This window comes from Melozone crissalis, unplaced genomic scaffold (genome assembly GCF_028551555.1).
Source record: "Melozone crissalis strain CALT ecotype California unplaced genomic scaffold, PUWL_Pcris_2 ptg000222l_1, whole genome shotgun sequence".
In the NCBI taxonomy this organism is placed as follows: domain Eukaryota; kingdom Metazoa; phylum Chordata; class Aves; order Passeriformes; family Passerellidae; genus Melozone; species Melozone crissalis.
The window spans coordinates 405,554-541,702 of record NW_026535985.1 but is presented as its reverse complement, the minus strand read 5'-3'; the positions used below and the strand labels follow the sequence as shown (position 1 = coordinate 541,702).

The 136,149-nt window shown below is 55.4% G+C and overlaps 9 protein-coding genes across 18 annotated transcripts; 7 read left to right on the top strand and 2 right to left on the bottom strand.

Annotated features, from left to right (window-relative positions):
• The first annotated feature begins 12,410 nt into the window (after positions 1 to 12,410).
• On the top strand, positions 12,411 to 15,996 carry ANKRD33 (ankyrin repeat domain 33). Its single transcript, XM_054294178.1, has 4 exons — positions 12,411 to 12,731; positions 13,413 to 13,542; positions 14,496 to 14,636; positions 15,206 to 15,996. Exons 1-4 carry the CDS (start codon positions 12,411 to 12,413, stop codon positions 15,994 to 15,996), a joined length of 1,383 nt encoding a protein of 460 aa, XP_054150153.1.
• A 5,768-nt stretch (positions 15,997 to 21,764) lies between these two features.
• On the top strand, positions 21,765 to 39,247 carry ACVRL1 (activin A receptor like type 1). Its single transcript, XM_054294177.1, has 10 exons — positions 21,765 to 22,020; positions 27,236 to 27,306; positions 29,638 to 29,862; positions 30,548 to 30,747; positions 30,845 to 30,944; positions 32,480 to 32,626; positions 33,467 to 33,742; positions 35,064 to 35,261; positions 37,784 to 37,914; positions 39,049 to 39,247. Exons 2-10 carry the CDS (start codon positions 27,237 to 27,239, stop codon positions 39,181 to 39,183), a joined length of 1,482 nt encoding a protein of 493 aa, XP_054150152.1. The 5' UTR covers positions 21,765 to 22,020; position 27,236; the 3' UTR covers positions 39,184 to 39,247.
• A 5,257-nt stretch (positions 39,248 to 44,504) lies between these two features.
• Positions 44,505 to 69,562, top strand: ACVR1B (activin A receptor type 1B). The gene is made up of 9 exons (XM_054294167.1): positions 44,505 to 44,637; positions 57,671 to 57,910; positions 58,976 to 59,224; positions 61,519 to 61,749; positions 62,618 to 62,785; positions 64,870 to 65,026; positions 65,860 to 65,984; positions 66,607 to 66,737; positions 67,282 to 69,562. Exons 1-9 carry the CDS (start codon positions 44,514 to 44,516, stop codon positions 67,405 to 67,407), a joined length of 1,551 nt encoding a protein of 516 aa, XP_054150142.1. The 5' UTR covers positions 44,505 to 44,513; the 3' UTR covers positions 67,408 to 69,562.
• Positions 69,563 to 76,073: 6,511 nt separating this feature from the next.
• On the top strand, positions 76,074 to 81,418 carry TAMALIN (trafficking regulator and scaffold protein tamalin). Of its 2 annotated transcripts, none has more exons than XM_054294184.1 (8): positions 76,074 to 76,214; positions 78,655 to 78,704; positions 79,769 to 79,823; positions 80,086 to 80,188; positions 80,274 to 80,367; positions 80,438 to 80,504; positions 80,658 to 80,724; positions 80,805 to 81,418. In XM_054294184.1, exons 1-8 carry the CDS (start codon positions 76,074 to 76,076, stop codon positions 81,230 to 81,232), a joined length of 1,005 nt encoding a protein of 334 aa, XP_054150159.1. In that variant the 3' UTR covers positions 81,233 to 81,418. The 2 variants fall into 2 exon arrangements, with proteins under 2 accessions (XP_054150159.1, XP_054150160.1); XM_054294185.1 differs by having other exon boundaries at positions 76,161 to 76,214; positions 80,107 to 80,188.
• A 3,562-nt stretch (positions 81,419 to 84,980) lies between these two features.
• NR4A1 (nuclear receptor subfamily 4 group A member 1) lies at positions 84,981 to 92,043 on the top strand. Its single transcript, XM_054294166.1, has 7 exons — positions 84,981 to 85,048; positions 87,569 to 88,365; positions 88,538 to 88,667; positions 88,750 to 88,901; positions 89,850 to 90,052; positions 90,604 to 90,782; positions 90,872 to 92,043. The coding sequence occupies exons 2-7, from the start codon at positions 87,571 to 87,573 to the stop codon at positions 91,126 to 91,128; spliced, it is 1,716 nt and encodes a 571-aa protein (XP_054150141.1). The 5' UTR covers positions 84,981 to 85,048; positions 87,569 to 87,570; the 3' UTR covers positions 91,129 to 92,043.
• Positions 92,044 to 94,932: 2,889 nt separating this feature from the next.
• Positions 94,933 to 97,919, top strand: ATG101 (autophagy related 101). 4 transcript variants are annotated; one of them, XM_054294188.1, is made up of 3 exons: positions 94,933 to 95,012; positions 96,029 to 96,317; positions 97,102 to 97,919. In XM_054294188.1, exons 1-3 carry the CDS (start codon positions 94,966 to 94,968, stop codon positions 97,504 to 97,506), a joined length of 741 nt encoding a protein of 246 aa, XP_054150163.1. In that variant the 5' UTR covers positions 94,933 to 94,965; the 3' UTR covers positions 97,507 to 97,919. The 4 variants fall into 4 exon arrangements, with proteins under 4 accessions (XP_054150163.1, XP_054150164.1, XP_054150166.1 ...); XM_054294189.1 differs by having other exon boundaries at positions 94,976 to 95,012; positions 96,032 to 96,317; XM_054294191.1 differs by lacking the exon at positions 94,933 to 95,012 and adding an exon at positions 95,059 to 95,146.
• Positions 97,920 to 100,369: 2,450 nt separating this feature from the next.
• On the bottom strand, positions 100,370 to 119,268 carry FMNL3 (formin like 3). Of its 2 annotated transcripts, XM_054294155.1 has the most exons (27): positions 119,075 to 119,268; positions 116,221 to 116,304; positions 116,046 to 116,126; positions 115,883 to 115,959; positions 113,928 to 114,011; positions 112,928 to 113,080; positions 111,685 to 111,793; positions 111,526 to 111,602; positions 111,327 to 111,420; positions 110,725 to 110,799; positions 109,725 to 109,835; positions 109,499 to 109,648; positions 109,286 to 109,387; positions 108,956 to 109,205; positions 108,701 to 108,769; positions 108,000 to 108,124; positions 106,504 to 106,706; positions 105,607 to 105,841; positions 105,458 to 105,526; positions 105,267 to 105,347; positions 105,056 to 105,185; positions 104,494 to 104,654; positions 103,002 to 103,103; positions 102,823 to 102,912; positions 102,618 to 102,729; positions 102,417 to 102,516; positions 100,370 to 100,885 (listed from the first exon to the last, which is right to left on the bottom strand). In XM_054294155.1, exons 1-26 carry the CDS (start codon positions 119,219 to 119,221, stop codon positions 102,425 to 102,427), a joined length of 3,063 nt encoding a protein of 1,020 aa, XP_054150130.1. In that variant the 5' UTR covers positions 119,222 to 119,268; the 3' UTR covers positions 100,370 to 100,885; positions 102,417 to 102,424. The 2 variants fall into 2 exon arrangements, with proteins under 2 accessions (XP_054150130.1, XP_054150131.1); XM_054294156.1 differs by lacking the exon at positions 112,928 to 113,080.
• A 344-nt stretch (positions 119,269 to 119,612) lies between these two features.
• On the top strand, positions 119,613 to 123,578 carry TMBIM6 (transmembrane BAX inhibitor motif containing 6). Its single transcript, XM_054294186.1, has 10 exons — positions 119,613 to 119,673; positions 121,527 to 121,629; positions 121,717 to 121,825; positions 121,921 to 122,041; positions 122,154 to 122,202; positions 122,315 to 122,412; positions 122,512 to 122,591; positions 122,684 to 122,784; positions 122,877 to 122,949; positions 123,033 to 123,578. Exons 1-10 carry the CDS (start codon positions 119,613 to 119,615, stop codon positions 123,054 to 123,056), a joined length of 819 nt encoding a protein of 272 aa, XP_054150161.1. The 3' UTR covers positions 123,057 to 123,578.
• A 70-nt stretch (positions 123,579 to 123,648) lies between these two features.
• NCKAP5L (NCK associated protein 5 like) lies at positions 123,649 to 135,908 on the bottom strand. Of its 5 annotated transcripts, none has more exons than XM_054294157.1 (13): positions 135,848 to 135,908; positions 130,854 to 130,895; positions 130,653 to 130,738; positions 129,592 to 129,660; positions 129,426 to 129,464; positions 128,863 to 128,982; positions 128,658 to 128,771; positions 125,871 to 127,600; positions 125,644 to 125,797; positions 125,493 to 125,571; positions 125,121 to 125,405; positions 124,889 to 125,028; positions 123,649 to 124,089 (listed from the first exon to the last, which is right to left on the bottom strand). In XM_054294157.1, the coding sequence occupies exons 3-13, from the start codon at positions 130,728 to 130,730 to the stop codon at positions 123,853 to 123,855; spliced, it is 3,045 nt and encodes a 1,014-aa protein (XP_054150132.1). In that variant the 5' UTR covers positions 130,731 to 130,738; positions 130,854 to 130,895; positions 135,848 to 135,908; the 3' UTR covers positions 123,649 to 123,852. The 5 variants fall into 5 exon arrangements, with proteins under 5 accessions (XP_054150132.1, XP_054150133.1, XP_054150136.1 ...); XM_054294158.1 differs by having other exon boundaries at positions 130,653 to 130,742; positions 130,855 to 130,895; XM_054294161.1 differs by lacking the exon at positions 135,848 to 135,908 and adding an exon at positions 131,380 to 131,461 and having other exon boundaries at positions 130,653 to 130,742; positions 130,855 to 130,895.
• Between the last annotated feature and the right edge of the window lie 241 nt (positions 135,909 to 136,149).

The window sequence follows — 136,149 nt, the reverse complement described above, 5'->3', positions numbered from 1 at the left end:
TTTGGTTGATTTTAATCCATTTATTTCCCTGCCTGGAGATGGAGAACGAGCTCGGAGCGCCGCAGCTGCTGCTCCCTGCGGGCCCAAAAATGGGAATTTTGGGATTTCAATTTTAGCATTAATTTTTGGGATGAGTTTTGGGGGTTAAATTTGGGGTGGGAATTTTGGGGTTAAAGTTGGGATGTGAGATTTAGGATGAATTTTGGGGTTAAATTTGGGGTGGGAATTTTGCGGTTAAATTTGGGATGTGCATTTTGGGATTAATTTTGGGGTGTGAATTTAGGGGTTAATATTGGGATGAGAATTTTGGGATGCGAATTTTGGTTTAAATTTGGGGCGTGCATTCGGGATGTGAGTTTTGGGGTTAATTTTGGGGTGTGAATTTTGGGATGTGAATTTTAGGAATAATTTTGGGATTAATTTTGGGGTGTGAATTTTAGGAATAATTTTGGGATGAATTTTGGGGTTAAATTTGGGGGTGGGAATTTTGGGGCGTGAATTTGGGATGTGAGTTTTGGGATGCGAGTTTTGGGCTTAATTTTGGGGTGTGAATTTCAGGAATAATTTTGGGGCGTGAATTTTGGAATTATTTTTGGGGTTAATTTTGGGGTTAAATTTGGGGCTAAATTTGGGGTGGGAATTTTGGGGCGTGAATTTGGGATGGGAGTTTTGGGGTTAATTTTGGGCTTAATTTTGGGGTGTGAATTTCGGGCTTAATTGTGGGGTTAATTTTGGGGTGTGAATTTTTGGGATGAATTTTTGGGGTTAATTTTGGGATATGAATTTTTGGGATGTGAATTTTGGCATGCGAGTTTTGAGATTAATTTTTGGGCGCGAATTTTGGAATTAATTTTTGGGATGTGAATTTTGGGGGTGCAGGAGGGGGCGCCCCCAACCCTGGGATGGGGAGAAGCCGAGGAGGGGACTGGGAGCACCAGGAATGGGGAAAATACACGAGAAAATAGGAAAAACCACGGGAAAAATAGGGGAAAAACCAACCCTAAAGTGCTCAGCGGCCATAAAATGGGGGGGAAAATGGAAAATCTCATTGCGCCCCCTTGCGTCCTCTGGGTGGGATGGCAGGAGGGGGATGCTCCTCTTAATTCCCAATTAACCGCTGATCAAGCCAATTAGCTGCTGGCTGGAATGAAGGGCAGCTGCTCGGCTGGGGGCAGCTCTGCCTCCTTCGCAAAATACATCCTAGAATTAACCCCAAAATTAGTCCCAAAATTCATCCCAAAAATTCACATCCCAAAATTAACCCCAAAAATTCATATCGCAAAATTACCCCAAAATTCTGAGACCCCCCAAACCCCACACTGGGACCCCTCAAAACCCCCAAAATTCATCCCAAAATTCACGTCCCAAAATTAACCCCAAAATCCACATCTCAAAATTCATCCCAAATTTAACCAACACCAAAATTAACCCCAAAATTCATCCCAAAGTTCTGAGATCCCAAACTCCTCTCTGAGACCCCTCAAAACCCCAAAGGGACCCCGAAATTAACCCCAAAATCCATCCCAAAAATCACATCCTAAAATTCATCCCAAAATTCACATCCCGAAATTCTGAGAGCCCAAATTGATCCCGAACCCCACACTGGGACCCCAAACCCCACTCTGAGACCCCTCAAAACCCCAAAATTCATCCCAAGATTCACCCCAAAAATTAATCCTAAAATTCATCCCAAAATTCACACCACAAAATTAACCCCAAAATTCTGAGACCCCAAACCCCACACTGGGACCCCTCAAAACCCCAAAATTCATCCCAAGATTCACCCCAAAAATTAATCCTAAAATTCATCCCAAAATTCACATCTCAAAATTCTGAGACCCACACTGGGACCCCTCAAAACCCCAAAGTGACCCCAAAAGTCACCCCAAAAGTCACTTCCCAAAATTAAAATTAACCCCAAAAATCACATCCCAAAATTCTGAGATCCCAAACACCACTCTGAGACCCCTCAAACCCCCAAAGTGACCCCAAAACCCCCAAAATTAATCCCAAAATTCACATCCCAAAATTCTGAGACCCACACTGGGACCCCTCAAAACCCCAAAGTGACCCCAAACCCCCCAAAAGTCATCCCAAAATTCACCCCAAACTTAACCCTAAAATTCATCCCAAAATTCACATCCCAAAATTAAAATTAACCCCAAAATGAATCCTAAAATTCAAATCCCAAAAAGTTCTGAGACCCCAAACCCCACTCTGAGACCCCTCAAAACCCCCAAGTAACCCCAAAACCCCCAAAATTCACATCTCAAAATTCATCCCAAAATTCACACCCCAAAATTCACATCCCAAAATTAACCCCAAAATTCTGAGACCCCAAACTGACCCCAAACCCCACTCTGAGACTCCTCAAAACCCCAAAGAGACCCCAAAATCCCCAAAATTCAAATCCCAAAATTCATCCCAAAATTCTCATCCTAAAATTCACATCCCAAAATTCTGAGACCCCAAACCCCACTCTGAGACCCCTCAAATCCCCAAAGTGACCCCAAAAGCCCCAAAATTCACCCCAAAATTCACCCCAAAATTAACCTCAAAATTCATCCCAAAATTCACATCCCAAAATTAACCCTAAAACTCATTCCAAAATTCACACCCCAGAATTCTGAGACCCTCCCACTCTGAGACCCCTCAAAACCCCAAAATTCACCCCAAAATTCCCATCCCACCCTGCCATCCCACAGGAGGGGCCTGGGGTGGCTGTGATGCTGATCGGGGCTGTTTTCCCCAATTTTCCAGCTGACTCTAATTAAGTTGTTCTCATCAGCTGCTCAATTACCCGGAGCCCCCCCAAACGCGGCGGATCCGCCGCTCCCCCCCCTTCCCGCGAGGCTCGGGAATAAATAAACGGAGAATCCCGGGAAAATGAACCGAGAGGAGCCGCAAATGAGGCGGAAAATTTTAATGGTTCGGCATTTAAAGCTGTGACAGGAGGGGAAGGGAGGGGGGTCAGCACTGAGGATTGGCTCCCCCCCCCCCCCATTTACATCATTAGCGGAGCTGCCTCCGCTAATTGGGGTGCTGGGAATGGGGGAGACCCCAGTGTGGGGGTCCCACACCTCGTTCCCCACCCCCTGTGCCCCCCACAACCCCCTCAGTACCCCATGGAGTGGTGAAGAGGGGGACACGGGGGCTCCTCCTCTAATTGGGGTGCTGGGAATGAGGGGGAGACCCCAGTGTGGGGGTGCCGGGAATGGGGGAGACCCCAAAGTGGGGGTCCCAATCTTGCTTCCCCCCCTGGTGTTCGCTGTACCCCCCCACAACCCCCTCAGCACCCCACGGGAACTCCTCCACTATTGGGGTGCTGGGAATGGCGGGGAGACCACAGTGTGAGGGTGCTGGAAATGGGGGGGACCCCAGTATGGGGGTCCCACACCTCCTTCCCCCACCCCTGGGATTCCCTGTACCCCTCCACGGACTGGGGAGGAACACAGGGACCCCTCCTCTAATTGGGGTGCTGGGAATGGGGGGCACCCCTGTGTGGGGGTCCCGGGAATGGGGGGCACCCCAGTGTGGGGGTCCCACACTTCCTTTCATCCGCCACCCCCCACAACCCCCTCAGTCGGGGGGAGAACACGGGGAGCCCTCCCTCCCCGCTTCCCCTTCCCCACCAATTCCATCCCAAAGACCTCAAAACCCGCCCGCCAGGAGGCGCCACTCCTTCCCCTCTTCATTTGCATATTTTTGCATATTTTTGCATATGGCTCTGCCGCGCCGCGTGCCCACAGCGCCCCCTGGCGGCGGAACCGGGTAAAGCTCGGTCACGCTCACCCCGTCAAGCCCCGCCCCGTTGCCGTGGTTACCGCTGACGTCACGTATCTCGTGGCGTCACTGGCGGGAAGGGAAGGGAAGGGAAGGGAAGGGAAGGGAAGGGAAGGGAAGGGAAGGAGGGGAAAAGGGGAAAGGGAAAAGAAAGGAGAAAGGAAAGGAAATGGGAAAGGAGAAAAGAAAGGAGAAAAGAAAGGGAAAGGGAAGAGGAAGGCAGCAGAGGAGAGGAGCCCCAAAGGAGCCCCGCAGCCGCCTGTCCCACACGAGCCGTGCCGAGCCGTGCCGTGCGAGCGCTGGGACCGAGCCGGGCCCGGTCCGAGCTCAGCGGAGCAGCCGCACGGGGCCGCTGCGCGTCTGCAGAGGAGGCGAACGCGCCTCGCCCGGCTCCGAGCCACCCAACAGGGGCGGCCGAGGGGTCAGGGTTGGGGTTAGGGTTCGATGTTTGATCAGGGTCAGGGTTGGGGTTCGATGTTTGATCAGGATCAGGGTTAGGGTTCGATGATTGATCAGGGTCAAGGTTGGGGTTCGATGTTATGTCAGGGTCAGGGTTGGGGTTCGATGTTTGATCAGGGTTAGGGTTCGATGATTGATCAGGGTTAGGGTTGGGGTTCGATGATTGATCAGGGTTAGGGTGGGGTTCGATGTTTGATCAGGGTTAGGGTTCGATGGTTGATCAGGGTCAGGATTGGGGTTCAATGATTGATCAGGGTTAGGGTTCAGTGTTTGATCAGGGTTATGGTTCGGGATTGGTTTTGCTCTTGGTTTGGGCTTTTGTTTTACCTTTAGTGTTATTTGGGTTTGGAATAGGATTCCCATTTAGTGATTTTTGTATGACTATTGTTAGCATTGTGTTTAGGGTTAGATTTTGGGTAAGACTTGGGGGCTTTTGGATTAGTTTTGGGGTTTTTTTAGCTTTAGAGGTACGTTTTGGGTTTGGTTTTTGCTTATAGGCTAGTATTGGGTTAGGCTAAGGGTTAGGGCTAGGGGTTAGGGTTATTGTTACTTTTAGGGTTAGGGTTCAGTGTTTGATCAGCGTTATGGTTCGAGATTGGTTTTGCCCTTGGTTTGGGCTTTTGTTTTACCTTTAGTGTTATTTGGGTTTGGTTAATATTCAGGTTTAGGGATTTTGTTAGGATTATTGTTAGCATTGTCTTTAGGGTTAGATTTGGGGTAAGACTTGGGGGGTTTTTTGGATTAAATTTTTTTTTTAGCTTTAGAGTTCTGTTTTTTGGTTTGGTTTCTGCTTATAGGTTAGTGTTGGGTTAGGGCTTGGGTTAGGATTAGGGGTTGGGGTTGGTGTTAGGGTTAGGGTTCAGTATTTGGTCAGGGTTATGGTTCAAGATTGGTTTTGCCCTTGGTTTGGGCTTTTGTTTTACCTTTAGTGTTATTTGGGTTTGGCTTAGTGTTAGGGTTTAGGGATTTTGTTAGGATTATTTTTGGCATTGTCTTTAGGGTTAGATTTTGGGAAAAACAGGGATTTTTTGATTAGGTTTTTTTTAGCTTTATAGTTATATTTTGGGTTTGGTTTCTGCTCATAGGTTAGTGTTGGGTTAGAGTTTGGGTTAGGATTAGGGGTTAGGGTTATTCTTAGGGTTAGGGTTCAGTGTTGGTCAGGGTTCTGGTTGGGATCTGGGTTTGCTCCTGATTTGGGCTTCTGTTTTAGCTTTAGTGTTATTTGGGTTTGGTTTAATATTCAGGTTTAGGGATTTTGTTAGGATTATTTTTGGCATTGTCTTTAGGGTTAGATTTTGGGTAAACCAGGGATTTTTTGGATTAGTTTTTTTTTAGCTTTGTAGTTATATTTTGGGTTTGGTTTTTGCTTTTAGGTTAGTGTTGGGTTAGGGTTAGGGTTAGGATTACGGGTTGGGGTTGGCGTTAGTGTTAGGGTCAATGTTAGGGTTAGGTCAGGGTTATGGTTAGGATCTGGTTTTGCTCTTGGTTTTGGCTTTTGTTTTACCTTTAGTGTTATTTGGGTTTGGTTAATATTCAGGTTTGGTGATTTTGTTAGGATTATTGTTAGTGTTGTCTTTAGGGTTAGATTTTGGGTAGGACTTGGGAGGTTTTATGGATTATAATTTTTTAGCATTGGAGTTATGTTTTTTGTTTGATTTCTGTTTATATTTGGTTAAGGTTAGGGCTTTAGGGTTAAGGTATTATTTTTAGGGGATTCAGGTCCTGTTTGTCCTGACAGCTTTTTCTTGGAGCAATCCTTGAAGTATTGAGATTTGGTGCTGACATTTCAATTCCTACCATGAGCTCCTGCAGGAGAATTCCTGATCTTTTCCATACAATGAAAGCACTTAGCCCCAGTGCTTTTGATTTTGGCTTTTGTTTTAGCTTCAGTGTTATTTGGGTTTGGAATAGGATTCCTGTTTAGTGCTTTTGGTATGATTATTTTTAGCATTGTGTTTAGGATTAGATTTTGGGGAAGACTTAGGAGGTTTTTTTTTAGCTTTAGATTTATGTTTTTTGTTTGATTTCTGCTTATATTCGGTTAAGGTTAGGGTTTAGGGTTAAGGTATTATTTTTAGGGGATTCAGGTGCTGTTTGTCCTGACAGCTTTTTCTTGGAGCAATCCTTGAATTTTGGAGCTGACATTTCAATTTCTGTCATGAGCTCCTGTAGGAGAATTCCTGATATTTTCCATATAATGGAAACATTTAGCCCCAGAGTTTCAGGTGCAGATTTGGGGTTGCCTGTTGTACATAACAACCACACCGAGACCCTTCTGTGCTGGCACCAGCCCTGGCACCACCTGGGCACCCACTCCAGCGCCCAGCCCTGTCCTTACATAACTGCCTCAGAGCAGTTGTTAGCTTTAGAATTATGGGGGTTTTTTATTTCTGCTTATAGATTATTATTGGGTTCAGTTAAGGTTAGGGTCTTAGAGTTAAGATATTATTTTTAGGGGATTCATGTCCTGTTTGTCCTGACAGCTTTTTCTTGGAGCAATCCTTGGATGTATTGAGGTTTGGAGCTGACATTTCAATTTCTACCATGAGCTCCTGCTCCTGCAGGACAATTCCTGATATTTTCCATATAATGAAATAATTTAGCCCCAGTGTTTCAGGTGCACATTTGGGGCTGCCTGTTGTACATAACAACCACACCAAGACCCTTCTGTGCTGCCACCAGCCCTGGCAGCACCTGGGCACCCACTCCAGCACCCAGCCCTGTCCTTACATAACTGCCTCAGAGCAGTTTTTAGCTTTAGAGTTATGGTTTTTGTTTGATTTCTGCTTATATGTTATTATTGGGTTTGGTTAAGGTTAGGGGTTTAGGGTTAAGGTATTATTTTAGGATATTCAGGTCCTGTTTGTCCTGACACCTTTTTCTTGGAGTAACCCTTGGATGTATTGAATTTTGGAGCTGACATTTCAATTTTTATCATGAGCTCCTGCAGGAGAATTACTGATATTTTCCATATAATGGAAGTACTTAACCTCAATGTTTCTGGTGCACATTTAGGGCTGCCTATTGTACATAACAACCACACCAAGACCCTTCTGTGCTGGCACCAGCCCTGGCACCACCTGGGCACCCACTCCAGCACCCAGCCCTGTCCTTACATAACTGCCTGAGTGCCTGCTGACTTTTCCAGCAGCAGATTACGGCACATGGCTGCCAGGGTGACTCCTTAAGCCCTAAATCTGCTCCCTGAGGTAAGGCAGAGCATGAGGCTGGCAGGAGGTGTCACAGCAGGGTGATGCCGTGGTGACCCTGCTGTGCCTGGGAGATGCACATTCAGCATCGGGATTCTGGTGTTCAGCATTGGGGATCCTCATGGTCAGCACCAGGATCTGCACCTTCAGTGCCAGAATATTCATATTCAGTGCCAGAATATTCATATTCAATGCCAGGATATTCATATTTAGCACCAGGATATGCACCTTCAGTGCCAGAATATTCATATTCAATGCCAGAATATTCATATTCAATGCCAGGATATTCATATTCAGCACCAGGATCTGCACCTTCAGTGCCAGAATATTCATATTCAGTGCCAGAATATTCATATTCAATGCCAGGATATTCATATTCAGCACCAGGATCTGCACCTTCAGTGCCAGAATATTCATATTCAATGCCAGCATATTCATATTGAGCACCAGCATCTTCATATTCAGCACCAGGATCTTAACATTTAGCACCAAAATCTTTATATTCAGCACCAGGATATTCATATTCAGCACCTGAATCTTTATATTTAGCACCAGGATATTTATACTCAATGCCAGAATATTCATATTAAGCACTAGTATATTTATATTCAGCACCAGGGTCTTCATATTCAGTATCAGGATCTTTATATTCAGCACCAGAATATTCATATTCAGCACCAGTATCTTTATATTCAGCACTAGTAAATTTATCTTCAGCACCAGCATTTTTGTATTTAGTACCAGTATCTTTATATTCAGCACCAGAATATTCATATTCAGCACCAGCATTTTTATATTCAACACTAGAATCTTGATATTCAGCACCAGGGTCTTCATATTCTGTGCCAGAATCTTCATATTCAGCAGCAGAATATTCATATTCAGCACCAAAATCTTTATATTCAGTGCCAGAATTTTTATATTCAGCACCAGAATATTCATATTCAGCACCAGGATCTTTATATTCAGCACCAGGATCTTTATATTCAGTGCCAGAATATTCATATTTAGCACCAGGATATTCATATTCAGTGCCAGAATATTCATATTCAGCACCAGCATCTTAGTATTCAGCACTAGTAAATTTATATTCAGCACCAGAATCTTCATATTCAGCACCAGAATCTTTATATTTAGCACAAGGATATTCATGTTCCGCACCAAGATCTTTATATTCAGCACCAGAATCTTTATATTCAGCCCCAAAGTTCCCAGCTCGTGCTTCCCAGCACAGAGGGAACAGCTGGGATCCTTCCTCTGATCCATATTTTTCATATATTTCACATATTTTCATGTGTGCAGCAAAGTGCCCTCTGCCCTCTCCCACGATTTGCCTTGGCACCAAATTCCTGCCTTTTTGGCAAGAAAATCTTATATTCCCAGGGGCTGGGAATGCCCTCTCAGAGTCCAGCTGGCCCTTGAACTTCAGGAAAAACATAAAAACCTCCACAACACACAAACAACAACCACAAAAAACCCTTCAAAGCTGAAGAGGACAGTCAGGCTTCACGTGGAATTCAGGAAAATCAATTTTTGCAGCTCTTGGGCTGAGAGCTTTGGGATCCATTCCCAGTGGGGCAGGAGGGATGGAAACTCCAAGGGGATTTCACAGAGTTTGTTGAATGCACGCGGACATTTCAGATGTCCAAGCCTTTGACTGGAGCATGTTATAAATGAGAAGTTTGATTAGGCCAATATTCAAGCAGCAACAAATTTATTAATTAATGAATGATGAGCAATACAGCTCTGGGTGCAGTGGGAGAAGTTTTCCCTCCAACTGCACACCCATGGTTGAGGCTCACAGGTATTTGTAGGGGTACTCATCAGCTTTCTCAGCAGTTTTTATTCCAATTTTTACTCATCAGCAGTTTCTATTCCAATTTTTACATCACAATTCTATACACTACTGTGATTTAGTTTTTCTCAGGATGTATCCCAGAAAAGGAGTATCCCAGGTGGTGGTGGTCTGGTTTCCAAAAGAATAAAGACAAATCCCATCTGATGAGGTCCAGCTCTCCAGATGTGGGTCCAACTTTTAATTACAAGGACTATAAATCTCATAACAGTGATGTTCAGCTTCCCTTGGTCAAAACTATAAATCCTTGATTGATGTTCATCTTCCTTTCTCAAGCTGTTTTTCTCTGTTTTGTTAAGGTGTGAGATAAGCATGTTTCCTTTATATATATTCCAAATATATATACTCCAAATATATATTTTTATTTTTATATATTTATATATTTATATACATTTCAAATATATATAATAAATATAAATATATATAGTTTCAAGAAATATATAGTTTATATATAAAATAAATATAAATATATAGTTGCTATGAATATATATAGTTTAAATATAAATATAAATATAAATATAAATATAAATATAAATATAAATATATAGTTTCTATACATATATATAGTTTCTATATAAAATAAATATAAATATAAATAGTTTCTATAAATATATAGTTTATGCATATAAAATAAATATAAATATATATAGTTTCAAGGACACAAGAAATATTCTAAAATTATACTTCAAAAAGGTTTTTATTGCAGAACTCTTTAAGGCTTAACTACAAGCAAAGAGCAACATCCTTAACACTTTAATTCCAATGCTCCTAAATCAATTAAGGTTAATTGCAAACAAAAGATAAGTTCAAAGGCCTTCTTCCATGCTTTACTTTCCTTAGTTATTATTAAAATTCATCTTTATAACTGTCCCAGTGTTGGTCTCCACACATATCACAATCACAAACACACACTGTGTGTACCTGACACCAAGCACAGCTTTGCATTTCACAAGCAGATTTATCTGCTCAGGCAATTCAGAGAATTCCCAGATTTATCTGCTCAGCCAATTCCCAGAATTACCTGCCCAGCCAATTCACCCGGCTAGAAACTCAGGTGGAAATCAGTTTTTCTGGGGGGCTTTCAGCTGAGCCTGTGGGGCTGTTCAGGTTGCATAAAAATATAAAAACCACAGCCCAGTGCTCCCAGCAGCTCCTCAGCTAAAGACACTAAATCCTGCCCTGATCCTGCTCAGCCATTTTAAGCAACAATTTAATTTAAGATCTCTCGGGTAGCTGAGCCCCACGTCAACGTGCGGGTTGTCACAGCTTTGGTGCCGAAAAGCCACCTCAGGCTCGGGGCACAAACGTGTTTTTCCCCACAGAGGGGACAGAGGGACATTCCAGGGATGCTCGGTGAGTTTTTCCTCCTGGTTGTGGCCAGGATGCTGCCCAGGTGAAGAGGGACCCACGGGGAAGATCTGAACAGCCCCAGGTGAGAGGAATTTCCCTCCGTGCTTGGGAACGTCTGAGGGGTGGGGAAGTTTCGTGGAATTTGGTGTTTTCCTCCTAATTAATTAATTAATTGGTGGCTTCTGCGGAGGAGTGAGAGGGTTTGATCCCTGCTGCCCTGATCCTGTGTCCTGGGGGAGCCAGGAGCTGCTGTATTCAGAGATTAGAAATTAAATTAAACGGAATTCAGAGATTAAAAATTAAATTAAATTAAGTTCCTCATTAACGGCATTCAGATATTGAAAATTATAAACCTGTGGTAGAAGAATGAATTCCTCATTAATCGAATTCAGAGACTGGAAATTACAAACCTGTGGTAGAGGAATAAATTCCTCATTCATGGAATTCAGAGATTAAATATTAAATTAAATTAAATTCCTCATTAATGGCATTCAGATATTGAAAATTATAAACCTGTAGTAGAAGAATAAATTCCTCATTCATGGAATTCAGAGATTGGAAATTACAAACCTGTAGTAGAGGAATAAATTCCTCATTAATGGAATTCAGAGACTGGAAATTACAAACTGTAGTAGAAGAATAAATTCCTCATTAATGGAATTCAGAGATTGAAAATTAAATTAAATTAAATTCCTCATTAACAGAATTCAGGGATTAAGAATTACAAACTGTAGTAGAGGAATAAATTCCTCATTCATGGAATTCAGAGATTGAAAATTACAAACTGCAGTAGAGGAATAAATTCCTCATTCATGGAATTCAGAGATTAAAAATTAAATTAAATTCCTCATTAATAGAATTCAGAGACTGAAAATTACAAACTGTAGTGGAGGAATAAATCCTCACAGAGGATGAAAACACTGGAGTAAGGGTGTGGAGGCAAATAATATTGGATATTTTGGAGAAAGAGCTATGAAAGATGCATTGTAGTGGGAGCCACGAGGGCGAACTTTAGATAATTAGATTTAAAGCATCTACAGCGTGGTGTGGCAAAAGCTGATAGGCCCCAAACCCAAAATGGAGCCAAACCGAAATGGATCCAAACCAAAACAGGCCCAAACAAAAATAAGCCCAAACTAAAATGGAGCCAAACCGAAAATGGAGCCAAACCAAAATGGAGCCAAACCAAATGGATCCAAACCAAAATGGAGCCAAACCAAAATGGATCCAAACCAAAATAAACCCAAACCAAAATGGACCCAAACCCAAAATGGACCCAAACCAAAATAAGCCCAAACCAAAATGGCCCCAAACCCAAAATGGCCCCAAACCCAAAATGGAGCCAAACCAAAATGGACCCAAACCAAAATAAACCCAAACCAAAATGGCCCCAAACCCAAAATGGACCCAAACCAAAACGGCCCCAGACCCAAATAGACCTGAACCAAAATAGATCCAAACTCAAAATGGAGCAAAACCAAAATAAGCCCAAACCAAAACAGACCCAAACTAAAATGGCTCCAAACCCAAATAGACTCAAACCCAAAATGGAGCCAAACCAAATTAAGCCCAAACCAAATGGAGGGGGGGGGGAGGGAGAGGTGGCTGACACACCTGGGGAAGAAATCTACAGGGAGAGACCCGAGGTACCTGAGGCAAACCATGCCACCCCAGCTGGTGCCACCTCCCTGTGCCTGCACAGGGCAGTGACAGCCCCGAGTGCCCCCTCGGCCACCCGGGCAGGGCTGGGCCGGATGACAGATGCCTGCGGAGGAGCAGAACCTGCTGCGGCTCCCAGCGCCAGCCTGGATGCCTCTGACCCGGAGCTGCACTATGAGGAGGAGGAGGAGGAAGAGGAGGAAACAACCTCAGGATCCTCGGAGCCCTCAGACAGCAGCAGCATCTTCTCTGACGACTCAGTGTACCCCTGCTACGAGGTGTCCCCCGAGGCTGGCGGGGATGGATTCCTCAGCCTGTACCAGTGCTGTGCCAGGAATGATGCCAAGCTGGTGTGGGAGAGGCTGGAGCGCGGGGTGAGCCGCAGCGAGGCCACGGAGTTGGACATCAACGGGAGGGTGAGCTCCTGGGGCAGGTGGGGAGGGACCCTGCAGGGCTGAACAGGGGTTCTCAGGGAAATCCTGGAGGCTGGGGGCTGCAGGTGGGCAGGAGGGTGGGATGGATCCCCTGGATTGATCCAAACTTTGGAGCAGAATGAGGGTTTTCCTGGAGAAGGCAAATCCTGAAGGCCGCTAGAGCAGGTGGGGCAGGAAGGTGGGATGGGTGGGATGGATCTCCTGGGATTGATCCAAACCTTGGAGCTGAATGAGGTTTTTCCACGAACAGGCAAATCCTGAAGGCTGAGTGTTGCTAGAGCAGGTCGGGCAGGAAGGTGGGATGGGTGGGATGGATCTCCTGGATTGATCCAATCCTTGGAGCAGAATGAGGATTTACCTGGAGAAGGCAAATCCTGAAGGCTTGGGGCTGCTGGAGCAGGTGGGAGAGGCCTGGGTGGGATGGATCTTCTGGATTGATCCAATCCTTGGAGCAGAACGAGGATTTTCCAGGAGCAGGCAAATCCTGAAGGCTAAATCAAGTGGGACAGGAGGATCTCCTGGGATTGATCCAATCCTTGGAGCAGAACCTTGTCTGCCCTCCCATCCTGCTCCAGCCTGGTTTGGGTGGGAGGACAGTTTGGAACGGCCGTGGGATCCCCGTGGTGGGACCGTGGTGCCGAGTTGTTGCTGTCCCCTCTCCAGAACGCGCTCATGGTCGCCTGCTGCAAGGGCTTCGTGGACATCGTGCCCCTGCTGCAGAAGTGTCCCTACATCAACATCAACCAGCAGGACAATGACGGCAACACGGCCCTCATGATGGCAGCCCAGGCAGGTCAGCACCCTCAGGAAGGGATGGGACCCCCTGTGCCCCCCCCAAAAACCCCAAAAGGGTTTTTTCTGTCATGAAAGCCGTGCTCCCATGGGATGTGGGACATCAGCTACACTTGGGGTTCAGCTCTGCTTTCAAAATGATGAGAAAATGGAGATTGCTGCGGTGGAGATGGGTTGAGTGGCAGAGCTGGGCTGCCCCAGGAGTCACAGGGATTTATTTACCTGCCCAAACCTCCAGCCTGGCTCCCTCCCCTTGATTTAGCAGGAGGGGAAGGAGAAGGGTCCCAAAGTGGGGATCAGTCTCAATCTCCATTGTGTCCTTGCTAGAATTCATCATTTTATGGGGTTTTTTTGCATTTTTGGAGTCTTTCCTGTGTTCTTCACTAAAGCAGCTGGTTCAGCATTGGTGTTCCCTCCATGCTCAGCTCAAAATAAACCCAAAATGGACCCAAACCCAATTGGACCCAAACCAAAATGGAACATCCTCTCTGATGACTCGGTGTGCCCGAGTCACCCAAACCACAATGGATCCAAACCACAATGGAGCCAAACCAAAGTAGAGCCAAACCAAAATGGACCCAAACACAAATAAACCCAAACCAAAATGGACCCAAACACAAATAAACCCAAACCAAAATGGACTGAAACCAAAATAAACCCAAACCAAAATTGGCCACAAACTGAAATGGAGCCAAACCAAAGTAGACCCAAACCAAAATGGACCTAAATCAAAATGGAGCCAAACCAAAATGGAGCCAAACCAAAATGGAGCCAAATCAAAATGGACCCAAACCAAAATGGACCCAAACCAAAATGGACCCAAACCCTTCCAATCCTGACCCCTCCAATCCCCCACACCTGCACCCCCACGGAATGCAGCTGCTGAATTCTCTGTCCAGCCATGGCCTCTGGTAACTGTGGGAGCTCTAACACAACTTCTCTCTGGCTCTCAAGGGCACATCACCATTGTCAACTACCTCCTGAACTACTACCCTGCCCTGGAGGTGGACCAGAGGGACCCGCGGGGGCTGACGGCGCTGATGAAGGCGGCGGTGCAGGGGCGGCAGGACTGCGTCACTGCCCTGCTGCTGGCAGGTGAGTGTCCCCAGAGGGGGACAGCAATCACATCTCCCCTGGGATCACATCTGCTCTGGGATCTCATCTCCTCTGGGACCCTGGTGTGCTAATCACATCTGCTCTGGGACCCTGGGTGTGGCAATCACCTCTCCTATGGGATCACATCTCCTCTGGGACCCTTGGTGTGCCAATCACATCCCCCAGAGACCCTAGGTGTGCCAATCACACCCTCTGGGACCCTGGGGGTGCCAATCACATCTCTGGGACCCTGGGTATGCCAATCACATCCCCCATGGGATCCTGGTGTGCCAATCACATCCCCCAGAGACCTTAGGTGTGCCAATCACATCTCTGGGACCCTTGGTGTGCCAATCACATCTCCTCTGGGATCACATCTCCTCTGGGACCTTGGGTATGCTAATTACATTCCCCAGAGACCCTGGGTGTGCCAATCACGTCTCTGGGACCCTGGGGGTGTCAATCACATCTCTGGGACACTTGGTGTGGCAATCACATCTCCTCTGGGACCCTGGGTGTGCCAATCCCGTCTCCTCTGGGACGCTGAGTGTGCTCTCTGCTGTCCCCAGGAGCTGACCTGCAGGCCGTGGATGCCGTCAAGGGGAAGACAGCCAGGGAATGGGCTACCTTCACCGGCCGCTTCGAGACCACCGTGCGCATCCGGAGCCTCCTGCGGCGCCCACGCGCCGAGCAGTTCGCAGCCCAATACCAACCTGAGTGGCCAGCGCTGGCCGAGCTGGTGGCCAAAGCCCTGAGCCCCAAATCCAGGAGCAAGAGGCTCTCGGAGAAGATCAGGTCCATCTTCACCTTCAACATCCCACGGAACCCCGAGGAGGATGGCGTGCTGGACCACATGGTGAAGATGACCACGGCCATGGGCAGCCCCTTCGTGGCCACCGCCTGCCAAACCGTGTGCCCCGACAGCCCTCCCGAGGTGGGCAAGCGCCGCCTCTCGGTGCAGGAGATCCTGGGGCAGCACGTGGTGGGTCCAGGTGAGGAATCAGAAGGATCAGAGACATCCTCAAGGCCCAGCACGGGGGGATCCTCCTGTAATGGCCAGGTTGTGTCCGAGTTCCGACCGCCGCCGCCGCCCCCAAGGCGGCTCCTGAGCTTCCTGCCGCGGTGGCTGCGCCGGGGGAACAGCGTCTTCCCCTGGGAGCCCGTGCCCAAAATCAAGGTCAGCAAAGCCTCTGGGTCATCCTCTGGGGAGAGGAAACCACGTGTGAAGGACAAGCACCTGCTGCAGCCACCCCAGTGGAGGTACAAGGTGCTGAAGGAGGAGAAGAAAGCGGCCGAGGAGGCCAAGAAGGGGGACAAGGAGAAGGAGAAAAAGAAGAAGAAGAAGAAAAAGAAAGGCTAAGGAGAGAGGTGGTGGGGTGGGGACAAGGTTCTTGCTCTCCCCTTGGGTTTGCTGATTTTTCTGGCCCGTGGGGTTTTGTTCCTAGTGGATGGGAATGGAATATCCCCAAAGGCTCACAGGCTCCTGCCTGGCCTCTCGTCCTCTCCACCCCAAGGGTGGCCACCCTAGCATGGGACATGTGCTGGGCGCTGATGTCCAGAGACTCTGAAGCTCCAGGAATGCCAGGGAGCAGGACTGTGGCACAAGTCCTTCCTATTTTTCCTTTTTTTCTTTTTTTTGCCTCTTTGATTTTCCCAAGTCCTCGATGAATTGGAATGTGTCTGAGCAAATTAAAATGGAAGTGGTGGTTGCCATGTTAACGCGATTGGTTCCATGAATAAAGCTCGGGGTTGCTCTGGGGCTGGCAGGAGTGCTCCCCTTTTGCTGTCAGTGTCCCCCTGGCTGCCCTATTACCTCCTCAGTGACATTCCCCACTCCTGTGTGCCCCTGGTGGTGGATAGATACACCAAGGCTCAGCATGGGGAGCAGCTCCATGCTGTGGAAGGAGAACCAGCTGCAGGCACAGGCTGGAAATTAAGCTTGGGATGCTCATGGGCTCCATCCCACCTGCCCCCAGAGCTCCAAAATCACCAAGCAGCAGCAACAGGGTGCTGGTGTGTAGGAGCAATGGGGGTTGCACGGTCGGGACGGATGGAGACGAGAGATCTCTGAAGCCAGGGCGTGGAATTTGGGGTTTATTGCAAAGGGCCGAGTGCAGGGCCCTGCTGGGAGCTGCCAGGCACAGCTCAGAGCAGGACTGAGAGGAGAGAGAGGATGAGAGAGAGGTAAAGAGGATGAGAGAGCGAGGTTCCCATTATAAATCTTCTTCTGGTCGTGCAATTTGGGGTTTATTGCAAAGGGCCAAGTGCAGGGCCCTGCTGGGAGCTGCCAGGGACAGCTCAGAGCAGGCCTGAGAGGAGAGAAGGATGGAGAGGATGAGAGAGAGGATGAGAGGATAAGAGAGAGAGTGAAAGAGAGGATAAGAGAGTGAGGTTCTCGTTACAATAAAATAAATCTTCTTCTGGTTGTGGCATTTGGGGTTTATTGCAAAGGGCCTGGGTGCAGGGCCCTGCTTGGAGCTGCCAGGCACAGCTGGAGCAGGCCCAAGAGAAGAGAGGGGTAGAGAGAGAGGTAAAGAGAGAGTTAAAGGGAGAGGTAAAGAGGATAAGAGAGCGAGGTTCCCATTACAATACAATAAATCTTCTTCTGGTTGTGGAACTTGGGGTTTATTGCAAAGGGCCAAGTGCAGGGAGCTGCTGGGAGCTGCCAGGCAAAGCTCAGCAGGCCCGAGAGGAGAAAGGGGTAGAGAGGATGAGAGGGTGAGAGAGTAAAAGTATAAGAGAGTAAAAGGCAAGAGTGCGAAGTTCCCGTTTCAATACAATAAATGTTTTGTGTTGAATATTCTGATTCTCACTAACCAATCTAGTACAATACACAAGTCCTATAGCATTTCCATACAGCCTATAAAAATCACTACATTCCCATACTGCGTTACAACCCTAAAATCTCCTCTTTGGGCCCCTTCTGCTAAGCCTGAAAGCTACTCTTTGGAAACCCTAAAAACTCCTCTTTGGAGTAGTTTTAAACCCTAAAAACTCCTCTTTAGACCCTTCTGCCAAGCCAGTAAGGTCTGCTCTGCCCCTTGGAGTTGTCTGCAAGCAGAGGGTGTTGTTCCATCAAAAGGGGATCACCTTCAGCTGGCCACACCATTGTTTTCCAGTTGTTCAGTAACTAAAGGATCTCAAAGCTTGCTTACATTTCCATCTTGCTTATAGTTTCCATATTCTCAAAATCTTTTGCCAGGCAATCATATTTATAAGGCTTTCCTGTTTCATCTTCCCCAACACTGGTGTTCCCAGATTTTTCAAGATATTTCAAGATCACCCCAAACCCAGCTCCACCCCAGGGTGCAGGAACGTGAGGCTGAGCTGCTCCTACCCCAACCTTTACATGAAGCATTACAAGTCAAAAGAGTTTAAGTAGAATAATAGTTAGTTTGTCACGGGGTAAAAAATCGATTTTTGATGGTTTTAGAATGGGGCTTGGGGTACCAAGATGGAGGAATCGGGGCGTGCCTTGTCCTTTTTCCTTCTTCTTCTGGGCCCCCATCTTCTGGGAGATGTTGGTGGTTTTAGATTGGTTTAGAGTAGAAGCTCGCTGTCTGACATAGGTGATGGGTATTGGGAATTATGGTAAATAATGTACAGGTAGTTTTTGGTAAAAAAGACAAGACTGCCTCTGAGGCATCAGGTCAAAATGCAGTGCTCTCCTTGAGTCAGAGTGTGTCACAGAATCAATCACAGAACCACAGAATCACAGAATCACAGAATCACAGAATCACAGAATCAATCACAGAATCACAGTCACAGAATCAATCACAAAATCACAGAATCAATCACAGAATCACAGAACCACAAAATCACAAAATCACAGGGTCACGGAATCACAGACTCTGTGCTGGTGGCACCATTCTCCAGGGGCAGAATGACCTCCCTGCTCCTGCTGGCCACACCATTCCTGATCCAGGCCAGGATGCCACTGACCTTCTTGGCCACCAAGGAACATTGCTGGCTCATGTCCAGACTTGCTGGAGCACTGCCTGCAAGCAGGATGCCCTGTGTCTGCTCCCATGGAAGGGCTGCAAGAACAGGAATTCCACCCAGGTTATTCCACCCAGGAACAACCCCAGGAGGGGCCAAAATCCGGCCGGATCTCTGCTGAGCAGAGATGGTCACGGAGATAAGGAGTCTGCAGGCATCGTTTTCCTCCTATCAGATGGAAACTGCCCGTTTCCCCCCGGGCTCCAGCACGGGCAAAGTCACTGCTGAAGGTCCTGCCTGTTTTATCCTGGTTTTGTGCTTTTGTTTGTTTAAACTTCTGAGATCTGGGCTGATAGAGCTGGCCAGACTCAAAGCTCCGCCGCCGCGGTGCCCCCGGTGCTCCGGGAGGATCCGGGATGAAATGGGGGCTGGTGGTGAAACAGGGAGGTAAATCAGGTCCTGTTACCTCTTTGGAAATGCTGGAGAGGGGCACCGTGCCAGGGAAACAGCTGGCAGATGTTGGAGCTCTGGATGCTGAGGATTTTAGACTTTCTGTGCTGGCACATGTGTTTAAAAAAAGGCTGGACATGGCACTTGGTGCTCTAGTCTGGTTGAGGTGTTGGGGCTTGACGATTTTGGAGGTCTCTTCCAACCTCATTATTCTGTGATTCTGTGATTTTGTGATTGATTCTGTGATCCTGTGATTCTGTAATTCTGTAATTCTGTGATTCTGTGATCCTGTGATCCTGTAATTCTGTAATTCTGTGATTCTGTGATTGATTCTGTGATTGATTCTGTAATTCTGTGATTGATCCTGTGATTCTGTGATTCTGTGATCCTGTAATTCTGTAATTCTGTGATTGATTCTGCGATTGATTCTGTGATTCTGTGATTCTGTGATTGATCCCGTGATTCTGTGATTCTGTAATTCTGTGATTCTGTGACACACTCTTATTCCCAGGAGAGCGCTGCATTTTGACCTGAGGCAGTGGAGAAGGCTTCCAAAATTGGTTGATAGCACTGAGATTACAGCTGTGCACTTGATTAGAAGTGTGCAATATCACTTTTCTGCCAAAACCCAGCAGGCAGAATGGCAGGGATGGGGCTGGAGGGAGAAGTGTGGGGCTGGGATTGGAGTGTCCCAAAGAGCCGATGTTGGAGCTCTGGACGCTGAAGGATTTTAGAATTTCTGCGCTGACACACTCTGACTCGAGTACAGCACTGCATTTTGACCTGAGGCCTTGGAAAAGACTTCCAAAATTGATCGATTTTGGAACCACTGCAGTGATTTTGGAAACACTGATATTATGGCTGTGCAGTTGATTAGAAGTGTGTAAAATCACTTTTCTGCCAAAACCCAGCAGGCAGAAAGTCAGGGATGGAGCTGGAGGGAGAAGTGGGGGAGCTGAGATTGGGGTGAGCAGCCCTGAAAGTGGCAAAACGGGAAGCGGAGCTTCCTCTGCCCGCGGTCCCGTGTGCGCCGGGGGAGCGGGAAGTGCCCGGCCCGTCCGTGGGAACGGCACCGGCGGCGGTGTCCCAGTGCTGGGGACAGCGGGGACATCGGGGACGGGCCCTGGGGACAGCGGGGATGGGCCCTGGGGACAGCGGGGATGTGCCAGCACAAGTCTCCCAGTGAAATGTACCTGAAGGCCTTCAATAAATAAATAAACAAACAACTAAATAAATAAATAATACATAAACAAATGAGTAAATAATAAATATATATATAAATAATAAGTAAATAAATAAATAAATGCTTTTTATTCCCTTTAATTTATATATATTATTTACATATAGATAATAAATAAATAGAAAAATAAACAAACAAGCAAATAAATAAATAAATAAATGCTTTTTACTCCCTTTATTTTGTCTGGCCTCAGTTTTTGGATGTAGTCCCTGAGGAGGGCTTAGTCTGGCTGAAATGTACCTGAAGGCCGTCAATAAATAAATAAACAAATAAACAAATAAACAAATAAATAAATAAAATACATAAATAAGAAATAAATAAATAAATACATGCATACATACATACATACATACATACATAACTAAATAAATAAATAACTGCTTTTTATTATCTTGATTTTGTCTGGCCTCTGCTTTTTAGGCAGCCCAAGAAAGAAAGGCCTCATTCAGCACAGCAGCCTGGAATTTCTGGGAATAACCAGCCTGGAATAACCAGGGAGGAGCATCCAAGCAGCCCAAGGCCATTCCCAGATCTAGAACATTCCATCCCCACCCACACAAGCTGAGCACCTTGTGGATGCTAAGGGTGAATTGCTGACGGCCATGGGATGGAATTTCCCATAAAAAGTGGGAAATTGGGGTGGGAAAAATATTCGGGGAAGGACGAGTGTGACTGTGTTCACTGGGGTTCTTGGATGAGGCAAGAGACGAATAATAAATAAATAATAAATAATAAATCAAGCCTTCTGATCATGGAGAATGTTGACTCCATGATCAGAAGGCTTGATTTATTATTTTATTATATATATATATATATATATATATATATATATATATATATAACATTATATTTATACTAAAAACAAACGGAAGGAAAAGGTTTTTCAGAAGGCTAAGCTAAGAATAGAAAAAAAAGAGAATTATAACAAAGCTAGCTCTCTCAGACTCTGTTTGAGATTGCTCTGGTTTTGATTGGCCATTAATTACAAACATTCAAGATGGCCCAATCAAAAATCTACCTGTTGCATTCCACATATTTATACTGAAAAGAAAAGGAAGAAAAGGTTTTGTCAGAAGGCTTAGCTAAGAATAGAAAAAGAAGAGAATTATAACAAAGCCAGCTCTCTCGGACTCTGTTTGATTGGCCATTAATTACAAACATCCAAGATGGCCCAATCAAAAACCTACCTGTTGCATTCCACAGCAGCAGATATCTATTGTTCACATTTTTTTTTTCCTGGGAAAAAGGGAAAATCCTGAAGGATTTTTAGTGCAAAAAAATGTCTGCGACAGACGAGGAGGGACTCAAAGGAACCAGGATGGAGCTGGGGCCCGGTGAGCGGGGAGGAAGGGAGGCTGCTGGTGGCTGTGTGCTCAGCAATAGGAAATGCTTTATTAGCTGGGAGTGGTGGAGACAAGCCAGGCAGGAAGAGGCAGTAATAAGAAACATTTTTTTTTTTTGACTTCTCCCACATCCAGACCGCAGAGCAGCTGCCAAACGGCTGCGTTGGACAGAGCGGGGTGGCCTAGCCGGGCTGGGCAGGGGAAGGGTGACAATCGTGACAATCGTGACAATCCCTGCCCAAGGGGGACGTGGGTGGCGGCATGGGTGGTGGGAAGGGAGAAGATCCATGAAGATCCTCGGAGTTGGGGCTCAGGAGCGGAGCTGAGGCGGATCCAGGAGCGGGATCGTGGCTGGGAGAGGCCTCCAAGGCTGGGCAGTGCCAGGGGAGCCCACAGGACCTGGATGCTGGAGGTGAGTGGGGACAAACCACTCATGGGGTTGGGGCTGCACCAAGATCAGGGCTTCACCCCCAAAATCAGGATTTGGCCCCGTTTGCTTGGTGTTCTGTGGGGTTGTGGTGCTGACATTGGGGTTAGAGAGGCTGAAACTGGGTTCCTCATGGGCTTGGGACTGCACCAAGCTTGGGGCTGCACCTAGGTCAGGGCTTCACCCCCAAAATCAGGATTTGGCCCCATTTCCTTGGTGCTCTGTGGGATTGTGGTGTTGACATCAGGGTTAGAGAGGCTGGATTTGGGGCCAGGGGCTCACACCAGTGTAGTGGCAGCAGGATCTGTGCCCAGGTCCTTGTTAAAGAGCTGAAATAATAAGAAACCGCAGCAGAAAGGCTGGGATCAACAAGGACTGGGCAGCCCCAGGGTACCCCAAAGGACCTGGATGCTGGAGGTGAGCGGAGAAAACCACTCATGGGGTTGGGGATTCCCTCCTGACTGAACCCCAAAATCAGGATTTAGCCCCATTTGCTTGATGTTCTGTGAGGTTGTGGTGCTGACATCAGGGTTAGAGAGGCTGGAACTGGGTTCCTCATGTGTTTGGGCCTGCACCAAGCTCAGGGCTGCACCTAGCTCAGGGTTTCACCCCCAAAATCAGGATTTGGCCCCGTTTGCTTAGTGTTCTGTGGGGTTGTGGTGTTGACATCAGGGTTAGAGAGGCTGGAATTGGGACCAGGAGCACAAATCAAGGCTCACACCAGTGTGGTGGCAGCAGGATCTGTGCCCAGGTCCTTGCTAAAGAGGTGAAATAATAAAAAACTGCAGCAGGAAGGCTGAGATCGATGTGGCAAATGGGGAATTTGGGTGTATTTTGAAAAGATGTGGGGAACAAGGAGGGAAATCAGGATTTGGCCCCATTTCCTTGGTGTTCTGTGGGGTTGTGGTGTTGATATCAGGGTTAGAGAGGCTGGAATTGGGGTTAGGAGCACAAATCAGGGCTCACATCAGTGTGGTGGCAGCAGGATCTGTGCCTTATTATTTAGCTCTTGCTAAAGAGCTGAAATAATAAGAAATAAGAATCATAAGAATTAAGAAATTAGAATAATAAGAATAATAAGAACAATAAGAATAATAAGAATAATAAGAATAATAAAAAACTGCAGCAGGAAGGCTGGGATTGATGTGGGAAATGGGGAATTTGGGTGTATTTTGAAAAGATGTGGGGAAAAAGGAGAGAAAGTTGACAGCACTGCTAGCAGGGGCTGCGTGAATGTGCCACCTCAGGGCTCCCCTGTTCCACACCAAATCCCAGGTCTCTCATTAGAATTATTAACGTGTAAAAATCACTTTTCTGCCAAAAACCAGCAGGCAGAAAGGGCAGGGATGGAGGGAGGAGTGAGGGGCTGAGATTGGGCTGGCCCTGAAAGTGGCAAAACGGGAAGAAAAGGGCAAGAAAGACCCAAATGGTCACTTAAAGAGGCTCCATCTCCACAAACCAAGCTGGGGAGAGCCCCAACCATGGAGCTTCTTCCCACTGGAGCCCTCTGAGGGGCTGGGGCAGCCACAGGCCATGGAATCCCTGCACCAAGGTGACCCTGAGAGGCTTTGGCTGCTGTCTTGAGTGGATTTTGCTCTCTTGAGTGGATTTTGGTGCTTTCTTGAGCGGGTTTTGCTCTCTTGGGTGGGTTTTGCTGTCTTGAGTGGATTTTGCTCTCTCGAGTGGGTTTTGCTGCTCTCTTTGTGTGGTGCATGTTCATGGAGTGGAAATTCCCTTTCCCCAGGGTTTGTTCCAGACCCTCAAACTGGGAAATTCTCCTTCTCCAGACCCTCAAACTGGGAAATTCTCATTCCCTGGGGTTTGATGCAGGTCCTGAAACTGGAAAATTCTCCTTCCCCAGAGTTTGCTCCAGACACTCAAACTGGGAAATTCTCCTTCTCCGGATGCTCAAACTGGGAAATTCTCCTTCCCTGGGTTTTGCTCCAGATCCTGGAGATGGGAAATTCTCCTTCCCTGGGGTTTGCTCCAGATCCTGGAGATGGGAAATTCTCCTTCCCTGGGATTTGCTCCAGACCCTCAAACTGGAAAATTCTCCTTGCCCAGGGTTTGCTCCAGACCCTGGAGCTGCCTCACAGCTCCCTTCCAGCACCCATGTCCCATCCCAGATTATTTTCCTGGTTTTTTTATCCTTCTCCTGATGCTACAAATCCCAGACATTATAAACCAGTCCCCAGGCAGGCAGGGTAAGATGCTCTGGATGCCCATGAGCTGCAGCTCCCGATGAGAAAAGAGGAAGGAAGGGACAGGGATGGGAATACCAGGATTGATTTGTGCCTTTCCTGGGATGTTTTTCCTGTGGGATGCCACTCTGGATTAAGTTTTGCTCTCAATAACAACAACAATCCATGGGGTGTTTGGTGCACAGCAGAGTTTGGGTGAGGCCCTGGCTGCTTTGTGTTCCATGGCAAATATCCTGCAGCTGTCTCATGCTTCAGGATTTTGGGGAAGTGGCTCCAGGGAGGGAATTCACCACCTGGGAGGCTCAGCTTCCCTTTTAAATCACACATCCTGCAGCTCTCAGGGCTGCAAGAAATGTGGGGCTGGGGGTGAGGAATCGGAGGGACTGAGTTTTAAAATAAAGCTGGTCCTAGCCCAGCTCTGGGAGGAGTTGGGAATTTAAAATAAAGCTGATCCTAGCCCAGCTCCAAAGAGATTGAGTTTTAAAATAAAGCAGATCTTACTCCAACTCTGAGGAAGTTGGGATTTTAAAATAAAGCTGATCCTAACCCAGCTCCAGAGGGGTTGAGTTTTAAAATAAAACTGATCCTAACCCAGCTCTGAAGGAGTTAAGATTTTAAAACAAAGCTGATCCTAGCCCAGCTCTGGGGGAGTTGGGAATTTAAAATAAAGCTGATCCTAGCCCAGCTCCAGAGGGATTGAGTTTTAGAATCAAGCAGATCTTAGCCCAACCCTGGGGGAGTTGGGATTTTAAAATAAAGCAGATCTTAGTCCAACTCTTAGGAATGTGGGATTTTAAAATAAAGCTGATCTAGCCCAGCTCCAGAGGGATTGAGTTTTACAATAAAGCTGATCTTAGCCCAGCTCTGAGGAATGTGAGATTTTAAGATAAAGCTGATCTAGCCCAGCTCTGGGACAGTTGGGATTTTAAAATAAAGCAGATCCTAGCCCAGCTTTGAGGAATGTGGGATTTTAAAATAAAACTGATCCTAGCCCAGTTCTTGGGGCAGTTAGGAATTTAAAATAAACCCAATCCTAGCCCAGCTCCAGAGGGGTTGGGATTTTAAAACAAAGCTGAACCTGGCCCAGCCAAGGATGGATCAGCCTGGCATCTCTCCTCCATCAAGGCCCTGCCCTCCATCGCCAGGACCCAGGATCTGCTCACTGATCTTCTCACTGTTTCCTCCCCTCGAGCCACAACCCAGTGAGTTATTTTGGGGAGGAAAAGCCCGATTTGAGCAGGGCTGGAGCCTGCCCTGGGTCAGCCACGTCCTTGCGTGACTGAGCTTCCCCATCAAGGGCAGGATCTAAACAATCTTGATTCCTGTCCCAGCAGCCCTGGGCTGGGCTCTTCAATTGCAGGAAACGGAGCTTTTGGCATGTTTATGTCGGGAACACGAAGAATGAGCCCAGGAGGGGCCGGGGTTGTGAGGCTGGGGGGGATGGATGTGTTTGCCTTGGCACAAATGGTTCTTTCACAAAGAGAAAAAAAAAATTAAAAAAAAAATTAAAAGGAAGATTAAAAATAGCCAAACTTCCCCCCAAAGGCTCAGCAAGGAATTTTTGGCTGTCCCAGCACCTCTGTTTGTGTCATTGATAAGATGTGCACATAAAAGCAGCCCCAGGAGGGAGACCCTGCTGCTTGTGGTGTGGGGGATTTGGGCTCCATCCCAAGGGCAGGATTTCCCGAATTTGGGATCCCCAGCAGTGCTGTGGCATCAGCAGGGCTGTGGTTTTATGGAGCAGGAGCCCTGGGAACAGCGGGGAGTTATTGCATTTGTGGGGTGCCTCGATGTTGGGAGGAATGAGGAATCTGACTCCATGTTCTCAGGAGGCTAATTTATTATTAATACTATTATTAATAATAATTTTAATACTAATACTAATACTAATACTAATAATATTAATATTAATACAATATTATATTAAAGAATTCTCAGGGGTCTCTGTATTTGTGGGGTGCCTCGATGTTGGGAGGAATGATTAATCTGACTCCATGTTCTAAGAAGGCTAATTTATTATTATATTATATTATATTATATTATATTATATTATATTACATTACATTACATTACATTATATTATATTATATTATATTATAGAATATTAAACTGTATACTAAAGAATACAGACAGGATATTTATAGAAGGCTAAAAAGATAATAATGAAAACTTGTGAGTCTCGACACAGCTTGGCTGTAATTGGCCAATAAATCAAAACAATTCACATCAGAAACCCAATGAAATAATCTCCAAACACATTCCAAAGGATGTGAAGCATCCTTGGAAGTATATTTGGCACAGAGAAATGATGGATTTGACTCCATGTTCTCAGAAAACTAATTTATTACTTTATAATACTATATTATATTAAAGAATATTAAACTATACTATACTAAAGAATACATAAAGGATACTTACAGAAGCCCAAAAAGATAATAACGAAAATTTGAGTCCAGAGTCCTGACACTGGTTGGCCAAAGAGTCAAAGCAATTCACATCAGAAACCCAATGAAACAATCACCTGGGGGTAAACAATCTCCAAACTCATTCCAAAGGAGCAAAACACAGGAGAAGCAAATGAGATGAGAATTGTTTTCCTTTTTCTCTGAGGCTTCTCAGCTTCCCAGGAGAAAAATCCTGGGTGAAGGGATTTTTGCAGAGAATGTGAATTTAACAGGCAGTGCTGGTGTGGGGATCACCGGGACAAAGGAAGGAGCTGGGGCTGCATGGACGTGGCAAGGACCTGGTTCCAGCACATTCCTGAGCTCTGTGGGGCCACGAGTGGCACCCACACCATGCCAGGGAGGTCTCCTGATCTCGGGATGTCCCGGGATCTGTTCTCAGGAAGGGCCGTGCCCAGGATGTCCGGAGCCAAACACATCTTACCTCACTCTGTCTGTGCCTGAATTCTGCAATTCCCCTCCCTTCCCCAAGCCCCCAGGGCTGGGGATGGGCTCTGGGGGCGCAGGGGCTGCTCTGACCCCCCTCTCTCTCCCCAGGATGATGCCGTGTGGGGCTGGTGGCCGGGTGGTGCTGGCGCTGATGACCTTGTCCTTCAGCTTTGCAGCCGGTGAGTGCCAACGGGGTGACAGCAGGTTAAAATAAACCCTTTTTTGGGAGCAGTTCAGCCCAAAATAAAAGCCAGGGAGGAAGCTGGGCTTCTCAGGGACTGTGCTGTGCCCCTGTGGAATGGTGAGCCATCCCCCAGAGAGGATCTCAGCTTAATTTTATTATTATATTATTATATATAATATATTGTTGTTGTCATTATTAGTATTGTATTTTATTTTATTTTATTTTATTATTGTATTAATTGTGGTATTATTATAGCAATTATATCAATTGTGGTTGATAAAGTGCGTTGCTGTCACCAGAGGGGACGTGAGGAAATGTCACTGTCAAGGCAGTCACGACACGAAGTAGACACCACAAGCAATCTCAGATGGCAACTCTTTATTATTTAACACGGCTGACTTTTTACACACTTTTCAATTGTTTACGCTTTTTCTACTTTAAATATTGGCCACAATAAGTCAACATAACACTATTGGTGAAAAGTTACAGTGACTTCAATTAACTTTCTAAAAATACTTCATCTAGCTGCAAAGTTCTCTTATCTTTCTTCAATTCTTCACTTCTTTTAGTCTTCTTGGTTACAGCCTTAGAGAGAGCTTCTTGCTTCTCAGCTTCTTCTCTCTCCTTTAGCTAACAGGCCTGCTGTTAGCCCCTTCCACAGGGAAAGGCTGGTACCACATACTAAAAATCTGGGTTTTCCCAGGGGTGGTGGTGATGATGATGATGATGATGATGGTGGTGGTGTGCCTACATCTGTCAGCTCCATCTGCAGGCAGGCCTGGAGACCCACATCCCTCATTCAGGCTCTTACTGATGGTGCCCCTCGTTGGGCGCCACTGTAAGAGCCGAAATGGGAGATGTGGGACTCCAGGGGCTCTCCAAAATGCAGTTTATTCCATCCAACAGGTTACAGCAGTCCAGGGTTGGGGGTGACAGAGCTGTGCCTACAGCTGTCAGCTCCAGCTGCAGGCAGGCCTGGAGACCCTTTGGTTTTGGTTACATTGCATTATATACTTTTCTTTTGGTTACATTGCATTATATACTTTTCTTTTGGTTACAATGCATTTTATACTTTTCTTTTGGTTACAATGCATTTTATACTTTTCTTTGCTGAGCGTCTTAATACAGCAGAACCAATCTACACCTTAACTGTTTTCTATAGCCTATCATAACTACTGTAATTACCATATTCATGTTACTATTCTCCAATCACTAAAAGTCAGTACATTACAGTTAAAGCTAGAGGTTTTTTTCAGTTTTCTTGCAGTGGAAAATTCTGAGATCTTTTTTCTACTTGCAACTTTGCTGCCTTGTTTGCCTGTGCTGTCTTCCTGCTTGGTAAAAACATCTTCTTGTTTGGGGTGGGTTTATCTTTTCCTCTAAGCCATAAAAATCCCTTCTAACTAACAAACTTTTTGCCTTCTTGGTTATCCAGTAATACTGGCTCAGCAATTATTTTCTTCCATATCAAAATCTGCTTCCATCTCTATTCTTTCATAAGACTCAACATTTAAAAGTCTTTCTGCTAAGCACACATATCTGTGAGACTTTCTTGGCAAACTTTCATCCTTCCCAACAGCCACCAACCCCAAACCAGCCCCAGCAGCACCCCACAGCACCAGGGGAGGGGGACAGGGAGTGCAGGATGGCCACCAGAGCCACCCCCTTGCTGTCCCCTCACTGTCCCCTCACCACTGGATGTCTGGCTGCCCTCACACTGAACTCCCTGATTCCAGGAGGGATATTTTCTGTGCAAAAGGGCAGAGCTAAATTAGGAATTTGGGAGCGTGGCTGCCATCTGAGCCACCATGGCACAGGAAAGCAACTTCAGGGAAGTCAGGAAAAACTCCAGGAAGGACCCTGGGTTTGGCACCCAGCTCCCAAAACACCCTCTGGGAAGGGCACTGGCCGAGTTTGGGGTTTTTGATCTCACCCCAGGCTCCCATAGGTGCCATGTGCCCTGGGATTTTGTGGGCAGGATGTGACCCTGTGTGTGGTAAACCAGTGCATCCCAGTTAAGCCCAGCTGCTGGGCTGGATCTATCCCAGGCTGGCACAGCCCATCCCATAGAGCCTCCTGGGGCTGTGGGAACAGGGGACCCCCAGGTTCAGGGTTGGGATTTGGAGCCCAGCTGGGAGCAGGAGATTTTCTGGGGGGTTCCAGGATGGGCTGAGGACCCACAGCAGCCTTCCCCTCCTTCTCTGATGGTCCCAAGCTGCTCATTCTCCAAATGTGGAGCCTTTAGGAGAATGTCCCTGTCCCCAAAGCCACCAAAGCTCCCGGGTGGGCAGTGGGGTGACCCTGTGTCCCTTCCTGGTGCCCGCAGAGGAGCTGCTGTGTGCCTGTGACGTGCCCCACTGCAGCCAGCCCAACTGCACGGGCCAGGTGTGCTTCGTCAGCAAGAGGAAGGAGGAGGGCACCATCACCCAGCACCGGGGCTGCTTCTCCCAGAACATTCTGGAACACTGCCACACGCCCATCACGGAGCAGTACGGCATGAGGTGCTGCAACTTCCACATGTGCAACGCCCAGCTGGAGATCTTCCTGCAAGGTACAGGGGACAGGGGACAGGGGACAGGGGACAGGGGACAAGCTGCCCACGTGGCTGGGGATGTGGTTGGGTCCCCAGGACGAAGGAAGAATTGATGAATGTGACTCCTTGTTCTTAGAAGGTTAATTTATTACTATATTATGACATAATAATATGATATGGTATGATATGATATGATATATGATATGATATGATATGATATGATTGATATATTTTCTTTATGTATTATTTATGATTTATTTTATTATTATATATTTTCTTTTATAGATATTATTATATTATATTATATTATATTATATTATATTATATTATCATTACATTATATTATCATTACATTATATTATAGAATGCTACACTAAAACTACACTAAATAATAGAGAAAGGATACAGACAGAAGGTTACAAAGAATTATAATGAGAACTCGTGACTGCGCCCAGAGTCCTGACACAGCTGGACAATGATTGGTCGTAATGTCAAAACAATTCACATGAAAACAATCAAACAATCCCCTGTTGGATAAACAATCTCCAGACCACATTCCAAAGCAGCAAAACAGGCAGAATCAATCAGACAAACATTGCTTTCATTCCTCTCTGAGGCTTCTCATCTTCCCAGGAGAAAAATCCCGGGCGAAGGGATTTTTTTCAGAGAATGTGAACACCACACCCTCGTTTCCCCCACCCAGGAGAAGACGCCCTGGTAAAGGCACCTTCCCTACCCAACCTCCTCCTGATGATCTTCGTCCCACTGCTGTCCCTCCTCGTCCTCGCAGCGCTCACGGCACTCTTCTGCTGGAAGGTGGCCCAGCAGCGCCACAAGCACAGTGACTTTGGTGACACCGACCTCATGCTGAAGGCATCCATGATGGGAGACAGCACTCTAGAGGTGGGTGAGCCCCGTGAGGGACCCCAGATGTCCCCAAGGTGTTTGTGGGTGTAGGGATGGCCACCACGCTGACCCCATGGCCACCCTGTTTGTGCAGGACCTGCTGAACGACGACTGCACCACGGGCAGCGGGTCTGGGCTGCCTTTCCTTGTCCAGAGGACAGTGGCTCGGCAGATCACCCTCATGGAGTGTGTGGGTAAGCAGAGGAGGCTGTGGTTTATTAAAAAATATAGATATTAAAAAATGTGGATCGTTAAAAAATATGGATATTGATATAGTGCCGATATCCAACTGTGATGGACAAAAACTCCAACAGTTTAGAGTTAGAAAGTGAATATTTATTGCAGGATAACTCCCAAAAACACACTGCAATTTACAGGTGATTACAGAGTCCTTTTATCGATACAAGTATGGAATACCCAAAATACAAATGCATATTCATAACTTTGGTACATCCCATTCTCAATATGGATATTGATCTAGTACCAATATCCAAAAGCTCTCTAACAGTTCAAAGTTACAAAGTGGATGTTTATTGTGGGATAATTCCCAAATACACACTGCAATTTACAGGTGACTACAAAGCCATTTTATCTATACAAGTATGGAATACCCAAAATACAAATGCATATTCATAACTTTGGTACATCCCATTCCCAGCCTGGATATTGATCTATGGATTTTGATATCCAAAATCAATGGATTTTGATATCCATAGATATCAATTCAATACAAGTATTGAATACCCAAAATACAAATGCATATTGATAACTTTGGTACATCCCATTCCCAACATGGATATTGACCTAGTACCAATATCCAAAAGCTCTCTGACAGTTTAGAGTTAGAAAGTGAATTTTTATTGCGGGATAATTCCCAAATACACACTGCAATTTACAAGTGATTACAGAGCCATTTTATCTATACAAGTATTGAATACCCAAAATACAAATCCATATTCATAACTTTGGTACATCCCATTCCCAACCTGGATATTCATCTATGGATTTTGATATCCATAGATATCAATTCAATACAGGTATTGAATACCCAAAATACAAAAGCAGATTCATAACTTGGGTACATCCCATTCCCAGCCTGGATATTGATCTATGGATTTTGATATCCAAAATCAATGGATTTTGATATCCATAGATATCAATTCAATACAAGTATTGAATACCCAAAATACAAATACATATTCATAACTTTGGTACATCCCATTCCCAACATGGATATTGAGCTAGTACCAATATCCAAAAACTCTCTAACAGTCTAAAGTTAGAAAGTGAATGTTCATTGCAGGATAATTCCCAAATACCTACTGCAATTTGCAGGTGACTACAAAGCCATTTTATCTATACAAGTATGGAATACCCAAAATAAAAATGCATATTCATAACTTTGGTACATCCCATTCCCAATATGGATATTGATCTAGTATCAATATCAAAAGACTCTCTAACAGTTTAAAGTTAGAAAGTGAATGCTTTTTGCGGGATAATTCCCAAAAACACACCACAATTTGCAGGTGATTACAGAGTCCTTTTATCTATAGATATCAATTCAATACAAGTATTGAATACCCAAAAGGACACCCGTGCTGCTCCAGGGCTCTCCCACACGGGATCCAGGTGCTCCCACACGGGACCCAGGTGCTCCCACACGGGATCCAGGTGCTCCCAGCAGGTCCTGGGGGCACTGGGTGACGTGTTGGCATGGCTGTGGCAGGTAAAGGGCGCTACGGCGAGGTGTGGCGGGGCGTGTGGCACGGCGAGAGCGTGGCCGTCAAGATCTTCTCCTCGCGGGACGAGCAGTCGTGGTTCCGCGAGACGGAGATCTACAACACCGTGCTGCTGCGGCACGACAACATCCTGGGTGAGCCATGAGGGCTGGGGACAGCGGGGTGGGTCCCTGATCCCAGGTGTTTCATAGGGTCCCAGGTATTCCAGGGGGTCTCTAATCCCAGGTGTTTCTCCTGTCCCTGATCCTGGGTGTTTCCCAGGTGTTTTCCAGGTTCCCTGATCCTAGATGTTTCACAGGATCCTAGGTGTTTCCCAGGTTCCCCGATCCCAGGTGTTTCTCAGGGTCTGTGATTCCAGGTGTTTCTCCTGTCCCTGATCCCAGGTGTTTCACAGGGTCCCAGGTATTCCAGGGGGGGGTCTCTAATCCCAGGTGTTTCTCCCTGTCCCTGATCCCAGGTGTTTCCCAGGGTCCCAGGTGTTCCCCAGGGTCTGAGTCCCCAGGTGTTTCCCAGCTGTTTCCCAGGTGTTTTCCAGGTGTTTCCCATGATCCCAGATGTTTCCCAGGTGTTTCCCAGGATCCCAGGTGCTTCTCCCTGTCCCTGATCCCAGGTGTTTCCCAGAGTCTTTGATCCCAGGCGTTTTTCAGTTTCCCTCCTCCCAGGTGTTTCCCAGGTCCCCTGATCCCAGCTGTTCCCCAGCTGTTCCCCAGGTGTTTCCCAGGTGTTTCCCAGATCCCCTGATCCCAGCTGTTCCCCAGCTGTTCCCCAGCTGTTCCCCAGGTTCCCTGATCCCATCTGTTTCCCAGGTGTTTCCCAGATGCTCCCCAGCTGTTCACCAGCTGTTCCCCAGCTTCCCTGACCCCAGCTGTTTCCCAGGTGTTTCCCATGATCCCAGGTGTTTCCAAGGTGTTTCCCTGGTGTTTCCCAGCTGTTCCCCAGCTGTTCCCTGACCCTAGCTGTTTGTCCCTGGCCAGGTTTCATCGCCTCTGACATGACGTCCAGGAACTCCAGCACGCAGCTGTGGCTCATCACGCACTACCACGAGAACGGCTCCCTCTACGACTTCCTGCAGAGGACAGCCCTGGACGTGGACACCTGCCTGGGCCTGGCCTCCTCCATCATCTGCGGCCTCGTCCACCTCCACGTGGAGATTTTCGGCACGCAGGGCAAGCCTGCCATCGCCCACCGGGACCTGAAGAGCAGGAACATCCTGGTGAAGAGCAACCGGCAGTGCTGCATCGCAGACCTGGGTGAGGTGGAGGGGTGAGGGGTGGTACCCCCAAAAATGAGGTACCCCAGGGGTGAGGAATACAGGGGTGTGGTAGCCCAGGGGTGTGATACTCCAGGAATGAGTTTCCCCAGTAATGGGGTACCCCAAGAATGGGGTACCCCAGTGATGGCGTATCCCAGGGATGAGGAATCCAGGGTTGTGGTACCCCAAGAATGAGGTGCCCCAAGGATGGGGTATCCCAGGGATGAGGAATCCAGGGATGTAGTACCCCCAAAAATTAGGTACCCCAGAGAGGAGGTCCTCCAGGGATGGGGTACCCCAGGCAGGAGGTACCCCAGGAATGAGGTACCTCAGTGATGGGGTACTCCAGGGATGAGGAATCCAGGGGTGTGGTACCCCAAGAATGAGGTGCCCTAAGGATGGGGTATCCCAGGGATGAGGTATCCAGGGGTGTGGTAGCCCAGGGATGTGATACCCCAGTGATGAGGTACCCCAAGAATGAGGTACCCCAAGAATGAGGTAACCCCAGGGATGTGATACCCCGGGGATGAGGTACCCCTTTGATGAGGTACCCCAAGAATGAGGTAGACCCAGGGATGAGGTACCCCAGGGATGAGGAATACAGGAGTGTGGTACCCCAGGGATAAGGTATTCGGGGGTACCCCAGAGATGGGGTAGCCCAGGGATGTGATACTCCAGTGATGTGATACCCCAGAGATGTGATACCCCAAGAATGAGGTACCCTAGTGATGGGGTACCCCAAGGATGAGGTACCCCAGGGATGAGGTACCCTGGGGATATGGGACCCCGGGGATGAGGTACTCTGGGGATGTTGTACCTCGGGGGGGTGGTGCCCCAGGGATGTGACATTTAAGAGTGTGAAACCCCAGGGTAGTGATACCCAGAGCTGCAGCACCCAAGGGTCCCCAGGGATGTGGTACCCCAGGGATGAAACACCCCGGGGATGAGGTACCCTGGGGATGAGGAATCCAAGGATGAGCTACCCCCAGGGATGAGGTACCCCACTGATGAGGTACCCTGGGGATGAGATACCCCAGGGATGTGGTACTCCAGAGATGCAGAACCCCAGGGACATGGTGCTCCGGGGCTGTGGAACCCCACAGATGTGATGCTCCAAGAATGTGGAACTGCTGAGATGTAACATTCCAGGGATGAGATGCCCCAGGGTGATGGCGCCTCAAGGATGTGGCATCCTGGGGTTTTGGGACCTGAGGGATGTTGAGCCCCATGGACTGCTCAGGGCCGTTATCCCAGCATTTTACAGCTGAATTAATGACCTTAAAAATCACCCTAAACGCCTCTGTGCCCTGTCCCCGCAGGGCTGGCCGTGATGCACTCCCAGGGCAGCGATTACCTGGACATCGGCAACAACCCCCGCGTGGGCACCAAGCGCTACATGGCCCCCGAGGTGCTGAGCGAGCAGATCCGCACCGACTGCTTCGAGTCCTACAAGAAAACAGATATCTGGGCCTACGGGCTGGTGCTCTGGGAGATCACCCGGAGAACGGTGGTGAACGGTGAGCAGCTCCCTGTTCTCCAGGCTCCTCCATTCCCTCCTTCCCCTCCTTTTCTTATTCCCTTTTTTTCTTTTTTTTTTTTTTTGTTCCTTCGCCCAGAAGATTAGCTGTAAATTATAAACACTGTAATCTAGTGTCAGCACCCGGCTCCCTGATTAAAGGGCCCATTAGGCTCAATCAGCGCTTTGTTTGTTCAGCGCTGATTAGAAAACAAGCGGCTTCAAAGCGCTGCCTGGAAAGCGGCCACGGCCGGGACCTCCGGCCGCTGGGTTTGGCTCTGGAAATCGCGACTGGGACAAGGGGAAGGATCCCCCCGAGTTGGGGATGAACGGAATTGGGGCAGCCTGGCCAGCGCTGCTCATCGCGGCAAAGTCCATTTAAATGTTAATTAACTGGTGGGCGCTGGCGGATGGGGTGGGAGGGTCAGTCTGGCCGGGATAATCTCATTTATGTCCCCAGGGCTCCCTCAAGTGACACATTTACTCCGAATTACCCCAGCCCTGCGTAGCAATGACCTTCAGCCCGCTGGGTTTAACCCTTCCAGGACCCCTCGCTCTTCAGGGGATCGGGGATGGGGGGAACTCCAGGGCACAATGAGGTTTTGGGGTGCAGGGAGCTGCTGGGGGCTCGAGGCTCCCCAGAAACATTAAATCCCACGGGGGACACGGACATGTGCAAGAATTAAAGCGAGATTAGCTGGGCCAGCTGGCAGGGCTGACTGATAACAGCCACCAAGGGCTGTTATCGGTGATGATCCTCGTGGTGGGGCTGGCGCTGGAGGCACCGGTGGTGCCACCACCCCCTGTGCCCAGGAGAGGGTGAGAGGGTGCAGGGAGAAGTTCCAGCAGCCCATGATTGAAATCTGGGTCTCCTCGAGACGGGTCTCATAAACTCTTGGAGATCAACACATCCAAGATGGCTCAGCCACCTTAGAAGGCACAAAATCAGCTGGGTGGCTTCTGTGGGAGTGCTGGAAACAAAAAGGTTTTCATAAAAGGCAAAGTAACAAAAGTCTTTATAGAGAAAAACTGAGTTAGAGCAAGAGGGGGAAAAAGTAACTCCACTGCTATAAGGGTCTCCTCAAGCGAGGTCTCATGAGCTCTCGGAGATCTATTTCACACCTAAGATAGCTCAGCTACCTTAGATGGCATAAAATCAGCCGGGTGGCGTTCATAACAGCTTCTGTGGTGGTGTTGGAAACAAAAAGGTTTTAATAAAAGGAAAAATAACAAAGTTCCTTATAGAGAAAACCTGAGCTAGATGCAAGAGGGAAAAAAACAAACTCCACTGATAGAACGGCCTCCTTGAGCAAGGTCTCATAAGCTCTTGGAGATTCGTATCACACCCAAGATAGCTCAGCTACCTTAGAAGGCACAAAATCAGCAGGATGGCTTCTGAGATGGTGTTGGAAACAGAAAAGTTTTAATAAAAGGCAAAATAACAAATCTCTTTATACAGAAAACTCAAGGTTCTTGCTCCTGGTAAAACACCCCACAAAAGCAATCAGTTCCTTTGTTCTTTATCTAGTGAATTGCTCAGGTGGGATTTTTGGCTCCTGTCCCATTGGCTCTCCTTAAATTTGAGGTGAAGTCCCTCAGGTCCTGTGAGGTCTTTTCACCTCATTGAGGAGAGAAACTTCTGGGCTTTTTTCCTTTTTAAGGGGACAAAGGATAATTTGGTCACTCTGCCAACAGGGGGCGCATTGCTATAGGGGATGTGTGGGGTGCGGGTGAGGATGAGGATGAGGATGAGGATGGAGGGTGAGGACAGAGGTGAGGATGAGGACGAGAATGAGGAGGTGAGGATGAGGATGGAGGGTGAGGATGAGGATGGAGGGTGAGGGTGGCGACGGGGGTGAGGATGAGGATGGGGGTGAGGATGAAGGTGAGGACAGGGGTGAGGATGGGGGTGAGGATGGAGGTGAGGATGGAGGATGAGAATGAGGATGAGGATGGGGGTCAGGATGAAGATGAGGGTGAAGATGAAGATGGAGATGAGGGTGAGGATGGAGGATGAGGATGAGGATGGAGGATGAGGATGAGGATGGAGGATGAGGATGAGGATGGAGGGTGAGGATGAAGGTGAGGATGAGGGTGAGGGTGAGGATGAGGATGGAGGATGAGGATGGGGGTGAAGATGAACACGGACGATGAGGATGAGGATGAGGATGAGGATGAGGATGAGGGTGAAGATGAAGATGGAGGTGAGGATGAGGATGAGCATGGAGGTGAGGATGAGGATGAGGGTGAAGATGAAGACGGAGGATGAGGATGAGGATGAGGATGAGGATGAGGATGAGGATAACGATGAGGATGAGGGTGAAGATGAAGATGGAGGCGAGGATGAGGATGAGCATGGAGGTGAGGATGAGGATGAGGGTGAAGATGAAGACGGAGGATGAGGATGAGGATGAGGATGAGGATAAGGATGAGGATGAGGATGAGGATGAGGATGAGGGTGAAGATGAAGATGGAGGGTGAGGATGAGGATGGGTTTAACCCCTCACTGTCCCCGTCCCTCAGGCATTGTGGAGGAGTACCGGCCGCCCTTCTTCGACGCCGTGCCCAGCGACCCCAGCTTCGAGGACATGAAGAAGGTCGTGTGTGTGGACCAGCAGACCCCCGTGATCCCCAACCGCCTCTTCTCCGACCCAGTGAGTCCCACCCCTGTGAAAATGTGTATTTTCTGCTCGGCTTTTCACAAATATTCAAATTAATATTATATATGTTGTGTTAGAAAGTTGTGCCTGTATTAATTTTCTTAATTAGTGTGTTAAATATAGTTTTAGTTTATAAGAGAATGTTAAAATGGAAACTGGAAAATGCCAATCGCTTGGGTTTAAAATTTTAAAAGTTTAATAGTAATAAAATGGGTGAAAAAAATCCAAATTGTCCAAATTATTATTACTCTAATTCTATTATTATTTTTACAGTAAGAAAATATTACTATAAAATATTACTATAAAATATAGTAATACTTTATAGTAATATTGTATAGTAATATTTTATAGTAATATATTACTATATAGTAATATAGTAATATTTTATAGTAATGTTTTATTACTGTAAAAATAGCAATAGAATTAGAGTAATAATAATTTGGGCAATTTGGATTAGGACAATATCAGACAATAAAAACAAAGAGTATATTTATTTATATATGTGTAGTTATATTTATATTTAAATATCTATTAATATAACTATATATATTTAAATAAACGAAATCTATTTTTATATGTATATATATTTATATATAATATATATATTTTTATATTTTATATATTTTTATATATATATTGACTATATATTGACTATATATATTAATATATATAAACTATATATATAGTTTTATATATTTATTATATATAGTATAGTAACACATATTAACTATATATATATTTATATATAGTTATATTTAAATATAACTATATATATATTTATTTATATATAAACTATAACTATTTAAATGATGAAGCAAAGTGAAAATTTTCCAGGATAGAAATCCATTTTAATTTACAATTTACAATATATAGTTATATTTATAACTTATAACTATTGTTATATTTATAAATATATAGTTATATTTATAACAATATATTTATATCTACATATTTATAAATATAACTTTATATAGTTACATTTATAACTTTATATATTTACATAACTATTTTTATAACCGTTTTTTACTATTAAACTTTCACATTTTTAAAATCAAGCGATTGGCATTTTTCACCCTGCCCATCAAACCCACCAAAGCCTTTACCCCTCTTTTTGTGCCTCCCGCTCAGGTTCTGTCGGCGCTGGCGAGGATCATGAAGGAGTGCTGGTACCAGAGCCCCTCCGCCCGTCTCACCGCCCTGCGCATTAAAAAGACCTTGAAGAAGCTCAGCAATTCCGCCGGGAAGCCAAAACCGGAGCAGTGAGCGCCGGGAACCGGACACCGGAGCCACGGACGGGCGGCGCCGGGCACGGGATGGCTCCGGTCACGGGAGGGGATTCGCTCGCAGCTCCCGCCTCTCCCGCTCCTCCTTCCAGCCGGGTGAATTTGCAAGCGTGGAAAAAAAAAAAAAAAAAAAAAAGGAAAAAAAAATCCGACGCCAAAGGAGGAATCTGAAAAATCACCCGGTCTTAAAAATATCCCTGGATCCGACATCCGATAGCGGCGCGTCTGGCTGTGCCCGGCGGGGATGGCAGCTGGTCACCCACCCTGAGGGGCACCGACGGCAGAAACAACCCTGGCCCTCAGAACCACCCCCAGCCCCAGGGGCACCCGAGGGGCAGCGATGGCAGAACCACCCCCAGCACTGGGGGCACCGACGGCAGAACCACCCCCAAACCTCGGGGCAGGGATGGCAGAACCACCCCCAGCCCTCAGAACCACCCCCAGCCCGATGGGCACCTGAGGGGCATGCATGGCAGAACCACCCCCAGCCCTCGGAGCACCCACCCCGAGGGGCACCGACGGCAGAACCACCCCCAGCCCGAGGGGCACCTCAGGGGCAGCGATGGCAGAACCGCCCCCAGCCCTCAGAACCACCCCCAGCCCGAGGGGCACCCGAGGGGCAGCGATGGCAGAATCACCCCTAGCCCTCGGAGCACCCACCCTGAGGGGCACCTGAGGATTGGCACGGATGGCAGAACCACCCCCAGCCCGATGGGCACCGAGGGCAGAGCCACCCCCAGCCCCAGGGGCACCCGCCCAGCGCCGGCTCCATCCAGGCGGAGCTGCCCGGACCCGCCCGCCGCTGGCAGGAATTCCCGGCAGAGCCGCGGTGCCCGCTAAAGGAGGGATGGGTTTCCCTGCCAAAGGTTGGCACCTCCCTGGATCTGCACCCTGGATTGTGGGGATCCCAAAAACTGAGGAGCTGCCAGCGTCCAGAGCGGTCTGAGCGTCAGGATGATCACAAAGTGATTTAGGATGATTTTTAAGGTCATCCATTCCAGCAGCTGGCATCCCCCTTGGCAAAGCAGTGCCCTCTTGGCTCTTTTCCAATGTTTTGGTGTTTTCTGAGGTGTTTTGGCTCAGCCAGCTTCATCCCCCGTCGCTCCTCGCCATCCCAAAATCCACCCCATGCTTGGAGATGTTTGGACATGACCAGGATGGGACGTCGAGCAGAACCAGCTTTGCCACATAACTATTTAATGATTAAGATTTAATATATTTAATAAAGTGTAAAGCTATTTTATCACCTAAGAGCTGCCCAAGCTCCCACGCTGGGCACAGGGGCACCATGGCAAGATGGGCACTGGGCACTCCTAGCTCAATTTAGGGCTTCAGCTCCAGAATGTTCTCAGCACATCACAGCTGCCACCTTGGTCTGGCCCAGCTAGAGACTGGGAGGAACTGGGCAGCTGCTGGTTTTGGGCATGGCATGAGGTTATGGAGGGGTTTGGGTGTCTTAAAGTGGGCTTGGAGTGTTCAGCTTGGAGTTTGGGGTGCCCTAACCAGGGTTTGGGGTGCTCAGATGGTGGTTTGGGGTGCCCTAACGAGGGTTTGGGGTGCCCTAGCAGGGTTTGGGGTGCTCAGGTGGTGGTTTGGGGTGTCCTAATGAGGGTTTGGAGTGCTCAGATGGTGGTTTGGGGTGCCCTAACCAGGGTTTGAGATGCTCAGCCCATAATTTGAAGTGTTCTGCTCAGGGTTTGGGGTGCCCTACCCAGGATTTGGGATGCTCAGATGATGATTTGGGGTGCTCAGATGGTGGTTTGGTGTGCCCTAACCAGAGTTTGGGGTGTCAGTCTGCGGTTTGGGGTGTTCTACCAATGTTTGGGATGCTCAGCCCATGGTTTGGGTGTTCTACCAATGTTTGGGATGCTCAGCCCATGGTTTGGGTGTTCTACCCAGAGTTTGGGGTGCTCAGATGGTGGTTTAGGGTGCCCTAACCAGGGTTTGGGGTGCCCTAACCAGGGCTTGGAGTGCTCAGATGGTAGTTTGGGGTGCCCTACCAGGGGTTTGGGTATTCAGATGGTGGTTTGGGGTGCCCTACCAATGTTTGGGATGCTCAGATGGTGGTTTGGGGTATTCTACCCAGAGTTTAGGGTGCTCAGATGATGGTTTGGGGTATTCTACCCAGAGTTTAGGGTGCTCAGATGATGGTTTGGGTTGCCCTACCAGGGTTTGGGGTGCTCAGATGGTGATTTGGTGTGCCCTAACCAGAGTTTGGGGTGTCAGTCTGTGGTTTGGGGTGTTCTACCAGAGTTTGGGATGCTCAGCCCATGGTTTGGGGTGCCCTACCAGGGGTTTGGGTGTTCAGATGGTGGTTTGGGGTGCTTACCCAGAGTTTGGGGTGCTTGGCCTGTGGTTTGGGGTGCACTATCAGGGTTTGGGTTGTCAGTCTGTGGTTTGGGGTGCTCAGTCTGTGGTTTGGGGTGTCAGCCTGTGGTTTGGAGTGCCCCACCGGGGGTTTGGGGCGCTCAGATGGTGGTTTGGTGTGCCCTAACCAGAGTTTGGGGTGTCAGTCTGTGGTTTGGGGTGTTCTACCAGAGTTTGGGATGCTCAGCCCATGGTTTGGGGTGCCCTACCAGGGGTTTGGGTGTTCAGATGGTGGTTTGGGGTGCTTACCCAGAGTTTGGGGTGCTTGGCCTGTGGTTTGGGGTGCACTATCAGGGTTTGGGTTGTCAGTCTGTGGTTTGGGGTGCTCAGTCTGTGGTTTGGGGTGTCAGCCTGTGGTTTGGAGTGCCCCACCGGGGGTTTGGGGCGCTCAGATGGTGGTTTGGTGTGCCCTAACCAGAGTTTGGGGTGTCAGTCTGTGGTTTGGGGTGTTCTACCAGAGTTTGGGATGCTCAGCCCATGGTTTGGGGTGCCCTACCAGGGGTTTGGGATGCTCAGATGGTGGTTTGGGGTGTTCTACCCAGAGTTTAGGGTGCTCAGATGATGGTTTGGGGTGCTTACCCAGAGTTTGGGGTGGTCAGCCTGGGGCTTGGGCTGTTCTACCAGGGTTTGGGGTGCTCAGATGGTGGTTTGGGGTGCCGTATCAGTGTTTGGGGTGCTCAGCCCATAATTTGGGGTGTTCTACTCAGGGTTTGGGGTGCCCTGTTCAGGGTTTGGGGTGCTCAGATGGTGATCTGGGGTGCCCTAACCAGGATGTGGGGTGCTCAGATGGTGGTTTGGGGTGTCCTACTCAGGGTTTGGGGTGTCAGTCTGGGGTTTGGGGTGCCCTACTCAGGGTTTGGGGTGCCAGTCTGTGGTCTGGGGTGCCCTAACTAGAATTTGGGGTACTCAGATGGTGATTTGGGGTGTCCTAACCAGGGTTTGGGGTGTCAGTCTGTGGTTTGGGGTGTTCAACTCAGGGTTTGGGGTGCTCACATGGTGGTTTATGGTGCCCTGACCAGGGTTTGGGTGCTCAGATGATGGTTTGGGGTGTCAGCCTATGGTTTGGGGTGTTCTAACAGGGTTTGGGGTGTCAGTCTGTGGTTTGGCGTGTCAGCCTGTGGTTTGGGGTGTCAGCCTGTGGTTTGGGGTGCCCTGTTCAGGGTTTGGGGTGCTCAGATGGTTTGGGGTGCCCTGTTCAGGGTCTGCAGTGCCCTGCCCGGGTTTGGGATGCCCAGCCTCAGTGCCCACCTGCCCCAACATGGCACACACGCACACACTCACACATCAAGCACACACACACATCATGCTTGCACACGCACACCTGCACACACACAAATCATGCTTGCACACATGCCCTGCACACACACATCATGCTTGCACACACAACCTGCATTCCTGCACACACACATCATGCTTGCACACACACCCTGCGCAAACACATCACACACACCTGCACACACACATCATGCTTGCACACACAACCTGCACACCTGCACACACATCACACACACACCTGCACACACACATATCCTGCACACCTGCACACACATCACACACACACCCGCACACCTGCCCACACACCTCCTGCACACCTGCACACACACTGTGCACGCACATCAGACACAAACAACACCTGAACACACACACCACACGTGTGTACACACACCAGACATGACTGCACACATGAACAATGCCTGAACACACACATCACACACTGTGCACACACATCAGACACAAACAACTCATGAACACACACATTACACATGTGCACACATGTCAGACACAAACAACACATGAGTACACCAATCACACATTTGCACACGCATCAGACATGGCTGCACACATGAACAACGCCTGAACACACAAATCAAACGTGTGCACACACACCATACACAAACAACACCTGAACACACACATCACACACTGTGCACACACGACACACACAAACAACATGTGAATACACCAATCACACACTGTGCACACACATCATGTTTGAACACACACATCACACATTTGCACACACATCACACACAGCTGCACACATGAACAACACCTGAACACACAAATCACACGTGCGCACACGTCAGACACAAACAACACGTGAATACACCAACCACACATATGCACACGCATCAGACACAGCTACACACATGAACAACGCCTGAACACACACATCACACACTGTGCACACACACCAGACACAAACAATGCCTGAACACCTGCACATCACACATGTGCACACACGTCATGTTTGAACATACAAACCACACGTGTGCACACACACCAGACATGGCTGCACACCTGCACACACATATCACACACTGTGCACACACGTCACGTTTGAACACACACTGTGCACACAAATCGTGTTTGGACACATATGTCACACATGTGCACACACATCAGACATGACTGCACACATGAACAATGCCTGAACACACACATCACATGTGTGCACACACATCATACACAAAAATCACACTCGCATATCACACATATCTCACACACTTATCACACCTGTCTCACACATGTATCTCACCCATATCACACCCAGATATCACACTTATCACACACATATATCTCACATATCTTACACACTTATCACACACGTATCTCACCCATATCTTACACCCATATCTCACCATATCACACAATTACCTCACCCATACCTTACACACTTATCCCACCCACATCATACACATATCTTACACGTATCTCACCCATATCTTACACCCATATCTCACATTTATCTCCCCTTATCTCTCCCTTATCTCCTCTCCCCAGCCCAGGGTCCCCTCCTGCTGTCCCCCCCTCCCTTCCCGAGTGCGCACGCGCGGGTTCGCTCCGCCCCCTCCTCTTTAGCCCCGCCCCCAGCCCCGCCCCCGCTCCCCCTCCCGCCGGCGCTGCGGCCGCTCCGCTCCGAGGCCGCGGCGCGTCCCCGCCATGGCCGCCCGGGCCCCCCGCTTCCCTTCGGCCCTTCCATCCGCCCGCCGCTCCCCGCCGTCCCCCGCCGCCCTCCTGCCCGTCCTGCTCCTGCTCCTGGCCGGCCCGCTCGGCGGGGCCCGCGGTGAGTGAGCCCGGCCCGCACCGGGCACAACATGGCGGCGCCCCCGCCCCCGCCGTGAGGGGAACGGGGAGGACCGGGGAGGGGTCGTGAGGGGGAGCGAGGGATGATGGAGGGAAGCGAGAGGGAGGCGATGCGGGGAGCTGAGGGCAGCGCGGGGGGATGAGCCGGGGCCTGCCCGGGCCTGGGGGCGGCTGTGGGGCGGGCGGGTGTGGGGTGAGGCCCTGGGGAGGTTTTAGGGTGAGGGGAAGGGGGTGAGGGAGGGCTGGGGGTGTGAGGAGGCCCTGAGGGGTTTGGGGGCGGGGAGAGACAGGGGTGGGTGTTCCAGGGTGGTGAGAAGGGCTGAACTGAGGGGAGGGGTGGATCGTGGGGTGGGGTTGGAGGGGCCTGGAGGTTCCCCCAAGGCTGCCCCTGAGGGTTTGGGGCGTGGATAGGTGTGGGTGTTTCAGGGTGAAAAGAAGGATTTGGGGTGGGATCTATGGATTTAGGGGTTCTGAAATCGGGGGGACTCTGAAGGCATCAAGGACGTGTTTGGGGGGCTTGGATAGTGTGGGTGTTTCAGGGTGAAGGGAAGGATTTGGGGGTGGGATCTGTGGGGTTAGGGGTTCTGAAATCAGGGAGGACTCTTTAGGCATCAAGGATGTGTGTTGGATGTTTGGGGGCTCACAGAGGGGCGTGGATAGCTGTGGGTGTTTTGGGGTGAAAGGAAGGATTTGGGAGTAAGATCTATGGGGTTAAGGGGTCTGGAAGAAAGGGGAACTCTGAAGGCATCAGGGATATGTACTGGATGTTTGGGGGGTGTGGATAGGTGTGGGTGTTTCGGGGTGAAAAGAAGGATTTGGGATCCATGGGGTTAAGGGTTCTGAAATCTGGGGGGACTCTGAAGGCATCAAGGATGTGTGTTGGATGTTTTGGGGGGCATGGATAGGTGTGGGTGTTTCGGGGTGAAAAGAAGGATTTGGGGGTGGGATCTATGAGGTTTGGGGTTCTGAAATCAGGGGGGACTCTGATGGCATCAGGGATGTGTGTTGGATGTTTGGGGCTCACAGGGGCGTGTGGTTTGTGTGAACCAGAGCTGGTTTGTGGCTTTGTGGGATGGGGATGTGTCAGGAAGAGGCAGCAGCAATTGGGGCTGGGGGTGGCTCTGAAGACCCCTGTGCTCACCTTGAGAGAAGATCTGGGAGCCTTCAGCCTCAGGTTTTGGGAGATAACGATGGAAATTGAGATTTATGAGTTTCACAGAGGATGGGCTTGGAGGTCTCAGAGCTTTCTGGGCTTGTCATAGAGGTGTGGATGAGCCCAGGGTGGGCAGTGCCACCGTGTTGTCGTGGAATTTCTGGGGTTGTGGCCTCTTCCCATTATCCTGTGGCTCATGCTGGGGTGAACTGGGCACCCCCCATGCCCCAGAGGTGTGTCTGTACCACACCCCCCCCCCTCCAATCTGCAATTTGGGCTTTTAAGGAAACCTTTCATACCCTGGGCTTCTGGAGCAGCTGTAAATATTTGTTTGGAGGGAGGTGAGGGGGGAAGAACTCTTTGTGTTGGGTGTTTGTTCTGTGTTGATCCTTTCCTAGGGAAAGAGTGAGAGCTCTCAGCTCTGGCTTTGAGAGGAACAGGAGGTTTCTGCTGCAGGTTTGGGGCAAACAGAGAATCCCAGCTCCATTTTTAGGAAGGAAATTGAAGTGGAGGAACGATTTTCCCCATGCCCCAGAGGTGTGTCTGTACCGCCCACCCCCCTCCAATCTGCAATTTGGGCTTTTAAGGAAACCTTTCATACCTTGAGCTTCTGGAGCAGCTGTAAATATTTGTTTGGAGGGAGGTGAGGGGGGGAAGAACTCTTTGTTGTTCCTTTTCCTTTCCCTGGTTCTGCTGCTCGTGGGGGAAGAGTGAGAGCTCTCAGCTCTGGCTTTGAGAGGAGCAGGAGGTTTCTGCTGCAGGTTTGGGGCAAACAGAGGATCCCAGTTCCATTTTTAGGAAGGAAATTGATTTGGGATGAACTGGAGGGACGATTTTCCCAAAGGAAAGACCTGACTGAACATCTCTGGGCACAGAGGACGGGCTGGTGGCCACTCTGGTGTTCAGGGCTTCCCAGAGCAGTCCAGCTCTGTGCCCATGGGGGTGATCCTGTTGTGTAACTCGGGTACCTGTCCTGACAGGTTCCTCTGGGGAATATTTTTCTCCTCCCCAACCTCTCCCCGTTTGTGCTCTGCATTCCCACCTGACAGACAGAGGGTAATAACTCTGTGTGTGTGTGTGTGCAGATCTGGGCTTGTCAGAGCACACAAAATGCCTTCAAACCTCACCTGGGCAGCAGGTGAGGGTTTACCTGGGATTCCTGAGAATTTGGGGGTACAAATTTGGGAGGAGAGGAGCTGTGTTTTGGTGCAACCCCAGCCTTACAAGGGTATTTCAACTCCTCTGTGATAAATGGCAGAGCAGGATCAGATGAGACTCATGGCATGGCTGTGCTCAGGCTTTCACTTAGCTAAAAATGGGTGTTTATTAAAAAAAATCATAATTAATAAACAGGAAAAGACCAATTGAGTGTACAAATCCCCTGGAAACTTGGCAACTCGTGGTGCCTTTGATTTTGGGCTCTAGGAGTGATTATTGTTTCCGCTTTTATTCAGTGCAAGGTGTGAGCTCAGCCTGGGCTGGAGGGAGCTGCACTCGTGGAATGAGGTGCAGGATGGCAGGGATCACCCTGGGAATAATGAAATAATCAAGAAAAATCATCAATTAAAAAAAAAAAAAAAGGAAAATAATCAAGAAAAATCATCAGTCTTTAAAAACAAAAAAGGAAAATAATCAAGAAAAATCATCAGTCTTTAAAAACAAAAAAGGAAAATAATCAAGAAAAATCATCAATCTTTTTTAAAAAAAAAAGGAAAATATCCAGGCTCCTTTGCAAAGGGGTGTTGCAGGTCAGCTTTGCTTGAAATCAATCAAAAACCCACCTTGAGGGAATAATTTTGGGGCAGCAGATTTTATTATTAACACCACCTGCTTCAAATATTTCCTCAGTTAAATCAGGCGAACCCTGCGTGGTTTGGAAGTTATATCTTACAACTTTCCAAGAAAGCCTTTCTCTGACTGGAAATTAAAAACAGTGTCCAACAAACATTCTTGAACTCGTCCAGCTCCTTGGCCAGACACTTGGGTTGGTTTTTATTTTTTCTTTCCCCTGAATTCCCTGCCAGCAGGGGATGCTCCGGAAATGGCTCTTGCGAAGGGAGCCGAGTCAAACGTCAGCTCTCATAGCAGCAAGCAAAGTTCACTGGGTGGTGACAGGGGCAGAGCAGGCAGGAATTGCTTCTCTGTTTTATAGACATGAAATTCTGGGTGGGAACTCCTTATTTAAGCCCTTGGTTTTCAGCTGTTTTGTGCTTCTCTTTGTGCACCACTGTTTATTTCTTTCTTTTCAGCAGAAAATAAAAAAAAAGAGCCTTCCCTACACTTTAAATCCTTGCTGCTTTTTGTGGCCTTCTTGCAAGTGTGGATTGCTGGATGTGGCAGTGTTGGCCACATGTTAAACAATTTCCACTCTGGAAAAGCCTGAGAGAAGCCAGGATGGCTCTGAAGTCTTGTTGATAAACCTGGGCAGCATCAGGTGTGCAGGGTGTTCTTCCCCAGCACCAGTGGGTGTGGGGTCTCTTGCCTCCTAAACTGGTTTGCTGGCAAGTTAAAACACAGAATTGGTGTCAGTTAAAACACAAAATTGGTGTCAGTTAAAACACAAAATTGGTGTCAGGTAAAACACAAAATAGTGTCAGACCAGGAGCTCTGTGTCCATGGTCTGGGTGGAAGAGCAACAGCAGAAACATCAAGACTTCTTCTAATTAACCTCTTAATGATGAAACTCTTGTCAATTCCTTATTTACCATTCATTCAGGAGCTGGTCTGTGTTCCTGGGGTAGATGCAGGGAAAGTTCTGCACTTTAAACACAAAATTGGTGTCAGTTAAAACACAAAATAGTGTCAGACCAGAGCCAAGAGAGGGAATGGTGAGATGTGTGTCCGTGTTCAGGGTGGAAGAGCAACAGCAGAAACATCAAGACTTCTCCTAATTAACCTCTTAATGATGAAACTCCTGTCAATTCTTTATTTACAATTTATTCAGAAGCTGGTTTGTGTTCCTGGAGTGGATGCAGGGAAAGTTCTTCGCTTTAAACACAAAATTGGTGTCAGTTAAAACACAAAATTGGTGTCAGACCAGCAGCTCTGTGTCCATGTTCTGGGTGGAAGAGCAGCAACAGAAACATCAAGACTTCTTCTAATTAACCTCTTAATGATGAAACTCCTGTCAATTCTTTATTTACAATTCATTCAGGAGCTGGTTTGTGTTCCTGGAGTGGATGCAGGGAAAGTTCTGCACTTTAAAGCCACATTCTTCCTGCCTCTTTTATTTTTTTTTGTTGTTTCCATTTCGTGTGTTTTCTAGTCAGCCCTGCTGCCTTCACGTCAGGTCCAGCCTGTGCCAGGGGACTGCAGCCAGCTCAGAGAAGTTGAGACTCTTACTTCCAACTTGAAATATCCCAGGATAATGTTTAGTTTCTGGATGACTTGCTTTAAAGTGCTTTGTTTTTCATAGTGTGCTTTGCAGCTAATTTTAACTCCATTTCATGTAGCAGCAATGGGTCAGTAGATACCAGAAGCACCAGCAAGAAGCAAAAAAGAGAAATGTTTTGATCCACAACAGGAGGGGAAATGAGATGTGGGGAAGGTGCTGTAGCTATGGAAGGGTTGATTTCTCCAGCTCCTTAGTGAGGAAATGGGCACTGACAGCACCCAGAGCTGGCCTGACATTGGATTTTGGGGGCAGTGGGTGCAGGTGACACCTGGGGAGCCACTTGGGACTCAAATTTATCCCAGCAAGGGCTGCAGGGATCCCCACCAGCAGGGTGAATGTGAGTATGAAGGGCCAGCAAGGGATGGAGCAGCTCTCCTATAAGAAAAGGATGGGAGAACTGGGATTGTCCAATAATGGAGTGACCTGATTGTGGCCTTCCAGTCCCTGAACAGAGTCTGCAAGAAAAAATTGGGGAAAATCTTTGCAAGGAGCTCCAGGACAAGAGGGAATGGCTTCCCAGTGCCAGAGGGCAGGGCTAGGTGGGATTTTGGGCAGAAATTGCTCCCTGGGAGGGTGGTGAGGCCCTGGCACAGAATGCCCAGAGAAGCTGGGGCTGCTCCTTCTGTGGAAGTGTCCAAGGCCAGGTTGGAGCCACCTGAGGTAGAGGAAGATGTCCCTGCCCATGGCAGTGGGGTGGAACAAAATGAGCTTTGAGGTCCCTTCCAAGCCAAGCCACTCCAGGATTCCATGATAATAGAATGGAATAATAATATTCCATGATAATAATAATATTCCATGATAATATAATGGAATAATAATATTGCATGGTAATAATAATATTGCATGATAATAGAATGGAGTAATAATATTCCATGATAATAATAATATTCCATGATAATAGAATGGAATAATAATATTGCATGATAATAGAATGGAATAATAATATTGCATGAGAATGGAATAATAATAATATTGCATGATAATAGAATGGAATAATAATATTCTATGGTAATATAATGGAATAAGAATATTCCATGATAACAATAATATTGCATGATAATAGAATGGAATAATAATGCATGATAATAGAATGGAATAATAATTTTCCATGATAATAGAATGTATTAATAATATTTCATGATAATAGAATGGAATAAGAATATTCTGTGATAATAGAATTGAATAATAATATTCCATTATAATAATAATATTGCATGATAATAGAATGGAATAATAATATTCCATGATAATATAATGGAATAATAATATTCTGTGATAATAGAATGGAATAATAATATTCCATGATAATAATAATATTGCATTATAATAGAATGTAATAATAATATTCCATGATAATAGAATGGAATAATAAAATTCCATGATAATAGAATGGAATAATAATATTCCATGATAATAGAATGGAATAATAATATTCCATGATAATATAATGAAATAATAAAATTCCATGATAATAGAATGGAATAATAATATTGCATGATAATAGAATGGAATAATAATAATATTGCATGATAATAGAATGGAATAAGAATATTCCATGATAATAGAATGAAATAATAAAATTCCATGATAATAGAATGGAACAATAAGTATTCCATGATAATAGAATGGAATAATAATATTGCATGATAGTAGAATGGAATAAGAATATTCCATGATAATACAATGGAATAAGAATATTCCATGATAATAGAATGGAAAATAAATCTCGATTTTTTAAAGCCTTCATCAGATGGCTCAGTGTCCCCTCATCATTGCCTCTGGGAAAATGGAGCTGATTTTTTCCTGTTCCTTTATCCAGCTGAGCCAGGAGCACACAGAGACTCCTGGACACACCTGAGGAGTTCATGGCCATGAATTCCTAACCCTGGCTGATACAGGTTGCTCTTTATTTTGGCACAGCACAGAGCCAGACACTGACAGGTATTTCTTTCTTCCAAGCATGTTTACACACGTCCCTCTTCATTAAAGCATCCAAAGGAGCTGCAGAGCTACAAAGGCAATTGTTCCCCATTTCTGCTGCTGATATTATTCTGAAACTGGTGCTCCCAGCGTGGGGCTCAAAAGACAGAAATCAGCTGCAGCTCCTGTGCCCTCAAAGTCAGGGGAATCATTCTTCCAGCCTCAATTCAAACTGTTGAAAAAGAACAGCAAAAAATCCCTGCAGAAAAAAAAATCTGTTTATCTGGTAAATAACGTGGGTGGTTATTGGCAGTTTTACCAATGATCATCTTCAGGTTAATTATCCTCATCCATATTGATCAGGTAGAGTTTTCAGCCCTGAGAAAATGGCATCTTTCTTAGGGAGATGCTGGAAAATGTATTCCTAAAGGTGCTTTAACACCATTGCAGGAGATTCTGCTGTGAAACTTTTTCCTGTCTAGCTGCAGAGACATCTTGACACATGTGAGAATAAATCCGTGCAAAATGAGCTGGGAGAGTTGCTGGGAGAGGAGGAGAAATGTTCTTTGCCTGTCAGAGCTCAGTGTTTGAATCTCCCTGGAGCACAGAGCTGGAATCTGCAGCCCCCCACCTGTTTGTTTGGATCCATTTTGGGAATACAGGTTGTTTTAATGGGGGGTTTGGAGGAACAGAGCAATCCCAGTGGGTTTTTCCTTTTTTCTGTGGTTGATGCAGGGGGATATGGACACCTCTGTGCCCCAGGATCCTTTCAGAGCTGGGTTTATAACCTGGGAACCTTGTGGGGAGCAGGAATCAAACCCTGGGCTGGGATACTCAAGGATTGAGGAGAGGTCACTCAGCACTGCAAATAAATAAATTTTATTTTGTTTATTGTCAGTGCACTGGAATCTCTCAGGTTTTGGTGAACAGCAGTGAGGCCCAGCCTCAGGTAGAATCACAGCAAGGTTTGCTCCATCCCTCCAATGAGAACAAAGCTTTTCATGTTTGTTTGGAACCATTTTTGGAATACAGGTTGTTTTAATGGGGGGTTTGGAGGAACAGAGCAATCCCAGTAGGTTTTTCCTTTTTTCTGTGGTTGATGCAGGGGGATATGGACACCTCTGTGCCCCAGGATCCTTTCAGGGCTTTAATCCAGGAACCTCGTGGGGAGCAGAAAGAGTCAAACCCTGGGCTGGGATAGTCAAGGATTGAGGAGAGGTCACTCAACACTGCCAATAAATAAATTTTATTTTGATTATTGTCAGTGCTGAGGGATCTCTCAGATTTTGGGGTAGAGCAGTGAGGCCCAGCCTTGGATAGAATCACAGCAAGGTTTGCTCCATCCCTCCAGTGAGAACACAGCTTTTCATGTTTGTTTGGATCCATTTTGGGAATAGAGGTTGTTTTAACGGAGGGAGAGAGCCATCCCAGTGTTTTTTTCCTCTTTTCTGTGGTTGATGTAGGAGGATATGGATGCCTCAGTGCCCCAGGATCCTTTCAGAGCTGTAATCCAGGAACCTCGTGGGGAGCAGAAGGAGTCAAACCCTGGGCTGGGATAGTCAAGGATTGAGGAGACACTCAACTCACTCAACACTGCCAATAAAAAATAGGTTTTTGTTGATTGTCAGTGCTGAGGGATCTCTCAGGTTTTGGTGAACAGCAGTGAGGCCCAGCCTCAGATCGAATCACAGCAAGGTTTGCTCCATCCCTCCAGTGAGAACAAAGCTCTTCATATTTGTTTGGATCCATTTTGGGAATACAGGTTCTTTTAGCAGGGGGTTGGAGGGACAGAGCAATCCCAGTGTTTTTTTCCTCTTTTCTGGTTGATGCAGGGGGATATTTTGGTGAACAGCAGTGAGGCCCAGCCTCGGATGGAATCACAGCAAGGTTTGCTCCAACCTGCTCCATCCCTCCAGTGAGAACAAAGCTTTTCCTGCCCAGGATGTGCAGCTGAGCCTTGGGCTTGTTCAGGCAGTGTCTGTGCAGGGCTGGGCTGGGCTCTGGCTGTTGGGGTGGGGAGCAGATCAGGAGGGCTCAGCTCCAGCTCCAGCTCCTTCCACACGGCCTGAGCACGGGGGGAATGCACCAGCCCAGCTCTGGGAACTGCTCTTTGTTTCCCTTCACTATTTCCTTCAGCCCAGGCTGGTTTTTTATTAAGTAGATTATATGTTTGGCTCAATAGGAGCTTTTCTTCTCCAAGGAAAAAAGAATGCTGTTGGCATGAAAAATCCTTTTATCCACTCCTGTCTCCTGCTTTGCCCTGGCTGCTCTCAGAGCACTCAGGAGACACCAGCTCAGCTTCTTGCCCACCTTCTGTCCCCCCACCCGAGGACAAACAACAATTTGCTTTTTCCTGGTTTCTGATAAGTTTCTGATAGAAGAATTAAGCAAACTGGAGTTCCTGGACCTGCATGAGTTGCTCTGTAATTCTCCTCTCTGCCAGGAGCACACAGGCCTTTCCTCCCTGGCACACACAGAAAATTGGGGAGTTCCTGCCTGCAGCTTGAAGGTTCTGGCCAACAATACCTGGAAAGCCCCTCAAGGGTCTGTGCTGAGAGGTGGAGAGAAGGACAGCGTGTGCTGAAGGCTGCATTCTCTTTGTTCTAGCTGCTCTCTAACCATGGGGATTTTTGAGGTGCAAACATCAGAATTAAAGTTAAAACAGAGCAGAGAGGGGTGAAGTTGTCTCAGGGTGAGGTGAAGCCGTGGGGCATCCCCCTCCTTTAGCAGGAAATTTTGGCTTTCTGCACAGAACAGATAAGGATCTCCCTCTGTCTCCAAGCTGGGGCTCTGGTATCATACCTTGCAGGTAAACTGAATTTTTTTTGTTGTTGTTGTTTTTTTAATCCTACAAAATGAGACTGAGCAGACACGACCTGCTTCTCTGCTTTCCCTCTCGAAGGCATGCTCAGTTTCAGGCCAGATAATTCACTCAGAAGTTTACAAAACCAGTTTTATTAGTGCATTTTGAAGTGCTTTGTTTGCTTTGTACCTTCTGGAAGCAAAACTTGCCACAGCCTAAATCTTGGAATTGAGACCTCAAAAATGAGTCTAACAGGAACAAAGTTCAGTTTTGTTGTATCTAAATCAAACTGAAAAGAACCTACACAGTGAAATGTGTGTGGGTTAAATGTTTTTAATTTGTACCTCGAGCTTTTGATAAGTAATAAGGGAGATGCTTTAAAAGACCATTTCCTTTTAAGTAGACATGAAGGCAGGAATGTGCCCTGGGTGCTCTTTGCCATCTCAGATTTTCATAAAATCTCCTTTATCACCAACCTTTGTTCCCCCAAGTGTATGGATTTTTCAGAATTGTCTTTTCTGCACTCTGTTGACCAGGGGAAAACCCTGATCTTGGAGCTGTTTGAAGTGCATGTTAGTAGAGGGGTTTTTTTTTCCTTTCAGTACAACATTTCCTCTCAAAATCTTCAGAATCTGTGGATGTTTTCCATCCTTCTCAACACAGATCAGTCTGTCCGTGTCCCATTTCTCTGGCCTGTGCTGAGCACCTCCATTTGCTCATGATGCTTTTTAAAGGTGTCTCAGCTTTTGATCCCAGAGTTACAGAATCATGAAATAAATAGCCTGAATTGGATCCATCATGATCATCCAGTCCAACTCCTGGTCAGTTTTTCATAAAATCTCCTTTATCACCAACCTTTGTTCCCCCAAGTGAATGGATTTTTCAGAATGGTCTTTTCTGCACTCTGCTGACCAGGGGAAAACCCTGATCTTGGAGCTGTTTGAAGTGCATGTTAGTGGATGGGTTTTTTCCTTTCAGTACAACATTTCCTCTCAAAATCTTCAGAATCTGTGGATGTTCTCCGTCCTTCTCAACACAGATCAGTCTGTCCTGTCCGTTTTCTGTCCTGTGTCCCATTTCTTTGGCCTGTGCTGAGCACCTCCATTTGCTCATGATGCTTTTTAAAGGTGTCTCAGCTTTTGATCACAGAGTTACAGAATCATGAAATAGCCTGAATTGGATCCACCAGGATCATCCAGTCCAACTCCTGGTCTTGTGGAGACATCCCAAAATCCAACCTTTTGGAGAGCAGTGTCCAAACACTCCTGGCAGCTTCAGGACCCTTGGGGGAAGAGTCTTTCCCTGTGCCCATCCTGAACCTCTCCTGCCACAGCTCCAGCCCTTCCCTTGGCTCTCAGCACTGGATTTTCATTGCTGTTTTCAATCTGTTGATTCCAAACTAACCAGCACCCACATTGAGCCCGTCTGAACCAGCTCAAAACAGCAGCTGGAAAAGGAGGAGCAGAATCCAGAGAGAATTAAGTGAATAGTAATGCAATTAGCCTGATTGATTTACCCAGGTCTCTGGGATAAGGGCTAATGGGTGTCTTCCTCCTAAAGGAACCCTGAGTAAATCAGGAGCAGCTTGTTTTTCATGAAGCTTAGGGTAACATGGCCCCACACACAAATATTGAGGGTGATTTTGTGTGTGACTTTACGCTGAGAGGATTTAGATCAGCTTGGGCAGAGTTAACTGTGGCCACTTGTATCTTTTAAAACCCTTCTTCACACCCTCCCTACCTGAAAGCCCATTTCTGCAGCAGGTAAGGACATGTTTTGGATTCCCTCTGGGAAGGCTGGGAGAGCTGATGAAAGCTGCTGAAAAACCCAGCATGCTGCTAAACAAGCCCCACCCTTCTTCTTGACATTGTTGGATTCCTCTTTGTTCCCAAGGATGGCAAGGCCTGAGGATTTGCTTACAGTTTTTCAGGCAGCTTGAGAAAAGTACAATGACAGCTGGGAGGTGGAAAAAATGTGGGAATCTGCCTCAGAGTTTCTCCTTCTCTTTATCCAAATCATCTTTGTGGAGAGCAGGCAAAAAGCCAGGAATTTATTTGACCCAAGGTGGTGTCTCGGATCAGGGAAGCAGTTATTAAGTAAGTGGCTGATCTGGCCGGGTGTGCACGCTTGGCTCGTGCAGTCACTGGGGATTGGGTTGGCTTTGGCCTCTGCCAGCTGCTCCCTGTCTCCCTGAGCTGGGGTGGTCATCCCTGTCCAGCAGGGAGCCTGGACACTCAGCACAGGTGCAATCAGGTTTGAGGAACTGTTGAGTTTTGAGTCTGACCCAAGGTTGGGCTGGGAGAGGATCTCAGTCGGATCTCGCTTGGATCTCCCCCAGTTTGCAGGCATGACTTGGGTCATGGCTGGTGGTTCCTGGCCAGCCCAGATTAAGCAGCTCTAGGGAGCCTGGACACTGAGCTCAGGTGGAATCAGGTCAGTCAGTTGCAGGAATTGTTGGGTTTGGATTGAGTCAGTTGCAGGAATTGTTGATTTTTGGGTTGAGTTTGACCCAAGGTTCGGCTGGGAGAGGATCTCGGTTGAATCTCCCCCAATTTGCAGGCATGACTTGGGTCATGGCTGGTGGTCCCTTGCCTGCCCAGATTAAGTAGCTCCAAGGAGCCTGGACACTGAGCTCAGGTGGAATCAGGTTTGAGGAATTGTTGGGTTTGGGTTGAGTCTGACCCGAAGTTGGACTGGGAGAGGATCGCGCCCGGTTTGCAGGCATGACTTGGGTCATGGCTGGTAGTCCCTTGCCAGCCCAGATTGAGCAACTCCAGGGAGCCTGGACACTCAGCCCAGGTGCAGTCAGGTCAGTCAGCTTGAGGAATTGTTGGGTTTGGTTGAGTCTGACCCGAGGCTGGGCTGGGACAGGATCTCAGATCTCAGTCGGATCTCGCTTGGATCTCGCCCAGTTTGCAGGCATGACTTGGGTCATGGCTGGTGGTCCCTGGCCAGCCCAGATTAAGCAGCTCCAGGGAGCCTGGACAGTCAGCCCAGGTGGAATCAGGTCAGTCAGTTGGAGGAATTGTTGGGTTTGCTTGAGTCTGACCTGAGGTTGGGCTGGGAGAGGATCTCAGTCAGATCTCAGTTGAATTTTGCCTGGTTTGATGGCATGACTTGGGTCATAGCTGGTGGTCCCTGGCCAGCCCAGATGAGGCAGCTCCAGGGAGCTTGGACAGTCTGCCCAGGTGAATCAGGTCAGTCAGTTGGAGGAATTGTTGATTTTTGTGTTGAGTCTGACCCGAGGTTGGGCTGGGAGAGGATCTCGCCTGGTTTGCAGGCATGACTTGGGTCATGGCTGGTGGTCCCTTGCTAGCCCAGATTAAGCAGCTCCAAGGAGCCTGGACATTCAGCCCAGGTGCAGTCAGGTCAGTCTGTTGCAGGAATTGTTGGGTTTGGGTTGAGTCTGACCTGAGGTTGGGCTGGGACAGGATCTCAGTCAGATCTCACCTGGTTTGCAGGCCTGACTTGGGTCATGGCTGGTGGTGATTGCAGCAGGGGCAGGCAAAGGGCTGCCTGGACAGGCACCTCCTGGAAAGGCTCCTCTGCCTCCACAGTCTGGTTCATGCTGAAATTGGATTCTTGCAGGTCTGGAATACTGAGTATGACTTGTGCTGTTTGCAGAGCCGGTTCTTCCAGAGCTTGAGAGCGGCTCTTGAAATGGAGAATTTAAAGAAGGTTTCCTCTCGTTCAAGCTTTAACTCTCTGTGGGTTTTAAGGGGTTGATCTTGTTTTGATTGCAGCTTTGACATGTCTGTGCTCTGACTGCAAACAAGCCAACTCCACGTGTGAGACGGACGGCGCCTGCATGGTCTCAGTGTTCAACCTGGACGGTGTCAAACACCACGTTCGGACCTGCATCCCTGAGGCAAAACTGATTCCTGCTGGGAAACCCTTCTACTGTCTGAGTTCAGAGGATCTGCGTAATACTCACTGCTGCTACTCTGATTTTTGTAACAAAATTGATTTAATGGTTCCCAGTGGTAAGTAGAGAGTGAGATAAACCATGTGTTTGAAGTGGGAGGAGAGGAGCTGTCTGTTTGGGATTGGGAATTTGGAGTTCTCAGCCTTGTTTTCACTTCTTCCCTTCAGTTGCTGCATGAACTTGAGCTCTGGGTTTATTTCCTTCATCTGTAAAGTGAAAATAATAAACCACTTCAAATTCAAATGGGAATGTGTGTGTTCCCTTTGTCAGTGAGCTGGCCCTGCCTTTATCAGCTGATGTTGCTTCCCTTCCAAGACTCCAAATCTTTTCAGTGCTGAGCACAAGTAGAGGAACATTGCAGCAAAGTGTGTGGGGAGGAAGGTGCCTGTGTTCAGAACCATGCAGGGGAAGCAGCCCTGCCTCTGAGTGAGGCTGCGGGAAACTTCTGCTTCTCATCCCTGGGACAGAGAGGGCATGTGGTGCTTCCTCACACCTCCTACTTTCTGTTTTGGGCTGGTTTTTAGTGGGTGCTGGGAAGACTGCAGAGTCATTTTCCTTGGGAGCAGTGGGGAGGTCTCATCTGTGCTCAAAACAACAAATTATTGTCTTCAGGTTTGCTTCTGTAGCACTTGAAAGGAATCCCCAGAATAGATGGAAAGTCACAGTTTAGTGGTGCCTTTAAACTAGGAAGGTGGTTGGGTTAAAGAGTATAAGGAATTCTACAGCAGATGGAAACTGTAGGAAAATCCACAGAGGAAGAGAATGTCACAACCTGATATTTGACCAGGTTCAGTTCACTGTTGCAGGGGAAAAAGGGAGCAGGGAGCCCTGGCCAACTGGTTGAGTTCAAATAGAAGGTGAACTGCAGAGTGTTCTGGAAAATCAGCCCAGAGCTCCTGTCTAAGAGAGTGAATGAACAGCCCACGATCCCTGATCCCACAAAACTTCTTTTTGAGGTTTCAGCTACATTTTGCCTGCTTGACGATCAGCCCCACCTTAACACTTTAATTAATATATCCTCAGGCTAAAATTGCCCAGGCTCTGAGAGAGCAGTAAAACACTCAAAAGTCCTCAAAGCAATGATAATTTCCTCAAAATCTCTGTTTGTTTTTCTCTTCCCAAGGACACCTGAAGGACAACGAGCCCCCGTCGAGCTGGGGCCCGGTGGAGCTGGTGGCGGTGATCGCCGGGCCCGTGTTCCTCGTGTTTGTCGTCATGATCATCGTGGTCTTCGTGTTCCACCACCACCAACGGGTCTATCACAACCGCCAGAGGCTGGACATGGAGGATCCTTCTTGTGAAATGTGCCTTTCCAAGGACAAGACCTTGCAAGATCTGGTCTATGATCTCTCCACCTCCGGCTCTGGCTCAGGTATTGCGAGATGATGGGACGTGACCGGTGAGAAGTTGCTGTTGTCTCTTTGGGCTGGTGGTTGCCACAGCTTTGCTGCCTCAGAGCCTGTTCAGGGGCTCTGGCATGAGGAATTGGAAGGGATGTTTAAATTCAGTCTCATGTCTGTTCAGGTAGGAGCAATAGTTAAATTCCACCTTAACTGCAAGAGCAAAGAGCTGCATCTGTTCCCAGTTTAACCTTGGAGCAGGGTTTGGCTTGGAGACAGCCATGAACTGCTAACCTGTGTGTTGTTGGATGTCACCTGCATCAAAGCTGCAGGAAATTGGGGAAGATCCCAGCAGATCAACATTTGACAGTGCAAATAGCTCATTTCATCCCAAAGAACCCTTGGGTCTTCCCAGGTGGATGATGTGCAGTGTTTGCTTCTGTAGCACTTGAAAGGAATCCCCAGAAGAGATGGAAAGTCACAGTTTAGTGGTGCCTTTGAACTAGGAAGGTGGTTGGGTTAAAGAATATAAGGAATTCTACAGCTGTAGGAAAATCCACAGAGGCAGAGAATGTCACAACTTGATATTTGACCAGGGAATAAACCTTCAGCAGCACATCTGCTGCTAGATATAAAATATTTGGGATTTTTTCTGTGTGGATGCTGTGGGCAGGTGAGCTCAATGCTTTCTGTGAGCAATGGCAGCAATGTTGGGGCTCCTTTCTTAAGATAAATTTGGGAGGGATTTCTGCTTTTTGGCAGAAAGTGACTTCAAGTTCCATTCTTTGCATATTGAGGCTGCAGTTCCTTTCATGTGTCATGGAGCAGAATTTCCCCAACTGCTCCTTGCTGGATCTCTGCTTCAAAGCAAAATTCAGATGCTGCCCAAGAACTGGCACATCCCACACAGGAGCTGCCACCATTCCCTGCTTTGGGTCTTGCTCAGGCTCCCAGTTGTTATCAAATGTAAAATCTGCTGGGTTTCAGGACATTTTTCAGCCTCTGGTGTCTCAGGAGGTTTTTTGGTACCACAGTGTAGGAATGTGCCCCCTGTTGACAGAGTGACCAAATTATCCTTTGTCTCCTTAAAAAGGAAAAAAGCCCAGAAGTTTCTCTCCTCAATGAGGTGAAAAGACACCCCATAGGACCTGAGGGGCTTCACCTCAAACTTCAGGATAGCCAATTGGACAGGAGCCAAAAATCCCACCTGAGCAATTCACTAGAAAAAGAAGAGAACAAAGGAACTGATTGCTTTTGTGGGATGTTTTACCAGGAGCAAGAACCTCGAGTTTTCTGTATAAAGACATTTATTATTTTGCCTTTTATTAAAACTTCTCTGTTTCAAACACTATCACAGAAGCCACCCAGCTGATTTTATGCCTTCTGAGGTAGCTGAGCTATCTTAAATGTGTATAAATCTCCAAGAGTTTACTAATACCTAGCTCAGCGAGACCATTCTATCAGTGGAGTTTGGTTTTTTCCCCCTCTTGCATCTAGCTCAGGTTTTCTCTATAAGGAGCTTTGTTATTTTGCCTTTTATTAAAACCTTTTTTTCCAACACTACCACAGAAGCCATCCTGCTGATTTTATGCCATCTAAGGTAGCTGAGCTATCTTGGGTGTGAAATAAATCCCCAAGAGCTCATGAGACCTAGCTCGAGGAGATCCTTGTATCAGTGGAATTTGGTTTTTTTCCCCCTCTTGAACGTGGCTCAATTTTTCTCTATAAACAGTTTTGTTATTTTGCCTTTCATTAAAACTTTTCTGTTTCCAACACCACCACAGAAGCCATCCTGCTGATTTTATGCCTTCTGAGGTAGCTGAGCTATCTTAAATGTGTATAAATCTCCAAGAGTTTACTAAGACCTAGCTCAGCGAGACCATTCTATCAGTGGAGTTTGGTTTTTTCCCCCTCTTGCATCTAGCTCAGGTTTTCTCTATAAGGAGCTTTGTTATTTTGCCTTTTATTAAAACCTTTTTTTCCAACACTACCACAACAGCCATCCTGCTGATTTTATGCCTTCTAAGGTAGCTGAGCTATCTTGGGTGTGAAATAAATCCCCAAGAGCTTGTGAGACCTGGCTCGAGGAGATCCTTGTATCAGTGGAGTTTGATTTTTTTTCCCCTCTTGCACGTGGCTTGGAGCTTTGTGATTTTGCCTTTTATTAAAACTTTTCTGTTTCCAACACCACCACAGAAGCCATCCTGCTGATTTCATGCCTTCTGAGGTAGCTGAGCTATCTTGGGTGTGAAATAATTCCCCAAGAGCTTCTGAGACCTGGCTTCTATCACCGCAGGGATTGATTCCTTCCTTTCCTTGTCCCCAGGCTTGCCTCTGTTTGTGCAGCGGACGGTGGCTCGGACCATTGTCCTTCAGGAGATCATTGGCAAAGGCCGCTTTGGGGAGGTGTGGAGGGGCAGGTGGCGTGGGGGTGACGTGGCTGTGAAGATCTTCTCATCACGTGAGGAACGTTCCTGGTTCAGGGAGGCAGAGATCTACCAAACAGTGATGCTGAGGCACGAGAACATCCTGGGATTCATTGCTGCAGATAACAAAGGTAAGAGGTGCCTCAAGCCTGGAGCAGAGGCTTCACCACACCCTTTCCAAGAAGTTTCCTCTAATTTCCAAGCTAAACCTTCCCTGGTGTGACTTTAGGCCATTTCTTCTGGTCCTGTTTCTTGTTGCCTCACCTGGCTCCATCCTTCTGTCAGAGTGAGAAGGTCACCCCTGAGCCTCCTTCAGGTGGAGCCCTCCAGCTCCCTCAGCTGCTCTTCAGAATTATCCATTCCATTCCCCAGCTTCATTGCCCATCTCTGGTCACATTTCAGTACCTCCATCCTCCTGTCAAGAACTTGATCAGAGTGAGAAGGTTCCCCCTGAGCCTCCTTTTCTTTAGGTTGAGCCCTCCAGCTCCCTCAGCTGCTCTTCACAAGTTATCCACACCCTTCCCCAGCTCCATTGTCCATCTGTGGTCACATTCCAGCACCCCCATCCTCATGTCAAGAAGTTCATCAGAGTGAGAGGGTCACCCCTGAGCCTCCATTTCTTCAGGTGGAGCCCTCCAGCCCCCCAGCTGCCCTTTAGAAGTTATCCACACCCTTCCCCAGCTCCATTGCCCATCTGTGGTCACACTCCAGCACCTCCACATCTTTCCTGTCATGGGGGATTAAAGCTGATTAATTCAGCTTCTCTGGGCCTCTACACTGCCCAAAACTCCTCCAGGATTCGAGCTGTTGCCTCACCAGTGCCTGGCACAGAAGGAAAATCACTGCTCTAGTCCTGCTGGCCACGCTATGGCTGATTTGAGCCATTTCTTAACTCACCCCTGTCAAGCTGTAACTTCACCCAGTCCCAAAAACCTGTGGAATGCTCAGTGGCCATTTCTACTCTGGATCTGCCTGAGCTCCATCTCTTTCCTGTTGCAGATAACGGGACATGGACTCAGCTGTGGCTGGTCTCTGACTACCATGAGCACGGCTCTCTCTTCGATTACCTGAACCGCTACACGGTGACCATCGAGGGCATGATCAAGCTGGCCCTGTCTGCTGCCAGCGGGCTGGCCCACCTGCACATGGAGATTGTGGGCACTCAGGGTAAAAAATGAATTGGGAATTCTTGAGGGGAGGATAAAGCAGGATTGCTGAAAGGAGCTTGTGATGGTGTTTATAGGGGTTTTGGGATGAGGGAAGAGACGAGGATCTGACTCCATGTTTCAGAAGGCTGATTTTTTATTTTATTATATATATTACATTAAAACTATGCTAAAAGAGTAGAAGAAAGGGTTTCATCAGAAGAATAGAAGAATGTGCCCAAATTGGGAAATTGGGAATTCTTGAGGGGAGGGTAAAGCAGGATTGCTGAAAGGAGCTTGTGATGTGTTCACAGGGGTTCTTGGATAAGGGAAGTGGGAAAATTTTGGGATGGGGCACTGCAGACCCTCAGCACATGCCTGTGACTGTGTTCACAGGGGTCTTAGGATGAGGGAAGAGATGAGGATCTGACTCCATGTTTCAGAAAGCTTGATTTATTATTTTATTATATATATTACATTAAAACTACACTAAAGAATAGAAGAAAGGATTTCATCAGAAGAATAGAATAGCAAAGAATGATAACAAAGGTTTGTGGCTCGGCTCTCTGAGCCAGCTGACTGTGATTGGCCATTACAATTACAAACATCCAAGATGGGCCAATCAAAGATTCACCTGTTGCATTTCACAGCAGCAGATAATCAATGTTTACATTTTGTTCCTGAGGCCTCTCAGCTTCTCAGGAGGAAAAATCCTAAAGAAAGGATTTTTCATGAAAGATGTCTGTGACAGGAGCTGATGTGCTGTGCAGCAAACCCTGCCTGAGTCAGCCCAGCTTCATCTGGTGGTTATGGAGCAGAAATAGAGCGATTGCTTTGGCTGGCTGTGAAGTGGGTTAACCCGGGAGTTATATCACCATTTCACATCCCATCCTAAAATTGGCGCTGCCTGGGTGGGATGTGAGCACAGGCAGAAGCAGAATCACAAACTTCTGACGTCTGAACCTATGCTGGGATGTGGAGTTTACATCCCTCTTGAGGCCTCTGCGTGCCACTGCATCAGTGGCGCCTCCAAAACACAGAATCACAGAATTATCACAGAATCAATCACAGAATCACAGAATCAATCACAGAATTACAGAATCAATCACAGAATTGCAGAATCAATCATAGAATCAATCACAGAATCAATCACAATCACAGAATCAATTACAGAATCAGTCACAGAATCACAGAATTATCACAGAATCAATCACAGAAGCAATCACAGAATTACAGAATCAATCACAGAATCACAGAATCAATCACAGAATCACAGAATTACAGAATCACAGAATCACAGTCACAGAATCAATCACAGAATCAATCACAGAATCAATCACAGAATCAATCACAGAATTAATCACAGAATTACAGAATCAATCCCAGAGTCACAGAATTACAGAATCACAGAATCATGAGGTTGGAAGAGATCTCTAAAATCATCAAGTCCAACCTATGCCCTAACACCTCAACCAGACCATAGCACCAAGTGCCATGTCCAGCCTTTTTTTAAACATATCCAGAGATGGTGATTCTGCCACCTCCCTGGGAAGAGCATTCCAGTACAATTTGAGCTTTTCCCTGCTCTGTTCCTTATGAATCTAAACAGGAAAAAGTGTTGCAACAGCGAGTTTAACGCCCTGAAATCCAGTTCTGCCTCTGTGCCAGTTCAACAAATGGATTTCCCCAGCTTGACGCTTGTGATGGTGTTCACAGGGGTCTGAGGATGAGGGAAGGGACAAGGATCTGACTCCATGTTTCAGAAGGCTGATTTATTATTTTCTGATATATATTGTATTAAAACTATACTAAAATAATAGAAGAAAGGATTTCATCAGAAGGTTAGCTAAGAAAAAAAAAAAAAGAATGAATAACAAGAGAGTTATTCAAGTCTGAGCCAGCTCACTGTGATTGGCCATTAATTAGAAACAACCACATGAGACCAATCACAGATGCACCTGTTGCATTGCACAGCAGCAGATAATCAATGTTTACATTTTGTTCCTGAGGCCTCTCAGCTTCTCAGGAGGAAAAATCCTAAGAAAAACATTTCTCATAAAAGATGTCTGTGACAGACCCTTGCTGCTTTTTATTTTGCTCTGCTAGGAAAACCTGGGATTGCTCACAGAGACCTGAAATCCAAGAATATTTTGGTGAAGAAGAACGGCACGTGCGCCATCGCTGACCTCGGCCTGGCCGTGCGGCACGACTCCGTCACCGACACCATCGACATCGCCCCCAACCAAAGGGTTGGAACCAAACGGTGAGAAAATGCATTTGGGTGCCTGGAAATGGTTGAGCACTGGGGGAATTCTCTGAATTTAGCATTTCCCAGTGTCTTGCAGCGTGTTTTGTGCCCAAATTGATGGCAAAGGGATGTTGCAGGTGAAGGCATTTGGGTGGCTGGAAATGCCTGAGCTGTAGGTTGAGCACTGGGGCATTTTGAATTTAGCATTTTCTGGTCCTTGCAGTGTGTTTTGTGCCCAAATTGATGCCAAAGGGATGTTGCAGGTGAGGGCATTTGGGTGGCTGGAAATGCGTGAGCTCTGGGTTGAGCACTGGGGGAATTCTGAATTTAGCATTTCCTGGTCCTTGCAGTGTGTTTTGTACCCAAATTGATGCTAAAGGGATGTTCCAGGTGAAGGCATTTGGGTGCCTGGAAATGCCTGAGCTGTAGGTTGAGCACTGGGGGAATTCTCTGAATTTAGCATTTTTCAGTGCCTTGCAGTGTCAGTTTTGTACCCAAATTGATGCCAAAGGATGGTCCAGGTGTCACCACGCTGGGAGGTGTGGGCCAGCCATGTAAACCTGGCATCAGGAGCTCATTTAATACATCACAACAAGCTTGGCCTCACTAAAGCATTTGGGACTTTCTGGTGGGAGCCTGATGTAGTTTTGGGACATTTCTACCTCTTTTCCCAGCTTGGTGTTATTCTTGAGTTATTTTTGTCACTCTGTTAGATCACAGGGCCCAGTTCTGTTCTGATGCCAGCAGAGCTTTTTCTGCTGGGAGGAGCTGTGTGGGAAAACCAATCATTTCCTGTATTCCAGAAAATTCCCTCTCAGAATGAAAATATTTTTCCTTTTTCTGTGCAGATACATGGCCCCAGAAGTCTTGGATGAAACCATCAACATGAAACATTTTGATTCATTTAAATGTGCTGATATCTACGCCTTGGGCTTGGTCTACTGGGAGATTGCCCGAAGGTGCAATGCAGGAGGTAAAAGTCCTGTCCTTTGTGTGGCTGGACCACTGGCCATGCTTGCTCCTGGGTCTCCCCCCAACCTTGGGGTTCCATTGATGAGGAGGAGGGAGGTTTGATCAGATTTGGGAGGTTTGAGGGAGAGCAGGGCTGTGGGAGGACACGTCCCTGTGTGTTGTCACCAAGAAGTGACTCATGAGTGCTGCTAAGCCCAGCCAGCGTTGGGTTAAGGCTGTTGGTGCTCCCAGTAGTGGCTGGTGTTCCTTTGGATGGATTTTGAGGAAATGCTGGTGCTGATTGCTGGGGGACTCCCCCAGATCAGTATAAATGTCTTGGCACGTGCAGCTGCAGCCTCATCCCACGTGTGACAGCCCCACAGCGACCCTGGCGCCTTGCTGGGAGGTGTTGATCCCAGCCTGCTGACTCTGTTCCAGTTTAGGCAGCTGCATTTTATTTCCCTGAATTTTTCTCGTTCACTCCAATTCCAGATTCTTCATTTCTGTTCTAAATAACTGCAAAGTGTTGACGCATCTCAGCAGTGAGTCATGGAGCCCAAACCTCCGTCTGTCTGTCTTTAGCAAGCACAGTGTCTGTGGTTCCTGTTCCCAGGAATTTCATTTTTCCCTGCTCTGCCTTTCAGGTATCCATGAGGAGTATCAGCTTCCCTACTATGACCTTGTACCCTCTGATCCTTCCATTGAGGAGATGAGGAAGGTTGTGTGTGACCAGAAATTGCGGCCAAACATCCCAAACTGGTGGCAGAGCTATGAGGTGAGGTCTGCTTTCATCTCCGTTCCTCTCCTTTGAGGAAAGGCTGAGAGAACTGAGATTGTCAGCCTGGAGAGCAGAAGCTTTGGTGTGACCTGATTGTGGCCCTGCCGTATTTGAGGAAGTCTGCAAGAAAAAGGAGGGGAGAATCTTTCCAAGGAGTTCCAGGACAAGAGGGAATGACTTCCCAGTGCCAGAGGACAGGGCTAGGTGGGATTTTGGGAAGAAATTCCTTCCTGTGAGGGTGGTGAGGGCCTGGTACAGGATGCCCAGAGAAGCTGGGGCTGCCTCTTCCCTGAAAGAGTCCAAGGTTGGATGGGGCTTGGACAACCTGGGATAGTGGAAGATGAGATGAGCTTTAGGGTCTCTTCCAACTCAAACCATCCCATGACTCCCCCAGGATAAGATAACAAATTTTGTAAGGTGTGCTCTGATTTTGGGGGATGTGTTGGCTGTGCCAGTCCCCAGGCAGAGCAGCAGCCTGGCAGACCCACGTGGGCTCAGGGGAAGAGCAGAGCTCTGACATTTGCTGTCGTTTCTTGGCCAGGCACTACGGGTGATGGGCAAGATGATGCGGGAGTGCTGGTACGCCAACGGAGCCGCTCGGCTCACTGCCCTCCGCATCAAGAAAACCCTGTCCCAGCTCAGTGTCCAGGAAGATGTGAAAATTTAGGCTCTGAGCCTCAACAGGAGGAAACTGCACAGGAGCTGCTGTGCTAGAGTAGACATGTGATGGAGGCCTACCTCGTGTTTCAGCCCAACCTACTGCTACAACCAGACAGCGGGACCTGCAGGCTGCTAGGCAGGGGGACGGAGCCTACGGAACCGCTCTCTTCCCTGCTTGGGTATGAAACAATCCAAAACCTTTTTGTGATCACCTCCTGAGAGCGTGGAGACTTGAAAGGGACTTCACCCGAGGGATCTCAGCCATGATCCTAACTCTTTGTTCCTTTAAAGGAAATCCCTGTAAAGTTGAGTGTGCGTTGAGCACCCGTTGATGTGCTCGGTGCCGGGAGCGGGAAGGGAAAGGGAAGGTTTTTCTTGCCGTACTCTCGTACTCTCGAGGATTTTTCCAGGGACTGGCACGTTGATGCAGAAAAAGCAAAACAAATGGTGCTCTCTTCCAAGAGGCTGAGCCGGAACAGTTGATCAGCTTCACAACAACCGTTCTCCCTCCTTTTCTTAAGCTTGAAAAAATCCAACTGGGCTCCGTGCCGGGGCCGCCCCGGTGTGTGCATGCGCGAGGCGCGCGTGTCCCCGTGCCTGGTCATCTCCTCCATAGCCGTGCGGTGTCTCTGCCTGTGGGTGGCTCATCTCTGTCCGTGCTTCCTGTGCATGTGCAAATCTCGAGTGTCCCGTTTGTGAGCTGTTTGCTGGTGCTCTCCGTGCTGAGTCGTGAGCCTCGTGGAGCTTGGACAGGCTGCTGCAGAGCGGATCCCCCCCGGCTCCCCGATGGGCGCCGCCACAACGTCCCATCAGGTTGCCTCACTGCCACCCTTTCCCTTTTTTTTAAGATGAAACAAATAAGGAACTGAGAATCACTCCTGGAATCCAGGTTTTTTTTGTCTTGAGCCCCTGGGGTTTGTAATTCTGGGTAGAGGGGAGTGAGTTGTGTCAGAGGTGGAGCAGGCGCTGTGGGGAGTGCAGGACTCAGTTCCCAACTCCAGCACCCAGGCAGATTTCTGGGGACTTGATGATGCAGCAGGGGACAGAGTGGCTGGACAGTGGCCTGGCTGAATATGAGCCAGCAGGTGGCCAAGAACATGCCCAGGTGGCCAAGCAGGCCAGTGGCTCCTGGCCTGGATCAGGAACGGTGTGGCCAGCAGGAGCAGGGAGATCTTCCTCTGTACTTTACATTAGTGAGGCTGCACCCTTCCCTTTTTTTAAGATGAAACAAATAAGGAACTGAGAATCACTCCTGGAATCCAGGTTTTTTTTTTGTCTTGAGCCCCTGGGGTTTGTAATTCTGGGTAGAGGGGAATGAGTTGTGTCAGAGGGGGAGCGGGTGCTGTGGGGGAATGCAGGACTCAGTTCTCCTGGGAACACAATTCCCAACACCCAGGGAGATTTCTGGGGATCTGATGATGCAGCAGGACAGAGTGGCTGGACAGTGGCCTGGCTGAACATGAGGCAGAACATGAGCCCAGGTGGCCCTGGATCAGGAATGGTGTGGCCAGCAGGACCAGGGAGACCATTCTTCTTCTTCTCTACTTGGCACTGGTGAGGCTGCACCTTTCCTTTTTTTTAAGATGAAACAAATAAGGAACTGAGAATCACTCCTGGAATCCAGGTTTTTTTTGTCTTGAGCCCCTGGGGTTTGTAATTCTGGGTAGAGGGGAGTTGAGTTGTGTCAGAGGGGGAGCAGGCGCTGTGGGGAGTGCAGGACTCAGTTCCCAACTCCAGCACCCAGGCAGATTTCTGGGGACTTGATGATGCAGCAGGGGACAGAGTGGCTGGACAGTGGCCTGGCTGAACATGAGCCAGCAGGTGGCCAAGAACATGCCCAGGTGGCCAAGCAGGCCAGTGGCTCCTGGCCTGGATCAGGAACGGTGTGGCCAGCAGGAGCAGGGAGATCTTCCTCTGTACTTTACATTAGTGAGGCTGCACCCTTCCCTTTTTTTATGATGAAACAAATAAGGAACTGAGAATCACTCCTGGAATCCAGGTTTTTTTTGTCTTGAGCCCCTGGGGTTTGTAATTCTTGATAGAGGGGAGTTGAGTTGTGTCAGAGGGGGAGCAGGCACTGTGGGGACTCAGTTCTCCTGGGAACACAATTCCCAGTTCCAGCACCCAGACAGATTTCTGGGGACCTGATAGTGCAGCAGGATGGAGTGGCTGGACAGTGGCCTGGCTGAACATGAGCCAGCTCCATGCCCAGGTGGCCAAGCAGGCCAATGCCTCCTGGCCTGGATCAGGAATGGTGTGGCCAGCAGGAGCAGGGACATCATTCTGTCCCTGTACTTGGCACTGCTGAGGTCACACCTCGAGTGCTGTGTCCAGTTCTGGCCCCTCAGTTTGGGAAGGATGCAAAGAGGAGGACAAAGAGGCTGGAGAGGGGCTGGAACAACCCCTGTGAGGAGCCCTGAGGGAGTTTGGGGTGCTCAGCCTGGAGAAAAGGAGGCTCAGGGGTGATTTTATCCCTAAAGGTGCCTGTGCTCAGGTGGGGCTGGGCTCTGCTCGCACACAGAAGAGGGCACAGCCTTAAGCTGCTCCAGGGGAAGTTTTGGTTGGACATCTGAAAAAAATCCTTCACTGAAAAAGTGATTGGGTGCTGGAATAATCTGCCCAGGGAGGTGCAGGAGTCCCTGAATGTGTTTAAAAATGGCACTCATGGTTTAGCTGATGAGGAGGTGTTAGGTTTGGGCATAGGTTGGACTTGATGATCTCAAAGGTCTTTTCCAGCCTGGCTGATTCTGTGATCTGAGTTCTGGGGGTTCCTCCCAGCAGGTGTGGGTTGGGAAATCAACATCCATCTTTTTAATCTAGGTGTATAAATATCTCCTAATGTGGAAGTGGCTGTGTCTCAGTGTGGGGTGGGGGGATCTGCATGGGTTTTCTTTTGATTCAAGGCCGAATCCAGATGGGGGAGAGGTGGGGTGACTACAGAGACTCTGGAAGTAACAATTGTGGCTGCCCTGATGATTTTGGCAGTCCAGGAAGATCTGTGGTGTGGAGGTCAGGTCTGCAGTAGAGAACTCTGAAGCCATAACTTTTAACTGGAGTGGTTTTGATTATTATTTTTTTAATTATTATTGTTATTATTATTATTATTATTGTTGTTGTTTTCTGGGAGGGTCTGGATTTTAACTTTTTTGAATCTTGTTAAATTCTTTCTAAGAGCAGAAAAACAATCTCTAATTATTACCTCTTGACCTGTTGGTTTGTAAAGAAATCACTGAAAAAAAAAAAAAAAAAAAGGAAAAAAACCAAATGCACAGCTCGATTTACACTGGAACTGTTTCTACTCTGACCTTGCTCCTGCTCTCAAAGGTGAGGTTTCATCTCTGCTCTGGCTGCCAGGGTTGTCTTTATTTCAGTCCCTGTGTTCTTGCTGTCTGTCCCTGTCCGTGTGTCCCTCTCCCCGATTCCCTGTGTGTCCATGAACCTTGTACAGAGTGAGGAGTGTGGGTTGGGTGGGTTTGGAATCATTTTAGGAGCTGGTTTGCACCCCCACAAAGGAGTTTTTGGCAGCGTGGATCTGCCCTGGGAGCAGGGCTGGGGTTCCCCTGTGTCCCCCCAGCTTGTCCTGAGTCACATCTCAGCCAGAGCTTCCCATGCACATCCCTTAAACTTAAACCTGCATTTAGGACCAAGGGGGCACTTGCAAAACCTAAATGTCAGTTTAGCCCAGTGAAACCTGGATTTAGAAGCCCAGGGGGTCACTTGCAAGCCCTCAGTGCAGGTTTAGCCCAGTTAAACCTGGACTTAGAAACCAAGGGGATCACTTGCAAGCCTCAAATGCAAGTTTAACTCATTTAAACCTGGACTTGGAAGCCCTAAATTTCAGTTTAACCCATCTAAACCTGGATTTAGAAGCCAAGGGGGTCACTTGCAAGCCCTCAATGCAGGTTTAGCCCAGTTAAACCTGCACTGGAAGCCCTAAATGTCAGTTTAACCCATCTAAACCTGGATTTAGAAGCCAAGGGGATCACTTGCAAGCCCTCAATGCAGGTTTAACTCATTTAAACCTGCACTTGGAAGTCCTAAAAGTCAGTTTAGCCCAGTTTAACATGGACTTAGAAGCCCTAAATGTCAGTTTAGCCCAGTTTAACGTGGACTTGAAGCCGAGGGGGTCACTTGTAAGCCCTAAATGTCAGTTTAACCCATCTAAACCTGGATTTAGAAGCCAAGGGGTGTGCTTGCAAGCCCTCAATGCAGGTTTAGCCCTGTTAAACCTGGACTTAAAAGCCCTAAATGTCAGTTTAGCCCAATTAAACCTGGACTTAGAAACCAAGGGGGTCACTTGCAAGCCCCAAATGCAAGTTTAACTCATTTAAACCTGCATTGGAAGCCCTAAATTTCAGTTTAACCCATCTAAAGCTGGATTTAGAAGCTGAGGGGATCACTTGCAAGCCCTCAATGCAGGTTTAGCCCAGTTAAACCAAGGGGGGCACTTGCAAACCTTAAATTGTCAGTTTGCCCCAGTTAAACCTAGACTTACAAGCTGAGAGGGGCACCTAAATGTCAGTTTACCCCTCAATGCAGGTTTAACTCATTTAAACCTGCACTGGAAGCCCTAAATGTCAGTTTAACTCATCTAAAGCTGGACTTAGAAGCCGAGGGAATCCCTTGCAAGCCCTAGATGTCAGTTTAACCCAGTTAAACCTGGATTTAAAAGCTGAGGGGGTGCTTGCAAGCCCTCAATGCAGGTTTAACTCACTTAAACCTGCATTGGAAGCCCTAAATTTCAGTTTAACCCATCTAAACCTGGATTTAGAAGCCAAGGGGGGCACTTGCAAGCCCTCAGTGCAGGTTTAGCCCAGTTAAACCTGCACTGGAAGCCCTAAATGTCAGTTTAACCCATCTAAACCTGGACTTGGAAGCCAAGGGAATCCCTTGCAAGCCCCAAATGCAGGTTTAACTCAGTTAAACCTCAGTTTAACCCATCTAAAGCTGGATTTAGAAGCCGAGGGGGCCCTGAGGACTCGCAGGCCGCTGGAACAGGCCCGGGGCTGGGAGCTGGGGCAGGCAGGAGGGGCCGGGGCACAGCTCAGGCTCCCCTTGGCTCCCCCATCCCGCTCGCACAGCTCTGAAACTCGCACTGAACTCGCCCCCTCCAACTGTAGCCACACTGCACCTGCCTCAGCTCCAAAGCAAGCAGGGAAAAGACGAGGTGAGGAGGGACACATCCCTCCCAGCAGGATTTTAGGGCTGAAATCTTCAGGAGAGAAGGGGAAAAGCCAGCGGGAAGGAGCTAACGCTGACCATGTAGCATTTACACAGCACTTTTCTCATGCAAATCGGTGCCCGGGGGCGCCAGTGCTCGCAGAGCTGTCGGGATTTGCTGCTTTGCCTCTCAAAAAGTTGCAGCAGCTCTGGGGGGGAAAAATAAAGGAGCAAAATCTGCATTTTATGTAGGATAAGGAAAAGGGGGTCCATCAGCGGTACGTGGCTGCAGGACAGAACTCTTGGTACTTCTCTGCCCCTTTTTTGATTCGTTTGGTTTTGTACATTTTTTTTTTTTCTTAGCAAAGGACTGTAAGAAAATAGCCACTTAGCCACTTTACCTCTTCAGTATGCAAAATGTACATACGGTGTAAGATAGGAAATCTTTTGTTTAATATAAAAGAAAAAAAAACAGGCTGTCGGTTTCTGCTGTACATTATTAAAAGTTTGTTTTATTCATGTGAGGTGTTGCAATCTCAGTTCACTGGGAAGGGGTGGGAGTTGCAGTCCCTCACATCATCTCTTTAGGAATCCTGGTTAAAACATTTTGATGTTGAATATTCTCATTTTTAGTGAATATGAAGCTTCCAACAGCCACCAGCACACTGGAGGTGACACAAAGAGGTGACAGGTGGGATTTTCCACCCAGCTGAACTTGGAGCTCCCACTCAGGGAAAGACAGCAGGAAGAATAAATAAATAATTTATTTATTCACAGAGAATAAATAAATTTGGAGATTTATACCTGGAGATCCCCTCAGAGCATCCCTGGGTACAGTGGGCACCTCCCTGGAGCTCCTCACAGCTCCAAGGAAAGAGAAATCCCACAGCAAACTCCAAAATCCTGTTTGCTCCCAGGGTAAACGGTGCTGCATGAACTGCAGCGTTAATTCCTTAATTAGAACCTCCTGCAAATGAGTTGTGAGCGGATCAAGGGCAAAATCTGCCGAGGCCTGGGGTCCCCCCGGGCTCAGACAAGGTGGGGAGGGGGAGGCACCATCTGGGCTTTGTCTGAAGCTCCCCAGGAAAATCCAGCCCCATCCGGCAGCACTGAGATCAGAAAATGGGGAATTTTAAAGCAAGAATCTTTAAAATTTTAAAGCAAAAATTTTGGGGAATTTTAAAGCAAAAATTTTGGGGAATTTTAAAGCAAAAATCTTTGGGGAATTTTAAAGCAAAATTTTGGGGAATTTTAAAGCAAAATCTGTCTCCTCCTCCAGGGAAAACAATCTGGGGTGGCTGCAGCCAAGGGGCCAAGCCATGACCAAATTTTGGGAACAAGATGGGATCATTCCCGGTGGTTTGGTGACTCAGGGTGGGTGATGGCCTCAATCCCGTCTTTTCCCCCGGAATTCCAGCCCAGAGCAGCTCAGCTCCTGCAGCAAATTTGTCTCCTGGTAACCCCAGGCCGGGCTGTGGGCGGGAGGTTTGGGTGGAACGCCAAGCGGGGATTGTTACGATCTTCAATTTTTTTTGGCAAATTTTAAACAAACATTTGGGCAAAGCTCTGGACTGCAGCTGGAAAATTCCCGCTGCCCGGGAGCTGCCGGAGCCTCCGGGAATTGTTCTTCCCTCTGTGTCCCAGCTCAGCTCGGATCGAGCAGGAGCAGCTCAAATCCCGGGCTTGGGGCCGCCCCTGCCCCAGTGCTGCCTCCCGTTAAATCCCAAATGCGGATTTGGGGATGTGAATGCGCTGGCAGCTGGCGGGGAGCAGCAGAGCCTGGGTTGGTTTTGCTCCGGTTTCTCCCCAAATCATCCCTGGGGTGATCCCTGGATCCCTCCTTGGTGCTTCCCGTGATATTCCCAGCAGCATCGCACCCTGCGCCCTCCTCAGGGCACCGCCTCACCCGGGTTCTGCTGCCCCAAGGAGCACCCGGACCCCACTCTGGACCCCGCGGTGTCCCTGAGGATGTGCCCACACAGGACCCTCCCTGCAGACCCCCACGCTGGAGTTCTGGGGGATCTCCGTGCAGAACTTCATGAAGGGACCCCCCTATGGACCCCCACGGGGTCCCTGAGCAGGACCCTCACACCAGACCCCACTCTGGATCCCCTGGGTCACCGAGCAGGACCCTCACACCAGACCCCCCTGTGGACCCCCCGAGGGTCACTGAGCAGGACCCTCACACCAGACCCCCCTGTGGACCCCCCGAGGGTCACCGAGCAGGACCCCAGTGGAACGTCCCCCTTGGACCCCCGCAGGATCCCTAAGAAGGAACCCAAATTGTTCTGTCCTGCTGGACCCCACACAAGGGGACCCCTCGTGGGGCCTCCATGGGGTCCCTGAGCAGGACCCCACCACTGGACCTTTATGGGGACCCTGACCAGGAACCCCCCCACTGGACCCGAGCAGGATCTTCATACTGGACCTCCATGGGGTTCCCAAGCAGGACCCTCATACTGGACCTCCCCCAGACCCCCATGGGGACCCTGAGCACAGTGAGGACGCCCCCCACTGGAACCGAGCGGGACCCTCACACCGGACCCCCTCCCTGGACCTCCAGGGGGTCCCCAAGCAGGATCCCCCCACTTAAACCCCCACTGCACCTCCATGAGGCCCCCAAGCAGGACCCTCACACTGGACCCGCCACATTGGACCTCCACAGACCCCCCACTGGACCTCAATGGGGTCCCTGAGAAGGACCCCCCCCCAGGACCCCCCACTAGACCCTCATGGGGACCCTGAGCAGGACTCCCCCGGGGTCCCCGAGTGGGACCCTCCCCACTGGACCCTCCACTGTTCCTCTATGGAGTTCCCGAGCAGGACCTTCATACTGGACCCCTATGGGGACCCAGAGCAGGAACCCCACCACTGGACCCCCCACTTGACCCCCATGGTGTCCCTGAGCAGGACCCTCACACCAGACCCCCTCCCTGGACCTCAATGGGGTCCCCGAGCAGGACCCTTACACCGGACCCCCCAATGGACCTCAATGGGGTCCCTGAGAAGGACGCCACCACTGGACCCTCCACTGTTCCTCCATGGTGTCCTCGAGCAGGACCCCCCTCTCTGGACCCCCCACTTGACCTCCATGGGGACCCTGAGCAGGACCCCTCCCCCGGCCCCCCCTACTGGACCCTCATGGGGTCCCCAAGCAGGACCCTCCCCACTGGACCCCCATGGGTTCCCTGAGTGGGACCCCCTCACCGGACCCCCTCACTGGACCCCCACAGGGACCTCAAGCAGCCAAGCAGGACCCCCCACCACTGGACCCCCCCCCATTACCCCTATGGGGTCCCCAAGCAGGATCCCCGTCCACTGTCCCCTCCCTGGGGTCCCCTTCCCCCGGACCCCCCGAACTCCGCTCGGTCCCGCCCCGTACCCGGGGAGCAGCCGGTCCCTGGGCGTGGTTTATCCCCAAAGCCGCGCTCTAACGCCCCAAAAGGGGCGCGTCCCTTGGTGTCCCCACCCCCAGGGTCCATATAGCGGCTCCCGGCACGGCCCGGCCCGGCCATGACCCTGCGGCGGCGGCGGCGGCGGCGGCTCCGGCCGAAGGACGATGCGGCACCGGCGGCGGCCCCGGAGAGCCCCGGGCCCGCCGAGCTGTACCGAGCGCTGGCGGCGGCCGGCGGGACCCTGCCCCGTGTGCGCAAGGTAGGGCTGGAGGGGTAACTGCGCCTGTGCCCCCGGTTGTGCACCGGGACCCGTAAGGGGAGGAGCGGGGCTGCGTCGTGTCCCGCCCTGCCGCCGGTGGCTGCGGGTCCGCTCCGGTGTCTCCTCCGGGGCTCTTATCGTGCCCCGAGCGCCGCCCGAGCTTCCCTCGTGTCCCCCTCCCGCCCGAGCTTCCCTCATGTCCCCATCCCGCTCCGGTTTCCTCGTGTTCCCATCCCGCTCCGGTTCCCTCATGTGCCCATCCCACTCCGGTTTCCTCGTGTTCCCATCCCGCTCCGGTTCCCTCGTGTCCCCATCCCGCTCCAGTGTCCCCATCCCGCTCCAGTGTCCCCATCCCGCCTCGGTGTCTCGATGGCCGCCCCCAGCCTCTTGTACTGCCCCAGCATCTCCTCGCCCCTGTCCCATCATCCCGCAGCCCCTTCCCGGTGTCCCCGTCCCCTCTCGCTCCGTGTTGTCCCCACAAGCGTCACATCCTGTCCCGGATCCTGCTCGCGTCCTGTCCCGGGGTTGTCCCGGTACCCCCAACCTGGTTTCCCCCCGGGTCCCCACATCGAGGTCCCTCCTCACCTTCCCTCAGGAATCGTCCCTGTGCCCCTTCCCGGTGTCCCCAAGCCCCACATCCTGTCCTGGTCCTTCTCCCTGTCCTGCCCTGCAGCTTTTAGGGTGCAGGACCAGACCCCACCCCACTGTTTGTGGCTCTGTCACAGGGACGGGAGTGACCCCAGTGGGACAGGCGTGACCCCACAACCCCCCTGGACTCTGGCGAGGGATCGGCCACAGGGTACCGCAGGAGCGGGGTCTGATTTAGGGAGGGTAAGGGGCAGGTCACAAAGTGCTCTGGGTCTGATTTAGGGACAATAAGGGACAGGTCCCAGAGTGTCCTGGGTGTGATTTAGGGAGGATAAGGGGCAGATCACAGGGTCTGGTTTAGGGACAATAAGGGACAGGTCCCAGAGTGCTCTGGGTCTGATTTAGGGACAGTAAAGGACAGAGTAACCTGGGTCTGGTTTAGGGACAGCAGGGGACAGGTCCCAGAGTTCCCTGGGTCTGATTTAGGGACAGTAAGGGACAGGCCCCAGAGCTCCCCAGCTCTGGTTTAGGGACAGTAAGAGACACGTCCCAGCGCTCCTCAGGTCTGGTTTAGGGACATTAAGGGACAGGTCCCAGCGCTCCCCATGTCTGATTTAGGGACAGTAAGGGACAGGTCCCAGAGTACCCTCGGTCTGGTTTAAGGACAGGTCCCAGCGCTCCCCAGGGCTGGTTTGGGGACAGTAAGGGACAGGTCCCAGCGCTCCCCAGCTCTGGTTTGCAGCAGCACAGGGCCCTGGCAAAGCTCCTCTGTGCTCACGCTGGGCCCGACCCCGCCCTGAGGCTCCCCCGGCCCCGCGGCGCTTCCTGAGCGCGGTGGGAAGCGAGAGCGGAGCCGACATCCGGAGCAGAAGTGGCTGCTCTGCCACAGCCCAGACACGCACGGTGGCCTGGCCAGCAGGGCCACCACCAGCAGCCGTGTCCCCGAGGGCTCCAGAGCGTCCCTTCCTGTCCCTGCGGTGACGTGGGGCCCGGCGTGACAGGCGACAACGTTCCCGTTTCTGGTGGTTTTGTGCCTGTGGGTGCATTTGGGGAGGTCTGTCGTTATCTGGTGACACCAGCAGGGCCGGTGACACCCATGTGGCAGGCAGAGCGCAGAGAGAACCACTGGCACCCTGCTGCCACCAAACCGTGGCATATGCCACCAAACCGTGCCATGTGCCACCCTCAAGGGACAGCTTTTGGTGACACTGTGCTGCACTGCCAGAGCCCAGCACCCTGCTGCCACCAAAGCGTGCCATGTGCCACCCTCAAAGGGCAGATTTTGGTGACATTGCCTGTGCTGCACTGGGGTCACCAGAGCCCAAAACCCTGTTGCCACCAAACCGTGCCATGTGCCACCCTCACAGGACAGATTTTGGTGACACTGCCTGTGCTGCACTGGGGCCACCAAGCTGTGCCATGTGCCACCCTCAAGGGACAGCTTTTGGTGACAGTGCCTGTGCTGCACTGGGGCTGCACCCCCAGAGGGGCATTTGGGGACAGCCCTGTCCCCTCCTGAGGGTCCTGCCAGTTCCTCCACCCGCCCACGCCTCTGCTCCTGCCACAACAGCGACATTGTCTGGGCTGGGGGGGAGGGAGGGGTGGATTTTGCACAAAAACCCCGATTTTGTGGCCACAACAGGGCCCCTCTGTGCCGGGGCCCCTCAGAGCGTGGGGTGGGGCTGACGTCAAAGCGTGGGGCGAGCCCCGGGCGCTCTGAGGGTGCTTTGAGCCCTGATCAAAGCCCTGTTATGCCCAGGGGGCACCCGGGTGCTGCCTTGGCACGGTTTGGTGCTGTCCTGGTGGGGGATGTCCCCTCGGGTGTCCCCTCATGGCTCTTCCTTTGTCACAGGACACTGGGTTCAAGTGGGCATCGCCCAGCCAGTCCCCGGAGGAGCACAGGTAGGGGCAGGGGGCACAGGAGTGGGGCTGGGGTCCCTGTCCCAGAGGGCTGGAGCTTGGCCTTGGGGACATTGTTCCACTCTGGATACCCTGGGAGGGCTGGAAATGAGGGGGATTTTATGGGGGAGGTGAGAGCAACCATGGGGTCACAGTTCAGACACCCCCAGACCCTGTGGGCACATCCTGCCTGGCACCCACAGGATTCTGACAAAGGCGAACTGGGGGGCAGAGTGGGGTGAATCCCATCTCAGGCATTTTAGGGAGCCCAAAGCAGCATTTTGAGGTTCCCACAGGCAGTTTAGGGTGTGCAGGCATTTTGGGGAGCCCAAAGCAGCATTTTTGAGGTTCCCACAGGCAGTTTTGGCCGTGCCTGATGCCCTGACCCCTGTGTCCCCCAGGAAGGTGGTGATGCTGAAATGGGGCTGGGGTCCCTGTCCCAGAGGGCTGGAGCTTGGCCTTGGGGACATTGTTCCACTCTGGATACTCTGGGAGGGCTGGAAATGAGGGGGATTTTATGGGGGAGGTGAGAGCAACCATGGGGTCACAGCTTAGACACCCCCAGACCCTGTGGGCACATCCTGGGGGGCAGAGTTGGGTAAATCCCATCTCAGGCATTTTGGGGAGCCCAAAGCAGCATTTTGAGGTTCCCACAGGCAGTTTTGGGTGTGCAGGCATTTTGGGGAGCCCAAAGCAGCATTTTTGAGGTTTGCACAGGCATTTTTGGGTATGCCTGGTGCTCTGACCCCTGTGTCCCCCAGGAGGGAGGTGATGCTGAAATGGGGCTGGGGTCCCTGTCCCAGAGGGCTGGAGCTTGGCCTTGGGGACATTGTTCCACTCTGGATACCCTGGGAGGGAAATGAGGGGGATTTATAGGGCAGGTGAGAACAGCCATGGGGTCACAGCTCCCTGGTGGGCTCAGGCACCCCAAACCCTGCCTGACACCCAAAGGCAAACTGGGGGGTGTGAATCCCATCTGAGGCATTTTGGGGAGCCCAAAGCAGCATTTTGAAGTTTGCACAGGCAGTTTTGGCCATGCCTGGTGCCCTGATCCCTGTGTCCCTCAGGAAGGTGGTGACGCTGCAGAAGAAGGCAGAGGAGTCCTTTGGCTTCGAGATCCAGGTGGGTGCTGAGCTGAGCTGAGCTGAGCTGAGCCGAGCCTGGCCCTGCTCCCCACCCTCCCTCCCCACACCTTGCTTTGCATCAGGGTATTTTTAATTTGCCTCTGATCCCGGGGTTATTTTTAGAGGTGACAGAATCACCAAACCTCCCCGTGCTGCGCTGCTTGGGCAAACCCCCCCAGCAGCAACCCAACGCTGCATTGCTGCCCTTGGGGGGGTCCCTGGGGGTCGGGGTGCCCCTCACTGCAGCCCCCTCATTGCAGACCTACGGGCTGCACCACCAGGACAGCAACAGCGTGGAGATGTTCACCTTCGTGTGCCGCGTGCACGGTGGGAGCCCGGCCGAGGCCGCGGGGCTCAAGGCTGGTGAGCACAACCTGGGGGGACCCAGGGGAGCCCCATCAGCGGGGAGCAGCCCCCCTGAACCCGTCCTGCTCACCCTGTGCTCCAGGGGACACCATCACGGGCGTCAACGGGCTCAACGTGGAGGGAATCCGGCACCGGGAGATCGTGGAGATCATCAAGAGCTCAGGGAATGTTCTCCGGTGAGTGGGGGGCTCAGGGGGGGCTCGGGGGGGCCGCAGCCCCCTAGTGCTGACAGCTGCTGACCCACAGGCTCAACACTCTCTATGGCACATCCATCAGGAGGGCTGAGCTGGAGGCACGGCTGCAGTACCTGAAGGTGAGCAGGGGCTGCCAGGGGGGCTGGGGACCCCTCAGCAGGGTCCTGACCCCCTCAACAGGGTCCTGGGCACCCTTCAGCAGGATCCTGGGACCCCTCAGGGAGTCCTGACCCCCTCAGCAGGGTCCTGACCCCCTCACCCCCTCCCCACAGCAAACCCTCTACGAGAAATGGGGCGAGTTTCGCTCGCTGATGGTGCAGGAGCAGCGGCTGGTGCGGGGTGAGTGGGGGTCTCGGGGGGTTGTGGGAGGGTTTTGGGGCACCACCCGCCTCCCCTGACACCCCCGTGTCCCCCATCAGGCGTGGTGGCCAAGGACCCCAGCATCTACGACACGCTCGAGTCCATCCGCTGGTGCCTGCAGGGGGAGGCGTTGCCGGGGGGCTCCTCCCGAGCCAGCGGCAGCGATGACTCCCTGTACCAGACCTGCGTCTTCGCCTCCTCCAGCTCCCTGAACGGCGACAATGATGGTGACAAGGACAAGGATGAGGACATCGGGGGTCCCGCGCCCCCTCCCCCGCGCCCCCGGCCCGCTCTGGGTCGCAGCTCCAGCCTCAGGTGTCCGGGGGCACCGGGGGCTGCGGGGAAGTTTTGGGCCCGGGCCGGGGATCCCGGGGACGGAGCCGCCGCCGTCCCCCGCAAGAACCGGCACAGCAGCTTCCGCCAGCGGCTGCTCAAGTTCATCCCGGGGCTCAACCGGGCGCTGGAGGAGGAGGAGAGTCACCTCTAAGCCTCCCCAGGACTATTTATTTATTTATTGTGAGGGGCTTCGTTCGCTCTGCCCACCCCCAATCCCTGCGGGGCCGCACGGAGCAGGTTTGGGGATTGTGACGCTGAGGGACGGACACAGCAGCAAGGGACAGACAGACGTGAGGACACTCCTGGAGCGGCTCACGGAGCTCTGGGGAGGGGGAGCACCGGGGGAGCCCCGAATTCCCCAGGCTGGGGGGGCCCTGGGGGTCCCACCCTGCTCTGCTGTTGTACCTCGCTAATACAGAGAGGATTTGCAGCGATGCTTGGCTGTGAGTGAGGGGGCACAGAGCCCCAGTTCTGTCCCTTTGGGGTGACACACCGATGTCACCTCGGACGTGACTGAGCTGCCGGGGTCCCCCCTTGTCCCCCCCGGTGCCTTCGGCCACGTCCCGGCGCTGCGGGGCCCCGGCCCGGCCCTTCCTGCCCCGTTTCCTGCGGCAGCCGGCGGGAAGCGAGTCCCACCCCGAGCCCTTCCTCCGGCAGGGGACGCGGTGCCCGCGCAGGACGGGCGCTGGGGACCCCCCAAAACTGCCTCGGTGTACCCCAGAGCCGCTGAAGGAGCTGGGGGGCAAAAGCACCCCCAGAGCCGGGGGTCACAAAGCGTCCCCAGAGCCGCTGGAGGAGTTGGGGGTCACAAAGAGCCCCCGGAGCCGCTGAAGAGATTGGGGGACACAAAGCGCCCCCAGAGCCGGGGCTCACACAGCACCCCCAGAGCCGCTGAAGGAGTTGGGGGGCACAAAACGCCCCCAGAGCTGCGGGACTGCTACAACACTGGTGTGTGCACAGATGGAGCACCGAGAGCCCCCAACCCTCTGCTGTGCCTCAGTTTCCCCTCTGTCCTGCCTCAGTTTCCCCTCTCGTGCCTCAGTTTCCCCTCTGACCTGGCTGTTTAAGGACCCCAACTCTCCCTGTCCCCCCCAGGGGAGCCTGTGGAGATCTGGGGTGACAACTGCAGGTGTCTGTGTGTGCCATGGAGGGAAATGGGGGGCTCAGCCGGCCCCCCCCACACTCTCGTGCCTTGTCCCCGTTCCAGGAGAGCTCCGTGCTGGACATTTATGGTCCGGTTCCCGCAGCCCCGGCTGCTCTCCGCGTCCCTCCCGCGTGCTGCCAGCCCCGGAGCATCCCGTTCCTGCCAGAGCCACCACGGGACCCCCCCCTTGGTGGCAGCTGCCACCCCACGCTCGGCTTTTTATAGCCGCGACCTGGGGCTGCGTGTGCTCGGAGCGGGGCAGGTGGCCGTGGGACAGCTGGAGTCACGCGTGGCACCGCCTGGGCACGGCCGGGGCACCGGGCCCGCCCCGGAGCAGCCTGTCATTACCGATAAATATAGAGCGGGGGCACGGAGCCAACCGTGGGCCCCGGGCGGGCACGGGCACCCTGGTGTGGCCATCGTGTCCCCACCGGGTGTCGGGAGGGATCCCCGGGTCCCCCCGCGCCCCCGTGGCCTTGCGGGGCTGGTTGGGCTCGGGTTTCCTCCCCCGACGCCGCCGCGGCCTCTCCCGGGGTACAGCTAATCCCGGGATGCGGGGGCCGCCGGTGTCACCGCCCGGTAACCGGGCGAGGGATGCGGGGGGCTGCAATCCCCCCGATCCGCGCCCCCGGTGCCGTTGGGACCCCCGGCAGCTCCGGGACCCTCCTGTCTGCCCTGTCCCGAGGGTTCGGGGCCGCATCCCCGGGCTGGCACCCGTGGCCTCGCCGGGTCCCGCCGGGCCCGGGGGATCCCTCCGGGGGCGTCCCCGGTGCTGCCGAGGGATCCCCAAGACGTCAGTGACCGGCGTGACGTCAGCGGGCAGGTGTGACGTCACGGAACCCCGTCGGGGGCGGGCGACAGCGAGAAACGGGGCCGGAGCGAGGGAACGGGGAAGAGCGCCCGGTCCTGGGACGCCTCCTCCGGTACCACCGTGCGCCCTCCGGTACCCCCGGGCCGCCTCCTCCGGTAGCCCTGTGCGCCCTCCGGACCCCTCTGTAGGGCTGTCCCCGCTGCTGCTCACGGGGTTTCGTGAGGCCAGGCAGGGTCCCGGTACCGGCTGCGGCTCCCGGGGCGCCGGGCACCGGCTCCAGCCCCCCGGTGGGACGGTGCCGCTGTAGGGGCGCTAACGGGGGAGCACTAACGGCGCTGTCGGCCCTGGGGGTGCTGCCAAACCGGCCACAGCGGGCCGGGTCCCCAAGACCCCCCGGTTTGTCCCTGGGAGTGGGAAGGGACGGTACCGAGCCGGTACCGACGTATACCGGGAGATACCGAGGGAGTAACGGGGCGGTACCGGGGGGTATCACGGGAGGTGCTGGAGTGGTACCGGGATGGTACCGGGTATTGAGGGGGCACCGGGATGGCACCAGAGAGTATTGAGGGAGTACCGGGATGGTACCGGAGGGTACTGAGGGGGTACCGGGATGGTACCGGGTATTGAGGGGGCACCGGCATGGTACCGGAGGGCATTGAGGGGTACCGGGATGGTACCGGAGGGTACTGAGGGGGTACCGGGGTGGTACCGGAGGGTATTGAAGGGGTACCGAGATGGTACCGGAGGGTACTGAGGGGGTACCGGGATGGTACCGGAGGGCATTGAGGGGGCACCGGGATGGTACCAAAGGGCACTACGAAGTTCTGGGTCTCTTCCGTTCACCGTTCGGCCTCCCGCGGGCCCGGGCCGGGCTGAGCTCATTTTCCAGCCCCCGGGCGCTGTTCCCGGCGCCGCCGCCCGCCAGCAGCCGCCGCTGTTTCCATCGGGCCGGCCAGGGGCTCCCCGCGGGGACCGGGCGGGGGCGGGACCCCGCGTCATCCCCCCCGCACCCGGCACCGGGCGGGAGGAGCCCGGGGGTGCCGGTGCCGCTGAGCACCGGAGAGACCCAGATGGGCACCGGGCATAGCGGTACCGGGGGTACGGGAGGCACCGGGGGCACACCGGGAATGGGGCAACGGAGATACCGGCACCGAGAGGGCTCCGGGGATAATGGTACCGGAGATACCGGCACCGGAATGGGGGCACCGGGGTACCGGCAACGAGGGGACACCGGGGATACCGGCACCAAGAGAGAGATGGGCGCTGGGCATAGCGGTACCGGGGGCACACCGGGGGCACTGATTCTGACACCGAGAGAGAGATGGGCACTGGGCATAGCGGTACCGGAGGCACCGGGGGCACACCGGGAACGGGGCAATGAAGACACCGGCACCGAGGGGGCTCCGAGGATGCCAACACTAAGGGGACAGCGGGGATAGCGGTACCGGAGATACCGGCACCGAGAATGGGGGCACCGGGGTATAGGCAACGAGGGGACGCCGGGGATACCGACCCCGAGAGGTTACCGGAGGTGGGGACTGAAGTGATGCCAGCACCGAGGGGGCATCGGGGGTGGGCGCAACGAGGGGACACCGGAAACACCGGCAGCAAGAGAGCGCAGGCCATGGAGGCACCGGGGCACGGTGTACCGGCAGCGAGGAGACACCGATGGGCCCCCGGGGACACCGGGGATACCCCGGCCACCGGGGCCTCCCTCCCCCCTCCGGCGGCCCCCGGGGGGGATCAGAGGGGAAGCGAGGGGCGCCCGAGCTATTTTTAGCCGGGGCCGCGGGGGTATTTTTAGCCGGGGCCGCGGGTGCGTCAATGGAACCCCGCGTGCGTCACGGCCGCGCCCCCGCCGGGGCCGCCCCCCCCGTGCGTCACCGGCCCCGCGCCGCCCCGCGCGTCACCGAGCGCTTAAGAGAAAGTAGTGGCGGGGCCGGAGCCCGGCGGAGCCCGCGGAGCGGCCGTGGCAGGAGCACGAACCGGAGCGCCGCCGCGCCGGCACCCGGGTACGGGCGGCACCGGGATGCGGGGGGCACCGGGGGCACCGGGGGTCGTGCTGGCAGTGGGAGGTGCACGGTGTCCCGGTGGCGTCCCGGTGGCACCGGGGGGGTAGGAGCCGTTTGATTCAGATCGGGCGTGTCAGGTGGCACCGAGGGGATCCCGGGTGGGGCATCCCGGTGGCACCGGGGGCTCAGGGCGGTGGGCGTCCTGCAAGGTGGATGCATGTGGGAGGGTGTCCCGGTAGCACCACGGGCAACCGGGTGGCGCGTCCCGGTGGAGCCGGGGCTGGCGTGTCCGAAGGGCGCTGTGGAAGGAACTCCCGGTGTCACCGGTGAGAGTCGGGGGTGCCGGTGGAAGGCACCGGGCGGTGCGCGCTGTGCGGGGTTGCCCCTTGTAGGTACCCGGTGGCGCCGGGAGGAACCGAGTGTGCACGGGAGGTGCACGGGATGGGACGTCCCGGTGACACCGGGAGGAGCTGGGTCAGGAGTGCCGGTAGCACCGGGCGTCGCGCAGCCGGCGGGAATCGGCAGAGCGACCCCCGGCCCCGGGGGTCCCGGGACGAGCCCGACAGCCCCCTCTCCTCTGTGAGGAGCTGCGCAGCACCGGGAGCGGCTCCTTGGTTCCCCCATCCCGGCACCGCAACCGGGACGCAGGGAATCCCCGTGCCTGGGGTTGGCAGCGGGCAGAGCCGCCCCACAGCGGGCATCACCCGGGATCCCCGAGCAGAGCGGGCACGGAACCGGAGAGGGCAGGCAGGAACGCGCGGGCAGCACACGGAGCTGGATGTGCGGGCAGTACCGGGATGTGCGGGCAGCACCGGGAGCTGGCAGCGGAGAGCACCGGGATGTGCGGGCAGCACCGGGATGTGCGGGCAGCCAGACCCGTGCCGGCAAACCCCCCGTGCCCACCGCCGCTGCGGCATTACCGGGCACAGCAGGTGCCGGCAGGGACGTGGGCAGCGAGAGCCACCCCCGGTGCCACCGGCTGCTCTCGCCCGCCCGCGGCTCGGGGCCCGGTGCCAGCGGCTGCCACCCGCCCGTGCAGGCGGCAGCGTCGGGGCTGGGCACGGACGGGCAGCTGCCCTCCCTCCCTCCCTCCCAAAGCAGGAATCTGCAAACAGAGCCCGGCCGTGGGCAGAGCAGAGGCTGCTGCGGGAATCTGTGCCCGCTCCTCGGGGGGACAGAGCAGAGGGGACCCCAAATTCTGTCAGCGAGTGGGTGGGAGGAAAAATGTCCGAACTGGGAGCACGGGAAAGGTCGAGGAGTTGCATCTGCCGAGGTTTTCATGAAGGCAAGGAAACTCCCGCTGGCACAGACAGTGTGCCCTGGGGTGTGTACCCAGCTCGGCCTGAGGTCCCCTGGGCTTCATTCGGGGACAGGAGGCAGCTGTGGGGTCACTGTTCCCTCTGCCCCCGGCTGGACGCGCACAAACCCCACCGGGACCGCCAGCAGGGGGCTGGGGGCCGGTGCCATCCCGCGGGTGCCAGCGCTGGAGCCACGCTGGGTATTTTTAACCGCGGCTCCTGGCGGGGTGTCGGCTTTCCTGGTGCCCCAAAGAGCTGCCCAGATTTGGCTGGGGGAATCCGGGGGCTCTGGCAGCGGGGGCCGTGCCAGGACGTGGCCGGGGGCCAGCGCAGCGTGACCTTTAAAGGTCTGCGAGATGAATTACATTATCGTCTTGCCATAGGGGTCACTTCTGGCTTGGCTTTCAGCTGGACACAGGGCTCTGCTTGTCTTATGTCCCACCAGATCCGTGCACACAGCCCTGGGGGGCTCCAGGGACAGAGGGTGGGCTCCTCTCCCCCTCACCTGCGCTGATGTTCCCAAAAAGCCCTAAAAGGGATTATGGGCGAAGTGGAGTCCTCAAAATCCAGCTCGGCCCTAACTCCAGCTTTGCTTGGCCAGCCCGAGGGCTTGGGAATCTGCTGGCCACATTCCTCCCTCCTTTCCTTTCGGGGCCTTTTGCTAAGCCAGCGTTTTGGGCAATGTCCTTTGCACCCATTGGCTGTGCCGTGACCTTTCCTGGGGACACTGGTGGCCGCCACCACGCTGCCAGTGGCCATGGAGGTGCAGCTCCAGCACGAGGAGAGCCCTGGGGAGGTTCTCACCGTTCCCACCCTGTCCCCATCCTCTGTCTGGATGCCGGAGGGGCTGTACCGGGTCCCCTGGATTTCTGCTGGGGAGCCTGAGCTGTCCCCAGGGTGACGCCTGGATTTGTCCTGGGGTGACACCTGGATTTCTGCTGGGGGAGCCCCAGCTGGTGGGAGGTGACACCTGGATTTCTGCTGGGGGTGACACTTGGGTTTCTGCTGGGGAGCCCAAGCTGTGCCCAGGGTGACACCTGGATTTCTGCTGGGGTGACACTTGGGTTTCTGCTGGGGAGCCCAAGCTGTGCCCAGGGTGACACCTGGATTTCTGCTGGGGTGACACCTGGATTTCTGCTGGGGAGCCCCAGCTGGTGGGAGGTGACACCTGGATTTCTGCTGGGGTGACACCCAGATTTCTGACGCCCCTCTCTCCCCGCAGAGATGCCCTGCATCCAGGCCCAGTGCAGCACCACGGGCGCCGGCCCCTGCGAGCGCTGCCCGGCCGAGCTGCTCAGCCCCGAGGGCGGCCGATTCCCCATGGAAGTGGCCGGAGCCGATCTGGCGGCCGCCGCTCCAGCCCTGCCCAGCTTCAGCACCTTCATGGACGGCTACGCCGGCGAGTTCGACGCCTTCCTCTACCAGCTGCCCGCCAGCGGCCAGCCCAGCGCCGCCACCGCCTTCAAGCTGGAGGATTTCCAGGTGTACGGCTGCTACCCCAGCGCTTTTGGGGGGCAGCCGGAAGAGACCCTGTCCTCCAGCGGCTCGGACTGCTACGGGAGCCCCTGCTCCATCCCCTCGCCCGCCACACCCGGCTTCCAGCCCCCGCAGGCCGCGGCATGGGAGGGCTCCTTCGGGCCGTACTCGCCGCTGCCGAACTATGAGGCCGGGCAGCCCTGGGCTGAGCCAGCCAAGAGTGGGGGGTCTCAGCCTCCATTTTTCGCCTTCAGCCCCCCGGCCCCCAGCCCTGCTGGCTCCCCGGCGACCCTCAAGGGGCAGCTGGGCCCCTCGCCCCGTGTGGACCCGCGGCTGCTGGACACAGACGCGTTTCCCCCGAGCCAGGGGGGTCCCAGGGGGTTCGGGGGGCTGCCCTTGGCTCCCAGCTCGCCGCTGCTGGAGGGGCCCAGCAAGGTGCGCAGCCCCGGGGCGGGCGAGGGGCGCTGCGCCGTCTGCGGGGACAACGCGTCGTGCCAGCACTACGGCGTGCGCACCTGCGAGGGCTGCAAGGGGTTCTTCAAGGTGAGGATACTCCCACAGTGCTCTGCGGCGGCGGGAGGATGCTGAGGGGTGGCCCGGGCAGGGACACGGAGCCGGATGCTGGGCTGGAGAGGGAGGCACGGGAGGACAGAAGGGTTTTTGTTCGGAGCTGAGCGCCCCGGGCTGAGCTCGGCCGCTCCTTCCCCACGCGCAGCGCACAGTGCAGAAGAATGCCAAGTACATCTGCCTGGCCAACAAGGACTGCCCTGTGGACAAGCGGCGCAGGAACCGCTGCCAGTTCTGCCGCTTCCAGAAGTGCCTGGCCGTGGGCATGGTCAAAGAAGGTACCAGAACCCGTCCCCAGTCCCCTCTCTGCAGCCTCTGTGGCTGCTCTGAGGACAGGCACTCACTGCAATCCCAACACAGTGGTCCGGACCGACAGCCTGAAGGGGAGGCGGGGCCGGCTCCCCTCCAAGCCCAAGCAGCCGCCGGACGCGTCCCCGGTCAGCCTCATCACCTCGCTGGTGCGGGCTCATATCGACTCCATCCCCAGTGCCACCAAGCTCGACTACTCCAAGGTAGGGCTGGTGCCACTCCACACCCTGCCCAGGGCTGTGCTGGGGCTGCGGTTGGATCCTGACCCATCCCCATCCCAATCCTGACCCATCCCCATCCCAGTTCCTCCCACATCCCCATCCCAGTTCCTGATGCTGTCCTCATCCCTGTTCCTGATCCAAACTCATCCCTGTTGCTAACCCAACAGTTCCTGACCTGTCGCCATCCCAAATCTTGATCCCATTCCCAGCCAGTTCCTTACCTATCTTCATCCCAGGTCCTGATCCCATTCCCACCCCGATTCCCAATCCACCCCTGTCCTAGGTCCTGACCCATTCCAGTTCCTGACTCATCCTCATCTCAGTCTTGACCCATCCCCATCCCAATCCTGACTCATCCCAGTCCTGGCCCATCCCCATCCCAGATCCTGACCCATCCCCATCCCCATCCCGATCCCAATCCTGACCCATCCCAATCCTGACCTGTGCCCATCCCACTCCTGACCCATCTTAGTCTTGACCCATTCCCGTCCCAGTTCTTTACCCGTGCCCATCCCAATCTTGACCCATCCCAATCCCAGTCCTGGCCCATCCCATCCCAGATCCTGACCCATTCCCGTCTGTCCTGACCCGTGCCCATCCCAATCCTGATCCATGCTCGTCCCACTCCTGACCCCTCTTAGTCCTGACCCATTCCCATCCCAGTTCTTTACCCGTGCCCATCCCAATCCTGACCCATCCCTATCTCAGCCCTGACCCATCCCCGTCCCAATCCTGACCCATTTCCATCCCAGTCCTGACCTATCTTCATCCCAGTTCTTCATCCATTCCCATCCCAGTCCTGACGTTTCCCCATCCCTGTCCTGGCCCATCCCACCTCACTCCTGACCCATGGCCATCCCAGTTCTTCACCCATCCAAATCCCAGTTCTTTACCCGTGCCCACCCCACTCCTGACTCGTGCCCACGGCAGTTCCAGGAGTCAGCCCCGTGCCCGTTTGAGAAGGAGGACTCCGTGGACGTGCAGCAGTTCTACGACCTCCTCACCGGCTCCATGGACGTCATCCGCAAGTGGGCCGAGAAGATCCAGGGCTTCAGCGAGCTGCCCAAGGAGGACCAGGACCTCCTGCTGGAGTCAGCCTTCCTGGAGCTCTTCATCCTTCGCCTGGCGTACCGGTGAGCCCTGGGGCAGCCCAGAGCAGGGGGTGACACCTGCGTTTCTCCTGGGGGTGACACCTGGATTTCTGCCGGAGGTGACACCTGGGTTTCTCCTGGGGGTGACACCTGGATTTCTGCTGGGGGAGCCCAAGCTGTGCCCAGGGTGACACCTGGACTAGTGCTGGGGGTGACACCTGGATTTCTCCTGGGGGTGACACCTGGGTTTCTCCTGGGGGTGGCACCTGGGTTTCTGCTGGGGGTGACACCTGGATTTCTACTGGGGGTGGCACCTGGATTTCTGCTGGGCGAGCCCGAGCTTGGGGTGGTGACACCTGAATTTCTGCTGAGAGTGACACTTGGGTTTCTGCTGGGGGAGCCCAAGCTGGGGAGGGTGACACAAGGATTTCTGCTGGGGTGACACCTGGATTTGTGATGGGGGAGCCCCCGAGCTGGGGGGGCGACACCTGGGTTTCTCCTGGGGGAGCCCAAGCTGGGGGAGGTGACACCTGGATTTCTGCTGGGGGAGCCCAAGCTGTGTCCCAGGGTGACACCTGGATTTCTCCTGGCAGCTCCAAGCCAGAGGAAGGCAAACTCATCTTCTGCAACGGCGTGGTGCTGCACCGGCAGCAGTGCGTGCGTGGCTTCGGCGAGTGGATCGACGCCATCCTCGAGTTCTCCCAGAGCCTGCACCGCATGAGCGTCGATGTCCCCTCCTTCTCCTGCCTCGCCGCCCTCGTCATCATCACAGGTGAGATCCTCCCAGCTCCAGGCTTGTCGCTGTCCCCATCGCCACCTGCTGTCTGTCCCCGCCGTCCCACACGCTGTCTGTCCCCGCAGACCGGCACGGGCTGAAGGAGCCCAAGCGGGTGGAGGAGCTGCAGAACCGCATCGTGGGCTGCCTCAAGGACCACGTGGCGGCAGCAGGGCCCGAGCCCGGCCGCTCCAGCTGCCTCTCCAAGCTGCTGGGCAAGCTGCCCGAGCTGCGCAGCCTCTGCACCCAGGGCCTCCAGCGCATCTTCTACCTCAAGCTGGAGGATCTGGTGCCACCACCACCCATCGTGGACAAGATCTTCATGGACACTCTGCCTTTCTGAGTCCCGGGCAAGGGACTGCCGTGAGCCCCTGACCTGCCTGGGGACATCTGGGACCCGCCCTGGGCAACCCTGGTTCAGTCCAAGGATGCCTGGGAACCCTCTGGGCACCCCTGGGTCACCCCTGGGATGCCTGGAACATCCCCTGGGTACTCCTAGATCAGCCCTGGGATGTCTGGGACCCACCCTGGGCAACGCTGGTTCAGTCCAAGGATGCCTGGGAACCCTCTGGGCATCCCTGGGATGCCTGGAACATCCCCTGGGTACCCCTAGATCAGCCCTGGGATGTCTGGGACCCTCCCTGGGTGACCCCCAGAATGCCCAAAAACCACCTGGGGTATCCCTGGATCACTCCCGGGACGCCTGGAACCTGCCCTGGTCACTCCTGGATCAGCTCTGGGATGCCCAGGACATCCCTGTGGACTCCTGAACGACCTCTGGGACACCTGGGACCCTCCCCCCCCAAGGCCATTCCCAAGACTCCATGCATACCCCTGGATCACCCCCAGAACACCTGGAACCCCCTCCTGGGTCATCCACAGGATGTCTGGCACCCCCTGGGCACCCCAAATTGCTCCTGGGATGCCTGGGACCACCCCTGCATCACTCCAGGGATGCCTGGGATCGCTCCCAGGATATCTGGAACATCCCCTGGGTACCCCTAAATCAGCCCTGGGATGTTTGGGACGCCCCCTGGGTGACCCTCAGAATGCCCAAAAACCACCTGCGGATCCCTGGATCACTCCTAGGATGCCTGGAGCCCCCTCCTGGGTCATCCACAGGATGCCTGGAACCCCCTGGCACCCCTAGATCGCTCCTGGGATGCCTGGGACCACCCCTGCATCACTCCAGGGATCCCCTGGATCACCCCCAGAACACCTGAACCCCCTCCTGGGTCATCCACAGGATACCTGGGACCCCCTGGGCACCCCTAGATCGCTCCTGGGATGCCTGGGACCACTCCTGCTTCACTCCAGGGATGCCCGGGATCACTCCCAGGAAATCTGGGTCCCCCCTCAGATGCCTGAGTCTTCTTGGGGGCACTTTTTGGGGTGCCCCACGTGCCTTCAAGGCCCAGGGCGCTGCCTCCCAGCAGCCCCGGTGCCTTCTTCCCCGGGGGCATCGCCGGTGCGGTGCCCTCCTCCCCTGTAAAAACGCCCCTGATGTAAATAGCGCCGGCCGGGTCCTGTACAGAGCGGGGGGCGTGAGCGAGGGGTGGCTCAGGCCCCCTCAACCCCCCTTTATATATATTTTTCTGATTTTCCCTCTTTTTGGCCATTTTCTGTATATAAACTTGTCCGTACAGTGAGAGCCACTGGGCGGGACCTTTGTCCCTTGTGTTCCCTTTTAGTTAAAATTCGGGGGTTGGGAAGGGGGGACAGAGCAGCGGGGTTGGGGACAGCCGGAGAAGGGGGGAAAATGGGATGTTGGAGCTGAGGGCAGCCAGAACATCGAGGAGAGGGAGAGCCGGAGGGAACAAAGAGGACACGGGAGCTGGTGACAGCCGGGCTGGGGACAGTCAGAGCTGGGGACAGGAGCTGGTGACAGCCGGAGCTCGGGGACAGTGTAGATGTCAGAGCTGGGGGCAGCTGGGACACTTGGGCTGGATAAAAACAAGACGCTGGAGCCGGGGAAAAAACAGAGAACTGGAGCTGGGACAGCCGGGGTGATGGAGCCGGGGACAGCCGGAGTCAGGATGCCAGAGCTGGGGACAGCCAGGCCGGGGCGTCTGGGGACAGCTGGGGCACCGGAGACAGCGACAGCCCGGATGCCAAACCGGCGACAGCGGGCCCGGTGGGTCTGGGGACAGCCGGGATGTCAAACCGGGGACAACCCGGATGCCAAAATCGGGGACAGCCGGGGCTCCAGAGCTGGGGACAGCCGGACCGGTGGATCTGGGGACAGCTGGGGCACCGGAGCAGGGACAGCCCGGATGCCAAACCGGCGTCAGCCGGACCGGTGGATCTGGGAACAGCTGGGATGCCAAACCCGGGACAGCCGGGGCTCCGGAGCCGGGGACAGCCGGGACAGTGGATCTAGGGACTGTCAGGGCTCCAGAGCCGGGATACCAAAGCTGGGGACAGCCGGGGCTCCAGAGCGGGGACAGCCGAGATGTCAAACCAGGGACAACCGGGGCTCCAGATCCGGGACAGCCGGGGATCCATAGCCGGGGACAGCCGGGGACAGCCGGAATGCTAAACCAGGGACAGCCGGGACGTCAAACCGGGGACAGCCGGGGCTGCGGAGTCAGGATGCCAGAGTTAGGGACAGCCCGGGCTCCGGAGCGGGGACAGCCGGGGCTCCAGAGCTGGGGTCAGCAGGGGCTCCAGAGCTGGGGACAGCAGGGGCTCCAGAGCTGGGGACAGCCGGGGACAGCCGCGGCTCCGGAGCCTCACGTTGCCCACGGCGCTGCCCTTGAACCGTCACTCACCCCCGGCTGCCGCTGGCCCGCACCTGTCGCCTGCCTGATTTATCCTCCCCAAAATAACCGGGAAGCGTGACCGTGATCCCCGCTCGTGTTCCTGGGGACGTGGCCGCTGGCAGGGCCAGCCCTGGCGGGGGGGTGGTGGCAGCGTTTGGGGTCCCCAGCCCAGGAGTTGGGGACAGAGCCGGGGACACCAAAGCAGGGGGTGACACGCGTGGCTGATTTGTCCCCCGGGCTTGTCGCCTTCCTGCTGCTGGGGACAGCCTGGCCCCGGAGCAAACTGAACGGGGACACTCGGAACAAGGGCCACATTGAGTCACGGGGCCGGGGGCGCCCGCAGTGCCACAAAACAAGGGTCCCTCTGTCCCCCCCGCCGCCGCCCCCGCCTGGGGACAGCGCTGACGCACGGCGGGGCCACGAACGGGAACCGGGGCACGGTGGGCACCGGGTTGGCACCGGCACGATTGCTCTGTCCCCTCCCCACAGCTCAGAGCTGCCCTCTGCCACCTTGTCCCCATCGCTGTCCCCGTTCCCTCGGCACGGGCTGCTGCGGGAGGGACGGGGACGGTACCGGCAGGGCAGAGTGAAAGCAGCTCCGTGGAACCGGCGGGCGGGCCCGGGGCTGCCTGGCACAGACACGGCCGTGTCGGTGTGTGCCCGCACGGTGACACGGCCACATTCCTGCTGCGACTGACACCGAACCATGTGTCCCCATGGCAGGATGGCAGATCAGTGCCCCAAATGTCCCCTTTCCCTGTGTCCCTATGTCCATCCATCCCCTGTTCCTTTGTCTTCCAAGTCCCTGAGTTCCTGCTCCCTCTGCTCCCCATACCCACGTGTCCCCATATCCATCCCTATCCCCATACTCAGCCATCCCACTGTCCCTTTCTCCCCCTAGTCTTCATGTCCCTTTATCCCGCGTCCCCCTGTGTCACCCTGTCCCTTCTGTCCATCTGTCCCTGTGTCCCCCCTTTTTTTATTTCCCTTGCTGTCCCATATCCTTGTGTCCCTTCATACCCAGGTGTCCCTCGTGCCCCTGTTCCCCTGTATCCGGTGTCCCCACGCGTGTCCCCCCCGTTGTCGCCTTGTCCCCGCAGGGGTCAGCGGGGGACGCCGGCCCCGCTGCAGTACCCCCGAGGAGCCTCCAGCAGAGGGGGCGCCATGGAGCAGGTGAGACGCTCTGGGCTGCGGCATTCCAGCTCTATGTCCCTTTTGGAACGAACCAAGCAGCGAAGAGGGGTCTCCGCGGACTCGGAACGGCCAATCCACCTCCGGTGACACCCCGCGGGCGGGAACGGCACCGAAAGGGAAAAATATTAACGGAATCAAATTCAGAGTGATGAAACACGGTGGTCATGGCCGGAAGGGTGGCTACGGTGGCCGGTGGTGTGTTCTGCCCCCCCCGCGCAGATGGGATGATCCACTTCCCTCCTCCGTGCCGTCAGATGGTCGGGCCCGGGCGGTGAGTGGGGACTGGGGCCGGGTCCGGGGATCGAGGGAACCGGGGCCGGGCCGGGGCTGAGGGGGCGCAGGGACTGAGAGGGGACCGGGACCTCAAGCCTGGAGGGAGCCTGAGGCGCTCCGTGGGAGACTGAGGTGGGCTCGGGCCGCGACGTCTGGGCCTGTGTGGTGTTTTGGGGGACCCAGCCGGGATCCCCCGGGCTCCTGTGAGGTGGGGGTGGGCCCGTACAGGGACACCCGGGTCCCTCAGGGGTATTGGATCCATGAGGGGACCTGAGCAGGACATTTGGGTTCCTGAGGGGACCTGAACAGGACATTTGGGTTCCTGAGGGGACCTGAGCAGGACATTCGGGTCCCTTCTGGGGTATTGGATCCCTGAGGGAATTTGACCAGGACATTCGGGTCCCTTCTGGGGTATTGGATCCCTGAGGGAATTTGACCAGGACATTCGGGTCCCTTCTGGGATAGTGGATCCCTGAGGGGACCCGACCAGGACATTTGGGTCCCATCCTGGGACACCTGGATCTCTTTGGGACACCCAGGCCTGGACCCTCCTGAGCTTCTGCGAGGGCCCATGTCTGTGGGATGTGAGAGATTTCAACCAACCCCATCTCTGTGGGGCTATGGGGGACCTGTACTGAGGGTGCCTGGATCCTTGTGGCATGTGGGGGACAAAAATCAGGACATCTGGGGCTGCAGGGGGTCTGTACCAAGGGTGTCTGGATGCTTTTGGCATGTGGGGGATTCAAATCAGGACATCTGGGTCTCTGTGGGGTCTGTACCAAGAGTGCCTGGATCCTTGTGGCATGTGGGGGACCCAAATCAGGACATCTGGGTCTCTGTGGGGTCTGTACCGAGGGTGCCTGGATTTTTTTGGCATGTGGGGGACTCAAATCAGGACACCTGGGTTGGTCCCTGTGGGCTACCAGGACACCAGCACACAGGAGGATGGCAGAGGGGCTGTCACCCAAGCCTGACAGCACCCAACCCCCCCGTGCCACCCTCGTGTCCCCTCAGCAGCCGCTGCTGTGGCCCCTCCAGCGCCGGCCCCACCATGAACTGCCGCGCCGAGGTGCTGGAGGTGTCGGTGGAGGGCAGGCAGGTGGAGGAGGCCATGCTGGCCGTGCTCCACACCGTCCTGCTGCACCGCAGCACCGGCAAGTTCCACTACAAGAAGGAGGGCACCTACTCCATTGGCACCGTGGGCACCCAGGACGTGGACTGCGACTTCATCGACTTCGCCTACGTGCGCGTCTCCTCCGAGGAGCTCGACCGCGCTCTCCGCAAGGCTGTGGGGGAGTTTAAGGTGAGAGGAGGGAAAATGGGGAGCATGAAAGGGGTTAAAGGGAAGCCACACATCTCTGCAAGGGTCCCCCAGGATGGAGCAGGGGGCACGTGTGGGTGGATTAAAATGAGCAGTGTAGGGGGATACATTTGAGTAAATTAAAGTGATGTAGAATGTAATCTTATCCCCCAACGAGTTGCAGCTGGACCAATTAGTAAAAGATTAGGAGCTACACCTGTAGCCAATAAGGACAAGTGGTATAAAAGAGTGAATTGGTGGGATCTGGACTCAGATGATTACTGCAAGGACCAAGAAGAGTCAGTGTGTAGAGGAACTGCTTACAGAAAACATTGAGGAGGCACAAAACTCTGAGGGTATGGAATCCTTGCACTGTAATGATAACAGAACTCTTGATATAAAAGATAACAGCTGAGGGCTGGAGGAGACTGAGAGGAGACTCCTCAGCTTCATCCCCAGGGCAGCTCCGGTCTCTGCTCCCTGGGACAGTGACAGCACTGAGAGAATGGATAGAGCTGTGGCAGGGAAGGGGTGGGATGGGTATTGGTGAAAAGCTCCTTCCCCCACAGGATGATTGGGGGCTGGAACAGCTCCCCAGGATGTGGTCATGGCCCCAAGGCTGCCAGAGCTCAGGGAGTGTTTGGACACTGCTCTCAGGCACAGGGGTGGGTCTGGATGATCCCTGGGGGTCTCTTCCAGCTCAGGATATTCTGTAAACCCCAGTGGGATGTGCCTGGGGAGGGTTGGTCAGTCCCTGCTCCCCCGTGACCCCCGTGCTGCCCTGCAGGACGCGCTGCGCAGCTCCGGCTCCGACGGCATGGGGCAGATCTCCCTGGAGTTCTACCAGAAGAAGAAATCCCGGTGGCCCTTCTCGGATGAGTGCATTCCCTGGGAGCTGTGGACCATCAAGGTGAACGTGGTGAACCTGGCCAACGAGCAGGAGCGGCAGATCTGCCGCGAGAAGGTGGGGGAGAAGCTCTGCGAGAAGATCATCAACATCGTGGAGGTGATGAACCGCCACGAGTACCTGCCCAAGATGCCCACCCAGTCCGAGGTGGACAATGTCTTTGACACCAGCCTGAAGGACGTGCAGCCCTACCTGTACAAGATCTCCTACCAGATCACGGACTCCCTGGGCACCTCGGTCACCACCACCATGCGCCGGCTCATCAAGGACACGCTGGCGCTGTAGGGCTGGTGGCACCCAGGCAGGGTCACCGTGGCACTTTTGGGGCAGTGACTCTGCTTGGATCCCCTCCTTCACCTCCAGAAAGCTTCTGGGAGGAGCTTGGCTTGGCCTAGCCTGTAATTTGGGGGTTGCTGCTCCTTGGTTTTGTCCATCCTGGAGAACTGGCTCAGTGGCTCCGGCCTGGCTGATGACCGGGGTGAGTCCTCAGGGCAAGGGTGGCACCAGCCCTGAGTGGTGCTGGGGCCTGGCAGAGAGTGCTGGGGGTCAGGGTGAAACCCCACCCCACCCCTCTGCAGCACACTGGGTGCCACACAGCCAGTGCTGGCCGTGTCCCTTATCACCACCTGTCCCCAGTGTCACTCCTGTCCCAGGGGGCCAGAGCTGCCCCAAAAATAAAGAGTTTCTGCTTTCACACAGAGCCTGGTCACGTCCTGGCTGTGGGGGCCATGGGAGGGGGGAATGGATGCTGAGGCTGAGCTGGTGGTCACTGTCACATCCAAAACCAAGGGGCTGAGCTGGGGGGGGTCCCCATTGCTGTGGGGCTGAGCTGGGGGGGGTCCCCATTGCTGTGGGGCTGAGCTGGGGGTCTCCAGTGCTGTGGGGCTGAGCTGGGGGTTCCCAGTGTGATGGAGCTGAGCTGGGGGACCCCATGGGGGATTGAGTGCTATGGAGCTGAACTGGGGGTCCCCATGGCACACTCACACCATGGGGCTGAGCTGGGGGACCCCCATGTAATGGGGCTGAGCTGGGGGTCCCCTGAGCCATGGGCTCCCCATTGCTCCCCAGTGCTGTGGAGCTGAACTGGGGGTCCCCATGGCACACTTACACCATGGAGCTGAACTGGGGGTCCCCTGAGCCATGGGCTCCCCATTGCTCCCCAGTGCTGTGGAGCTGAACTGGGGGTCCCCATGGCACACTTACACCATGGAGCTGAGCTGGGGGTCCCCTGAGCCATGGGCTCCCCATTACTCCCCAGTGCTGTGGGGCCGAGTGCCTGCAGTGGGGACAGCCAGAATGGGGAGCCCCAGATGCCTTCCAGGCCACCTCAGGAGGGGGCTAGGGTGACTCCCCCTTCCCTGCAGGACTCTGCACCCCTCCAGGGGGGCTCCAGGCCGGGGCAAAGCTGCTGCCCCTTGCCGGGGGGGGCACCCAGCGCCAGCGAGCGTGAGGGGGGCCGTGGAGGGAGGATCAGAGAGTTCCTGACATCACTTAAACCCTCGCGTCTGTCACCGCCACACTCCGCTCCCGGGAGGAAGACGAGGAGGAGGAGGAGGGGGACATGAACGCCACCCGTGAGGACACGGGGCTGAGCGAGGCCGCCCAGATTGCCGTGGTCCTGGTGCTCTGCCTCGCCGTCACCTTCGCCATCCTCTTCCTCGGCTGCAACCTGCTCCTGCAGGCCGAGAGCCTGGCAGCGCCCACGGCGCAGGGCGAGCGGCGCCTCTCCGAGCCTGACCCTGCCACCGAGGGCACGTAGGGACCGGCCGGAGCCTCACGGATGGACAGATGGACAGACGGACGGCCGGGTGCAGATGGACAGATGGACACGGACCAGCACAGATGGACGTAGCCGGGCAGGAGCATCCTTGGCTGCAGCATCTCCAGTGACCCTTGGGAATGGAGCAGGATGTGCATTGGGATCCTGCCCTGAGTGGCAGATGGACAGATGGACGGCTGGGTGTGGATGGACAGCTGTGTCCTTGCCTGTAGCACTTCTGAAGGTGTGGGACGGCGCTGGAGGCTTGTGTGGGTGGATGTAGGGAATGGGCAGTGAGCCCAGTGGATGGAGGGATGGACATGGATCGACATGGATGGACATGGCTGGACAGAAGCATCCTTGGCTGCAGCACCTCCAGTGTCCCTTGGGAACAGGATGTGCACTGGGATCCTGCCCTGAGCAGCAGATGGATGGATGGATGGATGGATGGATGGACGGATGGACACGGACCAGCACGGATGGACATGGCCGGACGGAGGTGTCCTTGGCTGCAGCATCTCCAGTGACCTTTGGGAATGGAGCGGGATGTGCACTGGGATCCTGCCCTGAGCACTGGGGACTCGGGTGCCTGGATGTCACTGAGGGCAGGTGGGACCCGCCTAAGCCTGGCGGACGGACGGACGGAGGGATGGACGGATGGATGGACAGATGGACACGGCCAGACAGCAGCATCTTTGCCCACAGCATCTCCGAGGATCCCCAGGCTGGAGCAGGGGGTTTGTGTGGGTGGATTAAAAGGTCCCAGGTCAGCAGCGGCGCTGGGGGGGCTGAGGCCGGGCCAGATCCCACCCTGGGTGTGGCAGTGCTGGTAATCCCCCCAAGAGGATTAGAGAAAACTTTTATTCCCTGTTTCAGGGCTAATCCCTGGGCTGGTGGGGCTCAGCAAGGGAGGCCAGGCCCTTGTGCCGCTGCTGAGGGTTTGGGGTCACATCCTGCCCCTCCCAGCACCCCCATGGCCACCCCCACAAGCCCTTTTTGCCATCCTGCCCCTCCAGTCCTTTGGGACCTCACCCTGCTCCCCCTGCAGCCCCTCCCAGCCTCCAATCTGTTCCCAGTCCCCCATAGCCACCAAAAGTGGGGAGAACTGGGACCACCCCACACTGGAATGGGGCTGGGGGTGTGGGGGGCTCCCAATTCCTCCCCAAACCAGGTCCCCCCTCTCCTTAATCCCACAGCTTTAATAACAGCACTGCAAAGCTCTGCCAAATGTCTGCACATCTCTGTGCCCCCTCCCTGTCCCCCCCAAACACAGAATCACAGCCTGGGGAGGCCCCCAAAACTCCTGGGCTGCCTCTGTGCCCCCCCCACGTTCCCCCAAATCAGGCATTGGCCTTGTAAAAGACTCCATATATTTCACATGTACAAAAAGTCACTGTGGTGGGGGGAATGGTCAGGGGGGTCCTGGGGTGGGGGGCACCATCCTGCCCCTCTCCAGGTGCCCCCCCAGCCTGGCTTTGGTCCCTTTTTTTTTGGCACTTAGTGTTCACATCAGTGGTCAAAGTGTCGAGCGCGGGGTGGAGGGGTCCCTCTGGTCCCTGCAGTGGGGCTGGGGGCTCTGAGCCACCCCAGGGAACAGGGGGACCCTGACGGGGAGGGGAGCACCCCATGAATCAGCTCCTGATGCTGGGGCTCCACCAGAGATGGATTTGGCCTCTGCCTTGGGTGGGCAGGGGGTGCAGGGTCTCCCCGGGCACAGGGATGTCACCCGTGGGAATGGTGGCACATTTTGGCCCTGTCCCACGTGGTGTCAGGGCAGGACGGAGCCTCACGGGGCACTTGGGGGGCAGAGGGGGGTGAGGAGGGGCTGAGGCAGCCCCAAATCCTCCCCTGCCCCCTGGTCGGGCTCCTTTGCCTTGCTGGGCTACAGGCGGATCCACCTTCGGGCTGTGGGATGGAAGGGACAGTCAGGGACAGAGCCAGGGACACCTGGGGGTGCCCAGGTGACCCCCCCAGAGTACAGGCACCACAGGCTGAGTCCTCCAGGCACTGGCCTAGGACTCAGCAATGCACTGGGATCCCCACTCTGGGCTCGAGCAGGGCACTGGCACCATACCCTGGCAACCAGTCTTGCACTGGTACCAAACCCTGGCATCCAGTCTTGCACTGGGATCCTGCCCAGAATCCAGGAGTGCACTGGGACCTTGTCCTGGGACCCAGTAGTGCACTGGGATACCAGTGTGGGATCCAGTACTATACTGGGATCCCATCTTGAGACCCAGTAGTGCACTGGGATAACAGCCTGGCATCCAGTCTTGCACTGGGACTCTGCCTTGGGATCCAGTTTTGCCCTGGGATCCTGCCCAGAACGCAGTAGTGCACTGGGATACCAGTGTGGGATCCAGTCTTGCACTGGGACCTTGTCCTGGGCTCCAGTAGTGCACTGGGATACCAGTGTGGAATCCAGTACTGTACTGGAATCCCATCTTGAGATCCAGTAGTGCACTGGGATACCAGTGTGGGATCCAGTCTTGCACTGGGACCTTGTCCTGGGCTCCAGTAGTGCACTGGGATACCAGTGTGGGATCCAGTACTGTACTGGAATCCCATCTTGAGATCCAGTAGTGCACTGGGATCCTGCCCTGGGACCCAGTGACCCCACTCTGGGATCCAATATTGCAAAAGAATCTGTGCTGGGATCCAGCCTTACACTGGGATTGTGTGCTGGGATCTTGTGCTGGGACCCAGCCTTGCACTGGGATCCTGTGCCAGGACTCCATTCTGGGTAGAACATTTCACTGGGATCCAGTTCCCTTCCACCCAGATCCAGCTTTATGTTGGGATCCTGTGCTGGGATCCAGCCTTGAACTGGGATCTTGTGTCGGGATCCTGCCTTGCACTGGGATCCTGAGCTGGGATCCAGGTCTGTGTTGGGATCCTGTGCTGGGATCCAGCCTTGCACCTGGATCCTGTGCTGGGATCCAGCTCTGAGTTGGGATCTTGTGCTGGGATCCAGCCTCAAACTGGGATCCAGTGTTGAAACTCAGCTTTGCACCAGGATCTTATGCTGGGATCCAGCTCTGTGCTGGGATCCTGTGCTGGGATCCAGCTCTGTGCTGGGATCCAGCCTAGCACCAGGATCCTGTACTGGGATCCAGCCTCGCACCAGGATCCTGTACTGGGATCCAGCTCTGGGTTGGGGTCCTGTGCTGGGATCCAGCTCTGTGTTGGGATCCTGTGCTGGGATCCAGGTTTGCACCAGGATCCTGTGCTGGGATCCAGCTCTGAGTTGGGATCCAGCACTGGGATCCAGCCTTGCATTAAGATCCTGCCCCAATCCAAAATCCTGAGGCGCACCAGACACCCTGGGGTGACAACATGCAGGGAGGGGGGCGTGCAGAAGGGGGCATGCAGGGCTCAGGGGGAACCCAGGGGGATCCAGGTGGGATCCAAGGGGATCCAGGCATGCAGGTGGTACCTGGGCTCTTAACAGCTGGACTCGTCGTGGTGGGACGGGTCGCAGAAGAAGCGGGAGCCCCGCTTGGCCGTGCGGGCAGTGAAGGGGACGCTCTTCAGCGCTGCGGGGGGGACGGGCAGGGGACGGGGGGGACAGGGACACGTCAGCCCCCGTGGCTGGCAGGGCCAGGGCAGGGGGCCAGGGGGGGCGAGGGGGCCATACCTGTGATGATGTCCTCGATGGTGCCATCCTTGCCCTCGTACATGGGCCGGTGGTCCTTGGCCTGGCGCCGCCGCAGCTCCGCGATCAGCTCCTGCTGCTGCCACTTGTTCCGCTGGGAGGGAGGCACAGGGGGCCAGGTGAGGGACACAGGGGTCCCCTCCGTGCCCCCCACTCCCTAGCCCACCCCGTGGCTGCCTCCACCAACCTTCTCCTGCTTTTTAGCCTCCTGTGCCAGCAGCTTCTCCCGCATCACCTCCTCCTGCTTCTTGCGCGTCTCGTTCTCCTGCTCCGCGTCCTGCCGGGGCACACAGGTGGGCAGGGGTCAGATTTCCCCCACCATGGTGCCACTCACCTGCAGGGTACCCCCTCCTGGCCCCAGCTCACCTTGTAGGAGTGGATGAAGCGGACAAAGACCGGGAAGAAGACAGACGGCGGGGTGGTCTTGGGGCTCTCACCGAAATACCGCACCACGGTGTTGTAGGCGTCCTGGCACAGGAGCAGGGTCAGGCACGGGCAGTGCCCAGCACAGGGGGAGGGCAAGGCATGGCGGGCATCATGTGTGGGCAAAGCAGGGCAGGAGAGCACAGGGAGTGTGCAAGACAAGGTGTGGGTGACAAGGAATGCACACAGAGAATGCAAAGGAAGGCAGGAGTGCACAAGGAGTGTGCAGAGCAAGGTGTGGGTGACCAGATGTGCACGAGAAGTTTGCGGAGCCAGGAGCAGAACCAGACGTGCAGAAGGACCATACAAGACAAGGTGTGGATGACAAAGAATTACACAGAGCATGCAGAGGAAAGCAGAAGTGCAAGAGAAACATGCAGAGCAAGGTGTGGATGGCCAGGTGTGCACAAGGACAATGCAAGACAAGGTGTGGATGATGAAGAAAGACAGGGAACATGCAGAGGAAAGCAGGGGTGCAAGAGGACCATGCAGAGCAAGGTGTGTGGGTGACCAGATGTGCACAAGGACTGTGCAAGACAAGGTTTGGATGAGCAGATGTGCACAAGGAGTGTGCAAAGCAAGATGTCCGCACAAGGACTGCATAGAGCAAGGTGTGGATGACGAAGAAAGACACGGAATATGCAGAGGAAAGCAGGGGTGCAAGAAGAGTATGCAGAGCAAGGTGTGGATGACCAGCTGTGCAGAAGGACCATGCAAGACAAGGTGTGAGTGACCAGGTGCGCACAAGGACCATGCAGAGCAAGGTTTCAATGACCAGGTGTGCCCATGGACCATGCAACACAAAGTGTGGATAAGCAGATGTGCACAAGGACCACGCAGAGCAAGGTGTGGATGACAAAGAATGACATGGAGCATGCAAAGGAAAGCAGGAATGCAAGAAGAGCATGCAGAGCAAGGTGTGGATGATGAAGAAAGACAGGGAACATGCAGAGGAAAGCAGGGGTGCAAGAGGAGCACGCAGAGCAAGGTGTGTGGGTGACCAGATGTGCACAAGGACTGTTCAAGACAAGGTGTGGATGATGAAGAATTACACAGAGCATGCAAAGAAAGGAAGTGCAACAGGAACATGCAGAGCAAGGTGTGGCTGACCAGGTGTGGACAAGGACAATGCAAGACAAGGTGTGGATGGTGAAGAAAGACACGGAACATGCAGAGGAAAGCAAGGGTGCAAGAGGAGCATGCAGAGCAAGGTGTGTGGGTGACCAGATGTGCACAAGGACTGTGCAAGACAAGGTTTAGATGACCAGCTGTGCACGAGGAGTTTCCAGAGCAAGGTTTCAATGACCAGATGTGCACAAGGACCATGCAAGGCAAGGTGTGGCTGCCCAGCTGTGCCCGAGGAGTTGACAGAGTGAGGTGTGGCTGACCAGCCGTGCCCGTGGCCGGTGCCAGGCCGGGTGTGAGCCGCCCTCACCTCGGCCGTGCGCGCATCGCGCTGCAGCCGCTCCAGCTGCCCCTCGCTGCCGCCCAGGAAGCCGCGCAGCACCGCGCTCTCATGCTGCCCGCACTCCCGCCGCAGCAGCTCCATGCCCCGGCCCAGCTCCTTCACATCCAGCAGCACGTTCTCCAGGGACACTGCAGGGACACGGGATGGGTCAGTGCAGGGGGATACAGTATGGGTAAATGAAGGTGGTATAGAATGTAATCTTATCCCCTAAAGAATTGCAGCTGAACCATTTACTAAAGATTAGGAGCAGGCCTGATGTTAACAGGCCACACCTGTAGCCAATAAGAAGAGTGTTATAAAAGAGTGGATTGATGGGAACTGGAGTCAGCTGGCTACTGTGAGGATAAGGAAGAGTCAGTGCCTAGAGAAGCTGACTACAAGAGAAACATCAAGGAGGTACAAAACTCTGGCAATATGGAACCCTTGAAATGTAATGACAATGGATCTCTTGCACTATAATGACAACAGGGCAGTGGCTATGTGAAGTCGGGACAGCAAGGTGGGGTCATAGTCACAGGTTGAAGGGCACCTGCTGCAGCCTTCTCCACAAAGTGCAGCTCCTGCCAGAAGGTCGCCAGCTCTGGGTACTTCTCCCGCACCGTCAGCGCAATGAAGTGCAGCAATGTCATCTTCCTGTCGGTTGACTTGGTGTCCAGGAGCTGCAGGAGGATTTGGGGAGGGGGTCAGGGCTGTGGGATGGGACCCTCAGGGTCCCAGGGAGCCGGGGAGGGGCTGCCTACCAGGTCCAGGCTCTGCAGTTTGAAGCCGTAGACCGCGCCGCGTTTGCTGCTGTTCATGTAGTTGCCGAGTGCCAAGATGATCTGCAGGGGCAAAGCAGCAGGGTTGGAGGGTCAGGAGGGAGTGAAACCCCCACAGGAACCCCCTCACCCAGCTACAGTGAGGCTGGATGAAGGACCCCCACCCAGCCCACCTCCAACATGTGCTTCAGCTTCTGTGACGACTTAACAGAGGCCGAGGCCGCGATGATGGCGTTGAGCTGCTGCAGGGGGACAGCACAGGGGGGCTCAGCCGGGGTTCAAGGTGGAGCAGGTCCAGTTCTCCCCTTCCCCAGCTCCATACCGGCGTCAGCATCTGGATATTCTCGGCGAAGTTGCCCAGGAAGGCCATGATGGCCATGCGCTGGGGCAGCCTCTCCACCTTGCTGAACTGCAGCATGAAGCGATCCTCGTCCGCCAGCTCCTCCAGCGGCTTCCGCTCGCGCTCGTACTGCCTCAGTGCCTTGGCCTCTGCCTCCGTGGGCAGGAACCGCATCAGGCACTCCACGAAATCCACCGGCAGCGTCGCCAGGTCGAACCTGCCCCCGCACCACAGTGTTGGGGAGCAGATCCCCAGAGGTGCCCAGTTTGGGAAGCCTGGATCCCTGTTTGGGCACCCTGAACCACAGGCAGAGCCCCTGCACCCTGCCTGGGCCTCTGTACCCCACCTGGACCTCCTGAACCTCAATCAAACCATGTGCACCCCAGCCGAGTCCTTCTGCACCTTGCCTGGCTCTCCTGTTGATCCCTCTACCCCCAGCCAGACCCCCTACATCCCAAAAAGCTCCTCTGCATTCCAGACAGTCTCTCTGCACCCTGCCTGGCACCCCTGAACCCCAAAAAATTCCCACTGCTCCTCCGCCAAGACCCCCTGAACTCTGCCTAGGTCCCCTGAGCCCCAAGCAGCCACGCTGCCCCCCAGCCAAACCATCTGCACCCCAACCAACCCCCTTGCACCCCAACCAACCCCTTTGCATCCCTACCAACCCTCTTGCACCCCTGTCTCCCTCCTGCACCCCATTCTGGACCCTCCCTGCCCTTTGAGCCACTAGAACCTCAGCACCATTGTCCTCCAGCAGTGGAGGCCACCCCAAACAACCCCCTTGCACCCCAACCAGCCCCTTTGGCCCCTGTGTACCCCCTGCACCCCCCATTTTTGACCCTCCCTGCCCCGTTTCTACCCCCCCAGCACAGCCCATACGTGTGGATGGCCCGGCAGATCTCGTCAGCGCTGCGGCCGGCCTTGCGCAGGGTGATGGCCAAGTTCTTGGCACGGTTGGCCTCCAGCAGGGTCACCTTGGTGGCCACTTTCTGCGCCGCCTTGCTCTTGGCACACACCAGGTCCAGCGCCGGGCCCTGCGCCTTGGTCTTGAACAGCTCCTCGAAGCGCTCCAGGTCCAGGTCCTGGGGGGGTGAGGGGGGTCAGAATTGGGGCTGGGGGTGCCCACGTGGAGAGGAGGACTCCGTAATGTCAGAAGGCTAATTAATTACTTTATTATACAGAATTATTCTATACTATATTACTATTATACTATATTGTTTACTATATTGTATACTATATTATTATTATTATATTATATTATATTATATTATATTATATTATATTATATATATAATACTATACTGTATTATTCTCTACTATATTACTATATTATATACTATATTACTATAATACATATTATAATATGTTATATTATAGTGTATTCTATACTATATTGCAGTATATTGTTCTATACTGTATTACTATATTACTATTATAGTATATTCTATACTATATTGCTATTATTATACTATATTACAATTATAGTATATTCTATACTATATTACTAAATTTTATACTATATATTTTAGTATATTACACACTATATTACTATACTATATTAAATCTTGTAATATACTATATTATAGTATATTGTATGCTATATTACAGGATATTATTCTATACTATATTACTATATTATTCTATACTATATATTAGTATATTATATACTACATTACTGTACTATATTACATATTATAATATACTATATTGTAGTATATTCTATACTATATTACAGTATATGATTCTATACTATATTACTATTATACTGTATTCTATTATTCTATACTATATTATTCTGTACTATATTACTATATAGACACTATATATGTTAGCATATTCTATACTATATTACTATTATACTATATTCTATTATTCTATGCTATATTATTCTATACTATATTACTATATTATTATATACTATATATATTAGTATATTATATACTACATTACTATACTATATTACATATTGTAATATACTATATTATAGCATATTCTCTACTATATCACAGTATATTATTCTATACTATATTACTTGATCTAAACTGAATCTGCCAAGCACTCAACTCCACTGCACAGAATCTTGTGACCGTCAGCAGTCCCAACACACACACCTGGATTCAATTGGTCAATTAATCAAATTGACCAGAATAATTGACCAAATAACCAGAATCCAATTACCAATTCCCTTCAGGTAAACAATCTTCCACAACGCACCCCACTTGTGAACAACAAGAGGAGCAGCAATTGAGATAAGAATTGGTTTTTTCCTTTCTCTGAGCTTCAGTGAATGTGAATCCCAGAAATATCCTAGGGAAGCTGTGCCTTGTTTTTTCTCCATGAAGAGAAATGTGGCCACAGAGGGGTCCTGGGCTCACCTCCAGCACCCTCTCATCATCCAGCTCGCTGAACACCGTCCCGCTGATCTGGCTGGGCTTCAGCGCCGTCCAGTTGAACACAGGCAGCCGGAACTTGGTCTTGATGGGCTTCTTGATCCGGATGGCTGCCAGCGGGGTGGGAGCCAGCTCAGCACCCCCAGGGCATGGGGACATGTCCTGTGCCCACCCTGAGCCACCTGAGCCTGGTGTCATCAACCCCTGGGCCATCCCATGCTGGGGTCTCTGAGCAGGTGTTCCTTGAGGATTGCAAGCCCAGCACTCTGGTGTTTGCAACCCTTTCCCTGTCCCTTGTCCCTGTCCCCACAGTTCCTCTGTCCTCCCTGTCCACACAATCCCTACACCATCCCTGTCCCCACGGTCCCCACACCATCCCTGTCCCTTGTCCCTGTCCCCACAGTCTCTATACCATCCCTGTCCCCATGGTTCCCACATCCTCCTGTCCCCATTGTCCTCACACTGTCCCGCTCCCCACACGCTCGCTGTCCCCTGTCCCTGTCCCCACTGCCCCTGCACTGTCCCCTGTCCCTGTCCCCACTGCCCCTGCACTGTCCCACTCCCCACACCCTCCCTGTCCCCTGTCCCTGTCCCCACTGTCTCTGCCCTGTCCCCCGTCCCCCGTGCCCTGTACCCCATCCCCTGTCCCCTGTCCCCACCCCGTGGTCCCCCTCATCCCCACGTACCTGAGAGCCCCACGGTGAGGGCGATGGACGGTGCAGCCCCGGGCAGCGGCGGGGCCGGGGGACACTTCCCTGTGGAGCCATCAGAGGAGGGAGGAGGTGAGACCCCAATTCTGGGGACCACCACCCTCGGGTGTGACCCAGCACGGGGGACATCCCTTCCTGGGACCCCTCCCACCCCTGGGCACACCCAGCTCTGAGCTGCCCCAGCTTTGGGTACCCCGGGGTCTTCCTCTTCCTCCTCCTCCTCCTCCTCACCTGGGAGCGGGGGCGCGGGGGGCGGCAGCGGGGGAGGCGGAGGGGGCGGCGGGGGTGGCGCGGCTTCTACGGGGGGCAGGACCGGGGGTCTCAGGGTCTCCTCCGAGGGCTCGGGCAGCGGAGGGGGCGGCTCGGCCCCGCCGGGCACCGGGGGCGGCTCGGAGCCGTAGTGCCTCCGGAAAGCCTCGTCCTTCTCCTTGATCATCCTGCGCAGCGTGTGCACCTGGTGGCTCGTGTGCTCGTAGGTCTCCTGGGGACGGCGAGGGTCAGACTGAGGGGATTGGGACCCTTCCCCACTCCCCACAGCCCCTACAGCCCCCCTCAGCACACCTTGACCACCTCCAGCTCCTTCTCTCGCTGCAGCAGCTGCTTCTCCAGCTCTGCCACCCGCATCATGTTCTCGTTCTCCAGGTCCAGCAGCTTCTCCGTTAGCTGAGGAGAGGGACACGGCTGTGACAGCAGCTCGGGGACACCCCTGCTGTCACCTCTGACCTCCCTGGGACCCAGCAAGGAACATCCCCGCATCCCCCCGTGCTCACATACGTGGGACAGGTGCTCCTCCAGCTCCTCCACCTTCTCCAGGGCCACATTTTTGGTCTCAGCATCCTCCAGCAGCCCCCCCACATCGAAGACGTTGTCCAGGTACGCCTGGATCTGCACCTGCAGCTTCTCACTCTCCGTGTGCCTCGACTTCTATGGGCACAAAGGTGCCATCAAGGATGGGGGGGCCCCCCAACACAATTCCCCTGACCCTCGACCCCCCCCATACCTGCAGGAACTCCTCCAGCCCCAGTTTGGTGAACTCGTACTGGAGATGGACGCGGAAGTTCATGTCCTCCACCGAGTGCACCACGATGTTGATGAACTGCATGCAGGCCACCTGCAGGCAGGGCTGGTGTCACCAGGTGTTGTGGTGTGATGGAACAGCCTGTCCATCCCGGTTCTTTCCCCAGGTGTGCCAACAAGCTCTCCCTTCCCCTCCCCTGTCCCTTGCTGAGTGCTGTCCATCAATCTTGGCATTCCAGAAGGGTGTGGAGTGATTGGTGAAGTTCAAAAGATGCCTCTCAGCCCTGGGGGGCATTGGGCCATCCAGGTGTCGTTTGTCCCCTGAGATTTCCCCCCCCTTACCTGGTTGAGGGCTCCCTACCCTTTCCCTGCCCCTCTCCCTGGGGTTAAAAGGAACAGCAACCACGGGGTCAGGGAGTTCTGTTGGAGCTGCTGCTGCATTCAGAGGCCTGTGGGCCAGAATAAAGCTCTGGATCCAAACCCTCCAGCAGAACCGACTCCTTTCCTTCACCATGGCCTTAAAGCTTCTCCACCAGAGAAAAACCTGAGTTCCTGCAAGCCTGGACTTGTCCCAAGCACCCAGCTGCAATATCCAGCCGGCCAAAGCTGTCTCTGGGGTGAAACCACCACAGCTGCCACCCTTGGTCAAGCAGCAAGGGCCAGAGGAGCCCAGGCATGTTCCATCCAGCTATATTTGTATTTAATTCCAATATATTGGTGCCCAACGTGGGGCAGCTCCATCCTGGGGATGGATCAGTCAGGGAAGACACCCCTGAGGTGGCACCCTCACTTTTGCTGCAATATCCAGCTGGCCAAAAGTGTCTCTGAGGTGAAACCACCACAGCTGCTGCCTTTGGTCAAGCAGCAAGAGCCAGATGAGCCCAGGCACGTTCCATCAGGCTATATTGGTATTAATTCCAATAACCAGGAGTCCTCCTGGCCCCCCAGAGAGCCTCCCCCTCGCCCAGGACAGGGTGTCCCACCATGAAGTCGATGCTGCTGTCCTCGTTGCGGAAGTATTCCATCAACCGCTCGAAGCGATGTTTCTCCTTGCACACCTGGGCAGGCAGAAATGGGGTTCACCTGGCGTGGCCCCCCCCAGCCACTGACCCTCCCCTCATCTCCTGGACTCCATTTCCCTAATCCCAGTCTGGTCCTGGTACTCCCAGACTCCCCCATTCCTCATCTTCCCTGATCCCTTCACCACCTGCACTCCAGATTCCCCTTCCCAACCTGGTCCTGGGGTCCCTGGTGCCCCCATCCCAACCTTCTCTTGGGACCCAGATTGCTTCTGGGTCCCTGGTGTCCCCACCCCAACCTTCTCTTGTAGTGTCCCTCATCCCAGATTGCTCCTGCGGACCCTGGTGCCCCCATTCCAGCCTTCTCTTGGGGTTTCTCCCATCCCAGATTGCTTCTGGAGTCCCCAGTTCCTCCATTCCTGAGGTCCTGCTCCCCAGTCCCAGCCTGATTGTGGTGCCTCCATTCCCTCATCCCAGCCTGCTCCTGTCTCCCTCCATTCCCCCATCCCAACCTGGTCCTGTCTCCTCCATTCCCCCATCCCATCCCTGCTCCCATCCCCTTTTACCTCCTTGAAGTTGTCAAAGGCCGCCAGGATGATCTCGTGGCCGCCCCTCACCAGGCACACAGCAGCCAGCAGCTCCAGCACCAGCGCCTTCATCCTGGCCACAGCGTCACCATCATCACCATCAGTGCCACCATCACCATCAGTGCCACCCCCTGCCAGCTCCACGACCGCTGTCCCACCCTGCCAGACCCTCCCTCACCTCGGGTTCTTGTTGTTGAGGCTCAGGGCGATCTCGTTGACGGCGTGGGGGTGAGACATGACCAGGTTGAAGCCGTACTGTGGGCACGGAGAGCACAAAACCAGCGTCAGCCGTGGTGGCAGCGGTGACAGCGGTGTCCCCACCGTGGGGTGACACTACCTGGTAGTTCATGATGGCCCGGAGACACATGATGCACAGGTGAACATCATCCTTCTGGCTCACCAGGCGGGAGTTCTTCAGCGCCCTGCGGCTGGGCAGCGTGCCATAGCTGCGGGACAGGGCACACGGTGAGCGGGGCTGGCACCTCCGACGGGGGGGGACAGCGTGAGGACAGCTTGGGGACAGCTTGGGGACAGCCAGATGGGATTTGGGAGGGACAAAGGCAGCCAGAGGGCGACAGGGACAGAGCGAGCAGAGGTGGAGCAAAGGCGGGCACGGGGAGCAGAGGCGGGCACGGGGCTGGCACCGGACACCCGGAGCAGAGGCGGGCACGGGGCTGGCCCTGGTACTTACCGAGCAGCAAGGTGGGCACGGAGGGGACAGAGAGAGAGCGCAGCCAGAGAGGGGCACCCCGGCCCTGGAAGCAGAAACGGGGTGCATTACCCCGGGGCACGGGGGCACAGCCAGAGCAGGGGGAGCGGAGCCGCGAAGGCAGAGGGCAGGCGGGATGGGGAGATGCACACAGGGCGAGGCACAGCGCTGCGTTTGTGCCATGCAGTTGGCATGGGACAGGGCGAGGAGTGACACCATGGCAGGGCACAGACATGGCACGCACACACCATGGCACGCACAGACATGGCACGCACCATGGCACACAGCACGCCACACACCATGGCACATGGCACACAGCATGCCACACACCATGGCACACACATGGCACGCACCATGGCACATGGCACACAGTATGGCACATGGCACACAGCATGGCACACACCATGGCATACACCATGGCACACACCATGGCACACACCATGACACACAGCATGGCACATGGCACATACCATGGCACACACCATGGCACAGACATGGCACACACCATGGCACATGGCACACACCATGGCACACACCATGGCACAGACATGGCATAGACATGGTACACAGCATGGCACATACCATGGCACACACCATGGCACACTGGCACACACCATGGCAGAGACATGGCACACACCATGGCACACAGCATAGCACAGACATGGCACACAGCATGGCACACTGGCACACAGCATGGCACACAGCATGGCACATGGCACACACCATGGCACAGACATGGCACACACCATGGCAGACTGGCACACAGCATGGCACACTGGCACAGCACTCAGCAAGCAGCCAGAGCCCTGCACAGGCCGTACCCCCGTGGCAGGACGTGCTCCCCGAGTGGGATACGCCCCCGGGCACGTACCGTAGGGCGGTCTGGCGGGCAGAGCGTGCCAGGCTGCTGCCGAAGGGGGCGGGCAGGGCGCTGGGGTGCTGCAGATCCTCGATGGACCTGCTCCAGGAGCGCAGCTTCTCCAGGGCACCGTCCTCACCTCCTTCCAGGCCCTCAAAATCCAACCTGGAGGGGGCACACGCGTGGAGCGAGGGTGGCACAGGGCTCTGGTGGGTGGCACAGGGCTTTGAAGGGGGGCACACGGCTCTGGAGGGGGGCACAGGGCTGTGGTGAGGGGCACAGTGCCCTGGTAGGGGACACACGGCTCTGGCAGGGGGCACAGGGCTCTGGTGGGTGGCACAGGGCTGTGGTGAGGGGCACAGGGCTCTGGCAGCGGGCACAGTGCTTTGGCAGGGGGCACAGGGCTATAGCAGGGAGTTCATGGCTCTGGCAGTGGGCACAGTGCTTTGGCAGCGGGCACACAGTTCTGGAGGGGGGCACAGGGCTTTAAATGGGGGCACAGGGCTCGGGCAGCTCTGGCAGGGGACACAGGGCTGTGGTGGGGGGCACACGGCTCTATCAGGGGGCACAGAGCTCTGGCAGGGGGCACAGGGCTCTGGCAGCTCTGGCAGCAGGCACACAGCTCTGGCAGGGGGCACACAGCTCTGGCAGCAGGCACAGGGCTCCAGCACAGATGCAAGCACTGCAGTAGGTGCCAGGTGGGCACTGCGGGGTGGGCAGAGGCACGAAGGTGGCTCAGCAATTCCCAGAGCAGCCGGGCAGGGTCTGACATTCCCGCATCCCTCACAAACCGCTGCTCCCTCCCTGCCTCGGCGCTGATAACAGACCCGGCGCTATCAGGGAGCTGCCACAGGCTCCCCAAGGACTCCCTGGACCGCCAAGGACACCCCAAAGTCTCCCTGGACCCCCAAAGACTCCCCAGGGACTCCCCAAGGACTCCCTGGACCCCCAAGGACTACCCAAGGACTCCCTGGAACCCCCCCCTCACCTCGAGACCCCCGACCCCACTCACATGACGGCGCACTGGGCGAAGGACAGGTAATTCACCAGCACGTCCAGCCCTTTGTTCTCATCATTGAGGAACTCCCGCACCCACCTGCGGCACCAGGAACCCATCAGAGCCCGCGGGAAACGGGGATCCCCCCCAGAACAACCCCCATAAACACGGGAACCCCCCCAAAACATCCCCCTCCAACATGGGGACCTCCCCAGAACAACCCCATTAAACACGGGAACCCCCCCCAGAACACGGAGACCCCTCCAGCACAACTCCCTCCAACACGGGGACCCCCCCCCCAGAATAGCCCCCTTAAACACGGGGACCCCCCCAGAACAGCCCACTCGAACACGGGGACCCCACAGAACACGGGGACCCCCAAGAACACCCCCTCCAACACGGGGACCCTCCCAGAACAGCACCCTCCAACAGGGAGACCACCCACAACACCCCCCTCCAACACGGAGACGCCCCCAGAACACGGGGACCCCCCCAGAACAGCCCCCTTAAACACGGGGACTCCCCAGCACAGCCCCCTCCAACACGGAGACCCCCCCAGAACACGGGGACCCCCCAGAACACCCCCGGCACCACGGGCACCCCCGCCCTGGCACGGGCACGCTGCGGGCACTGCCCTGGTGGGCGCAGCCGCCCCGTTATCAGCAGTGCCGGCGTTATCAGAGGAGCGCAGGGCAGGGAGGGCTCGGTGCGGGCGGGAAACGGGGCTCGGTGATGGGGCTGCACCCCCAAACCCACCCCTGAGGGGAAAGGAGGAGATTCGGGGTGCCCTGACCCTTGGGAGGGTGTTGGGGTGCAATTGTGAGGCGCCAAGAAGGGAGTGGGGGTACAGGGGCTGGGGGATTCACCCAGAACCCTGGGAGGGTGTTGAGGGGCATTTGTCAGGTGCTGTGGGGGTTTGGGTATTCATGGGGTGGGAGGTTCACCCCGATCTTTGGGAGGGTCTTGGGGTGCAATTGTGAGGTGCAAGGAGAGGATGGGGGTATTCATGGGGTGGGAGATTCACCCTGACCCTTGGGAGGGTCTTGGGGTGCACTTGTGAGGTGCTGTGCCCATGGAAAAGGAGTGGGTGGGGGTACAGGGGGTGGGAGATTCACCCCAATCTTTGGGAGGGTCTTGGGGTGCAATTTTGAGCTGCCAAGAAGGGATTGGGGGTACAGGGGGTGGGGGGTTCACCCCGACCCCTGGGAGGGTCTTGGGGTGCATTTGTGAGGTGCTGTGCCCACGGGAAAGGAGGGGATTCGGGGTGTCCCGACCCCTGGGAGGATGTTGGGGTGCAGTTGTGAGGTGCAAGGAGAGAATGGGGGTACAGGGGGTGGGATTACCGGGGGTCCCCAGCCCAGCCCAGCCCAGCTCCGCGCGTCACGGAGCCCCGGGGCCCGCCGGGGCCGCCCCTTTCCTGCCGCCGCTCCAGCCCCCGAGCCCCAGCCCGTTTCCTGTCTCCGGCTGCTGCTATTTTGGGTTCCGTGGGCAGGGACGAGCGGGGCCGGCGGCGGGGAGCAGCCCGCACGTGCACGAGCAGCCCCGGGCACGCCGGTGCCACCGGGAACCCTCCGGTGATGTCCCCAAAACCCCCCGGTCCCTGCGCATCATCCCGGGGCCGGTCGGGGATGGAACGGACCGAGCCCCTCCGGTCTGTCGGGAGGAGCCGGACGGGGATCTGACCACGCTGCCTCGTTCAGGGCGTCAGCACCGGCCCATCCGCCCCGGCATCCGCCCCCGGGAGCGGCCCGCGGGCCGGGGCAGGAACCGGGCCCAGTTCCTGCAGCGCCTCCGGCTTCCCCTGCAGCTGTGCGGGGCTGGGGACAGCACCCGAGATCCCCCCGGGGCTCCAGAGCCATCCGGAACTCTGCACCCCACAAACCCCACAGTCTGGACCCCACAAACGCTCCCTGGGACCCCACAAACCCTCCTCGGGATCCCCCAGCCCCTCCCCGGGACCCCCCACTCACCCAATGTGGTTGGTCCTCAGGCTGATCTCCAGCTCCCGCAGCACCTTGGTGGATTCCTGCACCCTCCTCCTGAACTTCTGGGGGGCAGAGCAAGGCTGAGCTGTGTCCCCCCAGATTCCCCAAACCCCCCAAGGCTCCCCAAAGCCCCCCAAAGCCCCCTCACCTTGCGTGTGACACCCGGCTCCAGGAAGCTGCGCAGCTTCTGGATGTAGGCATGGGGCGGGCTCTTCACCTGGAACCGCTCCTGGGAGGGGACAGGAGGGTGTTGGTGACATTGGTGACATTGGGACAGCGGCGTTGTCCCCTCCCCAGACCCTCCACGGGCCACCCAGCCCCACCTGGTCACAGATGAGGTCCCATTTCTTCTCGTTGTCGTACTGGCGCAGCAGCCGGGCTTTGTCCGGGGGCAGGTTCATGGAGCTCTGGGGACACAGAGGGGGTGTCACCCTGAGGGACACGGGGACAGTGCCCCTAAGGGGCACCGAGACCCATGGCACAGCCCCAAAAAGCACCCACAGCTCAGCCAGGATCCCCTCCAAGGGCACCCTGAGACGTGGCATAGCCAGAGTGGCTGGCACCAAGGCGGGTGTCACCCTGAGGGACACGGGGACAGAGCCACCAAGGGGCACCGAGACCCATGGCACAGCCCCAAAAAGCACCCACAGCACCCACAGTGCTCCCCAAGGGGCACCGAGACCCATGGGACAGCTTGGGTGGCCCCAAAAAGCACCCACAGGGTCCCCTCTAAGGGCACCCTGAGCTGTGACATAGCCAGAGTGGCTGGCACCAGGGTGCACCAGCGGGCACAGATGTGGCATGGGCACAGATGTGGCACGGGCACAGCAGTGCCACCAGGGCCACGTGCCAAGCACCAGCGGCACCAAATCTCTCCATCCCTGACGCATCCTTCCTGTCTGCAGCTGCTTCCGTGCCACAACCGCAGCCTCCGCTCCCGACCGGGCACGGGGCCAGGCAGCGGTGCCAGCTCCCCAGGACACTGGACACAAAGCCTTGCACCGGTGCCACCCCCCCAGGACGCCAAACACAGAGCCAGGCACCAGTGCCAACTCCCCAGGACACTGGGCACAAGGCCTGGCACTGGGTCACTGGGAAGACCCCAGTGAGACGTGGCAAAGGACAAACGGGGTGCCACAGTGGGCACCAGGGATGCCAGAAAGCCTGGGAGTGCCCTGGTGGTGGGCAATGCCACTGCAGGGAGAGATGCCAGCCCATGTGGGCGATGTCACCATGGTGGGAGATGGCATTGCTCTGGGTGGTGCCACCCTGGTGGGAGATGGCATTGTTCTGGGTGGTGCCACCCTGGTGGGAGATGCCACCCTGGCGGTGACGCCACTCGGGGCAGCCCCGTTATCAGGAGCTGCTCCTCCCCTCCGTGCCAGCCCTGCCCGCTCATCCCGATCCCACGGGAAACAACCGGGACCGAGCCCGGGGGAGGCCACGGGAGCGCTGGGCAAAGGTCCCACGGGACTGACGGACCACAGGACAGACTGACCAGCAGGACAGAGTGACCAGCAGGACAGAGTGACCACCAGCAGGACAGACTGACCACCCGGACAGAGTGACCAGCAGGACAGACTGACCACCCGGACAGAGTGACCACCAGTAGGGACTGATTAGCAGGATAGACTGACCAGCAGGATGGACTGATCACCAGGACAGAGTGACCAGCAGGACAGACTGACCATCAGCAGGGACTGACCAGCAGGACAGACTGACAACCAGGACACACTGACCACCAGCAGGACAGACTGACCAGCAGGACAGACTGACCACCACCAGGACAGACTGACCACCAGGACAGACTGACCACCAGCACGGTGCCACCCAAACTGCCCCCCCGAGGGGCACCGTGCCCTCCGCACAGGTCCAGCGGTAAAACCCCGGCACCGGCCGGGAGCGGCGGCGGAAGGGACGCCCGGAGCCCCCGCCGGGGGGCGAGGGGCGCCCGCGGGGGGCTCTGAAGCGCCGCCGCCCGCCCGTGCCGCCGTTCCCGCCGCTCCGTTTCCTGCCTTTGTGGTGGGAACGCGGCCGCTCCCGGCCGGGCGCTTCCCCTCCGCCGTCCGCCCCACCGGGAGCCCCCCATGCCTTGAATCCCACCGGGAAACGGCGGCGCCGGAGGTTGGGGGGGGCTCCGGGGCGGATCCTCGCCTCCGGGAACCGCCGGGCTCCCATCACATGATGGAATGAATATTTTCCGCCCCCGGTAGCAGCCGGGACGGCACCGACGGCCGCGGGGACATTTTGGGGGAGGCAGGTGCCACCACCCCGCGAAGTGACCCCCTCCCGGTACCGGTGTCGCCCACCGGGACGTGTCCCCCCCGCCACAGGCCCCGCGTGGGATGCTGGACGGGCGGGAGCCGCTCGTTACCGGCGGGACGCGCCCACGCCGGTGCCCCCGGTGCCCCCCGGTGCCCCCCGGTGCCCCCGATTTCGCCTTCCAGAGCCCCGTGGGACCACACTCGGCATTTCCTGCCCGGCTGCGGCTTCCGCTGGCGGCGGCTCCCACCGGGATGGCGGAGCCGGGGGGGCACCGGTGTCGCCAATCCCCGGTGTCCCCCCCGCCACCCAAAACAAAGCCGGCGCCGCCGAGGGGCCACCGGGACGGCTCCGGGGCCACCCAAGCGCCGGTGGGACCCCTCGGCGGTGTTGGTGGTCCCGGTGGCACCGGGGTGGGCACCGCCCCGGCGGTGACAGCGCACCGGGGACCGCGCAGGGCACCCGCGCCTACCGGGAACCACTTCATGCACCGGGAAACCGGGAACCCCCGTACCCAGCGGGGAATGCCAGCCCCGCGCGCTGCCCCGACCGGACTTTCCCGGTTTGCAAAGTCCCCGGGCCGCAGGGGCCCCCGCGGTGGCACCGGGAGTGGCGTCACCCCCGGGGCTGTCCCGGCTGGGGAGTTCCCCGCGGTCGCTGCCCATCCCCGCGGGCACCGGCGCTCCCCGCCCGCCCCTGGCGGCTCCGGGCGGCGGTGCCGTCCCGGCGGTGCCCGGTGCCCGCCAACTGCGCCGGGAGAGCGCATCGGGAGGAGTCCCGGGGAGGGATGAACCGGGACGGGGCTCAGCGGGAACACCGACGGAGCGAACGGACGAAGCGCACCACCGGGGGCACACCGGGAATGGAGGGTGAGCACCGGGAACTGGGGGAGCGCGGCGGGGGTCGGCCTCTCACCAGCACCAGGGCGAAGCGCTCCTCCAGCTCGCAGGGCTCCGGCATCGGCATCTTTCCCGGGGCGAACAGTCCGGCTCCCCCGGGGGCCCCCGGTGTTCCCGGGCCCCGGGGCAGCGCCTCCCCGTCCGCGCTCTCCACGTTCCCCATCCCCGGCCCAGGCACCGGGGGGCGGTGGGGGAGGTTCAGCCCGTCGTGTCCGGCGTTGCCGCCGCCTCCCGCTCCGGCCCCGCCCGCCCCGCCCGGTCCCGCCCCAGCGCTGTCGGTGCGCGGCGGCGCCACCAGGGGGCGCCCTCCGGAGCGGCGGCGCCACCAGGGGGCGCCCGAAGGCCGGCAGCAAGCGCCGCGCTCCCATTGGTCGAGCCGCGCCCACGCTGGCCAATCAGCGCCGCGTTCGCGCGCGGGGGCGGGTCCTGCCCCTCCAACGGCGGCGCTCGGGCGCGGCCCGGACCGTGACGGCGGCTCGAGGGAGCCCCGCCCCTAGAGATGACGATAACCAATAGAATGAGGCGGAAGGCGGGACTCCGCGGGGGTTCAGCCAATGAGCGGCAGGGGCGTGGCGCAGAGCTCGCGGCCTGGCACGGACGGCGGACGCGGCGCAGGTGCGGGCGGGGGGCACGGGCGGGGCGGGCCCGGGGCGGCCCCGGGGGATCCCCGGGGGTCCCGGAGCGGCTGCAAACCCCGAGCGACCCCCGGAGCCCCCTCAGAGCCCGCCCCGAGCGGCCCGGGCGGTCCCACCACCACCAGGCCCCGTTTGCGGTCGGGGGGGGGGGGAGGAGGCGCGCACGGGTTGGGCCCCCCCGGGGATCTCGGCCCGGTTGTAACGGGAGGAGCGGGGGGGGGAGAGGGGGAAGGAACGGGCAGCACCGGGCGGGGCGGGGCGGGGCGGGGCGGGGGGGGGGGGATAAAGGTCGCTTGGAGCCGGCCAGGGGCGGCAGCAGCGAAAGCGAAAGCGGCGCTGGGGGCGGGGAGGGCGGCTCGGGGCCTGCCCGGTGGAACCGGCGGTCACCGGCACCGGGAGGGTGTCACAGCTTTGTCACAGCTTTGTCACACACACACTGTCCCCACGGCTCCTCGCCCTTTGACCCTTTCCCCAGCCCGGCGGTGGCAGCGCTCCGGTGCCACTGTCCCGGTGCCACCCGGTACCACCGTGCCCGTGCCCTGCTGTGGCACCATGGGCTCCTCCTCTCCCGGAGCCTCCTCTCCGCTTCGGTGCCTCCTTGAAGCGCCCACCCCGCTCCCCCTGGGGCTCTGTTCTGTCCCCTCCATCCCTTGGGGACACCTGGCCGGTGCCACCGGCCGGGCAGGTGCCACAGGGCACAGAGCCGGCCCAGCCGGCCGGACCGGGAGGAGGAGGAGGAGGGCGAGGAAGAGGAGGAGGAGGCCCTGCTGGGATCCTCCCGCTGCCAGAGCCACCTCTGGGGACGTCATTACGGGCACTAATGTCACCTGGCACAAAGGCGTTTCCAGCTGCCGGCTGCGCTCCCGCCGCACCTCCAGGAGCTCCCCTGGCCCCGGAGCAGCTCGGCTGCAAATCCCCCGGGGCTGTGCTGGCCCTGCAACAGCCCTGCAACAACCCAGGGGCTGTGCTGGCCCTGCAACAGCCGGCTGGGCTTGCACCAGCTGGACAAAAAAAGCTCCAGAGCAGCTCCTGGGCTCTCACTCAGCTCCTTTTGGGGGTTTGGGAGCTTTGGTTGGGCTCCAGATCCTGGGGGAGGTTTGGGAGCTTTGGGCTCTCACTCTGGTCCTGGGGAAGGTTTGGGAGCTCTGGGTGGGCTTTCAGCTCCTTTGAGGGGTTTGGGAGCTTTGGGTGGGTTCTCAACTCCTAAAGGGGGTTTGGGAGCTCTTGGTGGTCTCTCACTCAGCTCCTTTGAGGGGTTTGGGAGCTTTGGGTTGGTTCCAGATCCTGAGGGAGTTTGGGAGCTTTGGTTGGGCTCTCACTCAGTTCCTAGAGGAGGTTTGGGAGCTCTGGGCTCTCACTCAACTCCTTTTGGGGGCTTTGGGAGCTCTATGTGGCCTCCAGATCCTGAGGGAGGTTTGGGACCTTTGGGCTCTCACTCAGTTCCTGGAGGAGGTTTGGGATCTTTGGGCTCTCACTCAGCTCCTTTGGGGGGTTTGGGAGCTCTGGGTGGGCTCTCAGCTCCTGGAGGAGGTTTGGGAGCTTTGGATGGACTCTCACTCAGTTCCTAGAGGAGGTTTGGGATCCTTGGGTGGGCTCTCAGCTCATTTGGGGGGTTTGGGAGCTCTGTGTGGGCTCTCAGCTCCTAGAGGAGGAGGTTTGGGAGCTTTGGGCTTTCACTCAGCCTCTGAGGGAGTTTGGGAGCTTTGGTTGGGCTCTCACTCAGTTCCTAGAGGAGGTTTGGGATCTTTGGGCTCTCACTCAGCTCCTGGGGGAGTTTGGGAGCTTTGGGTGGCCTCCAGCTCCTTTCTGACTCCCCTTCCTTCCCCCTCTCAGTTTTGCAGCCCTGTGGAGCGGCCCTGGGCCCATCCCAGCCTGGCACCATGAACGTCTTTGACCGCAGCATCAACTTCGATGCCCTCTTCAAGTTCTCCCACATGTGAGCGACACAAGGGCAGGGCAGGGGGCTCAGGGGCTGTGCCAACCCTCCTGCCCACCTCACCACCCTCCTCCTCCTCACCCACAGCTCAGCCTCCACCCAGGAGCACCTGAAGAGGGTCTATGGCAGCTTTGCCATCTGCATGTTCGTGGCAGCTGCGGGCGCCTACATCAACGTGGTGACCCATCTGTTCCAGGTGAGGGAGCTTTGCACGGCTCAAAGTGGCACCCCCAGCCCTGCAGCACCCAGGTGAGGCAATGCCCAGCCCTCACCTGTCTCTCCCTGTCCCAGTTTGGCTTCCTGACCGGCCTGGGGGCACTGGGGCTGATGATTTGGCTCATAGCCACCCCTCACAACCGTGAGACCGAGCAGAAGAGGCTGGGGATGCTGGTTGGATTCGCCTTCCTCACAGGTAGGTGGGCACTGGAGACTCCCCCCACATCCCACAGCACCCCAAATCCTTCAGAGGGGCTGCATGAAGCCCCCCAGAATGGCTCTGGTGCCACCCAGTTCTGTCCTTCCAGGCATCAATCTGGGACCCCTCCTGCAAATGTGCATCTCTGTCAACCCCAGGTAGAAGACCCCCCCCCCAAAAACCCCATCCCTCACCTCCAGCTGTCACACAGATCCTGTTTACCCCCTTGGTGCCCCCCAAAACCCTCTGAGCCCTTCTCTTCACCCCCAGCATCATCCCCACTGCCTTCCTGGGCACTGCCACCATCTTTGCCTGCTTCTCTCTGAGCGCCCTGTACGCCCGGCGCCGCAGCTACCTGTACCTAGGAGGTGAGAGAGGCTTTGGGGGGGCTCTGGGAGGGGCTGGGGACCCCCTTTTTTGGGTAGGGGGTGTCCCCAGACTTGTCCCTGACTCCCTCACCTTTCCAGGTTTCCTGCTCTCCGGCCTCACCCTGCTGCTTCTCTCCTCTGTGATCAACGCCTTTGTGAGATCCACCTGGCTCTTCACGGTGAGTGCAGCCTGCTGAGGACGGACAGACGGACAGGTGACACCAGCAAGGAGGGGACAGTCCCCAAGTGATGCCAATTTACCCCCTCACAGGCCCACCTGTACGTGGCCCTGATGATCATGTGTGGCTTCGTGCTCTTCGACACGCAGCTCATCATCGAGAAGGCGGAGAGCGGGGACAAGGATTACATCTGGTGGGTACAGCTGGGGACACAGGGGGGTGACACAGGGGACAGGGTGGCCTTCCCTGAGCACCCATCCATCCCTCCAACCCTCTCTTGGCCAGGCACTGCGTTGATCTCTTCCTGGATTTTGTCAACATCTTCCGGGAGCTCCTGATCATCCTGGGCATGAACGAGGTGGGTGAGGGGCCCTGGGCAGGGCAGGACAGAGGGACAGAAGGACAGAGCTCATGCTGACCATGGCCACTCTCCTCTTGCAGAACAAGAAGAAGGAGAAGAAGTGAAGAGGCTCTGGGCTGAGGCAGAGCCACCCCTGTGTCCCCATGTCCCCTCCTGTCCCTCTCTGTCATTAAAGGGGCTGCGCTTTGCTGCCGAGGAAGCAGCCAGAAGCTTTTGCACCCTCGTGGGTTTTTTTCTCTTGTTCAGCTTTTTTTTTTTTTTTTTTTTTTTGATTAAAAACCAGCCAATTTGTGGATCCTGCTGGAGTTTGGCTCCCCCTTGGTTTTCCCCCAGCCTTGTGACCCTTGGAGTGGTCACCATTGTGTCCTTTTTCCTCCGAGGTTTGTCCCCAGCCCCACCTGGGGGTGTCACCTTTCCCCGGTGACAAAACCAGCCCTTGGGGGGGAGTCTTTGGTGGGACCCCCCCTCAGCCAAACTCATTGGTGGAGCCTCCCCTTGAGCACCAGTGCCAAGAAATGAAGGTGTGCTGGGAGGGGGCCGTGGGGACGGGGCATTGCCAGCGCTCCCAGTCCCGCCACCTCCGCTCTTTGTACACCGGGATGATTCAATAAATCGCTCAGACTCCAGACTCTCGTCCCTCTCTTTCCATCCCTCCCTGGATCACAACGCTGACCCAACAACAGCACCACCACCACGTGTATAAATAACCCGGGCTAGGAGGGGTGGCTTTATTGAGTTAAAAACCCATCGGCAGGGGCTGTACAGGGCCATAGCACCATCGGACAGAGCCGGGAGAGGGAGCGGACAGACACCGGACACTCCCAGCCCGGGCAGCACCCTCGGAGCAGGAGCAGGAGCGGCGGGGATGGGCTGAAGAGGCGGCAGCGGGGCCGGGGAGGCTCAGCCCTGGCTGCCGCAGGACGAGAGGCTGTCGTAGAGAGAATCGCTGAGGGACTCGGAGTGTTCCAGCCCGGCAGGACCGTGCCCTCCATCCCGGGACCGCGCCTCCGTGCTGCCCTCGTCCCCCACGTCCGAGGCGCTGGGGGTGCGGCTGCTGCTGGCGCTCAGAGCGGGGGGCAGAGGTGGGGGAACCTCCGGGGATGCCCCTCGGTGTCCCCCCGGGCTGCACACGGGGGCCTGGGGAGGGACAGCGTGGGCAGGAGGGGTTGGTTACGACTGTCACTCCCCCGTGGTGGGGAAACTCTGCACCCACCCAGGGCCACTTTAAATCCTCCCCACCATGGGCAACATGATCACAGAATTCTGGGGAGTGAACTCTGTGCCCCATCCAGGGCCACTTTAAATCCTCCCCATGATCACAGAATTCTGGGGAGTGTTTCCCCCAAATCCTCTCCCCGTGGCTTCATCCCCACAGCAAAGACTGGAGGGTCTCGTCCCCCTCGTCCCCCACGTCTCAGGTGTTTGGGGTGCGGCTGCTGCTGGCGCTCAGAGCGGGGGGCAGAGGTGGGGGAACCTCTGGGGATGCCCCTCGATGTCCCCCCGAGCTGCACACGGGGGTCTGGGGAGGGACAGCGTGGACAGGAGGGGTTGTTTATGGCAGACAGTGCTGGGGAACCTCTGCACCCACCCAGGGCCAATTTAAATCCTCCCCATGATCACAGAATTCTGGGGAGTGTTCCCCCCACGTCCTCTCCCTGTGGCTTCATCCCCACAGCAAAGACAGGAAGGTCTGGGGTCTCTCTGATGAGGTTTTGGGGTCCTGCAACATTTTCAGCGTCCTTTCTCTGGAGTTTTGGGGACCCCACCCCAAAGTTTTGGGGTCCTGGTCCAGTTTCAGTGTCCTTACTCTGGAGTTTTGGGGATCCCACCCCAAAGCTTTGGGGTCCTGGTCCAGTTTCAGCATCTTTACTCTGGAGTTCTGGGGACCCCACCCCAAGGTTTTGGGGTACCCCAGGGTCCCCTAAGCTGCCCTTACCTGCCCAGGCCGATGCAGCCCCTCCAGCCCCCCGGGTGGGCACACGAAGGGGTCGGCAGCACCGCAGCCTTTGGCGTTGGGGAAGGTCCAGTTCTTGCTCTGCTGGACCCGCCGCGGTTTCCTGGCGTCATCCCCGGTGTCTGCGGGGACAACGGGGACAGCGCTGACCTGCGGGGGTCCCCACGACCCCCCGAGGGTGGGCACACACCCCGGCACAGGGGGGTTCACCCACCTTGGGGCGCGGCGCGGTGCCCGTGCGGGTTGGGGGGCGCCGGGAGGCGGCAGCCCGGAGCGCTCCGGTGCTTTCCCGGTACCAGCAGCTCCTCGGCGCTCGGGACCTCCCGTTCCAGCGTCCGGGCCTTGCGCGGCACTTTGGTGACAGCGGCCGGCACGGCCCCGGGCAGCGGCTCGGGGCGGCCCCGCGGTTTGGGGGTGCTCTTAGCGGGGACCCCCCCATAATCGGGGGGTGGGAATGTGCCGATCCCGCTGTCCAGCGTCCGCGTCAGAGACCCGCAGGCTGTGACATGAGGGGATGGATCAGAGTCGAGGAGCCCATTCTGGTGCTCCCACTGCACCCGGAGCCCCCCATCACCCCCTCACTCACCGGCGAAATGCTGCCCGGTCCCCGACTCGGACAGGCTCTCGTCGGACGGCAGCTCATCCCGGAGCGCCACGTCGGGCACCTGCGGGGATGCAGAGGCTGAAGGGCTGCGGGGCCCCCCGGAGCGGAGCAGACCTGCGGGGAGACCCCTCACCTTGTCCGAGGGCTCCCGCAGGTGTCCCACGATGCCGTTGCGGGGCGGGCGGCACAGCCGCGCTTCTTTGGCGTCGGGGGGGACCCTCCGGAGGTCACAAAGCTCCCGCTTGTGCTCCAGGCGGGTCTCGTAGGGGACGTCCTTGCCGTCCACCCTGTGGGGAAACAGCGATCAGGGGGACACCCCACCCTCACCGCCACCCCCAGGGCACCCAGGTGGGAGCTCACCTGTCCAGCAGCTGCTGCATGAAGGTCTCGGCCGTCACCTCCTGGTACATGACGGGGAGGGGACCGGGGCCTCGAGGGGGCCCACGGGGACGCCCCTTCTCCAGCGCCAGTCCCTGCAGGAACGCGTGCTCCTCCCGCAGCGCCTTGCGCAGATCCTCCGCCTTCTCCATCAGCTTCGAGATGTTGAGACTCTCGGCTTCCAGCTTGCGGGCGGCCAGCTTGACCTCTCGGCGAAGGGGTGCGGGGGTCCCAGCCCAGTCACGCCCGCGCCCACCGTCCCCTCTCCGGCTCAGCGCGGGCAATTTGCTCCTCCGCAGCCCGAACCAGCTCGCCAGCCCCGCTGCTTTGCCCTTGGCCTCGGCTCCCGGTGCCCTCTCCTGCCCCTGCAGCCTCAGCACGTTCTCCTCGATGCCCTTCATCACCTTCTCCTCGATGGCCGAGTGCCCCGCGCCGCTCGCCGCCGGCCCCGTGGGCTCCGCGGGCTCCGCGGGGGTTTTGTGGGGACCCCCGCCCGCCTTGGCACCCGCGGGGGGCTCCTCGCCCCGCGGTGCCCCCGCGCCTTTGCCCGCCTTGGTGGGCAGCTTGGTGGGGCTGCCGTGGGGGCTGCGGGAGCTTTTGGCGGGGGGCGTGGGGGGGGTCCGGGACGGGGTCCTGCCGGTTCCAGGGCGGGTTTTGCCCCCCGCTTTACCGGGGTCCCCCATGGAACCGGAGGAGTAGCAGCGGGCCAGGGGCTCCGTGCCGTGCGCTGGCTCGGGGTGCTTCAGGCTGCCCCCCAAACCCGCCCGGGGTGGGGGGCGCAGTTCGCCCCCATGGCCCCGTTCGGGCCGGCCCGGCCCGGGCGTTTCTCGGCCCTCAGCCCCTCGCAGCTTGCCCAGCGCTGCCAGGCGCTCCTTGAAGGGCAGGTAGCCCGGCTCGGGGGGCTTCTTACCGGGCCGGCGGCAGGGGGCCGAGCCCCCCGTGCCACGGCGGGAGCTGGGCGGGGACGCCGCCGCTCGCTCCCCGCTCCCCGCCGATACCGGGGGTCCCGGAGGCTGCTCCACCGCCTCGAAGGTGCGGGGGAAGGCGGGGGGCTCGGCGGGAGCGGGCTCTGGGGCGGCATCGGGGGACGGGCGGCGGCTGAGCACCGGGGACGCCTCGGGGTGGGCGCCGCGACACGGGATCTTGGAGGGGTGGGCGAGCTGGGGGCTGAGGCGCAGCCCCGCGGGCGGGGGCGGCACCTTGAGCACCTTGGAGGGGGAGGGCAGCGGGTTGGGGACGGGGGAGAGCGGGGTGAAGCCGCCCTCGGGGCTCTCCTCACCCGCCGCGTAGAGTCCCAGGAACGCGGGGTGCTCCCCGCGCCGCTGCCGGGGGGGACCCCCGGGGGCTTCCCCGTTATTGCGCCGGCAGCAGCCGCCGCCCTCGCCCCGCAGCAGCCGCTCGGCCAAAGCGCTGAGCAGAGCGCCCCGAGGCGGCCCCGCTTCCTCGGGGGAGGAGCAGGGGCTGCCCTCGGTGCCCCGCCAGCCCCCCGCAGCCCCCGGGCCCCGCAGAGGGCAGGGGGGCCAGGCCAGGGCTGAGCAGGGCTCGGGGGAGCCGGGGGAGGCGGGCGGGGGTCCCAGCAGAGGGTCTGACTCCTCCAGCTTGCGCAGCACCTCCAGGATTTGGGCTTTCTTTTTGAAGAATGGGGACAGGGCGTCCAGGGGAGGGGCACCGGGGCTGAGGCCAGGGCTGGCCGATGGCACCGGTGGCAGCACCTGTGGGGACAGGGCAATGTCACCCTGTGAGCATCTGAGCGCCCTGGTACCAGAGTGGGACACTCTGGGAACACAGAGAGGGACACAGAAGGCTTTGGGATGGGGACAAAATGGGGACAGGGACATCTGGGGCAAAGGCTTTGGGATGGGGACATGATGGGGACAGGGACATCTGGGGCAATGGGTTTTGGAGGCAGAGACGCGACAGATGGAGGTGGACACCTTGGACTTAGAGAGGTGACACCACAAGGACCCTGTTGGAAGTGTCACGGGCACATGGATGGGGACACCACAGATCCAGGTGGGGGGACGGGACAGGATATTATGGGGACAAAATGAGGACAGGACAGGACATTATGGGGACATAACGGGGACAGGGAACATCTGGGGCAATGGGTTTTGGAGGCAGGGACACCACAGATGGAGGGGGACACCATGGACCTGGAGAGGTGACACCATAGGGACCACAGGGACCATGTTGAAAGTGTCACAGGCGCATGGATGGGGACACCACAGATCCAGGTGGGAGGACAGGACAGGACATTATGGGGACAAAATGAGGACAGGATATTATGGGGACATAATGGGAACAGGACAGGACATTATGGGGACAAAATGGGGGCAGGGACATCTGGGGCAATGGGTTTTGGAGGCAGAGACATCACAGATAGAGGGGTTTGGGGAGGTGGACACCCTGGACTTGGAGAGGTGACACCACAGGGACAGGCACCCTGTTGGAAGTGCCATGGGCACTTGGATGGGGACACCACAGATCCAGGGGCTTGGGGAGGTGGACACCATGGATCTGGAGAGGTGACACCACAGAGACCACAGGGACCTTGTTGGAAGTGTCATGGGCTCATGGATGGGGACAGCACAGATCCAAGGAGGGGGACAGGACAGGACAGGACAGGACAGGACACCGTGGGCCTGGGAAGCCACAGTGTGCCACAGGCCTGGTGACACCACACACTGAGAAAACACAATGGGGAAGGGGTGACACTGCCCAGAGAGGGGGACACGGGGACAGGAAGGGGCTGGGAACACCGGTACCCACCTCAGGCAGGGACAGACAGAGGCCAGGGAGCAGCTGGGGGGGCTCTTGCTCAGCAGAGCTGGGCTGGGGGGTCACGGGGACATCGGGGGGCGCTGGCACCGGGTGCAGCGGCAGCTGGACAGGAAAGGGTTAAGATGGGTTAAGCTTTGGGGGGGCTCTGCCCCATGCCCACCCCCTCCCAGCCCTGACAGAGCCCCAGACACACCTGAGGGAGGGACCCGGTGGAGAGCTGCAGCTTCTGCTCGAAGAGCTCGCTCAGCACCTGGTTCTGCCGCTCCAGCTCGAACACGCGCTTCTTCAGCTTGATGCACTCCTCACGCAGGTCCTGCAGGGGTGGGGGGTCAGCCAGGACCCCCGGGACCCCTCAGTGTCCTCCCAGCCCCCTGGCACCCTCCTGGCACCTTCCTGGCACCATCCCGACACCCTCCTGGCACCCTCCTGGTACCATCCTGACACCCTCTTGGCACCTTCCTGGCACCCTCCTGACACCCTCCTGACACCCTCCTGGCACCCTCCTGACACCATCCTGGCACCCTCCTGGTACCATCCCGACACCCTCCTGGCACCCTCCTGGCACCATCCTGACACCCTCTTGGCACCCTCCTGGCACCATCCTGACACCCTCCTGGCACCATCCTGGCACCCTCCTGGCACCCTCCTGGCACCATCCTGACACCCTCCTGGCACCATCCTGGCACCCTCCTGGCACCCTCCTGACACCCTCCTGGCACCATCCTGGCACCCTCCTGGCACCCTCCGGGCACCCACCTTTTGGTTGAGCAGCGCCTGCACCACATGGTTGGCAACCTGGGGAGGAGAGGGGAGGTCTGGGTGGGGGCACAGGGCACAGGGAGGGTCCTGCCCAGCACACAGGTGGGCACAGGTGGGCACAGGTGGGCACAGGTGCCCTGAGTGGGTGGAAGGTCTCTGGTACCTCATCCAGGCAGCGCTCGTAGGTCTCCCTCTGGTTCTCATTGGCCTGGGCCAGGGCGGAGTTCTCTGCCTAGAACAGAGCGGGCACAGCTCAGGGCACACTCAGGGCACACTCAGGGCACAGCTCAGGGCACAGCTCAGGGCAGAACTCAGGGGACAGCTCAGGGCACACTCAGGGCACACTCAGGGCACACTCAGGGCACAGCTCAGGGCACATTCAGGGCACACTCAGGGCACAGCTCAGGGCACACTCAGGGCACATTCAGGGCACACTCAGGGCACACTCAGGGCACAGCTCAGGGCACAGCTCAGGGCACACTCAGGGCAGAACTCAGGGCACAGCTCAGGGCACACTCAGGGCACACTCAGGGCAGAACTCAGGGGACAGCTCGGGGCACACTCAGGGCACACTCAGGGCACAGCTCAGGGCACACTCAGGGGACACTCAGGGCACACTCAGGGCACAGCTCAGGGCACACTCAGGGCACACTCAGGGCACACTCCGGGCACACTCAGGGCACACTCAGGGCACACTCAGGGCACAGCTCAGGGCACAGCTCAGGGCAGAACTCAGGGCACAGCTCAGGGCACACTCAGGGCACACTCAGGGGACACTCAGGGCACACTCAGAGGACACTCAGGGCACAGCTCAGGGCACACTCAGGGCACACTCAGGGCACACTCAGAGGACACTCAGAGGACACTCAGGGCACAGCTCAGGGCACACTCAGGGCAGAACTCAGGGGACAGCTCAGGGCACACTCAGGGCACAGCTCAGGGCACACTCAGGGCACAGCTCATGGCACAGCTCAGGGCACAGCTCAGGGCACACTCAGGGCACAGCTCAGGGCACAGCTCAGGGCACATCCCCGTGCCACCAAGCAGATCCTCTGTCTCCTGCCGCCACACACAGCAGGATGGAGCTGCCCCAGAGGGCCACAAAAACTGGGAAGTGCCACCCATGACCACGGTGTCCATGCTGCGGTGGCTCCGTGGCACTGGCCTGGCTCTTGGCACGGCTGCCCAGCGGTGCCACGTCCCGCTGGTGCCATCCGTGCCTACCTCCAGCTCCCGCAGGCGCTGCAGCAGCTCCTGGCTGGGGCCCGTCTCTCCCGGCGCCTCGGCCACGCTCTCCGACATCGCTGCTGCTGCGGGGGACACGAATCACCGCGGGCCCTCTGCTGGCCCCTGGCTGGTGGCACCCGGCCTGAGGCGCCCCCAGGCCCGGCCCAGGCGGTACGGCCCGGTACGGCCCGGTCTTACCTGGCTTTGGGTGTCCCCAGCCCCGAAGCCGTGCGGTGTCACCTGCCAGGGAGAACCGGGCTGAGGAAGAGGATGGAGCCTCCAGGGCCGAGTGCTGACCCCTCCCCTCCCCTCCTGCTGCCCCCTCCTCCTTCCCACTGCTACGGGGGAATGATCGGCCCCGGGATGCACGGCACGCCCGGTACCGGCACCGGGAGCAGCCCTGGGGCACCGGGATGCGCAGCAGCACCGGCACCGGTACCGGTATCACCCCCGGGGCACCGCTGTGCCCCAAGGACCGGGATCGTGTCACGAGGATGTGCAGCACCACCGGGACCGGAATCAACAGAAGCCCCGGGGCACCGGGACGTGCAGCACCCCCGGGCTACCGGGATACGCAGCAGCCCCGGTTCCGGAGCACCGGGATGCGCGGCCCCGGTGTGCACAGGACCCGGGGCGTTCAAACGGGCCCCCCCCAATGCCGCGCACCCCCCGTTCCACCCGGGCTTCCCCCGTCCCTCCGCTGAGCGCCGGCCCCGCTCCGTACTCACGCCCGGGGCTCCCGGTAGCGCCGGTAGCGGCGGCTCAGAGCGGCCCCGGGGCCGGTCCCGGCGACGGCGGCGCTTCCATCCCGGCCCGGCCCGGCCGCGCTATTGTTGGGAGGCGGCGGCGGCGGCTCCGCCTTCCCGGCCGCGGCCGGGGAGGAGCCGGGATGGAGCCGCCGCCTCCCCCGGTGCGCGGCTCCGCCAGCGCCAGCCCCGGGCTACCGGCAATGAGAGCCCGGGAGTGACACACCGGGAATGATCCCGGGAGGAGAAGCACCGGGAACCCCCCCGCGGTACCGGAAACCTCCCCGCGGTACCGGGCATCACCGGAGGGACCCTCACAGGGCATCCCGCACCCACCGGAGGGACTGCCCGGTGCACCGGGGAACCGGCAATGAGGCCCCGGGAGCGGCGGCACCGGGAACCATCCCGGGAGGGGAAACACCGGGAACCCCCCCGCGGTACCGGGCAGAGCACGGAGGAACCCTCACAGGGCATCCCGCACCCACCGAGGGACCGCCCGGTGCACCGGGACCCCTCGGAAGCCCCCCGGGGCTGCGGGAACGGAGCCGAGCCGGGACCCCCCGGTCGTGGCCGCCGCCCCCCGCTCCCCCGAGGGTGATTTTTGGGGTTTCGGGGTTCACACGGGGCCGCGCGTCCCCGCTTCACCCCGACCCCACGGGGGCTCCCCGGGACGGGGGAGAGCGGAGGGGACAAGAGGAGAATTTGGGGGGGATGGAAGGACAAGAAAAGGGTCTGGGGGTGATGGGGGGACAAGAGGAAGGTCTGGGGGGGCACGGCCACACCTCGCCCGTGCTGTCCCCGTCCCCACGGGGCGAACCCACGCGGGTCCCCGCGGTCCCCATTGTCCCCGAGGTGCCCGAGGGCCCCTCGGCCGCCACCCCCGGGCAGGAAGCGGCCCCGGTGCCGGCGGCTCCGGCCGCGTCACGGGGGAAGTGAGGCTCCGTCTGCAGGGGAAGAGGAGCCCGCGGCCCCCCCAGGCCCCCGGCGGGGACAGACGGGGGGGCCCCGACAGATGGACAGCGAGGCCGCCCCTCCCCCAGCGCGGGAGGGTCCCTGTGGGGAGGGGGACACGGCTGGGGCACTGCCAGGGCCACCCTGAGCCCGGGTCCCCTCCCCGGTGTCCCCTCCCCAGTGACTCTGTCCCCGTGGGGACAAAGCGCAGCCCTGGCGGTGCCAGCGTGGCTGTGACGGGCTGGCCCTGGGCTGGCCCACACCCGGGTCCCCATGGCGAGCCAGGGACAGGGGTGACAGCCACGAGTGTCCCCAACCCTGCTGAGCCACACTGGGAGCAGCCAGGACACACTGGGGACAGCCAGGGACAGCCAGGATGCACCAGGGACAGGGGGTGACAGCCCCTGGTGTCCCCAACCCCACTGAACTCTTCTGGGGACAGCCAGGACACACTGGGGACAGCCCAGAGACATGGGGTGACAGCCCCGAGTGTCCCCAACCCTGCTGAGCCATTCTGGGGGCAGCCAGGACACACTGGGGACAGCCAGGGACAGAGGTGACAGCCTCGAGTGTCCCCAACCCTTCTGGGGACAGCCAGGACACACTGCAGACAGTGCAGGGACAGCCAGGATGCAGCAGGGACAGTGCAGGGACATGGGGTGACAGCCCTGAGTGTCCCCAACCCTGCTGAGCCACACTGGGGGCAGCCAGGACACACTGGGGACAGCCAGGATGCACCAGGGACAGCCCAGGGACAGGGGTGACAGCCCTGAGTGTCCCCAACCTCACTGAGCTGTTCTGGGGATGGCCAGAACACACTGGGGACAGTCCAGGGACATGGGGTGACAGCCCCGAGTGTCCCCAACCCCATTGAGCTCTTCTGGGGACAGCCAGGATGCACCAGGGACAGTCCTGGGACATGGGATGACAGCCTCGAGTGTCCCCAACCCCGCTAAGCTCTTCTAGGGGCAGCCAGGATGGGGTGGGGTGACAGCTCCGAGTGTCCCCAAGCCTGCTGAGCCGTTCTGGGGACAGCCAGAACACACTGGGGACAATCCACGGCCAGCCAGGATGCAGCAGGGACAGCCCAGGGACAGGGGTGACAGCCCCAGGTGTCCCCAACCGCACTGAGCTGTTCTAGGGACAGCCAGGACACCCTGGGGACAGCCAGGACACACTGGGGACAGCACAGGGACATGGGGTGGCAGCTCCGAGTGTCCCCAAGCCTGCTGAGCTGTTCTAGGGACAGCCAGGACACCCTGGGGACAGCCAGGACACCCTGGGGACAGTCCAGGGCCAGCCAGGATGCAGCAGGGACAGCAAGGACACCCTGGGGACAGCCGGGACACACCGGGGACAAGTGGGATGTGGCACAGAAATGGCCTCGGGCTGCGGGGACACATCGAGGACAGCTGGGCAGGGACACGCGGGGACAGCCGGGGATGCGGTGGGGACACGGCATGGAACAGTCAGGATGTGCTGGGGACAGCAGAGACACGCAGGGGACAGCCGGGGTGCGCTGGGGACACTGGGGACACCTCTGGGACAGCCGGGGTGTACTGGGGACACCTCTGGGACAGCCGGGGTGCGCTGGGGACACTGGGGACATCCCAGGGACAGCTGGGGTGTATTGGGGACACTGGGGACGGGTGGGTGGGATGAAAGGCAGTGAGGGACACTGAGGGACAGTCAGGGTGCAGTGGGGACATTGAGAACACTGCAGGGACAGCCGGGGTGCACTGGGGACACTGAGGACATGTCAGGGACAGTCAGGATGAACTGGGGACACTGGGGACACCCCAGGGACAGCCGGAATGCTCTGGGGACACCCCAGCGACAGCCGGGGTGCAGCAGGGACACCAGGAGTGCCCCAGGGAGAGTCAGGGTGTAATGGGGACACTGGGGACACCTCAGGGACAGCCAGGAATGCCCCAGGGAGAGTCAGGATGCACTGGGGACACTGAGGACACTGCAGGGACAGTCAGGATGCACTGGGGACACCAGGAATGTCCCAGGTCCAGTCAGGGTGCAATGGGGACACCTCAGGGACAGCCGGGGTGCAGTGGGGACAGTGGGAACACCCTGGGGACAGCCGGAATGCACTGGGGACACCCCAGGGACAGTGAGGGTGCAGTGGGGACAGTGGGGACACTGCAGGGACAGCCAGGATGCACTGGGGACACCAGGAATGCCCCAGGGAGAGTCAGGGTGCAGTGGGGACATTGAGAACACTGCAGGGACAGCCGGGGTGCAATGGGGACATTGAGGACACCCCAGGGACAGTCAGGATTCACTGGTGACCCTAGGGACAGCCGGAATGCTCTGGGGACACCCCAGGGACAGCCGGGATGCTCTGGGGACAACCCAGGGACAGCCGGAATGCTCTGGGGACAACCCACGGATAGTCCGGGTGCAGTGGGGACACTGAGGACATGTCAGGGACAGTCAGGATGCACCAGGGACACCCCAGGGACAGTCAGGAATGTCCCAGGGAGAGTCAGGGTGTAATGGGGACAGTGGGGACAGTGGGGACACCCTGGGGACAGGTGCAGCCAGGGTGCAGCAGGGACACCAGGAATGCCCCAGGGACAGTCCAGGTGCACTGGGGACATCAGGAATGTCCCAGGGAGAGTCAGGGTGCTACGGGGACCTTGAGGACACCATAGGGACAGTCAGGAAGCACTGGGGACACTGGGGACACCCTAGGGACAACTGGAATCCTCTGGGGACACCTCAGGGACAGTCTGGATGCATGGGGACACTGGGGACACTGCAGGGACAGCCGGGGTGCACTGGGGACACTGGGGACACCCTGGACACATCCGGAATGCTCGGGGACACCCCAGGGACAGTCAGGATTCACTGGGGACACCGGGGACACCTCAGGGACAGCCGGGATGCTCCGGGGACACCCCAGGTAAAGCCAGGGTGCAATGAGGACACTCCAGGGACAGCCGGGGTGCAGTGGGGACACCCTAGGGAGAGTCAGGGTGCAGTGGGGACACTGGGGACACCCTGGGGACAACCGGAACGCTCTGGGGACACCACAGGGACAGCCGAGGTGCAGTGGGGACACTGAGGACACATCAGGGACACTCAGGATTCACTGGGGACAGCGGGGACACCTCAGGGACAGCCGGGGTCCAGTGGGGACACTGGGGACACCCTGGGGACAGCGAGGGTGCAATGAGGACACCCCAGGGACAGTCAGGATTCACCGGGGACACCTCAGGGACAGCCGGGATGCTCCGGGGACAGCGGGGACACCCCAGGATGCTCCGGGAACAGCCGAGGACACACCGGGGACACACCGGGGACACACCGGGGACACGCGGAACGCCACCCATCCACCGGGCCACCCCCGCCTCTCCCCCGGGATCCACCCCCGCCCTCCCGGTGACCGGAGGCCACGGATGCCCCCTCCCCCCCCCTTCCGGCTCCGGTACCACCGAGGAGCGGCCCCGAACCTCCCCCCCGCCCGGTCCGGAGACTCACCGGGGGCTCCGGCGGGGCCGGGGCGCCATGGCCGGGGCTGGCACCGGCACCGGCACCGGGGCGGGACCGGCGGCGGCGGCGGTGACGTCATGGCTGCACCGGGCCGGCCCCGCCCTGCGCCCCCGCCGCCGCCAATCCGCGCGCACCGGGCATCGCCCCCCGCCCCCGTTCCCGTGATCACCGGAACCGCCCCACACGGAGCCGGGACCGCCGGAAACGGAGCCGGTACCGCTGTCCCAAACGGAGCCGGGACTGCCGCCCCTCCCTCCCGGTGGGAATCGGTACCGAGCCCCGGTGGGGCT

What these genes read in the sequence shown, in the direction of transcription:
- ANKRD33 (XM_054294178.1), top strand. Translation starts at nt 12,411, where the DNA reads ATGACAGATGCCTGCGGAGGAGCAGAACCTGCTGCGGCTCCCAGCGCC. An exon ending in AGTTGGACATCAACGGGAGG is followed by an intron (nt 12,732 to 13,412) that starts GTGAGCTCCTGG and finishes TCCCCTCTCCAG; the next exon opens with AACGCGCTCATGGTCGCCTG. An exon ending in CACTGCCCTGCTGCTGGCAG is followed by an intron (nt 14,637 to 15,205) that starts GTGAGTGTCCCC and finishes TGCTGTCCCCAG; the next exon opens with GAGCTGACCTGCAGGCCGTG.
- ACVRL1 (XM_054294177.1), top strand. Translation starts at nt 27,237, where the DNA reads ATGATGCCGTGTGGGGCTGGTGGCCGGGTGGTGCTGGCGCTGATGACC. An exon ending in GTCCTTCAGCTTTGCAGCCG is followed by an intron (nt 27,307 to 29,637) that starts GTGAGTGCCAAC and finishes TGGTGCCCGCAG; the next exon opens with AGGAGCTGCTGTGTGCCTGT. An exon ending in TGGGAGACAGCACTCTAGAG is followed by an intron (nt 30,748 to 30,844) that starts GTGGGTGAGCCC and finishes CTGTTTGTGCAG; the next exon opens with GACCTGCTGAACGACGACTG.
- ACVR1B (XM_054294167.1), top strand. Translation starts at nt 44,514, where the DNA reads ATGGCCGCCCGGGCCCCCCGCTTCCCTTCGGCCCTTCCATCCGCCCGC. An exon ending in CAAAGGGTTGGAACCAAACG is followed by an intron (nt 65,027 to 65,859) that starts GTGAGAAAATGC and finishes TTTTCTGTGCAG; the next exon opens with ATACATGGCCCCAGAAGTCT. An exon ending in ACTGGTGGCAGAGCTATGAG is followed by an intron (nt 66,738 to 67,281) that starts GTGAGGTCTGCT and finishes TTTCTTGGCCAG; the next exon opens with GCACTACGGGTGATGGGCAA.
- TAMALIN (XM_054294184.1), top strand. Translation starts at nt 76,074, where the DNA reads ATGACCCTGCGGCGGCGGCGGCGGCGGCGGCTCCGGCCGAAGGACGAT. An exon ending in CCCTGCCCCGTGTGCGCAAG is followed by an intron (nt 76,215 to 78,654) that starts GTAGGGCTGGAG and finishes CCTTTGTCACAG; the next exon opens with GACACTGGGTTCAAGTGGGC. An exon ending in CAGTCCCCGGAGGAGCACAG is followed by an intron (nt 78,705 to 79,768) that starts GTAGGGGCAGGG and finishes TGTGTCCCTCAG; the next exon opens with GAAGGTGGTGACGCTGCAGA.
- NR4A1 (XM_054294166.1), top strand. Translation starts at nt 87,571, where the DNA reads ATGCCCTGCATCCAGGCCCAGTGCAGCACCACGGGCGCCGGCCCCTGC. An exon ending in ATCCTTCGCCTGGCGTACCG is followed by an intron (nt 90,053 to 90,603) that starts GTGAGCCCTGGG and finishes TTCTCCTGGCAG; the next exon opens with CTCCAAGCCAGAGGAAGGCA. An exon ending in CGCCCTCGTCATCATCACAG is followed by an intron (nt 90,783 to 90,871) that starts GTGAGATCCTCC and finishes CTGTCCCCGCAG; the next exon opens with ACCGGCACGGGCTGAAGGAG.
- ATG101 (XM_054294188.1), top strand. Translation starts at nt 94,966, where the DNA reads ATGATCCACTTCCCTCCTCCGTGCCGTCAGATGGTCGGGCCCGGGCG. An exon ending in CAGATGGTCGGGCCCGGGCG is followed by an intron (nt 95,013 to 96,028) that starts GTGAGTGGGGAC and finishes GTGTCCCCTCAG; the next exon opens with CAGCCGCTGCTGTGGCCCCT. An exon ending in AGGCTGTGGGGGAGTTTAAG is followed by an intron (nt 96,318 to 97,101) that starts GTGAGAGGAGGG and finishes GCTGCCCTGCAG; the next exon opens with GACGCGCTGCGCAGCTCCGG.
- FMNL3 (XM_054294155.1), bottom strand. Translation starts at nt 119,221, where the DNA reads ATGGGGAACGTGGAGAGCGCGGACGGGGAGGCGCTGCCCCGGGGCCCG. An exon ending in AGCGCTTCGCCCTGGTGCTG is followed by an intron (nt 116,305 to 119,074) that starts GTGAGAGGCCGA and finishes CTGTGTCCCCAG; the next exon opens with AGCTCCATGAACCTGCCCCC. An exon ending in CCTCACCGTGGGGCTCTCAG is followed by an intron (nt 108,125 to 108,700) that starts GTACGTGGGGAT and finishes CCCCGCTGGCAG; the next exon opens with CCATCCGGATCAAGAAGCCC.
- TMBIM6 (XM_054294186.1), top strand. Translation starts at nt 119,613, where the DNA reads ATGAGCGGCAGGGGCGTGGCGCAGAGCTCGCGGCCTGGCACGGACGGC. An exon ending in TGGATTCGCCTTCCTCACAG is followed by an intron (nt 122,042 to 122,153) that starts GTAGGTGGGCAC and finishes CTGTCCTTCCAG; the next exon opens with GCATCAATCTGGGACCCCTC. An exon ending in GGGGACAAGGATTACATCTG is followed by an intron (nt 122,785 to 122,876) that starts GTGGGTACAGCT and finishes TCTCTTGGCCAG; the next exon opens with GCACTGCGTTGATCTCTTCC.
- NCKAP5L (XM_054294157.1), bottom strand. Translation starts at nt 130,730, where the DNA reads ATGTCGGAGAGCGTGGCCGAGGCGCCGGGAGAGACGGGCCCCAGCCAG. An exon ending in ACGAGCGCTGCCTGGATGAG is followed by an intron (nt 129,465 to 129,591) that starts GTACCAGAGACC and finishes TCTCCTCCCCAG; the next exon opens with GTTGCCAACCATGTGGTGCA. An exon ending in GACCGGGCAGCATTTCGCCG is followed by an intron (nt 125,406 to 125,492) that starts GTGAGTGAGGGG and finishes CTCATGTCACAG; the next exon opens with CCTGCGGGTCTCTGACGCGG.